The sequence below is a fragment of the Hermetia illucens genome, chromosome 4, assembly GCF_905115235.1.
Source record: "Hermetia illucens chromosome 4, iHerIll2.2.curated.20191125, whole genome shotgun sequence".
In the NCBI taxonomy this organism is placed as follows: domain Eukaryota; kingdom Metazoa; phylum Arthropoda; class Insecta; order Diptera; family Stratiomyidae; genus Hermetia; species Hermetia illucens.
Genome location: NC_051852.1, coordinates 109,091,582 through 109,216,034, shown reverse-complemented (window position 1 = coordinate 109,216,034; position 124,453 = coordinate 109,091,582). Strand labels below are relative to the sequence as shown.

The 124,453-nt window shown below is 40.4% G+C and overlaps 4 protein-coding genes and 1 non-coding gene across 6 annotated transcripts; 2 read left to right on the top strand and 3 right to left on the bottom strand.

Annotated features, from left to right (window-relative positions):
- The first annotated feature begins 17,947 nt into the window (after window positions 1–17,947).
- Trnai-aau lies at window positions 17,948–18,021 on the top strand. The gene has a single exon. It is a non-coding gene; the product is annotated as a tRNA-Ile (tRNA).
- A 6,434-nt stretch (window positions 18,022–24,455) lies between these two features.
- On the bottom strand, window positions 24,456–30,484 carry LOC119654854 (2-methoxy-6-polyprenyl-1,4-benzoquinol methylase, mitochondrial). 2 transcript variants are annotated; one of them, XM_038060435.1, is made up of 4 exons: window positions 30,349–30,484; window positions 30,089–30,295; window positions 24,875–25,299; window positions 24,456–24,820 (listed from the first exon to the last, which is right to left on the bottom strand). In XM_038060435.1, the coding sequence occupies exons 2-4, from the start codon at window positions 30,276–30,278 to the stop codon at window positions 24,518–24,520; spliced, it is 918 nt and encodes a 305-aa protein (XP_037916363.1). In that variant the 5' UTR covers window positions 30,279–30,295; window positions 30,349–30,484; the 3' UTR covers window positions 24,456–24,517. The 2 variants fall into 2 exon arrangements, with proteins under 2 accessions (XP_037916363.1, XP_037916364.1); XM_038060436.1 differs by having other exon boundaries at window positions 30,089–30,291; window positions 30,349–30,439.
- A 16-nt stretch (window positions 30,485–30,500) lies between these two features.
- Window positions 30,501–35,817, top strand: LOC119654855 (protein GUCD1). Its single transcript, XM_038060437.1, has 4 exons — window positions 30,501–30,721; window positions 30,775–31,249; window positions 35,442–35,524; window positions 35,580–35,817. The coding sequence occupies exons 1-4, from the start codon at window positions 30,655–30,657 to the stop codon at window positions 35,663–35,665; spliced, it is 711 nt and encodes a 236-aa protein (XP_037916365.1). The 5' UTR covers window positions 30,501–30,654; the 3' UTR covers window positions 35,666–35,817.
- Window positions 35,818–37,964: 2,147 nt separating this feature from the next.
- On the bottom strand, window positions 37,965–78,887 carry LOC119654027 (protein strawberry notch). Its single transcript, XM_038059189.1, is given in 17 exon segments — window positions 37,965–38,770; window positions 38,852–39,194; window positions 45,331–45,469; window positions 45,534–46,588; window positions 46,590–46,930; window positions 46,932–47,266; window positions 47,269–47,390; window positions 47,501–47,907; window positions 47,967–48,142; window positions 56,184–56,331; window positions 56,333–56,394; window positions 56,454–56,496; window positions 56,498–56,542; window positions 59,742–59,865; window positions 59,936–60,116; window positions 66,611–66,710; window positions 78,340–78,887. Coding segments are annotated over 17 exon segments (3,900 nt in total). The 5' UTR covers window positions 78,370–78,887; the 3' UTR covers window positions 37,965–38,521.
- A 7,929-nt stretch (window positions 78,888–86,816) lies between these two features.
- Window positions 86,817–124,085, bottom strand: LOC119654550 (ceramide synthase). Its single transcript, XM_038059995.1, has 5 exons — window positions 123,150–124,085; window positions 98,008–98,467; window positions 97,715–97,945; window positions 87,674–87,772; window positions 86,817–87,598 (listed from the first exon to the last, which is right to left on the bottom strand). Exons 1-5 carry the CDS (start codon window positions 123,434–123,436, stop codon window positions 87,398–87,400), a joined length of 1,278 nt encoding a protein of 425 aa, XP_037915923.1. The 5' UTR covers window positions 123,437–124,085; the 3' UTR covers window positions 86,817–87,397.
- Between the last annotated feature and the right edge of the window lie 368 nt (window positions 124,086–124,453).

The window sequence follows — 124,453 nt, the reverse complement described above, 5'->3', positions numbered from 1 at the left end:
CAAGACAGATTATTGAGGAACGATAGCTCTGACGCTGCAATGATGGCCTTTCAATTAGCTTCATTTCTGCTCCATTTCAACGTACAAGCATTGCACATATTTCAAAGGCATGATTCGTTGTTCAGTTTACATAAATGATGGATTGGAAGGAAGAAACGGTAACCGGAAATTTGCTCTTTCAAATCAGTGTCCTTAGAGAAACCATGCTAATATGTATTCACCAATCATTTCATTAGAAACAGAGACAAGGACTGGCGAAGAACCGGCAATTTCCGAAAAATGTTATATTTTTTATTGGTCCAATATTAACATAGCATTCATATTCATAAATAAGCTACTATGCAGTCTGGAGAGTCCCCCGACTTTTAATAAAGCAACGCAAATTAATTTAATTTTTCAAGATAAATTTCTTTAATAACGGAGCATTTAGCATGTTTATCAAATGTTGTTTTGAACAAAGTCCCTCAAAACAGCCAACAATTCAAATTTAACTTTTTCATTTCTGGAGAATAAATTATAATTCACAGAGACCATTATTTTAAGGTGGAAACACAAATAATTAGGAGCTAAGTAAAAATATTATTATATTTTTCTATTCAAGGTGTAAAGGATACAACTTTTCTACACTACGTAAATTTCACCTCCCCTTTCTCAGTTAACATAAATAATATAATATTTCATTGCTAATGTTTTGCGTAAAACAAAACCTTATTAAAGTCAGTTCATTGTCTCTCTGTCTATCCGACGCACTTTTCTCAGAAACGATTATACCAATGGACACAAAATTTATTGGTAAGGTGGGAACTGTGAACGCCCACGGATGCAGTGAGTTACATCGAGTTTAAGGGAGTTCCCCCTACATGCAAAACGGGATGTATATTTCTTTACACAAAATATAGTTATTATCATCATCATCAACGATGCAACAACCGGTATCCGGTCTAGACCTACCTTAATAAGGAACTCCAGATACCCCGGTTTTGCGCCGAGGTCCACCAATTCGATATCCCTAAAAGCTATTTGGCGTCCTGACCTACGCCATCGCTCCATCTTAGGCAGGGTCTGCCTCGTTTTCTTTTTCTACCATAGATATTGCCCTTATAGACTTTTCGGGCTTTATCATCCTCATCCATACGGATTAAGTGACCCGCCCACCGTAAAATACTGACCCGGATTTTATCGACAATACACGGTAATGGTACCGTAGATTTCGTCGTTATGTAGGCTACGGAATCGTCGATCCTCATGTGGGGGGCCAAAATTCTTTAGAGGATTCTTCTCTAGAATGCGGCCAAGAGTTTCGCAATTCTTCTTGCTAAGAACTCAAGTTTCCGAGGTATACATGAGGACTGGCAAAATCATTGTCTTATATATTAAGAGCTTTGACCCTATGGTGAGACGTTTGGAGGGGCTATCCGGCCTAGCAGGATAGAGGAGAATATTTTATAAATGGTGTTCAGCAAAGTGTATAATTGCTGCACTGCGTAATATCCACCTTTTTATGTATAAGAGAGATAATTCCTCTTTGCCAGTCGTCAGGCATTAATTCGCTGTCCCATACTTTGAGCATCAGTTGATGAACCACTTGGTGTAATTGGTGGCCTCCATATTTAACCAATTCGACTATAATTCTATCGGCTTCTGGCGGCTTATGGTTTTTAAGCCGATGAATTGCACGGACTATTTCTTCTATGCTTGATGGTGGCAGTATTTGTCCATCGTCTACAGTTGGCGAGACCTCCAACTCGCCGATATTTTGGTTGTTGAGCAGTACATCAAAATACTCAACCCATCGCTCCAATATGCCCATTCTGTCGGAAATCAGATTTCCCTCTTTGTCTCAGCAGGATGAGCATCGAGGTGTATAGGGCTTCATCCTGCTGACTTGTTGGTAAAACTTCCGCGCCTGGTGTGGTTGGTCCCTGTACTTTTCTAGTTCACAGACTTGTTGGTTCTCCTCTCTGCGTCTGTGAAGTCGCTTCTCCACTCGCCGGAGTTCGTGATAAATCTCTGCGCGTGCTCGCGTTCTTTGAGAATGCAACATTACTCGGTATGCAGCATTCTTCCGTTCCGTTGCTAGCTTACATTCATCGCCAAACCAGCCGTTCCGATTTTTCTTGCGGCTGGGGCCAAGTATCTTTGTGGGCGCAGCAACGTCCTTCAGGTGGTTGTGAAGATCATTTGTTGATGCTTCATCTTCAGGATCTCTGTTGACTGCGGTTATTGCGGCATCCATTTCCCTCTTATAGGTGTTGCGGAGGGCTATGTTGTAGATGGTTTCAGTGTTAACTCTCACCTGATTGTTAGAGGGGATTCTGGGTGGTGTTGTAATTCGAGCTCAGATCACTATGCCAACTAGATAGTGGTCCGAGTCTATTTTGGCCCCCCTATATGCTGTAACAGTCGTCAAGGCTGAGAGGTGATGGCATTCAATCAGTACGTGTTCAATTTGGTTGAAAGTGGTCCCGTCTGGAGAGACCCACGTATGTTTGTGGATCGCTTTCCGTGCAAACCAGGCATTTCCAACAACCATTTCGTGCGATACTGCTAACTGAATCCGCAGTCCATTATCATTGGTATCCTTATGTAAGCTATGGGAGCCGACGTATCGCCTGAATACGGGCCCCGTCCCTACTTGACTGTTGAAATCCCCAATGCTTCGGGCGACCGCTCAACTGTTTCGTAGAAGATATCCTTCCCCGACACTGCAGTCTCCTCTGTTGGGGCGTGAACGTTTATGAGGCTTATATTTCTAAACTTGCCTCGCAAACGCAGAGTGCATAGCCTTTCGCTTATATTTTCAAAGCCGATAACAGCAGGTTTCATTTTTTGGCTGACTAAGAAACCTACTCCGAGCACATGGTTTACTGAATGGCCGTTATAATATATGGCGTAGCGGCTGTTCTCCAGGAAACCAGTCCCTCTCCATCGCATCTCTTGCAACGCTGTTACATCAGTCCTATATTGGGACAGAGTATCGGCTAGCTGCTTGGCAGCTCCTTCTCTGTACACGAGCGCACGTTCCATGAGAAAATGCGCAAATCGTTAATCCGTTGTCGTTGTCGGGCTCATCGTATTGAAATTCATCCTTTCCGCAGCTCGTAACATCGGTTTTCCGTGTAGGGTTGTCAGCCCTATCCAACCCCCAACCTGGAGGACCAGTTGGTACATTTTGTCCGGTTTTTAGGCGCGAGAGTCTCACCTTCATCCTTCTCCGTCTGCAGTTTTCAAGCGATCACCACGTGGAGGTGGAAGTAAGGTTTGGTAGTAGAGGTGTTGGTTCATCAGGCGATTCCCAGGTTTTATGCTCCATTATGGGTACCAATCCACGGTTTGTCCTGGATAATTAATACTTTTCGAAGTTGGTCTCAATGTTGACATTTGTTGTAAAGGCGGGGGAGTTCGAGGGAAACTGAAAAATCTGGAAAAATGATATAGCTGCACCTATATGGTGTCCAGATCTCAAAGTACCTTCCATGTCGATATCTACCCAAATAAAAAATATCTGCCAGTCCCCAGAGTTAGTTTTCTTTATTTTGCTCTCCCGATAATTGGTAATCCCGATATTTCATATCGAATCGGCAGTCCATTGGCTATACGAATTATCGGGATTCAGGAAAGTGCCTGGAAAGTCCCTCAAGTTTATTCTATATATAGATAAATAACAAGTCGGAAAACCGGAAGCAAAATGCTTTTTGCTTTGTTTTGTGGATTTCCTTTATTTGACAGATATCGGTATGAAGAATATTTTGAGATCTAAGTACCATGGACCACCAGTATTTTTTTCTGATTTTCAAGTTGGCTAATTTCTGAGAACAAGCCCTTGACCCTTTCGGACCCCCGTACTCCCCTCTTTGCAACCAACGACAAAACGAATGTCGACTTCGGAAAGTACCTTTCATGACTATATTCGGTGAAAAAAATTTACTTAATTTTTGATTTGGAGGAGGTCTTTTTAAGGTTTTGTTTGTAACATTTGTACATTTTTTTTTCATCAAATATAGTCATATGGAGTATCAAATTAAAGGTCTCGATTAATACTTTTCGAAGCCGGTATTAGTTTTGACTTTTGCTGAAAAGTGCAGGGGGTTGAAAGTGGTCATTTTTTTAGCGAACCCATTCTCAGAAACTACCCAACCGAAAAATCTGGAAAAAATCAGGGGGCTGCCACTATATGGTGCCTAGGCTCCGAAATACCCTCCATATCGATACCTGTTCAAATAAAGTTAATAATAGTATATTACTATAATTTTTAGTAATTGACAGGAAAACCCCCCTTAAATTCACCCTAGAATCACACAATGTAGGCTACAGTATAGATCATGATCCTGCCAAATTTGGTGAAAATCGCACTATTACTAACAAAGTTATACTAGGTCAAATCTGCGTCAAGACTATAAATGTCAACATCACTTGAAAGTGGCTATTTTCACATAATATATGCATATTTTACGTGCTACATGCTAATGGGACAAATGCACACCCAAATCTCTTTATAAAAGAAATACACAAAACCTTTCATACCTGAAGCGTCTAGCTTCCGGTTTCCCGACTTGTTTGTTCTTGTTATAGACACTATTACACGGGACACCCAATCTCCAGCGCCCTATAGACTGCTTGATGCGGAATATGTTTTCCTAGCGTCTAATAGCAAAAGCGATCTCGAACAACTTGTCCAAAAATAGTATGATTGCCTCATACAACACGGTCTCAGATTTAATCTTAACAAAACTGATTTTTTCACTACCGATCCCCATGAAGCAGGCACTGTCAGTGACAGTGGCAATCTCGGGTTAATGCTATCAGCCAATCGAGAATTGCATTATGAAATTACTTCACGCATGGATGAAATGGCGTTCCACAACTGGTATTCCCTACCCTATCTCACTTATGTTTCACCCAATGCTAAAAATAATTTTCGATAAATACTAATCGAGCCTTTTCATTTGAAACCCTACATTACCATATTTAGTGAAAAAAAATTACACCTCCCTTCCGCATGTATGGGAAACCCCCCTTCAACCTCAACACAAAGTGATGGCAATCACTGCAATTAAAGGGAAACACAGACCACATATTCTCACCAAATCTCGTAACAATTGGTTCAGCATTTCCGAGTAAATCAGATGTGACACGCGGACAGACAGACGGACAGATGATTTGTTCAAAAATGTTCAATCACTATCACTGTCAGTGGAAGTGACGTGCCCAGATCTAAACGACTTAAATACCTCTGATCAATGTTATCAGTCAATGTGAACTGCGTTTTGAAATTGCTTCAGACATAAACGCAACTTGGATAAACTAGCATTCCACAACTAGCGTTCTTTACGATCGACATATCAACGAATGTTTCAAATCAAAAATTTACCACAATATCAACCACCGTGTCTCCTGCTATGGTTCTGAGTGCTGATCGGCTATCAAAGACAACGGATGGCGCCGCGCGGTAATTAAGATGAAGGTGTTACATTGGACCACGCGTAACACGCCGTGATCGCATCCCAAATGAGGACATCCGCGATCGATATGGAGTTGCGCTAACCGTTGAAAAATTGCGAGAGGGCCGTCTTAGATGGTATGGACATGTAAGATTGTGCTGAAACATTGAAGTTGATAGGAAACGACCCAGGCCGTCTAAAATAACGATGGGTTGACACGCTGGATGGTGATTTGAGAGCTTCGCAACTCCAACCAGATCAGACCTTTGACTGTGCGAAATGGTGAAACCGATAAAGGCGGGCCGACCCTGCTTCTGAATGGGTCAATGCATTCTATAGATTATAATAGCCTCATTTGTGAAGTGAACGCCACTTTACTGGTTTTCACTTCCACCGAAAATTTGTTAACATCTGAGGTTGACAGTATGTTAGGTTGGTGCCACCCAGCCAGGTTAATACAAAGCTAACGAAGATTGTGATTGTGTTTATAATAAGAAATCTGAGGTTCACAATCCGTCATTGTAAATTGTTGCTGCCGAAAGAGGTTCTTACCATTTGAACTCAATCTTGAAAAATTATAGTCAACATCCATAAAAACCAACTATTCTAAATTTACAGCGAAAATCATTTGCCGTTTATTCTATTCATTTGCGCCAATCAATATAGTTTTTACGATCTGCGGCCATAAATACTTTTAATATTTGGATGGACCTATTTCACATACTTACACCAATCATGTTGATTGAACAAAATATCAAATCAAATTCATTCTAATTGTCGAGAATAAACAACGAGTTCGGTATTTAACTAAATATTGTGTATATTTAAGTAAGTACCTTCTTATATAAAAAAGAAACCCTTATTAGAATATTGACAGAGCGACCAACATTTTTTCAATAGATATTGCATACACATATGTACGTGCGCGAATCTTCATCATCAATTCATGTTACCTAAACGTACACCAACTACTTAAAGGCAGCAACAAGTGATACTCCTCGAACGGTGAAGCTCAGAGCTCTATTTGAATGCTGTCGAAGACTAGACTTCTTGCTTTCATCTCCTTAAATTTCAATCCGAAGGATAAACAACTTAAGAATGTATACAGGCGCCTGGTTCAATATCCCACCCGAATAAATTGCTCGTTGTGCCAAGGGTAAGAGGTACCAGCTTGCCTGTAGGCATGGTTCTTTTATATTCACGTCTACAGCCCAATATTAATACACCTCAGAGCCTCCCTTATCAACGTAGGACGAGGTGGCAAAGTGCTATCTGAATGGGGAAGATTATGAATAAGTTCTAATTGGCGCAAATAAGTCGTATGGAAAAGGAAACCAATTCAATTAAAGAAGGGATCAATTTCAGTTGGTTGTGGATTTCGAGTGAACTTTTCATCTTCAGGAAAATGGCACAATTGTTTGGAAATATTTGAAAGGAAATTGATGCTGGCCTATTAAGTCAAAAAATATTTGCCAGATTAAGATGAAGTATTAAATATTTGATCGACTTAAGCTCTAGCAGAGGAGTCGCTTTCACTTTCTCAATGGAATGTTGCATCAAATTTGCAATATTCAACTCAACATAGCTATACCATTCTTGTTAATTATATTATTATATGTTATTGGCATGTTGAACAATTTTAAAATACGGAAATGCTATTTTTCCGTTGTTAAGGCCGTTACTTTGCACGAGATTTCCAGTCCATAATTTCACCTGAGGTCCCTGCAACTATTAGAAAGTTCCCTTGAAGTTATCGGAGCAGATTTTCCAGTTGGACAAGTTCTAAGAATGAGACCTGTTTTAGTTTTCAGGGCACATATTTTGAGTCCTCACTCCCCTGCATTTCCCCCAATACCAGGAAGAAGATGATTTTCGATCAGTACTAATTGAGCCCTTTCATTTGATACGTCCCATATTCAGTGAAAAAAAAGTAGTTTTACGGACAGACTGAGAAACAGAGATACAGAAACCCTTAAAAATGACGCTCTATGCATTTCTAGTTGAAATTTCCGTCTTGGCGAAAATTGCGTCCATGAAAAATATATATATGCTTTTATTATGTATGATGGCCAACATCCTTTAAATGGGGCATAGAGCGTCCACTATGTCTACTCGCCATCGTTGTCGGACCGCAGAAATGCGCTTCAGCTCCCTCCAGGTCTTCCCGAGGGACCTACACTCCTCCTCTATTATTCTGTAACAACATGTCTCTAAGGCGACGAACTCGTCGATCACTCTGGGATAGTGAAAATCCATTTCGTGTCTTACCCAACAAGGGAATTGCAATCTTTTCTTCAAATGTGAATCTACCGGCTTCGACCTGTACGCGAAGCATCTCTTCGTTCGAGATGATATACAATGATGAAACGGCGGAATTAAGTGTTAGGGAAAGTATTGTATATAGCCTTTGAGTAGCACTGGCGATCACTTTCCACATAACCCAAATAACAGCACAGGAAAAACTTGTGCCCGGAATAACGTCAACTTGATGTTGGTGTTAAGGTAACTGCATTTCCAGATTTTACACATAACGCTGAAAACGATATGATATTCAGCGCGTTAGTGCAGATAGGAAGCGTGCAATCACCAATCGTCGCACTAAGGACTGATAACGATCAATCTTTCATCCTCCAGACATGCCGCATGATAAACGTTATCGATAACAAGAAAAAATAATATCTGTGACAAAATGTGACCCTGGTGAACTCCGGATCATATGTCGCTTTAATTAAAACTACTTTTTATAAATCCTAGTCCACTGAGTACAGGAAAAATAGCCAAATAAAAACCATCACGTATACTTTAAAAATAATGATTTTACGCTTTTTATTAAAATTTTTTTTATCTGATTCTTTTAAAATATTGCTGTTGTGGTCTGTTAATACATTTGTACTTGTTTAAAAACTTGTTCCCTGTGTGATAGGTTCCTTTACTGGTTACAGAAAGTCAATAGGTAAAGATGATTCTGTATTACCGTTATGAATTAAAACAGTTTTCAAGCTGTATTTAGATGAACTGATGTCATGTGATGTAAAAATAATTGTCGTTTTAAAATGTTTCTCTGGAAGCCCTTCATACAAAACTAAGCATACAACTTTAACGAAAAACATATGGGACCCACTTTTGATCTTGATTATTCACTGAGAATCCAAACTAATGCAAATATGCTGTTTTAAGACATCGCAATAACAGACTTTTTTTTTGTGAATACAAAATTAAAAAACATTATTAGAATTTAGTCGGATGCCTTTCTTTCGAATCTTAATTATTACTATTACCCCCTTCTTCCACTCTCTGGGGAAGGTCTCGGATTCTCAAGATGTCCGTACGAGTGGAAGCAGTAACTGCAGGTGCAGTGACGAATAACTCCCCGGGGAGACCGTCAAGCCCAGTGGCTTTACTCCGTCTGAGTGTATTGATGGCTGGGAAAGTAGTACTTTCCAGAGTTCCACCATCTTACTTCGCTTAGACCCAAAATGTCCAACGATATACGTTGGAATTTTGGCTCGAGTTAGAGAAAGCGTACCTTCTGAGGATCTTCGAGGAATGTGCGCATATTCCAGAAATCAATAATAGTCCGTTTTCAATAGCCAGAAGTGGTAGTCATGAGGTCAGTCCCCATCCGTGACGTTGTTGACATTTCGAGAAGAGTAAAGTTTAGAGGTTAATAACCACACAGATTTCTATCCATACGATATACTGACGAATATTTTTTGAAATATTGATATTGGATAAACTGTTACTGTTATCCCACGGCGCCTCTGGAAAACAGCTGTAGAATCCCCGTTTTAATGGTTTTTCTCAAAAAAGGCTTAGGTTAGGTTTCCAGTTTTAAACATATATTAAGAAAAACACACATGCCTAGTGTTTGGGGCCATTTTTCTCTCCGGAACTCTTTTTGTATGTAGATCGGGATAGGGTTAAAATTAAAACAGCTATCAGGTAATTTCGTACTTTCCATACTTGATTATTTGTTAAGTTAATATGTATGGAAGAAATAGCATGACATAAGTTATATGTAATGGCTTAAGCACTTGGGCGATAGCGAGAGACCATCCTAAAGGGCAGAACTATCCCAGAAACCTAACAAGATGGCGAAATTGACCTTAAAGGTTCACACCACTGTCTCGTTGAGGAGATCTTTGTGAACATTTTAGATCCTTACATGCCATTAAGCCGATGCGCACTATTAGTTGCGAGGTGGTCCCCTGCAACTAGAAATAATAAATGGAATACCGCGTAAAGTTAAAACCAAAACGGACGCGAACCAAGATGAGAAAAATACAAGTCGGGAAACCGGAAGCTTGACGCTTCAGGTATAAAAGGTTTTGTGTTTCCCTATGTGAGGAGTATAACGTAGTTCTCCATTGGCTTGTAGCATTGACCCGAGATATTTAAATCGCTCAGTTCTGGGCAGGTTACCACCATTGCCAGAACTCAGCGATTTAAATATCTGGAGGGGCAAATTACTGCCATTGAAAGAACTGAGCGATTTAAATATCTCGAGTCAATGCTACCAGCCAATGGAGAACTGCGTAATGAAATGTTTCAAGCATTAACGCCACCTGGATGAAGTGACATTCCGCAACTAGTGTTCTTTGTGATCGATGTATCAGCGCACGTCCCAAATCTAAAATTTACTGCAATGTCGTCCATCTGTCACTCTCTATAGTTTGAGTGTTGACTATAAAGGACAATGAACGGTGTCTTGCGGTAATGGGGACGAAAATGTTGCATTGCACTGGTGGCGTGACACGTTTTGATCACGTCTGAAATGAGAATATCCGCGATCGATATGGGTTTGCACCGATCGTGGGAAAACTGCAAGAGAGGCGTTTTCGATGGTGTGGTCACGTAATGCACGCTAACGAGAATTCAATAACCAGTATTGGTCAGAACATCGAAGTCAATGGTAAGCAACCAAAAAACCGGCCAAAACAATGGTCGCATGATACACTGGATGGGGATTTGAAGGTCTCGCGATTACATCCTGATCAGGCATTTGATAAAATAAAATGACGAAACCGATCATCACGAGCCGACCCCGCTTGTGAACTGAAGAAAAAGAAGAAGATGTGAGGAGCGATGAGCCTGACAGTTCCGTATCACATAGTTAAAAATTCTATTGGCATCTATTTTTTAGAAAGTAATTTAAATAAATCATTTGATGGAAAGCCCTGTATTGAAATAGTCAACCTCATACGCTTCACACTCTGAGTTTAATATTATTAGCAAATGCCAACAATTTAACCAACATCAAATATAAACAAGTCGGAATACCGGAAGCTCGCGCTTCGGGTATAAAGGTTTTGTGTTCATCTTATGTAAGAAATTTCAATGCACATTTTTCTATCCGTATATAGCTACAAATCCAACGTAATCCTTCATATTTCTCCAAACTACGAGACATACGTACATATTACAGCCATAGACATTACGTTCACCCTAAACAAACAAACTGCCTATTTCCGAATACTGTACACATATATGCACGTATATAAATTGATCGTACCCAGATTTCCGACTTACTTCTTATATCTATTTGAATTAGGCACTACCCGCAAAGTTCATTAGCACGCATATATTATATACCTACACACACGTCTGGTTGACAAATAACTGCAAAACAAACAAAATAATTCTCTGCGACCCAATTCATAAGAACTCATTTCGTGTGGTATTGACGAATTGATATGTGACGATAACGTCATGCAGATTGTAGAGTACACGAAATTCCCAAAAAATTGTAAAGTTTCGCCTCCTTTAACTTTGTTAATAATAGTTGGATTTTCTTCAGACTTGACCGAACTGTGCACTATGTTCTTCATTACACGCATGCCGAATTTTGTACTTCTGGGATGAACATAAGGGGGGGGGGGGGGGGGTACTGGGTAAACTTCTAAAATGTGTAAAATTTACTATTATTAACTTTATTTGTGTAGATATCGGAACCGGATATATTTTGAGGCCTAGATTTCGTAGAGATGCACCACTGTGATTTTTTTCAGATTTTTCGGTTGGATAGATTCTGAGAACGAGACCTGTTACACTTTTTGGGGGTCATATTTTGAGCCCTCACGCCCCTATGTTTCACCCAATTTCAAATATTGAACCAGTTTCAGAAAGTACTAATTAAGACCTTTCATTTGATACCCCATATGGCTACATTCTGCGAAAAAAAATTTGCACCCTCCATTCACATGTATGGGGAGCCCCCCCTTAAACGTAACACAAGATGGCGCCATTTACTGCATGTAAAGGGAACACCAGATTACATACTCTCACCAATTTTCGTGACAATTGATCTAGCCGTTTCCGAATAAATCGTGTGTGACAGACAGACAGACAGAGGTGCTGGTACCAGAAAATCTGGTACCGAAAATGCTAGCACATCAAGAGAATTGGGATGCGGTCAACTCCATGATCGCATCTATTCAAGATAAATTGCGGAAGGCAGAGGAAAGGAGAAAAGCGCGGTCACATGCGCCGCGTATAGAAGAAAGGTGACAAAGCTAGAGTGAGCTGACTCCGCCCCGTGATGTAATACCTTATGGTGGTTCCGCGGGGCAGGGAGGGAGTCGGGGGTGGTTTTAGTGGGTAAAAATCCCACACGCTGGTGTGTCCAGACCAGTATCTTTTTGAAGATTTCCACCTCCTCAACAAAAAAAAAAAAAAACAAGACAGACAGACAGACGGACAGGCGGACAGACAGATACCGTCTCGATTCTAATAAGGTTTTGTTTCACACAAAACCTTAAAAAGGGCTAGGGAGAATTAGATTCTTCTTGAATGGAATTTTAATATTTCACTCGAATTTCAATTATTCTCCTTAATTATGACGTCAGCATCTTATTTGTATGGCTTAGGATGCTGTTAATTAGCACGAAATTGATAAGTTTGAACTGCTATAACTTTCCCAATAATAGTTGGATTTTCATGAAACTTGGCATGTGTATGCACGAGGCTGTCCTCTATATCGGTGCAAAATTTAGTACACTTAGGAGTAACATAAGGGGAGTTTTTTAGTCAATTTCTAAAAGTTGATAATATACTATTAGTAAATTTTTTGAGCAGATACCAGAATGGGACATCTCCCGAAGATTAGATTTCACATAAGTGTTTTACACAAAATCTTAAAAAGTGCTGCAGATAAGTAGATTCTTCATAAATGCGACTTTAATATTTCACGCCAATGTCAATTATTCCGGGTAATTATGACGTCAGCATCTGATTTGCATGGCTTTGAAAGCGGTAAATTCGCGCGAAATTGCTAAGTTTGAACTGCTATAACTTTGGCGTTAATTGTCAGATTTCTACGAAATTTTGCATGTATATGCGAAATATTGTCCTCTATGCTGGTACAAAATTCGGAAGTCCTAGGATGAATTTAAGGGGGGCTTTTCAGTAAATTTCTAAAAAGTAGTAATATACTATTAGTAAGTTTATTTGAGCAGATGTCGGAATGGGACATATTTTGAGGCCTAGATTTCATCTAGGCCCACCACTCCGATATTTTCCGGATTTTTAGGTTGAGTAGTTTCCGAAAATGAGTCCTGTCTCACTTCAAGTGCGTACATTTTGACTCATTACTCACGCACTTTGCAATTTATGTCAAAACTAATATCAGTTTCGGAAAGTACAAATCGAGACCTTTCATTTAATAGCCTACACAACTATATCCGGTGAAAAAAATTGTTGAATCCCCCCTTTGCATGCATGGGGAGCCCCCCTTTAAACTCCACCTAAATTTATGCCACTCACTGTATGCGTGGGATTTCATAGTTCCCATCTGTCCACCAAATTTCGTTCGGATCGGTTTAGCCGTTTTGGAGAAAAATGCGTGTGACAGACAGACAGACATTGAATCGATTTTAATAAGGTTTTGTTTTACACAAAACCTTAAAAAAAAGAAAATGATGGCTTAGCTAGTACTGTAAACGAGACGCTATGCAATCACAGTTGGAGTTTGGAGACATATCAAGGAATATTTTGAATTTTTAACTGTGAATGAATGAAAAAACGTGCATAGAAAGTTTATCACACAATATAAACACACAAACTTTATAGCCAAAATGCGCAGCTTCTGGTATTCCTACTTATTTAAAGCGTGTCTTTTCCAAAAGATTTTAGCATCGAATGTCATATATTGAGTGCTAGTTAATCTTGAATTTAGATGAATTCACTTTTCAAGGTTTTGTGTAAAACAACCTTATTAAAATCGGTTTACTGTCTGTCTGTCTCTCCGTCTATCTGTCTGTTCGTCCGTCTGTCTCTTTTTTGCAGATAGAAGGTGGAAAGCTTCAAAAGCTACCGCAGGCTCCTGCCACACGGTTATGTTGCATTCTTACCCACTAAAAGCACCTTCCATTCTCCTCGCGGGACTCCCATTTAGTATTACGTCGCGGGACTGGATCAGAATTTATTCTGCGCTCATGTTAATATTCGTGTTTCTCTCGCATTCATTCTTTCGGATGACTTCTTCCTCCGTAAGCTTCTTTCCAATGGCTGCAACCACCTTTTCGGTCTATATGCCCTTTGCTTTCACCATAAGTTCCATTATATTTTCGGGTGGAAAGTGCTCCCCGGTTGTCGCTTCTAATGTAGCGCTTTGGGTTTCGAATCTGGAGCAATGAAAAAAGTTGTTTTCTGCGTCCTCTGCAATATTTGGACACTTTAGGCAATATGGTGAATCATGACGCCCAAATCGATACAGATATGCTCGATAGCGTCCGTTTCCGCTCAAGAATTGAGTTAGGTCGAAACCTACTTCGCCGTGGGGTCTCTCAATCCATTTCCGGACATCGCATATGGTTTTGTGAGTCCAGCCGCCTTTTTCTGAGTCGTCCCACTTCTCTTGCCATTCGGCGGCAGTTTCAATTCGTGCGAACTGTCGCCGACGAGCCGGAGATTCTCCAGTTAGATACGTTCGATCGTAAAGTCGTTGTCTTTCTTTCGCCAGAATCTCAATCGGGACCATTCCTGCTATCACGCAAGCTGCTTTATTGGATATTGTTCTGTAAGCGCAACATGTTCGGAGTATACTTATGCGATACGCACCTTCAATCTTTCTCTGATTTACTATATTTTTCAGTGCATCTGCCCATACTGGGGCTGCATACAGTAGGATCGAACTAACCACCTTCGAAACAAGGAGTCGACCTTTTCGCTTACCATGGGAGTTTCGACGGTGTCTATCTCGACAGTGGGAAGGTTAGCGGTACTCACATTCTGTGGGAAAAAATCTATTACTATTTCATTAAGAAGAGTAGGGCAAGAAATCGGTGGGGAGCGTTGCCTTTGACTTTCGATATTATTGTTTTATAGGCGCCACCCTAGGGGTTCGGGTCAGCTTCCTTACACAGTCGCTTAAAGTGTTCACTTTTAGTTTTTATTATGGCCACATGTAATTTCTTCATGTAACTGTTCGTATCCAGATCGGTTTCCATTTTGCTGACTGCGCCTTCTGGCCTTGAGGCCTTGCGGCATTCTCCGATTTCAGAGTTCCACCAAAAATTCGGAACTCGCTTGTGGAATACAACATACCTTGGCATGGATGCGTCACATGCTCGCCGCAACTTTTGGCAGATCTGTAAAGCTTTATCTTCTGCGCTTCCTTCAAGCGCTGTATTTTACTGCAGAACTTCTTCGAAAATCTCCTCTTCAAACTTATTAGCTTTCATTCATGTACCATGCATGATTTCAAAAATGATGGCTTGGTGGTCGGTATGTGTATATTCTTTACTGACATACCACTGCAGATTCTTAGCTAAAATATCGCTAACAAAAGTGACATCTCTCACGAACCCCATTTCTCTCTTTCGGAAAGTGTTCACGCATCCAGTGTTAGCAACTACAAGATTCAAACGAGAAAGAGCTTCGAGTAATATACGTCCTCTTGCGTTCATTTCTCGGCTGCCACATTCTTCAGCCCATGCGTTGAAATCGCCACCCGCTATCTTAGGGCTATGGTTGTTTGCATCTGTTGCTAGCCTCTCTACCAAAGAATGAAACTCCTCTCTCGTAAGACTTGGAGCCGCATAACAGCTGTATTCTGCCTATTTTTGCTCTAACGAAGCCACTCTCGAGAATCTCCGTGATTCCTTCTATGGACCGATTTCCGCATCTCCATATCGCCGCCTTTCCGTTCTTATCCGCGACCCAAACTCCGCTGTCTAGATTTTTGTACTGATACAGATAATAGCAACGTCGATTTTGTTTTCCAATATCGTCTGGGAGAGTAGATCGTGAGCCGCTTGGCAATGGTTCAGGTTTAGCTATAGGAACCTCATTTGCACATAGTGTCGATCGCCTTCCTATACACCAGACATGTGCTGCTGCCTATGATATGGGCGCTGTCGGACCTATCGTGAACGCTAGTACATTTTTTCGCCACGTGCGCAAATTCCAAACACCTGAAGCATCTTTTCAGAGTTATCTGCTCTCGTAGTCGGCAGATAACCAAGCCAATCCGAACTTTACTGGCAGTTATAGCCCTTTTGGTCGCTTGAAGTGTTATGTCTTCCTTAGCCGTAGAATATCTTGCTCCTGGACCGACTGTATTCCCAGTTCCTTCGTTGTAATCTCGTCCAATAACCACGCCATTTTTTTACTGAGCTTCACTTCTGCTGCCTCACCCAGTGACGACTCGATTTTTTTCCGCAAGTCTTCTGACTTGTTTTCACCTGCTTTAAATTCCAGCAATAGATCGCCTTTCTGCATTCGCCTTATCACACGTGCACCTAGCTCTATTAACTTCTATTAACTGCTTCTTTTCCACCTAAGTCCAAGAGGAACCTAGATTGCAGTTACCGCCTTCCGCCGTAGGGTCTGGTAGTCTTTCGTGAATTTGCCGTGGAGGCGTTTTCTCCATTTTGCATTTTGGTTGTGTTGAGGAGATTCCGCTTCCCCATTAGACTCTCTCAGTCTCAGTGAAAGGGCTGCCCGTAGATGGGAGCACTCTAGGCGTTGACTGCAATGCTGTAGTTTCTCCCTGTATCTTACCTTCACTACATTCCTTTGGTCCCTATCATACTGCAAGATACGCAGCTCTAATAGCACGCACCCCATACATGCAAGAGGGAGGTGCAATTTTTGTTGGGTACCAAATGAAAGGGTATCAAATGAAAGGTACCAAAGCCGGTCTTAGTTTTGACATTTGCTGGAAAGGAGGAGAGTGCGGGAGATCGAAAGTGATCATTTCTTTAACGGACCCAATCTCAGAAACTACCCAATCGAAAAATCTGAAAAAAATCAGGGGGCACTATATGGTACCTAGGCTCCGAAATACCCTCCCTACCGATATCCTTTCAAATGAAGTTAATAAAAATAGTATATTACTATAATTTTTGATAATTGGCTGCAAAACCCGCCTTAAGTTCATCCTAGTACCACGAAATTTTTTCAGTAATGTAGACTATAATATAGAGCATGATCCTACTAACTTTGGAGGAAATTGCAATATTACTAACAAAGTTATAATAGGTCAAAATTGTCGCTTCTTCGCTAATTCAATACTATGAATGTCAATACCACCCGTAAGGTAAACGCACATTCAAATGTCCTGATATAAGAAATATACAAAACCTTTCATATATCCGGTTCCATTCCATATAACGCGTCCTAAACTATATCACTCAAATAGCTCTCCAGACACATACGATTTTAGGGTCTCGTAGAATTCTCCTGGAAGGTCCCTGATCAATTTATACAGCCTACCTTGATGCCACACCTTAACGAACGCTTGACGCTGTTCATGTAGCACTTAACACCACTATAAGGTTTTTTACCATTTGCATTTTTAACGTATCATTTATTATGTTCATGCATGTTGCTCCCACGATACTTATTTTGAAACGTTGGTGTGCATTCAGCCCCAGTATTACAATGTTTCTTCCTCCATTTCTAGAGACTAGTCCGGAAATCTTTTGGAAACTTTTTATTGCACCCGCGATATGAAAATGGGTGAAAATGAAATAAAGGTCATTTTACCATGCGTCCACACCATTTGTGGTTGAAGTTTTCCTTTTTTTGTCCCAGCAAAATCTTAAACCTTCAAAACTTCTATTCGTGCAAAAGATTATACAGATAATAAGGTAAATCTTTTTCAACTGTAAAAGCTCGTGAAGATAAGCATCAATGAGCTTCATAAAAATGAAGAAAATGATCTACTGAATATGCTAATAACACAAAAATCCCCAACCCAAACCTTACATTTCAATTTCCCTATCTATAGTAAATTACAGATTTCCGAACACTGGAGTTTCTCACAAACATCCGTATTTTTGGATAATTTGTCTAAGAAGTGCTTATTCGAATCTACTTTTAAACTGCTGTAAAAAATCCCTAATAGAAGAGACACACACAAGTAAGTAGCTATGAATATAATTATTAACTGAGATTAATAAAATAATTCTTTAATTAGTGGCCTAAATTGAAGTTGTAAAATTTTAAATTTGAATAGCTTCGAACTTCAATTATTATTATAAATTGAACGACGGACTTCCATCGGCCCATTAGCTCAGTTGGTTAGAGCGTCGTGCTAATAACGCGAAGGTCGTGGGTTCGATCCCCCCATGGGCCAACTTAGTTTTTGCTTCAAATTAAATCATTTCACAAACATTTCTCCCCGGTTAGGAACCTTTTTTTTCTATGGTTGTTCCTTATTTTATAATTCTCCAACAAACTAGAGGCAAAATAACCACTGCGTTTCGGAAAAAGACAGAGAAAAAAGAGAACGATAGGCTTCTGGCCGTAACAATTCCATCTGTTTTTCTTATCACACATTTTTTCTCCTTTCATAATTTCTTCGTTCAGTAAAATTATGCAATATGTGTTGTGTTGTGCTTAACAGAGGGTGGTCGAATAAGTCTAGAACTGCTTTTACAAAACACTCTTTGAAAGTCTGGATTTACTTTGATTGATAGTTAATCTTGAGCCTATTTTCACTTTGGTTTCTCTTCGTAAGGAGACTGAGTTTTGCTTCTCACCCTTATCGCTTGTCACGATTCATCCATCTTTTGCCAGATTTTTGAAACAAATCCCATGGAAACCTGATGTTTTCTACAGATTACTTGAACGGTCTTACCTTCCAGAATATCTTTTCGGATTGCTTTTTTTCGACAGAATCAGCTACAACTTTCGGCATTGTTACTCCTATCAAGAAGGTTATTGGCAGTGTTTTCACTTGTGAAAATTTGTTGCGAATTACCTTTTGTTAGGACAAAAAGATTGTTTTTAATTCATCATCATCAACGGCGCAACAACCGGTATCCAGTCTAGGCTTGCCTTAATAAGGAACTCCAGACATCCCGGTTTCGAGCCGAGGTCCACCACCACCACCCTAAAAGCTGTCTGGCGTCCTGACCTATGCCACCGCTCCATCTTAGGCAGGGTCTGCCTCGTCTTCTTTTTCTACCATAGATATTGCCCTTATAGACTTTGCGGGCTGGGTCATCGTCACCCATACGGATTAAGTGACCCACCCACCGTAATCTATTGAGCCGGATTTTATCCACAACCTGAGGATTTTTCTCTCGAACGCAGCCAAGAGTTCGCAATTCTCCTTGCTAAGAACCCAAGTCTCCGAGGAATACATGAGGACTGGCAAGATCATTGTCTTATACAGTAAGAGCTTTGACCCTATGGTGAAACGATTCGAACGGAACAGTTTTTGTAAGCTGAAATAGGCTCTGTTGGCTGACAACAACCGTGCGCGGATTTCCTCATTGTAGCTGTTATCGGTTGAGATTTTCGATCCTAGATAGGAGAAATTGTCAACGGTCTCAAAGTTGTATTCTCCTATTTTTATTCTTCCCGTTTGACCAGTGCGGTTTGATGTTCTTGGTTGGTCGGTTTTCGGTGCGGACGTTGCCACCATATACTTTGTCTTACCTTCATTGATGTGCAGCCCAAGATCTAGCGCCGCCTGCTCGATCTTCCCATGATGTCGATATCGTCAGCATAGGCCAGTAGTTGAGCAGACTTAAAGAGGATCGTACCTCTTGCATTTACCTCGGCATCACGGATCACTTTCTCACGGGCCAGGTTAAAGAGGACGCATGATAGGGCATCCCTTTGACGTAGACCGTTGCTGATGTCGAATGGTCTTGAGAGTGATCCTGCTACTTTTATCTGGCCTCGCACATTGGTCAGGGTCAGCCTAGTCAGTCTTATTAATTTCGTAGGGATACCGAATTCTCTCATGGCCGTGTACAGTTTTACCCTGTCTATGCTATCATAGGCGGCTTTAAAGTCGATGAATAGATGGTGCAACTGTTGTCCATATTCCAACAGTTTTTCCATCGCTTGCCGCAGAGAGAAAATCTGATCTGTTGCTGATTTGCCTGGAGTGAAGCCTCTTTGGTATGGGCCAATGATGTTCTGGGCGTATGGGGCTATCCGGCCTAGCAAAATATCTTATAGATGGTACTCAACAATGTGATACCCCTATAATTGCTTCACTGTGTCATATTTCCCTTTTTATGTATGAGACAGATAATACCTCGTTGCCAATCGTCAGGCAAATTATGGGAAATGGTATTTATAATGGTACATTGTAAACAAAATTCTCCGAATTTCGCATAGGTATAGTACGTCAACAAATATTTAAAAGTTATAACTAAAATCGTAAATATTCAGATATTCTTGAAAATTACTGCTGCGTGCAATTATATATTCTTATAAATAAAATTGGAAGTCACTGTATATTACCTGCAATAGAAACGGTTACCATTTTACTAGAACTTGAAGTAAATGAAACGATTCCTCTTGCAAACAACAGAATAGCAAGGAAAGCTAAATTGTCTGAAAATTTTTAGGAGCAAATATAAGACGCCGTTAGATTAAGTGACTTTGCCAGCCTCCAATTGCAAATGGTGTTCAACTTTTATGCTTCGTAGGGTATGAAAATAATAGCCCTGCACAAGAGAATATGCTTTTTTAATTGGGAATAGGCAACAGGGCAAGGATTTTTTATGGTATTCAGTAAAGTTTTTATGAATGACGGTTTGGATCGGGCAGTGAAACATGGACGCTTCTGGTATAAAAGTTTTGTGTTTATCTTATGTGTGGAACTGTTTCTCCGCGTTTTTTCTTTTCGCAGATAGCTAAAAATTCAAAATATTCCTTCATCATCCTAAACAATCAAATATTACCTAGTCTCCCATACTGATGCGTACATACACGCACTGAAGTTTACCGTACGCCTTTGAATATTTGCGCTTTATTCCGTGTGCAAAAGCATACATACCTATATATATATATAATTGAATGTTCCTGGTAATAACGTACATATATATCCATCTGAATTGGACACTACCCGTAAACTTCATTAGTACATGTATATATGCTTCGCTCTCAACAGCAATTATAAATGGTACATCCTTCATAACTCCTCAATTACCAACCACAGTTGCAACTCATGCAACTGTGAGGAGGAGCATAATATCTCACCAGGCGTCATAACTCTGTTTACAAGACTCTCCATCAAAACCTTACACAGCAAGTCTTAAAAAATGATTAGGTCACAGTGAGATCAGTACACCACCGACTGACCCGTTCACGATAGGGCGGATCTAGTTCTGCTTCTCAAGGAAGAACAAATTTACTTCATAATCGATGTAGCCGTACCGTTAGATCGGAACACTCTTGAGAACAGCAGGAAAAAATCAGGAACTACAGGTCCTTAGTGGACGATATGAACTAGATATGGGGACTGCAAAAAATCAAAGTAATCCCATTTGCAATTCCAGCGATGGGATAACTCACAAAATCTACATAAAGTGCTGAAGACGCAGAATCTAATGGCCAAAACTATCATTCTTGGAACCGCCCCATTTATTTTAAGACTTAAGCAGTTAAGCTTTTGAAATAATACCCCATGCAGTTACTTTGCTCGAATAGGATACCAAATGTTTACCTAATCTTTTCAACAGAATCATGTGTATTCGAAGCTTCCCCGAATATATACCGTTTATATGCATTAGAAAGTACACTGCTCACTCGACCTTTCATATGTTTTCCATAATTTGCATTATTTATAATGGAATTGTCAATAGTTTTCTGCTTCTTCCAATCCTTTCCGATATTTCAGCCACGAAAAGATGACAATCTCTGCACTTTTCTCAGAGAGATCACAGAAGAAGATAAATCAAAAACCACTACAACAAGTACAACAAAGCACAATAATACTAATATGTAAAAAATAACAATAAAAAAACAGAGTGCTATTCAAGTGAATTATTGTATCCTCTTTAATAATTTATTGAACAATTCCTTCTTTCCAGGACAATGGAAGAAAGCCCGACTGTTTCCGATCTTAAAGAGAGGGAAGGATTCATCCATTCCTAAGAGCTACCGCCCAACCAGTTTACTGCCTAGCATCAGCAAAGTATTTGATGTTTTTGGTATTAAAAGCCTTGAATGGGCATATTAAGAGGAAGGAATTATTGTCGACTGCGAATTGGCCATGATTAAAAATTTGATTTCGATCTGGACATTCGACAATACACACAATAACTAAGGTAACATCTGATATTTGCTGGCAGATTAACTATGGTGGGTGCGTAGGTGCTTACCTTATAGACATGGAGGAGACCTATTTGGTTTAACTTGAGTGCTAGCCAGATGAAGAAAATAAGGATCTTTGTAAGGAAATGACTGCCCGCTTGCACATAGCTTAATAGGACTGCGTCGTCAAATTATGAACATTATGTAAGTAATGAGGTGATTTATGCAGCTGCTGCTGTGCCGAGAATCGAAACGGTCATCGTTATGTTGATTCGGAATCACATAATGCGATCCGCTCCGCATAGTAAGAACCCTTAAGTTTTGCAGCCGTTCTACCCAAATAAAGGGCATTTCGAGAAAACTCCCACGGCAGGTTTCATTCCTCCCGAACCTGTCGTGGATCTGGAGAGAACAATTGATGTTTAGCTAGATGAAAAGGAGAAATATTGTATTGTATCTATGTATTGTATTGTACGTATTGTAATTTTTTTGTATTAGCCTTAAGAATAAATTCAAATTTCAGAACTAGTTTTTTTAAGTGCAGAATTATGTTAGGATATTTCTTTTACTTTTTTTTCGTCAACAAGACACAGTTAACCTCGTCGGGTTTTTGACCATTACCCGACAACTAACATATTATTTTTCAATTTAACGTATTTTGTTTTATTGATTATAATTTGTTATTTATTAGCAAAAGATAGGGAAGACAGCAACAGTTTGGTGTGTCTAGCAATATTAAGGCCCTGCTACCTGATAATATGGGAAGCCTGTTCTCAAGTGCTAGGTCCAGTTCCGTCACAACATCAACATGTAGTCTTTCTAAGTCGGACAAAAGCATTCGCCGAGAAAAATGACGAATATGATCCAGTCAAGCCCACGGTGCTGCCGAACGGATCAAAGATTAAAAAAGAAGGTCTTTTTCTGAAACTACACTGAAACTTTTTGATTTTCCTATAAGTGTCAAACGGTGACTGGCGTTCTCTTGGCAATGAAAAAAAAATAAAAGAAAAAGATTCCTCTGAAAATCATTCAACTTTGCTTATTTTCCCTATATAAATGTCTTACTTATGCAAATATACATATATAAGTTAACCGAACCTAGCCAAATATATCTGGGGTCTAATTAAATGGAGGTTTTGAGCTATTATTTTCATTATATATTTAGAATTTATTTTGAAGAAGAGAGAGGCGTTTGGAAAGGGCAGAACATTAACAAATCAAAAACAAAAATCGGAAATTAAATAGACCGTTCAGGTAAAACGACCCGCATAGTATAATCTAGAAAATGTCGATCACTTCACTTATATAGAGGTGGACCTTGGCAAAGATGGGTTGAGAATTGCTAGGTGAAATTGATGGTTAATAGCAGAAATTCAATGAAAGCCGTATTTTTATATTTGATTTGTTTATTTAAATGCAAAGTCTGACCTGCTTCTCAGTTCATAGTAGACTTAACCCTTTAGCAATTAGTTAAATTTTAGGGAGTAGCTCACTTCAGCAGAAAAGAAAGGTAATTAAAAGTTATAATTCCCGGGAAGCGTCTGAAAGTAACTTGTACCCCCACAATGGAAATAAACACAATGAAATTAAACGGAAGAATCTTACAAACAACGAAACACATTAATTAGCCAATAATAAATAAAGTCAGGAAAGGGTCACAATAACACAATTGTAAAACGTTTTTGAATAGCGCATTTTGTGATGAATGTTAAGACCAGTAAAAAAAGAACCCAGAATGCCAGCCAACAACGGGAAAATTTCCAATTGTTTTCAGTCGAAAGTTTAACTAACAAATAACTCTTTTATATTGAATCGAATCAACGGGACCTTCACACGAAAATCTATGATCCTACCCAATTAAAAACATTCTTTAAATACCTCATACCTTCGAAACTGAATAAAATAGTAATACAGGATACGCAAATTCTAGACAACTATAATATAATGGTTAAATGATATGAAATCACATTGTTGCTGCTGTTAATGTTATCTCTTTACTATTTTTGAGCAGTTCTGGTGACACTGGGCTGTTTCGGTAATACAAATAATAAATAATCTGGTGTTCAAGTTACCATTCAAGATGGCAAATAAAGTGGAAGCTCCTTTTCATCATATTCTAAACAGATTTCCTGCTTACTGTTTGGGATTTTGAAGCACAGGCATTTCATCCCGTTGATGTTCACTGGAGTCGTTTTGGGCAACTGCTAATTAAGTGTAATTTTAATGTTTTTATTAGTGCGGTACGCAATGAATCAATGATAATAAGTGTTCGGAGTTAAGCACTAGAATTCTGATCATAAACAAACTTTATCAATAGATCTTTGAATCGTTGTCAGTACACGTTGTTGATATTTTAAACGTTCAAGCATTTGTTGTTATCGGATACGATTGTACCATTATGGTAGCGGAAGCATCCAACGAACGATTTAAAGCCAAACATTTGCTTGACAAGGGAATGTGACAAATCCTAATCTCAATGCATACTGCAACTACAAATTGGAACAGAAATTCAAATGAATATACAAACTTTAATAACAAACTACATATATTCAATTTCATCTCACATTTTATCAAAATTTAAAACCTGAGTGAATACTCACAATTCCGAAAGTTAAATTTTCATAACTAACAAACCGAAATCCTTGATCTTCGATCATTTTCTTGTATTCTTCTTGATTCGGAAATCTTCGAATACTTTCCACTAAATATTGATAAGCGTCCCAATTCCCAGCCAAAATTTGTCCCATTGGTGGAATTACTTGAAATGAGTATTGATCGTAAGCCTTTTGCAAAACTTCATTTGTAAGGTGACTAAATTCTAAGCATAGGAACCTCCCTCCTGGCTGCAGAACTCGGTACGCCTCGGCAAGAATCTGTAAAAATCAAACATGTTATAATGGAATACAACAAACTGCTATTACTCCTACTCGATCAATATGGGTACAGTTTCGAGCACCAAAAGCAATTGTATAAGCGCTGAATGTGTTACTTTCAAACGGTAACTTCTCTGCATCAGCACAAACCCATTCTATGGTGTCACCATTCGGACTGACGTCCTTGTAGCCAAGCCGTTCAGCTCTTGCCATACCCACATCCAGCATATTCTGATTGATGTCAGCAACTGTCACGTGACTTTTTTTCCCACCATCTGGTGAGTCTGGTAAATTTTTTAGGTACTTCAAAAAGCGAAATGCTATGTCTCCAGTGCCGCCTGCCATATCAAGGAGTTTTGTGCCTCTCGGTGGACTTAATCTTTCCATGAAAATATCCTTCCATAATCTGTGAATACCCAGGGATATTATATCATTCATCAAGTCGTAAGATTTAGCCACTTCTTCGAAAACTTTGTGCACTGAAATAAAGAAAAATTCACATCAAATGAGGTTGAATGTTGATCTGATTGGTACAGATCCAATTTACTGCTAGACTTGCGATAAACATTTCTACCACATTTCTTTCATTATTTTTGCATTCAGAGTTCCAGTAAACAGTTTACTGAAAGAGCCCTAAACTGAAACGTTAATGGGATGCTTAACGATGCGCTGAATGTATGGTTTACCATGTATTGTCGCGCGCCGGCACTCAGTTCAGTTCCATTTTAACTAACGGATACCGTTTGAGAGAAGTCGTCTCCTGGATGTGCCGCTGGTAACGTCCTCGAAAGGGGTCACCATCTGTTAGTCGCCTACTTTCGCTGGCGTTTCGCGTCCAAAACCATCCTGACAGGGGTGAAGAGCTGCGACCCCGCAAATTCAACATCGACTGCTTGTATGATCCAGCTGTCGATCGACAGTGGAACAATTGTCTTGCTGATAAAATGACACCTGAGAATATCGATGAGAAAAAAATTCTCTTTTCTTGGGTAATATGCGTATCGTCGGCCACGTCCCGAAGGAGCGTCATAAGATCTGGCTGACTGCGGAATCGTGGAGGCGGATCGGTAAATGGGTGATATTGAAGGCTCTATTGGCCGTTGCGAATGATGGCAGGCGTGACGCGTTCGAATTCCAATGCCGTATCATATTCCGGGAAGTTCAGCATGGTGTGCGCCGTGACAAAATGGAATTTGTAATTGCGCTGGTCAGCGGAGCAGAAGATACCGCGGTACGTAATGATTTCACAAGTGTATAACGCATCAGGAAAAAACTTGCATGTTGTTGCAAATCTTTCGATGGTCCTGTGAAGGACATGGATGGTCGACTTCTCATCCACGATGACGAACAAGAAGAGGAAAGAACACTTCACCATGTTTCTTAACCGCACCACATCCGGTGAAGTTCTGCCTCTAGTAGATAAAATGGTTAATCACCGTAACATGCGAATACGGACTATTCTTCCAAGCACAAGAGAAATCATTCTTGCCATCAATGCACTAAAACGGTGAAAACCCGCCGGGCTTGATGCAGAGTTATTTATTGCTTTACCTGCAGTTACTGCAGATCTGCTACTTCCACTTGTACGGAAATCTGGAGAATCCGAGACCTTCCCAGGGAGTGAAAGAAGGGAATGATCGTTAAAATCCCAGAAGGGCATCTGTTTTGAGTGCGACAATTGGAGGGGTATCTGCGTGCTTCCTACCGCCGCAAAGTTAATAGCTAAAATAATACCGGAACGCGTCAAAGAATATCTCGAAAGCTTTATCGACAGAGGGTAGACTAATTTCCCTTCTGGATCCTCCTGCATTTACTACATCAACACCCTACGGATCATCTTGAAACAGTGCACGGAGTTTAGAGCATCAGCTACTTTACATCGATTTCGATTTGGAAGGAGAGCCAAGTAGATTTGGACTACAAATAAACACCAACAAAACCAAGGTTCTCAGTCTGGCGGGTCATCGTACATCGCGGGCAGAGCGTCGAAGACGTCGATCAATTTGTATATCTGGGAACGGAAGAGTCAGTGGGTTGGTTACACATTAAGGAGATGCGGCAATTGTATTGCAACCTCCACTATGCAGTGAAACCCACTGTCCTAAGACAGCCGACGAATGGGTCATCCCAAGGGCACTCGTTGCAGAATAGTAGCAAAGGGCTGTCATTTCGGGAAGTCCTGGGGGGAGCTGAAGTACATTTCAAGTAACCGCCAACCATGGGGCATAGGTGTGGCTGATGCGCTGTGCCCCACCAACGGTAAATCGCAACCATATACCATATATATATTTTGATGAGAATGCCGGAATGGCAGTAGATAAAAATGGATGGTGATTATATTGATTATTACGCCATGCAGTCACCCAATATCCCACCAAGGACGACATAATTGTTGGCGAAGTAACAAATGCAACCCTATTTGGAGACGCTATTTGACTTTATCATTTCAGCTGGTCTCATTATTGTGAAAATAGGGCTTCTGTTGAATCAAAAAGAAGTGGCTGGTGGGTCTTACATAACCTGACAATGGAGCTCATTTTCAGGCTACCGGTGCTTAAAATTTAGTCTGGCTGTTGCGGACGAATAGACTGAAATACAAAAACGGAATTATAGAAAAATGGATGAAACTCTGAATCCCAGACTTTTAGTGCTTTAAAGAGTTTTACCCTACAGCAGATAAAAATTTGCTATGGAAAGAATAGCTAGAAATCAAATCTAATGTAGTTTACAAGAAAGCTTTTTTACGGTGCAGGGCTTCGAAAACACGATACCAGCGACTTTTGAGAGTGGGTAACCGGACTCCCGGCCATCGACCTTATTGCCTCAATAAAGGAAAACTTGGCTAGGTAGCCGTTTAATGCTACAAGAGATAATAGTGAAGTGGAAATGAGGTCCACACTGTATCCTTTTCGTAAGAGCTCGAATTAAGGAAGGTCTAGAGCTTCGGGAACTCAGTACCGGCGGTTTTTGGCAGTGGAAACCAGGAAATTACGCTGTTGAGATCATCGTGTTTGCGGGCAAGGAGATTTTGTCAAGGAGGGACAAAGAAGAAGCCAGAACACTGCCAAATGGAGAAAGAATACCGCGACCTTCGAAGTAGCCTTAAGAAAGTTATACGGGAAAATACGTGGAATTGCTACGGGCAACTGTGGCTTTAGCCAAATACGAACCCATGGGGCAATGCGTACAAGCTTGTGATCAACACGATTCGCGGGCAAAAATTCCCCCAATTGACGTGCCCACGACCCTTGTTCAAAATAGTCGTAATTATTTACCCACAACAGGAACAAAGTGGACCTTAGTCAACGGTTCAACAAGACGTCTTTTCAATCCCGGGGTAACTGTGGTGAGATCTGTGGACGAATTGAAGATTATAAGGCTCCTGGATTGGACGGGTTTCTGAATAAAGCCCTGAAGATAGCTGCCAAAATCAGGACCAAATGGTTCACAAGCACATTTGAATCGTTCATGGTGGAGAGAGCGTGTCCCGCCCAGTGGAAGAGGCAGAGGTTAGCTCTGCTACCAAAGCCCTAATAACCACCTGGCCCATACTTTTCTTATCGCCTTATTTGAACTTTAAGCTGGATATTGGCTAAGGTGACATACGACCGACTGTTTGTGTCAAGCTAGCGGTTATCACCCATTAAAGCAAGGTTACGAATGGTTACACTGAACGCCACGGACGAAAAGACGAAGTCGGTCCTTTTACCAATCGCAGGAAAAACAATACTGTCGAAGACCTGATTGGTAATTCGTTCTTCTTTTTTTTCAGCCTTTGTCCCGTTCACAAGCGGGGTCGTCTCGTCGTGATCGGCTTCGCCATTTGGCTCTATCGAATGCCTGATCTGGGTGCAATCTCGAGGCTTTCAAATCCCCATCCAGCGTATCAAGCCACCGTTGCTTAGGTCTGCCTTTTGGTCGTTTATCATCGACTTCGATGTTCAGACCAATCTTGGCAAGTGAATTCTCGTTTGCACGAATTGCGTGACCATACCATCGAAGACGCCTCTCTCGCAACTTTTCCACGATCGGTGCAACCCCATAACGATCGCGGATATCCTCATTTCGGATGTGATCTAAACGTGTGGCGCCACTAGTCCAACGTAGCATCTTCGTCTCCATTACCGCAAGACGCCGTTCATTGTCTTTTATGGTTGGCCAACACTCCGAACCATAGAGTGGATTGGACGGACGACATTGCGGTAAATTTTAGATTTGAGACGTTCGTTGATACGTCGATCACAAAGGACACCAGTTGTGGAACGCCACTTCATCCAGGTTGCGTTAATGCGTGAAGCAATTTCATAACGCAACCTGATTGGTAATTCGTTATTGGATAAAAACCAGTATACGAGTACAACGATTTTTCCAGCTGAAGTACATTCAACAGCAAAGGCGACAACCTCAGTGATAGACAAACAATTGAAGGGCAGACGTATTGATGCAGCGAAAGTCAAGGATCCTTGAAGACGTTTATCTGTCTCTTTACCATATGAAAAATCGTCCAGGAATGTGGAAATCGTTGGAACTTCATATCTAGATTCAATATGATGGAATTGCTCTGCGTACCTGGTCACTGTAGCATAAAGGAAAAATAAATCTCGCAAGTTTTACCAAAAAGGGTTCAATTCTTCCAACCAGAACGATTGGAGTGTCATTAACATTGGCAAATATATCAAAAATTCGGAACAAGGTTTCACATGAGGAGTGACAGAGATTAAATGCCATTAGACACACCAAACTTCTTCTCTTCTTCCTCATCCTTGTACTAAATTCCTCCCGGTAAAACCAAATAAAACTACCAAAAAGTTTATTTTGTTGAAAAGCAGAGAGACTGACCATAATTCGTTAGCTGCACGTATGTTACAAATAGGAGTATTATAAGATGATATGTGTCCATATTGTGACGAGGAAGTGAAATACACAGAACGCTTCTAATGTGAATTTGCGGCTATGGGCGCATTAGGCATCAAATTTTTGGTGATGGTTGCAGAAAGTAGCATCACATCGGCTAATAAAAATCCTGAAGTACATTATCCAATCTAAGATATTCCAAAAACACGACTGGGCCTACAACTACATACTAGTAAATAACAAGACGTGCATTCTCCTCGGTAATTGTTAGAGAATATGAGTACCGACTACCAAAAACAGTCAGTTGTGGGATGTAAATGGGGTTGACATGTTTTGCCGCAATTGATAACTGGGGCTCAAGTGCCTTTCTAGGCCTAAAGTTTCGACTGTTAAAAAATAATGTTTTTTACCGACCTTTGTGTCCTTTTTCACTCTCTTTGACTGTTTTAAACCCAAAATGGGTTTCACCTTCTTTGCCTTCAGGATTCCTTGCCTGTTCCGTTGATAATAGTCGTATGGTTGCATCCTGTACTTTCCACTTTCTAAGTGTGCAATGGACCGCTTGAAAGGTTGGCCTTATCAGACCAACAGACCTGAGAGACATTTTGCTGCCACTCCTATCTAAAAGACGAAATTAGCGTTAGGAAATTTAAGAATATAATTCAAACCCTCACAAAACAATGTTTCACAAAACCCCTTTTGCTTGACGTGAAAACCACGATGACTTTGGGGATAATTGTGAATGGGTGAAGTCAGCTGTTCTCGTTGCCAGTCAGCTGGTAATGCTTTGTTTACGTTTGAGCTTTACTATTCTGGGTAGTTGACGTTTCAGTTGCCGCTGTCTGTTTTGCAGGCCGTTTCCCAGTTAATCGTTAATCATGACTCAATCGAGATAAGCATGGGATCATCAATCACCGCCATCGATACGCCCGCGCGTTACTTCTGAAAGAGTGTTGCTGCATGAACGTTTGGGCAATGTGATGGCAACGATTGCAAATAAAACACAATCTCAGGATACTTCGATGGCACAAACAAGTTCCGCTGGGGGTGAGTGATTTGCACATGATTTTTCCAATCGTATTATCTAATAAATTCCACAGCCATTCCAGAATGTAAGGAGTTCCTGCTCAACCACTTTCAACAACGCTCTGACTGGGATTGCGGTCTCTCCTGCATTCTAATGATTCTGCCGAGAAACCACCGCGAGCATTTCCTTAGGGATTTCGAGAGGATATGCGCTGAGAATGGTTTCGGACGCAGTACCTGGACAATTGACTTATGCTTCATTCTCAGGCAGTTCAATATTTCCTTCCGGTTTCTAACGAGGACGATAGGCGTTAATCCAGATTATAGAGGCCACAGTTATTACGATAAGATAATTTCAAAAGACGAGGAAAGGGTTAATAAAAAATTCGAAATAGCTATCAAGGATGGCATGGACATTGAGAAACGTACGATCTCCATCGATGCTCTCATTCAGCATATGGCGCTAAACGGTCCTGTCATAATCCTGACCAACGCTGCTCTCTTGTATTGTGATATGTGCAAAAAAGATCCATTTTTCCGTAGCAAAAGGTATGTATTATATGCATTTTGCTGAAGTTCCATTCTCATTCAAAATCGAAGATCGAATACACTCCTCCTCAAAATTATATGTCCACACTATTTGCCTTTTAAATAATTTGCCTCTGGAGATACTTTACTAGTGCACACAGCAATATTATTTTACTACTACAGAAATATCGAGTATATTAAATTGCAGGGTTGGGCGAAGTTGACCCCCATAAAATCTTACGTCCCCTGTTGTTTTTTGGGTTTAGGATATACATCATTGAGATGGGTTGCCTTTCAACTTCTGGTTATTGTTATTTTTGCGTTATTGTTACCTTAGGGAAGGATATCCTTTCACCCCGAATAAGATGGGACGACGTAAACCTCTCAGTGAAGCTGAAAAAACTGAGATTTTTGATTATTGTAATTATGCACATTCCAGTCGGTGAAACGTGAAACAAATTTGACGTAGTTATGACGATGTTAATAAATTTACAATTATACGGTAATTAAAGGGTAAAAAAGCATTCAGATGAACATTAAAATCTAAATGCACGCGTAAATGTCACATTATGAACAAGGGGTCAAATTCCAGCTGCCTGTAACGAAATCAAATCGAATTCCGAACTCAATGCGCTACCTGAGATTGTAAGACAAACGAATTGCTAAAGCAAAATTGTTATTATTATTTCCGAGTTGTCACAATCTCGGCTGATGCCGGATTTTACCTAATAAGTGCCACGCATTTAGGCTCGGACGATCCTACCTACCTAAAAACTAAAGGAGCGCTGGTGGTAGTTCAATGGGAGAATCCGTCGAGAACTGCCCGCAACATCGAGCACGTATGCAGAATGGTGTACTTCTGTTCTACTGTTCGAACCAGACTGTGAGAGTCCCAGGACATCAAGGGAAACCGTGAGGGATTTAGGTACAACACCTGTAGCTGACAACATTATGGGAACTACAACCACCCGCTCGAGCCTTGATGAACTTTACGGATGACTTGGATTCGACACTTGTCTAATTTAAACTCCATCCGAATATCACGGTTGAACATGTCTATTATTCGCAACAGATTTCTAAGATGGTCGTCAGTACCAGCATACAGCTTGATGTCATCTAGGTACAAGTGTTTCAGGTCGCATTTAACACGTAGGTCATACTTTACTGAAAAACTATGCTCTCTAGCATCATTCAGTAGCCATGAAAAGAGGCTCAGTGCCATACAAAACCAAAGGGGACTCAACGAACCCCCCTGGAAGATGCTTGAGGTATTAGCACTCTCAGATGTACGCACTGATAAGGTAATATGCCATCCTTCCATGACTGACGCCAAAAACTTTATTAGTTTCGGATCAATGCGATACAGATGTAGGACATCGATTAGCCAGATATGCGGAACGCTATCGAAAGCCTTGGCATAATCGATATAGCAACTAAAGAGGTTTCTTTGGCCTCTAGTTGCTTGTCCTACAACTACCGACTCGATAATGAGTTGCTCTTTGCAACCCCTTGACCCAATTCGGCAGCCCTTCTGCTCCACGGACAGAATGTTGTTGGTCTTGAGGTACGTATTGACCCTTCCACTAATAATGGACGTGATGAATTTGTAGAGGGTTGGTAAGCAACTAATCGATCTTATGTCTGCGGGGTCCTGCAGGGTGTCCTTCTTAGGGATAAGGTTGGTAATCCCCGCAGTTAGGAAGGGTGGAAATTCCTCTGGCCGACTCATGACCTGATTTATGCTGTGGGCCAACCGACTGTGTACGCTGGTAAATTTCTTATACCAGAAATTCTGCACCCGATCCAGACCTGGGGCCGGATAACCCACGAAGTCCACCCCAATACTCTTTCGCTTCCGTCACCAAAACTGCACTGTCTGGACGCTATGTTGGTATTCGTTGAAAGAGCTCCGCTAGTTCCTCGCGTATGTTGCATTCTGGACGCATCTGGAGTGACTTTCGCCATACGGTTGTAACCGACTGCATACGACAGAAAGTTCTTGCTTTAGTGTGTCCACAATTTCAACTACGGGTGTTTTACTGGGGATGGCATTGCTTCAGTAAATCCTCTGCGCTTTATTCTTCACCCGTCTGCTGGCATTGCCAGAGCTGAGTTGAGTCAGCCTAGCAATGTCCTACCTTAGTGAGTCGCGTTGACGTTCCAGACGAATTTTCCAAGGTGGATCTCTTCGGTCACTCAAGCTAATAACGCGAAAGCAACTGCACCACAATACACAAATGATTGTAGTTGCAGCAGCGATATATCAGTACACAGTCGATATGCAATTTCATCATTGATTAGAGACAGAATTCCCGGAGCTGCTGGAGATGCATAGAGCCTGGGAATACCTGGTCTATGCAAAGGATCCATATCCGACAATTCTATACACGCTCTTTGGAATTCGTCCCGAACCTGAGCGGAAACCTCAGCTGGACGGTGGAGAAGAGTGCTTCGGCGAGTACTGAAACTGTTGCCTGCAGTGCGGTGTGGTGTTGTTGAAGCCGCCGCCCTTGCCCCCATCGACTCTCGGTCACGAGTTTCCGCGATGACCTCAAGTCGAACACGCTCCCTGATGATGGCTGATTATGTCGCTGCGAGTAATAAAGCGGTACTGCTCGCCCGTCGCCATTAATCTGTCTAATTTCGCAAACTCCGCTCTTGATCATGTCAGGGTCACCAGTTTGTAGCATTTATATTTGAAAGGCGTTCATAAACGGTTAAAACAATCATGTTTATTCGACTAGCAAATGCTTACAGGAACTCAAAGTAAGAAACAGCAAAATAGCAAAATGCGTGTTTATAAAGGCGAGAAAAAGATATTTTATTAAGGAGCTGAAATACGTCTTGTCGCTATGAATTCAACTACCATGCGGCGTTCAAATCAATTTGCAGTCTCCACAAAATATTGTACTGAAGATATCTAGTGGCCTATTTCGAAAGATTAATAAAACAATGATAGCCACCAAATAAACTACATTTAAACGGCGAAATTTTGTTTTAAACGGCGAAACTCGACTCACAAAATCGAGATTTTCGACCACTTAAGAAATATTTCTTCACATAAATACTTTTGTATATAATTCTTGAATAGTTAAGAAAGCATTTTAGCCAGAAAAAAAATGGTAAAAAAATTACAAGGTGGTATTCATTACTCCTTAAGACTATTCTGTGCTAATGCCCTTTCTGTGTTGCTATGTGGGAGTAGCACATTGAACTACATCTGCGAAGTATCATTGGAGAATGGTAGTAGCCTGATACTATTTCGAACAAAAAACTTGACCACACAGGTTGCTTCTCCGTGGACGAGTGGATCAAAAGGCCGGAGTAGCTACCCATTGCCACATCATACATTATACATACATACATTAAGGAAGGACGACAATTCCAATGCAGTAGAATCCCAATTCTAATATTACTGACGAGTATTTTGGAGTACTTAGCGCAGAATAGTAGAGGAGGACTGCAAATGTTTCCGGATTTCAAGAAATTCTTCTCGAACTCTACGGTGTATCTCGTTCTCAGTCATCAACTTCGGGAAAAGTTCGATGCATGTGAATTTTTTTCGTTACTTTTTCTTAGGATGAACTAAATGTAACGCCTAAAGTCATACAATTCGTCAGTCGAAACTGTTGAGCGTTCTGAAGGAAGATGGTCTGCGGTTGATGCCAGCTTCATCTTATCAACTATCTGAAAAAAAATAGATTCAAAAAGTTTTACCATCTATCTGTACTCGTTAGCGTTACCAACCCATTCAAAAAACCATGTAACTTTTTATTCAGACTTTGTAATAATAGCACCCAATTCGCTTTACTTCACAAACAAAGCTCAATTATAAAAATAATGAGGTTGAAACATAGTCGAAAGTGAAAATGACTGTCATACATTACACATACATAGAATTTAATAAGAGACATCAAGTGCTGACCAAAAATTCGCGCTTTCCACAATTCACTTTGGTTCTCAGTTTAGTCCTTTTAAATTGAAATTCTCTAGCTTCACACGCAGGAGGAATCATTATCTTAGCATTGAAATTGTTCATAAAATTCATCAAAGGGAATGTCGTCTTTTTATTCTGAATATTCATCATGAGCTCTATATTGGTGCTGTCTGGGTGCAAGAGCAAACATTCAATGAATAATAATGACAACTTAACAACAATTGAAACATTTCAAAATAATGTCCCAATAAAAATATTTCATTCTCTTAATTACAGATATTCAGGTCACTATGTGGTTCTCTGTGGATATGATTTGAACAAAAGAAAAATTAAGTACAGAAATCCTGCTAAAGAAAACCGTAAGTGTGCATTCAGTATTTTGGTAAACTGCATTACAGGAGATGATTCTTTCAGACATCTGCGTTGCTTCATATGAACTAATGGACAAAGCAAGGATGGCTTACGGAACCGATGAAGATATAATTCTCATATATTTATAGAGGTTAGAAATATAACTTAAAAATGTGAACGTTACCACTGCAGTATGAATTTAAGGCAATATTTTTTGAACAAATGATACATGTTTCACTTTTGAAGTGTTTTTATGTCAAATGTATTTTGCTCACAGCACGAATAAATTTTCTTAATTTACCTTAAACAATGCATTGAATTTTTCGAAATTGTACTTTTATCATCTTAAATTGCATAAGAAAAGCATGCAAGCAAATATAACTCAAAATTGCGTTTACCAAACTCCAATTTCCTTCCCTTCGTTGCAGCCATCTACTGTACAGCTCCTTCTAGAGGGTTTTCGGATCCGCCCCCTTTTTTTTAGAGACAGTGTACCCCATTTCGTTAGAGATCCAAAGGAATCATTTCGGCGATGGCAGACACTAGCTCACCAGATAATGTCCTATAACCCCTGCACACCCTGGTTTTTGGGGCTTCGATAGCACAATCAATCTCCTTCCACAATGCACAATTCAAATGTGCTTGTGAGCCTGATTTTACCAGCCAACTTCAAAGCTGTCTTCGGAATTCCGTCCAAATCCCGGAGCCTTACCATCCCTAATTCGTCCACAGATCTCTCGTAGTTCCTTCTCGATCACCTCGGGAGTCGAGAAGACATCGTGTTGAACCGTTGACTGAGGCTCACTTTTTTTCTGCTATGAGAAAACAATTGGGAACAATTTCGAACAAGAATCGCGGGAAAGTCCCTTAGGGTGAGTTTTGCCCACGAATCTTATTCATTACAAGCTTGTAAGCAATACCCCACTGGTTTGAATATATTTGTCAGGTAGAGCTGCTTGTAGCAATTCCGTTAGCAAGATTTCCTAATTCCACCAGTAGTTTAGTTTTCAAATATGGTGGCAACGGTGTCACATTTTTCCAGCGCCGTTCCCTTTGGATCATGACCTCCATCTAAAGCTATCAGGAAGTCCCCAGGAATGCTCCAGTGGACCAGCCGGCTTTCCTGGTTTTTCCACTTCTGTTGCACGTCCGACGATCTGCTCCTGTGGGAGTAGTGTTTACTCACTCGCCAGACCATCCCTTTCGCCAACGAACTAAGTCAAATCGATGATCGATCTTAGGCTATTACAATGGCAAGTTCCACTTACCCTACGATAAGGAGGTGTCACCTGCGTTTCTCGTGACTTTGCCACATGACGCTCGGGTATTTTTCTCTTCTACTGCTTTAATATAGGACAAATTACGCCCCGGATCAGAACCCTGACATTTTTATGGATATTCCTCCTCTCCTTGTTCATTTGTGCGTGTTCCCAGTGAAAGAAACGCTTTTCCTGTGTACTGCTTTCTACGCTCGTCTTTTATAACAGAAGCATTGATGTCGATACGGGGACTATCGGCATTCCTTTCAGAGTCCCACTACTGCCGAGAGGAAACGTAGCCCTCGGTAGAGAGCTTACAAACTTCAAACTCTTACGAAAAGGATCCGGTGGAGACCTCATTTCCACTCCACTATTATTTCTTGTAGCATTAGATACCAAAATAGAAAAGTTTCTGTCTACTGAGGCACCGCGGTCATTGGATATCGACAGCACGTTGCATACCCATAACGTATCCGTCGAGCGTTCCCGTATCCGCACGAACAGACGCACCTGATGTGGAGAACTCCAGACAGGAATACCCATCTCTTTATCGAACCATAAAGTGGCGATCTCGCTCGAGACCGATTCCAGCGACTCTTTTGTTTCGCCAATTCAGGAAACAACTTCTTATCCTCTGCAGTAAGGTGATCGAGATATGGTCGATCTTATTACATGTACGTTACTGGTAAGTAGAAATCCAACCATAGCTGCAAGCTATTCACCATTCTCATTCTCGCAATGTCACATTTATGACATCTCTCCAAGAATCCATTTATTTGCCGAGTGGAGTTTACCGTATCCACTTCTTGAGACGGTTAGGTATTAGACGGCTTATTAAGCTATAGTGACTCTTCCTCTTTTAAACAGCCTTGCGACCATCAATGACTCAAAATAATTTGTACATACGTATCTACAACCGCCAGACTCGGGTTATTGCGGCGCTGCTGTAATTGGCTGTACAATGTAATAATAATCGTTGGCGCAACAATCCATATTGGATCAGAGCCTTGAAGTGTGTTAGAGTACTTTATTCAAGACCGTAACGGTACACTACAGTAGACTGTAGGAGGCAATGTGGTCAGCATTGCGCTCGTACAATTTGATTGCTGCTAAAGAGTGCCAGAATGCATGAGTTGAAACCGGATCGGAATATCGAAACAGCTCTAATCAAAGCAAGAAAATAAAGACATTGTATGTCGCATTTTAATTATTTATTACCAACTAAAAATACAGTTCCATCTTGTATATTACTTATTCGTATTCTATTTATAAAAATTATCGTCTTTAAGAATTTTTCTTGTAAAAAAATCACAATATTGAAGGCGTAAATAAGAATTAAAACAGGAGGGGGCTAAAAACAAGAAAATTTTCACACGTACATAGTACTACTCACTATACACAAAAGTTCTCTCCAAACGAATATTAAATCACATAACCCTTTATATGCGTGACTAAAGGACGAACCAAATCAATTAGGTGGAAGGTAATCAAACAGAGAAACCGAAAAATAGATAAAAATATCATTTTTTCTTTCTTCACTATTCAAACGCCGAAACTGAACACTTACACACTAACTTACTAGTATCGTTGAACATTAATAAAATCAAGTACAACTAAATGTAAATATCGATCCTTTTTATCATTAATATGAATTGAGGCTGCTTAGCGTTGCCTCCGTGAATTAATTTGATAGTTCTTATGTTTTATATAATAACTGTACTGTTTTCTCTCCTGCTATTCCTACATTTAAGCCTTAGGAAACACTTGCTCTTCTACCTTTTCTGCGTCGGATTTTAAGTCTTCGACAAGCGCATCAACACAGTTTTTCGGTATCAGTGTTCCTACAATCTTAATACCTTCGGTGGTTTTCAATCGTATCACTTGCATCTTGTTGTTCGATGCGCTGCACTTCATCGCTAATATGTTTTCAACTCTTGACCAAACAGATAAAACTGAACCAGCTAAAACAGTATATGTACGGCGCCGCAGTCCGACCTGTAAATTGATATTCAATTAGACAGTAGAGAATTAAGCTAAGGACATATTGTTCCAGCGATCAACTGCAACTTTACTCACCTCACAGTCTTGTCCCATATTTACATTTCTACAGTTACCATTCCAATAGGCGTGTGAACAAGTATTCACCGAAGCGTCGTATTGTTGGATCCAATGTGGCTCTGCTTCTTCACTTGTCACTTTCTTGTATTTTTTCTCCAACTCGGCTAGAGACTCGTTACGGAACTGCAGACCAGTATTGGGTCGATGGACCTGGAACATCATGTCTTTCTTTGATGTTTTCGAATCAGCCTTCTTCTTTTGTGGGGACTCGATTTCAACAGCAAGGATCACGGTTTGCTTGTTGTTGCGAATCTGATGAGATAGATAGAATCCTTCCTTTTCACTAATGAGGTCTGCATATCTGTGGAAGGAAATTTGTAATTGAGCATATGATACATAGGGGGTCAGAGGTGAAGTTAGTAATTTCTTTGAAAGTTATGATTTATACGATAGAGGATATCAATAGTTGTTGAAATATTTGAATAGAAGCCACCTTGGTTTCGTGAGAGCTATAGTGGCGGAGGAATTGAACAGAAACATCATTTTCGAGATATACAAATTAATCAACGCTTTCAATGTTCTACCCATTAATGCAGATAGAAAAGTGCGATAACCCGTCAGACTAGAGAACCTTGGTTTTAGTGGTTTTTATCTTCACTCCGACCCTACTTGCGTCCTTCTCCAAATTGAGAGCCATTTGGCCAAGGACCATGACTCGGTCAGAGAAGAAGCAGCCATCAGCATAGTTCAGATATTTGAGGAAATATGCCAATGTGAAAGGAAGCCACCTCCTTCACAAGGGAGCATGAAGACTGCAACCAATGACAATAAGGAATAATATATCAGTGAAAAAAAGCAATTCTGCAAATTCCAATGAGATTTTACCTCAATGCAACACGTGGAATTTTGCGTCACCATGTGTGTGATTCAGACGCTAGCTGAAATCGAAGAGCATAAGATCGACGTGGAGACACTTTTGCGAAGAGACTAACTCTATTGAGGTAACCTCAAAGCTGAAGCGGATTCTGGTTAAAGAACGTAGCCACACAGACACAAAAAGCTTCCTACCGATCAGTCTAACGTCTTTCCAAATAAGAGCACTAGAAAGACTAGTAGATCGGTTCATAAGGGATACACACTTTCCGAAGTGACCACTTCGCTATGAGCAACACGCCTACCAGAAAGGCAAATCCACGGAGACCGCACTCTATGAACTCACTGCAAAAATTGTAAAGGCGATGTCCGAAAAAGAATATGCCTTAGGCGCATTCATGGACATTGAAGGTGCCTTCAATTATGCCTCATTGTGATGCGGCAAGACAGCATGGAATCGAACCGCTGCTAATCAGTTGGATCCTTCACATGATAAAGTGGAGAAAAATCCACATATCGGACGGCCAGAAGTCTATTGAAGCGGATGTCTTAGGGGCTGCCCACAGGGAGGGGTTCTCTCTCCACTGTTATGGCTCTTGGTAATGGATACCCTGCTGTGGCTCCTGGAGGACAAAAAAGTCTTCGCATAAGCATTTGCAGACGACCTAATAATAATTACCGGCAAGTTTTCGGATATAGTATGTGTCCGCTTGAATGCAACTCTGCATGAAATCCACAGTTGATGCCTCCGCAATGGACTCACGGTGAACGCTAGGAAGACTGGTCTAGTTATGTTCACTAGGAACGTCAAGTGGGGCAGCTATACGCTACCCACCTTAGCAGCGGCGGAAATCCAGTTGGCACAAACAGTCAAGTAGACTCCAAGTTAACGTGGAACCACCATATCCAGGAACAATATCAGAAATCCTGCAAATTGTTCTGGTGCTGTAGGAATGCGATAGGTAAGACATGGGGACTTTCACCAAAACGGATACACTGGATGTATACATCCATAATAAAACACATTTTGATGTATCCATGCATAGTCTGGTGACCGAGACTGAACTTTGCTAACAGCAGGAAGCTGCTAACGCAGATTCAGAGGCTTGGTTGCCTAAGTATTACTGGAGCAATGAGTACTACGCCGACTGCGGCACTTGAAGCTATCCTCAATTTACCCCCCATTCACTTGGACGTGAAACAGAAAGCAACCAATGACGCATATAGACTTGATATCATTGGAGCGTGAGGCCAATCACACGGTCATGCGTCTATCTGGAAATTCATTGACAAACATCCGGTAGCTCGGATGCCGACCGATCATATGGTTTCCAGATTCGTCTTTGAAAAGACACACTATCGTAACCACCGAAAGAGAAGGATGGTCGACAAATGGCCATGAGTCTTTTCAGATTACAGACTTAATAATCTTCACTTACAGGTCAGTCACGGAGGGCGCAGAGATCACAGACGAAGACACCTTGGTAAGGTCTTCTTCAATGAAGAATTTGCACACTCCCTGCCTCTGAAGAATGTTCTCGGATTCGCTAAAGCCTGCGAACGCCGCAGGCCAGATGCCATTAAATAGGCGATATACGGGGATAGCACAATAGGCCTAACAATGGCCCTCGGAGCTACAGTTCCCCCCAGTAAACTAAACTTGCGTCATCATATGTTGCTCTGATAATAGCTATTATTTTTTCCGGAATGCCCGTCTTGCCTAGAGCACTCCAGCTGCATTCTTTGTTCAAACTATTGAAAGCTTTCTCGAAATCGATGAAGAGCCGGTGAAGCAAAGTGTTCCAAAATTATCCGCATATTGCTGTGCTCAGTACAGGGGGATTTAGAGCGGATACCAGCCTGCTCTTTGTCGATCAAGTTTTCGAACTGTTCCTTGATGTTCTCGAGGGTTATTTTATTTATTATCTTTGCGACACTTTGGAGCTTGCAGATATCCAATTGTTACACTCAACACGGGGCCTTTTTTCGGAATCTCAACGATTACCCGTGTCTTCCACTCTTTGGGAAAAGTCTCGGGCTCCCAGAATTTCCATATAAGTGAAAGTAGTCATATGTTATATGGTTGAAAAACCCGACGAAGTGCTCATTCCTCCTTTTCAGCTGATTATGTGAATGAAGAGCCGACTGTTGATATCCCTGATCTGATCGCCGAAAGATTTCCAATTACCTGCAAGTTCTCTCATGATGCGATATACGGTTCGGAGATCATTGTTATTTGTAGTATTTTGTACAGAATTGGACAGACAATTGAGTCGGTTTATGATTACTAATTTTTCTCCACCGGATATAGTCATGTGAGATGTATCAAATGAAAGGTCTCGATTAGTACTTTCCAAAATTGTTATTCGCCTTCTCGTGGATTTTAAAGTGCCCGAGTAAAAAGTCAAAATGTACACACTTAAAGTAAGACGCTACCCAACCCAAAAATTCTGAAAAAAAACAGGAAGGTGCGCTTATATGAAATCTAGGCTAGGGTATCTGCTCAAATAAACTTACCAATAGTTTATTACCCACTTTTAGAAATTAGATCGAAAGCCCCCCTCTTAAACTCATCCTAGGAGTACTAATTTGAACCTTCATGGTATCGCACATACCCATGTCAAGTTTCATGGAAATCCGGCGAAGTTATAGCAGTTCAAACTTATCAATTTCGTGGGAATTTACTGCATTGCATTGTGTGAAACAAAACCTTACTAAAATCGATTCAATGTCTGCTTGTCCGTCTGTCTGTCTGTTTTACTTTTCCTTTTTTGACTTTTTTTTTAGTTATTTGCATATCAGTGTCAATTACTCGAGAGAGACATGTGCGGGTAGTATTATTATTATTCTGCTAAGGGGCAGTCGCTCCGCGTCCTTAAAGAACTATTGTGCCCCTTTCACTGGTTATAGTGTACCTATTAATCATAGTATTTCAAGCAAGCCTATAACCGTTAGAAATTTTAGAATATTCCCTACTTCCAGATCTTTCAACTTTGCATCTGGTATCGAGTGTTCTCCCAGATGTATCGAACTACTTTGCACAAGTATCTCAGAACGTATATAGAGCTTTCATAACACTCCGCACAGAACCTGCAGGCAGTGTCCGTAAATATCCCTATCTTCCCTAGGTGATAGTTTAGCCGGCAGTGACCAGCGAGGATTCCCACTGTGATTCGGAGGTTCTTTTTGGTGAGGTTTAACGATCCTTGGCGCCCCCAATAAGCACCCTGGACTGCTGCATTCGTGGTTAGCCCGCCCAGTATAGTTCCCTCGACCGTCCCTCTTCATTTTTTATTGTTATAGCCATGAACGGTTCTGGCTCATGTAAAGGCATCCCTACTCGCTTCTTGGCTAGTTCGTCCACTGCCTTATAGTCTTCCAACCAAACATGGTCTGGAACCCAGAGTAGCCAAACCTTTTTGGGCGATCCGAGCTCATTCCGTCTCTCAAAGCATTCCTATACCAGTTTAGAATTCACCTGGTTGGACCTAAGTGCCTTGATCGCTGCTTGGCTGTCGGTGGAAATAGCAATGTGCTGTCCCCTTTGGAGGTTAAAGGAGGCACATTTGTCTAGGGTGTATATTTCCGCCTGGAATATGCTAGTGTGCTTACCCATTAACTCCAAGTACATTTTCCTTGGACCAATAACACCAGCGCCCGCTCCTTCTGCTGTGAGGGATCACTCAGTGTACCAAATAATCAGGTACTGGTTTAAGCCGTATATCACAGCCAAGCTCTCCCAATTTACCTTGTTACTCTAACGTGTTTCAAACTTCTTTTCGAAGTGAAACCTCATTGTCATGTTATCCATTGATATCAATAATTCGAGACACCGCCTAGAAAAAATATCAATCTTACTCCGATTTTGGGCAGCTACCCGCCTCACTGATACTCCCGGCCATCTTGCATATTGCCCTCCTTTTCTGCATCTGTATGTGCAGATGCAGGGGTTAATCACAGAAGGACCTCCAGGGATGCCGTTGGGCATGTCCTCATTGCCCCATTGATACAGACGCAAGCCAGTCTTTAGAGTTTGTATAACACCTTGGCTTGTGTGCTGAGTTTAGTTCTTTTTGCCCAGATTACCACCCCTTAAGTAATCATTGACCTTATTATTGCAATGTATATCCAAAGTAGTATATTCGAGCTGCAACCCCATTTTTTTCCCGCTATGGGCCTACTAGTCATCAGAGCTTTCGTAGTTTTCCGATATGCGTCTTTCAAAATAATTTTTGGTCTAACGTAATTCCCAATATTTGGCCTCTGTTTCTCGTTTTACTTTCATGTCATGTAACCTCATGGCTCTCAGGTGATCAATATTACGTTTCCTAATGAATGGTACTATGGTGGTTTTGGCTGGATTGACACGCAGTCCCACCTTCCTGAACCAGGCACTAGTAACCCTTAGTCCAGTTCAGATTCTATCTATTGGGTATCCTTATATTTGCCTTTACAGATTAAAACAATGTCAGGTATTTGTTAGCACGTTCAGCAGTTCGTCCGCTACCATACTCCACATAAGCGGCGATATTACCCCACCCTGTAGACAACCTTGAATAGTATTCATGACAATAGAGTTTGTACCTGTCGGTACTTCTATTTGCCTACTCTCTAGCTTTTTGTCCATCCAGAAAGCCAGGGTGTTTCCCAGTCCCTTGCGGCTCAGGGCCCCTTGTATCTCTGTGTGCGAATCTCCTTCGGGTAGTAACCAATATAATAAGACATGTGGGTACCTGGTTACCAGCGGTTTTTAATTCACGTACGTGTTTTTGTGCACGGAGTAAAGTGGGAATGTGTAAAGATGCGTTAGATCAATTTATCATTGCGATAATAGACAATGTTTATTTATTTATGTGTATCTTAGAGTTAACAAAAATATTGCGGCATATTTTTTGTATTCTTAGATATATATGTACGAATGGAAAACGTGCATAATGATTTTCCCACATAAGATGAACACAAAATCTTTTGCCTGAAGCACCCAACTTCCGGTATCCCGACTTGTTTCTATCTGTTGTAGGTTGTCTTCTTCACATTTGTTAATAATATTGAACTCTTAGTGTAAAGCGTATGAGATTGACTGCTATCAATACAATGTTTCCAGATCAAATTATTCAATTTTTAACTATGTACACACGGAACTGTCACGCACTTATCATTCTTCACATAGCCAAACACAAACCCTTTATACCTGAACCGTCTGGCTTCCGGTTTCCCGATTTGTTTAAAGATTGAATTCGGAGAAGGCAAGTAAAATTCTAGATTGATTAAACAGCTTAGTGACATCATTACGTGACGGATTTGAAGTTGTATTAATTTTAAATTGATGTAAATTTTATTAAATTGAAGCCAGATATTTTCCTGTTTATTGGCTAAAAGCATCTGATTTATACAAATACGTATTTCGAGGACGAACTGCCCCTTGTTCAGTGTTAGCTAATAAACAGCAAAAATATCTTCCAAGGCAATCTTTCATTCCAATAATAAATATTTCAAAAGTAAGTTCGATCAGTTAAAAGACGGCTCAATTGGAAGTCAAAACAGAAGAGAGTTTTGGATTTCATTATAAATATACCAACATAGAATGCTAATAAAAAACTGGTTACATCTGCTTCACTACTTACTTATCCATTGCTTCTTGCCAGATCATTCCTCTTTCCACCTGAACTGTGTGTAATTCTGTTGGCGCAATTCCTGTTGCATGTTTCCTGATGAACTTCATAAGTTTCACTCTCGTTACATTCTCTCCTGCTGCTCCCAAATCTGTTGATGAAATCGCCACGATCGTTAAAATCGTGAATACCAAAATGGTAATGAAAGAAATTACCTAAGATTCCTAGATCGAAACGGCCCAACTTCTTGGCTTGTGTTATTATTGCATTAAGCGTATCAGTGAAATACTTAAAAAGACGATTCTGGAGTTCAACCGGCATCCCTAAGATTCTATTTAGGAACTTTGAGATATTATTGTAATCTTTGTCCAAGCTTAAAACGCCTGGCATAGCTTCACTATTCACGATTAAACCCACACCGACTAGAGCACCAGCGACATCTTTCAAAAAGTCGCCCTTGTAATCTTGCGGAGGTGGTACTATAGGTGATTCATAACCCATAATTGTTTTCATAACCGCCTCAAGGGCAGCTCTACCGTACTTATTGTCTATGTTGAATTGCGACAAGTCTCTTGTTTCAGTTGCACGTCGATCGCCATGTGTCAATGCTCCTAGCGATTCTAAACGCTTGGCTACTGTCGATGCGAAACGCCTCTCACCAGCCAGATCTGAGATCAAAAATATATACTCAGGAGCGTTCACTTGATTTGATCGATGTGTTCTCCCGAATTGTTGAATTGCACGATCCGCTGACCATGGTAGTTCAAGAGTGATATGCACTCGTCTGCGTTGATTTCTAACTCTTCGATCACTTTGCAGCGAAATACCACTCGACGCTGCTTCTGAAATTATTGCAACATCTTTTTCGCCATTCATAAATCTTTGTTTCTCCGTTAGATTCAGTGTTTCCAACGGCACGTCCTGTTCAGATCTCGATTCGTACTGAATAGAACCGTCTTCAGTTTGCACAACCCTGCCTTTTCTTCCCGTCATCTCGGCAACGTTATCGGGACCTCCTAATTCATCGATCAGCTGATCTAAAGTATTTGGCGGTAATTTATCGCCCAAACGGTCGATCTTTCTCAGCAGTTCCTCTTTCATAGTGCACGCACGTTCGATAGCATCTTTAGGTGGTGGCCCCAGTTGCATGCGCATGCCATTTGTTTGCGCCACTCCAGGCTTTTGTTCTTGTTTCTTTGTCAGCAATTGTTGGATCTTATCTTGTGTAGTCTTTGGTTTTTTTCGTGGCGACTTCTCGGGTTTTACCTTTCTTTTTCTTCCTTGAACTCACCCACGGATCGTCATCACTATCTGATCCGGAATAGAAGGGATTAAAGTCACTACTTTGACAACTATCTGAATCGTTCTCTGATTCTTCACTGTCACTACCAGATAATTTGAATTCGGAATCTTCTGAATTTCGATTTGAACCATCACTGTCCGAATCATATCGAGAGCGCTTAACGCGCTGTTGTTTAGCCGCTTGCCGAACAGACTTCCGTTTGGACGTTCCTGCAGAGTCCTCTTCCATTATCTCCTGTAATGTTGTCTTCTTTGCATCTAATCCCAATAGTCTGTTGATTCGATTTCGATCTGGTGCCGGAAAATGTTTTTTCTACCAGCGACTGAAAAACACCTTTCGCTGTTGACACAAAGTCACTCAGTTCTCCCTCGTCGCGTTCTAATTGTTCCAACGTTCTGGCTTCTCCGGTTGATTGCAGACCAATGACTACACATTTTCCATATTTAATTGCTTCTCTTGCCACGGTCACCGCATGGTTTACTTTCGCAGCTATACAAAGATATTTGAAGAAACGCTGATGAGCTGACCAGAATTGACCCCACATTGTCTTCTTCATTCGACTTTCGGCATCGATCAGTTCCGCAGCTTCTGTGAATTTCTGCATAGCCTCCACCCAGAGAGCTACTGAAGTATCGTAAACTTTTTGAAATCATCCGCCAAAGGTACTTCTTCAATCTTAAAAGTCACTCCGTGGAAACTAAGCTGTCGTGCAATATACATTCCTCGTAATTTCATGTCCATCGCTACAATTTCCATGGCGCCTACTCCCCTGAAAATTGTTATTTCAAATTCTTTATATTCCTTAAAAATTGCAACCACATCAAAACAAAATCAGAAAAGTCTACCGATCCTATAGAAAAATATTTAGAAACAACTTACCTTTTCTCCACAGCCGTTATAAAATCGTTAAAAGTTTGAAATGGGGTGCCTGTTCCCCACATTCCTAATCGGACCATATAAGCCATATTACGTGGTTCCGATGCTCCAGTTGCCGAAGCATATACAACTCTCGCTTTCGGTAATTTGTTCTGCAGTTCTAATACTGTGGAGCCCGTTTTCGTCGGTTTTCCTGATCCAACCGGGCAGAGATTTTTAGCTTTGTGACATTCATCAAATATGATGCAACCGTCGAAGTCCTCGCCGCACCACTGAAGTAGTTGCTTTAAACGAGACTTATATTTTCCACTTTTGTTGTTCGACTCGCCAATTAATGCTGAATAGGTACTAAATATTACACCCTTCTTCACGTTATTATTTATTTCCGATGATATTTTGGCATATTTGAACTGAATTATGAAAATATTGTTAGCTTGCTAATTTTACTTGATGCACTTTTATTATTTACCTTATTTAAGGGGTGCACTTCAATCTTGCCCGCTCCTATGTCACGTAAGTCACGTTCAGCATCGTATTTCAAATCATTCGAAACTGAAATCCACAATGATTTCTTCCGTCCTTTTAGATAGTTTTCAAAAATTATGCCAGCTATGGTACGACCTTTTCCAACACCGGCTCCGTCACCTGTAATTGAAAAATTTAATATTTATGAAAAGTTATTGAAAATTTAAGATGTATAAGGGGCGTCCACAACGTGAATTTAGATGTTTCATGTATGATGTTATCAGAAAATAGTGCTTCCGTTGCTAACATGTTTCACCTTCTCAGTAACGACAATATTAGCAAAAGTAAACCCTTTGTAAACAAATGCAACCGAGTTGATATCCAAAATTGTAATTTAAAGTATACAAATCGACCTCAAAAATTAGATCTTTCGCTAACCAGAAATAGTCGCAATCAAAAGATTGAATACCCCTTCGGATTGCTCACTGAACATCACGATCACAATATTTCTTCTCAAGAAAAAACGGGCGTGCTTCATAATTGACGTAACCGTACTGTTGGACCGAAACACCAGCAAGAAAATATTCAGAGTTACGGTTCCTTGGCGAACGATATGAAGCAGAAATGGAGGCTAGAAAAGATTTAGGTAGTCCCTCAAAATATACATATAAAGCGTCGAAGATCTTGATCTAAAAGTCATACTATGCACGGAAATGCAAAAGGCTATCGTCCAGACAATATGTGCTATAGTCTGAAAAGTCCTTGTCCGGTAACAGTCTGACCTAGTGGGCTTTTCCATTTACCATCTACATGCCTGTGAAAGAAGGCCAAGATCAAAATAGTTGAACGGGGAAAAATCAAGAAAAACTGAAATTTTAAGTCCTTCCAATAAAAAATTATGGCGTTGTAGAGATAATTTTTAATTAAAAATTCATATACCTAGGCTACGCGGATGTACCAAATTTATGTGGTCTACGCCGAACAATTTCGAAGAAACTTGTAAGTAAAATGGCAAAAAGAGAACCTATCATCGGTGGCAGTAGGAAATGTAATCAGGCCACTAACGGTGACTAACATTCGGGAACTAGCGTGTAGCTGTGTCAATAGTGAAGGATTGAAACTTTATAACAAAAAAAACTTTAAAAAAATTTCTTGTTTAAATAAGATTTTTTATTGAATTTCCTCATAGGCGGTATTTTGAAGTTTCTTCCGCTCTTCAGTGCGAGATCTTTTAACACACATGATACTTAGAATACATACAAAATTTGTTCTTGCTCTTGCCAACGAATTACGTTGTTCATTGGCATTGAGCACATCAAGTAAGTCCAGTTTTAACAAAACTCGAATAATGTACTATGGTTGCAATTGATCCTGCAACTCGTGCCCTGCGTTCCATCAATTCAGTTACATTATCCAAGCATACTAAAACGAACGTTTGTTTAAGGATTTGCCGTTGAATTAGAAAACTGTTAAAAGAAAACAATATTGTTCTAAACAGCAAACAATATTGCCTTAATAAAAAAAGAAAATGCAATACTTAGAAACAAATAAAGTTACAGCACTTCCACGTTTTCAGAGAATCAAACGTGAAGTGCATTCTTGTACTGGTCACAGTAGCCGCCCTCGATAATATTCTTCTCATCATTTCGTGTTTACTCATCGTTATTTAATATTAATCGATATTATTATAGGCCCGGATACTTTCCCCACTCTTTACCAAAGTGATTCTAAACGACATGCGGTTATCAAAACACTTAGAAACAAGAGATGAATTCTAAAGTGATATGAGAAACCTTAATTAATTGAGTCGGCTTAGCTCGCAGGAAGGATTGGAAGACTATGAGGCAACGAATGAGCTGGTCAGACAAGGAGCGAAAACGTTGCTTTATGGGTCAGAACCCTTCCACTGAATCGAGAAGTTCATAGTATAAAATAATAAAGGAGAACGGGCGGAGGGGAGGTCGGGGTTCATTGTAGGCTAAACTACCATCTGGAGAACCTTACCTGTAGATTTTGTAGGGAGTATCATGGAACCTATGGACATGTGTACCTGGAGAATATTTAATACCTAGGAATAGGAATCATCATACAGAGGGTGGCCAAAATGCTGGAGTGACTCAGATTTTTCATCTAATTTTAAGAACATATTTTTTTCATACTATGTATTATTTAGTTGCTATTATTATTGTTTTTGAAAGATATGTGCTTCTACTATACTTTGTCATAGAAATAATCCAAGGTTCTGGTGACAATGCATTTTTTCAACGTGATTTATAGTGAACACTGCTATTTTGTGATATAACAATTGTTTGGGCGTGTTCTACATTGGTTTTGAAATTATATAGGCTCATTTCAGTTAAGTTTTGTGATTTTTACGTCGTGATAAGTACCTATTTATTAGTTAATTATTTTCTGTATGACAGCCATATATACATATATTTGCTATTTTATTGCTTTTTATTATGAAAAAAAAAAAATTAAGATATCTACTGCGAAAAATTTCTGAGATAAAAACGTTGATTTTTGAGATGAAAGGTTGACAATCAATACTGACAACTCAATTGCAATGATCTCAAACTTTTTGCGGCCACTGTATAGACAGAATCAAACATAAAGTTGCTACAAAATTACAATTAACACCAAATAGGATGGCAAGAGCGCCTAGAAATGAGCGAAAAATAAGGGATATTAATTTCAAAAATAGGAAGGCTTCTTTAATGAACATAACCAAACAATGTATTTTGAGGCCTAGATTTGTGTTTACACAAAACCTTAAAAAGCTAGCTCGATGTCGCATCAAAGAATTGGGTTTGTCATGTCGAGACTCATTAAAGAAATCGCTTCTTGCCTCTGCGGTAATGATGAAGTGACTCAATAGATGCAAATAACATTTGAACTTGATTGTCGTTTTTTTTAAAAAGGTGACTACTTCTTTTCATTAAAAATAGTCAGGTATATAGCTTCCATATAGTTTCAATTTTGCAAAGTCCAAGCTCAACAGTCTTTTCCGAGTTTGCCTTTCTGACGAATCATCGGTATATGCATCGAATACAAATCAAGTTTTGTGAGAAGAAGACTGGGTGAAAAATTTAGAAAAGATGCCATTGTAAAAAGGATGAAACACCATTCAGTATTATAGCCTGGTCAATGATTGACAATAAAACTACAGAGTGCCTATAAGTTGTCCAAAAAGCTATGAGGCAGAACCAACATATAAGGGGCTTGGAAACTACAATGATATTCAAAGTACACGAATGGTTATCAAATGAAAATTTCATATTGGTGTACGACTCCGCTCCATGCCAAAAAAATAACAGAATTTTGTAGAAAAAGAAGCCAAACAAGAGTTTTTTAACCCTACCTAAGCCCACTAAAAGGGTCCACGCAGAGCTTTCAAGAAAAATGTAATGAATAAGATACAGTCCTTATTGTGGTTAAATATATAAGCGATGAAATAAAAATAAACAGCATTAAATGTATTGAAGGTATACCAACAGTTTTGACTCCAGCGAAAGACGGATTGTTTTATTTTTAACGTTATGGGATTATTTTGAACATATTTCAAATGTCTAGTCAATACTTTTTGAAAACATATATAATTTGTAAAAATTGGTGACAAGTTTGTTTCTCTCTTGCGGTGGAGTTACTGAGGGTCGCACACTACAACAGTACTGTTTTCAGTTCTTGTACTTCCTTTGTCAGCCCACTGAACTCACGTGTATTTCATAGAAGAGTAGGTTGGGAGGGACGATTGTTTCATTGTACATTTGTGATATTCGAATGTCATATCTAGAACTTTTCTTTAATAAAAGCGCAAACCAATTCCTGCTTTATAGGAAACTTTTGGGATATGTGAAGAACTGCATGAATGTAAACATTTGCCTAGATTTCTGAATGTGCTTTGTAACGTTAAAAATTATAAAACTAAGAAAATTGTGGCAGAGAGGAACCATTTTTTACTTTTTTCGTAGAAGTACATAGAACGCGCTAATAGTTTGTTTGACTTACCCTGGTCAACACACCGTCAAACCTAATCGTTTGCAGCGATGTAGTAAATTAGAAATGGCGGACGATAGCCAGTATGTTATTCCTAGGAGGTGACACATATCTTTACATTTTCGAATTATAATTCCACCTTGCTTCTTTAAGATACTCAAATTAGGGTCACAATTTGCATAATTTGAATAAACTTCGTATACCGAGTGCCTAAGTGCAGAACCTTCGTAGAATATTCTATTTCACGATTGAGTAGATTCCTCAGATAGCGCTTTGTTTTAGTAGTTTAGTTGTGAAATACGTTTAAATTGGGCATTTCGGATATATATCCCTTTGTTATGCAAATGAAAGTGTATGGTCCCACAGCGAAGGAATAAGTTCAATTTTCCAGCGAAATATATGGCCAGAAATAACCGGACGAATATTTGCCATTTTGGTAGTCAAATCAATGTTCACCGTCTTTAGCGCTGGATACGGACCACTTTGAGAAAATAGACATATCTATGGATTGGTAAGACTAATACTAAAAATCCTAGAAAAGGAAAAAACTTACTTTGTGTAAAGTTAGTTTTATTCCGCTTTGAAAGACGAAGATGTCTAGTATAATAGAAACAAGTGCCGATATACTCACCTGTACTAAATGTGTTGAAATATGTGAGTCACCCTTTCGATTCTAATGTCCTAGTTCTGGTTATACATGTTAGTTTTTATCCAAAAAGGAAATCTCTTCCCTTGATTTACATTTCAAAAGTAAGAACAAACGCACACCTTACAGGAAGTAAAAAGGAATCAGAAAACAGAGCACCCTGCCTAATATCGATGGATCCTAAATGTGCATTGTCCACTCATCGTCGTATATAAATTATTGGATAAAATTCTCCTCACTGAGTGCAAAAACACTTTATCAGAATTTGATTGATGAAGTGATCTATTGAAAGGCATAATAGGTTGAGACGTGGAAACATTCTTGACCAAACAAGTAATCCAAAGACTACCATGCGCGATTAATGCACGGTTGGCATAGGCGCACTTCGAATTATGCCTTAAACAGTGTTGTGTAAATTGACGGCATTTAAGCCGACCTACTAGAATCGCAGCTCAGAGTAAGCGTTGCAAATCTATCATATGCTTATGCATTGTAAACATATATCCACTTCCTCAGTTGGAAATTGTAAACAAAAAAGGTTCGCAGATAATATAAGATTTACCGGAAAATTCTGTCCGTTTTGGTTACGACAAGTTTCAGCAGGTCTGTGCAAATTTATTTGATGCATATTTGGCTCTTTCTTTTTATCACTGAATGTGTCCATATTGGCCTATCGGATGAAGTAAAGTGAAGTTGATTCATGTTAGTTTTAAATGAACACGCCGCTGTGTTATAGACAAATTTCAGCGGAGAATAATTGCTACGGAAATCTGTAGAAATTTGTTGAAAGTGTTTGGTGAAGGTAAAGTTTGTGACAGAACATGCAGAAGATGGTTGGAAAAAAAATTTGAAATATTTTTAATAATAATAATAATAATTGTTGGCGCAACAATCCATATTGGATCAGGGCCTTGAAGTGTGTTAGAGCACTTCATTCAAGACCGTAATTTTTTCGTCAACATCGGACATACAGATATACATATATATCTGCTTGCACGATACAAAGTGGAACTTTTCTTGGACCGGATAAGTGGGGATGAAAAATGGATTACCTATGAAAACTATCATAAGGAGAAGGGCGTATTCTTACCACGAAAAACCTGCCCCTCCAACCACCGAAAACCGAACCTGAGCTTATACAAGGTGCGGCAGCATAACTTCCTTTTTTAAAATGCGCGCCACTCAGTTAGTTAATGTCATAGCGGAGCGCTAGTGGTCTCGTTCAAGAGGGGATACTGTAAAGTTTTGTCCCGGCACGGTTCAGTCGCCATCATGCGTTGGAATAGTGAGGAGCGTGCCTTTGCCGTTGAGGTTTACTTTTCAAGCGGATGTTCGGTTATTGCAACACAGCGTGCATTTCGGAATCACTTTAATTTAGCCCCGTTCGCTCCCGTCCCAGACCGCAAATCAATTGTTACATGGGTCACTACATTCAGACAAACTGCCAAGTGCGACAAAAGGAAGAACTGGAGTCCCTCGGCCCATTAGATAACCTGAGAACATTGAAGCAGTGAGAGCGTCAATGTTGCGATCACCACGGCGTTCTGCGCGCAAACACGCATCTGCCCTTGGACTATCCGATCGTTCTGTGAGAAGAATTCTTCGTGATGATCTTCATTTTCATTCCTATAAGATGGCGATAGTGCAGGAACTTTCAGAACGTGACTTCCAATTCTCGGATGAACGCGTGTAAGCTTCTTCTTGATGTCGTTCCCGAGGGTGCTATTGTTTTTTTTTAGCGATGAAGCCCATTTTCATTTGTGTGGGTCGGTTAACAAACAAAACATGCGCTACTGGGCTGACACCAACCCTCGAGAATTGCATCAAAAGCCTTTGCATTCACCCAAAGTCACAGTGTGGTGTGCAATTTCCTCAGCTGGAATTATTGGTCCCTGGTTTTTTGAGGAAAATGGGGTAACAGTGACAGTGAATTCGGACCGGTATGTAAACATGCTACAGAATTTTTTTTCCCACGGCTAGAAAATTTGGATTTGGGGGACACTTGGTTCCAACAAGACGGTGCAACAGCACACACTTCAAGAGCATCGATGGCTGTTTTGAGAGAACACTTTCCAGACCGCCTTATCTCAATTAGAGGCGATTTGGAATGGCCGGCACGCTCTCCCGATCTGTCCCTTGTGATTTTTTTCTATGGGGTTTTTTAAAATCCCGTGTTTATGTGAACCGTCCAAGAACCCTACAAGATTTGAAGACCAACATCCAAGAAGAAATTGCCAACATAACACCTGCTATGCTAACAGAGTCATGACAAACGCCAGAAATCGGTTTACGCAATGTATGGAGAATGGGGGACGTCACCTAACAGATTTGATCTTGAAAAACAATGTAAATAAAAACTTTAGACATGTACCTACATTATAAAAATAAATAAATATTTTCCGATGCATACAATAGTTGTTTATTGAGTTTTGAAAAAAGGAAGTTATGCTGCCGCACCCTGTATAAGAGAATGTTGGTGGAACATTCGAGGACCGATACATTGCGATCTCCTGCAACCAGAGAAAAGCTTAATTCGAAGAGGTACTGCCAATAGGTAGATATAAAAACACAACACTACAAGAAACAAGTCGGGAAACCGGAAGCGGAAGAAAGGTTTTGTGTATTTCTTAGTACGTAGCACGTAATATATCCATATATTATGTGAGAGTGCCGAATTTCGAATGATATTGACATGAGTCTTGAATTTACAAGAAGTAACAACTTTGACGTATTATAACTTTGTTAGTAATATTGCGATTTCCACCAAACTTGGTAAAATGATGCTATATTATAGCCGGCATTTATGCATTTCGTGGTACTAGGATTAATTTAAGGGGGTTTTCTAGCCAATTACAAAAAATTAAAGTAAAATACTATTCTTTATTTGAACAGATATTGGTATGGAAGGTATTTCGGAGCCCAGGCAACATAGTGGCAGCCTCCTGATTTTTTTTAGATTTTTCGGTTTGGTTGTTGCTGAGAATGGCCCCCCTAGAGAAATGATCACTTTCAACCCCCCGCACTCCCACCTTTCCAACAAATGTCAAAACTAAGATCGGCTTCGAAAAGTACTAACCGAAACCTTTAATTTGATACCTCACATGACTATATTCGATAAAAAAAAATGTACACCCCCCCCCCCCCAAATTCAACGTAAAAGGATGTAACTCACTATATGCGTGAGCGTTCACAGTTTCCACCTCTACCAAATTTGGTGTGAACCGCTATTACCGTCTGCGAGAAAATGCGTGTGACGGACGGACAGATAGACATATTAAACCGATTTTAATAAGGTTTTGTTTTACACAAATACTGAACTGAAGTCAACAGAGACATTTTTTCAAATAATTTGCTGTACATTTCTTTATTTTATTGCTGCTGGTCTTATAAAAGTATTATTCGCTTAATTACAAAGACTTTTTTTGTACCTTGCTGCAAATCTGGCCGAAAATTTAATTCGATAATTTCATTTAAACTTTTCTTGGAAAAAAGTCGCACTTAGCTCAGCGATTTGCAATTGTTGGAACTTTTTAAATCAGATTCCCATAGATTAAAGAAAAAAACAGAAAAATCACATACCTATTAAAAATCCAGCTCTTGATCCATCCGGCAACAAATGATCATGTGCTTGGGAAGTGTACGTTATAGATTCCAACTGTAAGGCGCTAAGTAAACCACCATTAATAGTTTCACTTGGAATAGAGACTTTATAATGTACGTCGGTAGGTTTCTACGGATGACAGTGAGGCCGTTTCGACAACAGGATCTGGATGTTTCTTTCCCAATTTCACTGCAAAAGTATTCAATTCAATTAACTGGATATTTACGAATCTAGTCCAATTTACTTACATTTTGCTGGCCAATATTCTGCATATGTTTCCGCAACACCCATTTTCCTCATCCTCTGCTTCTTCTTCTTCGGGTGTCGCATTCATTGGCTGATTTATAAGTGGAAATAGTTATTACTAACGTGAAAAGAAACTAAGATAATCGCATCACCTTTGGAGGCTCCATCCACATTTGAGTGAGAAATTTGTTGGAATGCCATTGATAAGAAAATTCGGATTTGAAGCAATAAGTGCTTGTAGGTTTTGTAGTATAAATTGATTTATAGCATTCTGTCCTATTTGGCTTTGCTGTAAGCATTGCCCGCCATGAAATTACCCAATCCCATCCCAGACATCTCCACTAGAAAGAAAGACGAATGACAAGAGGTTATTATATGATTCTTTTTGAAAATCTATAAACACAGGTGCCACCTTACTGTATATGAATGTGAACCTTCATCGAATGGTGCCTTAAGGAAATGTGAGCTAATCGCTACTTTGACAATAAACAATATTTGAAATTTAACAGGGAAACAAATATGTTAAAGTGAAATGTTAGTAAAAGCGTGATGACAATCATTCAAATTGAAAATTTTTCGAATCCTTAAGAGCAGAAAATTGCATTGACGTTCATTCATTCTTACCATATTATACCCAGGTCTACATTTTGCAAGTTATTTCCTCACTTGAAACATCAGAATCTGAACCATCGAAATTTCATGAAAGGTTTTCATTTTGAATCGTTTCAATAAAAACAATGCTGCCTTCCCTACACAGTGGTCATATTAAATTCTTAAATGGTAGAAAAAGTGGAAAGTGAGACATCATTACTGCTTATCAAGGAAAGTTGTTGTTCGTTAAGAGAATATCGTCGAGGAACGATTGCGTGGTCGATCAGATATGAAACCTCCCAAAGGCAAATGTGAAAGGCTGGCGAGGCATATGCGGAAGGAAAATCAGTTGTAGCAGTCGTCAGTTTTCAATGAACCAGAAAATTACAAATAGGCTATGGAATCCGGGCAACAAAGTCAATGGAAGGCAGCGACGAACACGGAATGTGGCTCGGGGATGAAAAAATGGAACATGTAAGCTGATGAAGGCGTCAGAGAATCAAAAGCTGGGTGGCAAGATCATGTACCACGTAGACAGCAGCACCGAGAGATATAAAGCGAGAAACTACACGCAAAATACGGAATCAACTACGAGGAAACATTCTGGAGTTTTTGCGAGAATCGGAATAGAAGGCTGCAAAGTGATCTGGATACCAATCGATTCCAATCAAACTGAATACTCATAAAAATTCCGTAAAGCAAAAGGGACTACGCTGGTGGCACAAAGACTAGCGTTCGGCATCAAATATCATCACAATGTTGGACGAATGCATATTGCACAAGCGCGGTAGCCAACTACAAATAACTACATATTTGAAGCCAGAGTACATGGCGAAAGCGAATTGAGTGAAATTGCAAATCTGACGGAGGAGATGAGTTCACTGACACAAATGAGACGCCGAGGCCCAAAATGGGCAATCAAATGCAATAGTTCTGATGAAGAATCTCGAATTTTGCAAGCGAGCAAAACAATTCGATGATCTTTATCACTTCATAAGACAAGCTACGTCGAGAGTTATTTCAAATTGAAATGCACGCCAAGAGACGAATACCTTGCAGGTCTTAGAAACATTGCTAAGAATGATCTCGATCGAAAATAGGCACTAGGAAAACATGAATCAAATCATTAAATCATTACAGAAAGTGAGTGTTGAGAATAATCAATAAATTCTAATCGCCCTTCTTCGCATCAGGCATAAAACAGAACGCACGTATTTGTTCATTTTTCAGTTGCGCAATTGATTTTAGCGTATATTCCACAATCATCAAGCATAATTCAGTAGCAATCACTCAGATATTTAGAAGCTCAGTTAACAAAGGTATAGATTTCTAGGAGACAATCCTTTAATCTTTAGGGGCCATAAAGAAAGTCATCACCCGAAAGAAAATCACATTTCACGAAACGGAACATCTGCGCTGAAATTCACCTCAGGCAAATTACGGTACGTAATATTCACCAACCTTATCAGTTGTTTGCTTGAAAAGGCCCACCATAAGTCAGTCAAGTATGGCAGGACAAGACAATTGGGATGAATACTTTATAAAATACAGAATAACCACTATTCCGAAGGATTTACATGGGATGATAACAAGCACACAATAAGGTCCGGTGAATAAATAAAGTATTTTGGAGAATAGAAAGCAGGCGAATTACTTCTAATAGCCTGATCGCAACTAATCACATCTTCCTTATTTGAGTGCTTTGTCTCAGTGGCATACCGGCTTGGTTAAGGTTTCGCTAAGAGCGTTTAGCAACTTTAAACTTTCGAACTGACTAATTAATTTAATATAGCTTGCATTTGCATCAATGGGAAGAACATCAACACGGAGTTGAAAGTTGTATATATTTTTGCCGACGGCAGCAGTATACTTGTTTTGTCCAAATTTAGAATTGTATTATCTCAACATCCGACACGGCAATGTTGCCTCTGTAGCTCTGAGTAGTACACTGCTACTCGAGAGATCAACTAACTTCCTCGGCGTAAGTGTGGCAGTGGTGTGATTGCCCCGGAGCTACGTAGCGCAGATATGTGGAAGATTGCAAGCTTCTCGAGAAGTCGCGGGAGGAGCTGGAGGACGTTGCCATGTATCGATAGCGATGGCTTGTAGAACGGCCTACTTCTCATATTGGGGTTTATAGCCACCAGGGTGCATGTGCAAAATTGCATGAGCACGCGGAAGCGAACGGTTATGGTTATGTAAACTTAATAAATATCTTTTTAAACCAAAGGGAAACGCAGACGGGAGTTTAAATCGACCACAATGTGCGTCGTATCAAGTACAGGGTTTCTGTGCGCCTTACATAAAATTTGATCGTTGTTAATGAATACCAATAACATTTGATTTAACTGGTATAATTTCTCCAGAGATTTTATTCAATATAATGACTGTGATGACCACCCCTACTATGTTCAATATCCGTAAAATTGTCTGATATACTTCTTTTTCATGCAGCTGAGAAACCTGCTGTTAAGTTCTTCTCATAAGCCATTCTGTTGTAAAAATATGAAATCAATGTCCAAAAAGTATAAAAAAATCTAATGAAGCTATATTGTTATAAGAGGAATTTTTGAAAATTTGCCATTGAATGAATGCCATCTACTCAACATAAAGTTATAACCAACCCAACAAGACAAACACAAAAGAAAATAAAAAGAAAAGAAAAAACTTACTTTTATTACCAACATTATTCGACTTACTCTGCGCCGCAGTAATGACGCTGCCATTGTATTTGCCTGGTAATAATTCGGTATTCCTGCATAGCCCATGTTCATCATATGACTAGGTCCCATACCATATGGCATCGCACCTGAAGCCAAAAAACTTCATTATAAGTCATCATTTCAAAATATGCTGAAAAGAATATTACCTTGTGGCATTTGTGTTTGATCACGTCATATCCTCCAGCCCAGCAGTTTTGGTGACAAGACCTGCTGGCAATTTAGGAGCTGATCGCGCTGACAGATTTGTACCGTCCGACTGCATTGTAGATCCAGCTGATTTATCCAGGGTTGTGGTATTTTTTATACTGTTTTTGGCATACGTTACGGCTGTTTCTAAATCTTTTCCTCCTCCTGGAAATAATAATATTAGTAAATTTATATTTTCAAGTGAGCTTACTTTATATTACACTCGTACAAATTTTAACAAATCAAACTCAAAACTACTTTTTTTGGGAAATTAGACAACGATATAACGATATTAACCCCAGACGCAAGAGGGTGACAACAAACCCCCGTAAGCCAAATCGAACAATCACGACTCTAGAGATGAGCACCGATTTATCCATCCAGACACTGCTTTGATTCCAAAGTTACGATCACAATAAGTAGGAAGAAATGGGAATCATTGCAAACCACATACTGTGGTACAAAAATGGGTCTAAAACAGAATACGAGACTAAGATTGGGATATATAGGGTGATCCCATGTCAGGACGTGTCATAACTCTAAAGTTAACATGCCATTGTTTTTTAGGTGGGAGTCTGTGCGACGAGTCTGTGTATCAGGGCGGAAATACTAACGTACTAAAATCTATATTCTCACGGATAGTCAGAGAAGAAAGAGTGGAAACTCCTCGGGAAGTTCTGGCAGGAGCTGACACATATTTCAGTAACGGTGCTTAGGCATGGTTGACGCGTTATGCCCCATCAAAGGCAAACATATATAGTCTAACAGAGAGCAACACCGATTAAGGAGACAGACAATATTCCGAGTGTGAAATGTCGTCGAAATTTGAAGCCATTCCCAACAGAGAGGATTAAATGTAGAGCGAGTTCAGTCGATTTAAGTGTTGCTTTTAAATACCTTAAACAGAGTCCCGATTATGCTTGGCTTGAATGCAAAAGTGACCTGCGATTCCCACCTGAAATCCTAGAATCGTTCCAGGAATCAATTAGTCTTAAATTACTAATATACTATACTAAAATTAAAGTCCCGAGACTTTCAATGCATGATTCATTTCGAGAGGTTCATCTGTCGCTAGTTCATGTAGGAAGTTACATAAAGAAAATGAAAAAATGAGAATATTGCATCTTCATCAAGCATTGCTTAGGAAAAAGTCTTCAACAATCAATAAAATGTTATCCCACAGCTGCTTTCGAGAACAACAGTTTATCCATGTTTTAGTGGATTTAAAATAGAATGTACGAGTCCAAAGACGGAAGACCAGAAGAGGCTATGAATGGGGAAGTCGTAAAGCAAGTGCATCGAATGGTTTTAATGACGCAAAGTGGATTTACGCGACTTAGCTGAGGCCATTGGCATCTCAAAATAATAGCAATATAATATTGGGTTGGGGAAAATGTATTTGTGATCGAAATTTGACGCTTATTAACTTAGAATTATCCGATTTAAGTCAAATATGCGCGGTTTCGTTCGTAAATTGTTACCATTTAGAAGGCAACTTTAAAAATGGGTCGAATTCGTTCCGTTTCAGCAGTGCATCGTAGGCGTTGATTTGGTCCAAGAGATTTTTTTTGCGTCAACTCGTGTGGCATCCAACATCCAGCTTCTTTGGAATCCAATCTTCTGCAAATGGTTTCAAACGGTTTTATGGTCTACACCCAGTTCCTGGCCAATCGAGCGAATGCTTACATGCTGGTCTACTTGGATGATTCGACGATTTTATCGGTTTCTACGACGATTGGCCTATCATTGCGGGATATATCTTCAACATCCACTACACCAGAACGAAATCGATCGAACTAACCGCTGTGCTGTGCGAATCGATACAGTATCGAGCCCATAAACTTCACAAATTTTTTCGGCCGCCTTCGTTGCATTCTTACCTCTCAGGTAGTAAAAACGTAAAATATGACGAATTTCTTCCTTGGTAGACTCCATCTTTGACGCGCTATAACTTGAGACTGAAACATACAATCACAACACTGTCAAAGAGACACTTGTAGCATAGATTGTCTTCAAATCGCCGTATAGTATGACCCGATGCGATCAGTACAACACAAGATATGTTTAAGTGTCGCCATCTATTGACAAAATACAACATTTCCCAAGCAAGTAGCTCTCCCATTAGTCCAGTCGAACGTCAAGTTTATCCGGACTTAGGATTCTCAACTCACAAACAGAAAGAATGTTATAGTAGAATCTTATGCAGTGTTTCGAACAAACTGAACGGCGAAATAAAGGCATATTTCTTTTATAAAGACATTTGAGTGGGCATTTGTCCCATTAGTACGTAGCACGTAATATATGCATACATTATGTGAGAATATCCACTTTCAGGTGATATTGACATTTAAAGTCTTGAATTTGCAAAGAAGCGACAATTATGACCTATTAATTTGTTAGTAATAGTGCAATTTCCACCAAACTTAATACGATCATGCTCTATGTTACGTCTGTTCCTTAACTAAGACAGAACTAGACCAATATTGGTTGTTGCGCCGTCGATGTTGAATATCTACGCGCAATACGGAAAATGATATACGAAAGCTAAACCAGATGATGCCAAACACTGAGTCATTGCTAAAGGACAGAAAAAAAACCGAAACGAACGCGTACCTTTAAAAATTGGAATGCATGTATTAAGCAATACATTAGTACCGAAGGAGCTTAAATAACTACTTAGCCCCAATTTAAATTTAAGGTTTCAGGTAGATTATGCGGTAACTACACCAAGGGAAATTGCCTGCATGCTAAATAAGCTGAAGTCAAATGTCGAAGGTTCCTACGCAGAGCAAGCTTGCATTCCCAATCATCATCATCATCAACGGCGCAACAACCGGTATCCGGTCTAGGAACTCCAGACATCCCGGTTTTGCGCCGAGGTCCACGAATCTGACATCCCTAAAAGCTGTCTGGCGTCATGACCTACGCCATCGCTCCATTTCACGCAGGGTCTGCCTCGTCTTCTTTTTCTACCCTAGTCATTGCCCTTATAGACTTTCCGGGTGGGATCATCCTCATCCATACGGATTAAGTGACCCGCCCACCGTAACCTATTGAGCCGAATTCTATCCACAACACACGGTAATGGTATCGTAGATTTCGTAGTTATGTAGACTACGGAATCGTCCATCCTCATGCAGGGGCCCAAAAATTCTTCGGAGGATTCTTCTCTCGAACGCGGCCAAGAGTTCGCAATTTTTCCTGCTAAGAAACCAAGTCTCCGAGGAATACATAAGGACTTGCAAGATCATTGTCTCGTACAGTAAGAGCTTTGACCCTATGGTGAGACGTTTCAAACGGAATTTTTGCAAGCGGAAATAGGCTCTTTTGGCTGCCAACAATTGTGCGCGGATTGCATCATCGCAGCTTTTATCGTTTGTGATTTTCGACCCTAGATACGGAAAATTATCAACGGTCTCAAAGTTGTAGTCTCCTATCTTTATTCTTCCCGTTTGACCAGTGCGATTTGATGTTGTTGGCTGGTTGGTTTTTGGTGCTAACATTAGCACCATATACTTTGTCTTGCCCTCATTGATGTGCAGCCCAAGATCTTTCGTCACCTGCTCGATCTGGATGAAGGCAGTGTATACGTCTAGGGTCGTTCTTCCCATCATGTCGATATCGTCAGCATACGCCAGTAGTTGGGTGGACTTAAAGAGGATCGTACCTCTTGCATTTACCTCGGCATCACGGATCACTTTCTCACGGGCCAGGTTAAAGAGGACGCATGATAGGGCATCCCCCTGTCGTAGACCGTTGTTGATGTCGAATTGGCTTTTATCGCACATTGGTCAAGCTCAACCTAGTCAGTCTTATCAATTTCGTCGGGATACCGAATTCCTAATGGCTGTGTACAGTTTTACCCTTGCTATGCTATCATAGGCGGCTTTAAAATCGATAAAGAGATGGTACAACAACATTCCCAATACCAATACGAATTCGGTATTGGGTCTATTTCAGCGAAATATACAGTGAATCACGTTAGGCGCAAAGTCGATGGAAAATTCGATTGTCTATGCAATATATACACCTGTACTTAGACGAACTATGACATATCGCACAGTATCTTCGAAAATTCAAGAAATTGAGTCACGAAACGAAATCTGAGATAGCAGGCTCAACTCATCGCCGATGTAAAAGAGTGGATCAAAAGACATTTTACCGAGATCAATTTCTGCCTAAACGCAATTATTGACCGGACATGGATATTTTCTCAAATATCTTATTGAATGGGCAGAGTAAAATATCCAAACTACTCTTTGGTGATGCAGAAATAGATGACATTGGATATACTTTCTTCTATTACGAAACGTGCGAAATGAAAGAACAACCCCCGAGGCGAAAATAAGCCAAGAACTAAGTCGACTAAATCAGGACTTTGAAAAAGAAAATTAAAATCTAAGACTCCAACAAAGTTTTGAAAGCCTTGATAACAAAAGTAGGACAAGAAATGTTTTAGATTAGGCAAAAGCACGGTAAGAATAAAAAATAGAGCCATCCCAAGGTAATGAAAGTCCTCCTACCCGTAGGCATAGCCCCACGATAATTCTCCAATATGGATTGATTTGGAGACCCCAATCAGAGTTCCGCTGGAGCTGACACAATGGTTCCAGTTTATACTGAGTACAAGCTCAGGTCCAACCGTAAAAACCGAGCCAAAAGCATTTCCCCCAAGAATTCTCCTGCAACATATGAATGAATGATTGATTTCAAATCAGATATTCGGGTGTAAGATTAACCACCATAATCACTGAGTCTCAACCCAATAGAAGATATGACGATAAAATTGAAATTTTGTCTTAACTTTGAAATTGAAATATTAGGATTCAATGAATCTGAATTCAAGATTTTATCTAATTAGTGGAAGCATACTTGCATTGAAAATTTTTATTTATTTATTTATGTTGCCAGTTCAATTTTTGATTGTCCAAATCTATTATCAAAATGAGATTATCTTACATCTGCTAACGAGATAACAATTCGCTCAACTGGCAATCATAATTGACTATTTTTATGAACATAACGAATGGAAATTGATAAATATAAGCCGAAATATGGAGTTTAGAAAAATACCGGAAACTGGACGCAAAACACTGAATAAACTGCTACTGTCATAAACAATTCCATTAACAGATGAACGGTTCAAAGACCTTTGAAAGACGTTTTACTGAAAGTATTTGTGAAGAAGAGAAAGCTAAAAGTTTCTCCGAAAAATCTGAAAAAACCAGTCTGAATACCGGAAGTTGGAAAGGTTTTGTGACCATCTTGTGTGAGAAATTTCCTATTCAAGTTTTCCCATTCGCGTATACTCCCAATTCAAAATATTCTTTAAATACATTTGTATGTATTTCCAAACTCCAACACCGCTGTTCATATAAGTTCACTTTATATGTTTTCATTTCATGCAATACACAATTTTGATCTTCTATAGCTTTATTAATAATAGTTGGATGTTTGTCAAACTTTCCAGAATAATGCACTATGTTATGTTATAACCGTACTAAATTTCGTAATTCTAGAATGAACATAAGGGGGTTTTGGGTATAATAAATTTCTAAAATATGGTAATACACTATTATTAACTTTATTTAAGATATCCAAATGGAATGTATTTTGAGGCCTAGATTTCGTACGGATGCACCATTGTAATTTTTTTCAGATTTTTCGGTTGGATAGATTCTGAGGACAAAACCTGTTACAGTTTTTGGGGCACACATTATGAGCCCCCACTCACCTATGGTTCACCCGGTAACAAAAATATCATCAGCTTCGAAAAGCACTAATTGGGTCCCTTCATTTGATACCCCACACGACCATATTCAGTCGAAAAAATGTATACCCCCCTTTCACATATATGGGGAGCCAGCCTCAAACTCAACACAAAATGGGGTCTCTTGCTAATATAAAGGGTTTCACAGACCACACTTCCTCACCAAATTTTGTGACGACAATTGCTTTAGCAAACAGACAGATGAACAAACAGGCAGGCGGATAGACACGACGATTCTGATAAGATTTTGTCGGTCCGATAATATCCGTGACTGTTATTCCAAGAAAAACTCAGCATCTTTATGACGATATATGATGAATCCAGTAGAAAAAATAAGTTATATATTTAGCGAATCGAGACAACTCATAAAGGCCTCTAATAAAGTAAAGGAAAATTGACAGGACAACGTTAGAAAATAAATATTAGATTAGAAAGTCAACATCAGTATTAAAAACTGGTGAGTTACTGCTACTAAACGTCTAAAAAATGGCTAATTTTTTTCAACAATGACAAATATTAACGTTATGAATTTCCATTATCCCCATTTTTATTGAGACTGAATAAAAGACGTTCGCCCCATATCCAACTTCTTACGATCTCAATGGGATACAGAAAAGAGCCAAAAAACCGCACTTTCTTCTGGAAAATTTTTCCAGAAATGATATGAATTTAAAATATCCTAAAGTACCAGTCCTTCGATATTAATAGTGCCACTTCTTAGAAATGTACTTTCAATGTTTGAATACGTACAATCATATATCTATCAATTTTTCTTAAACGCATATTTACACACACACACATGCACAACCATAAGTATTTAAATGCATATGCCGACTGCACCGAAGCGGAATTAAATACAAGAAATTCGGGTAAAACCCAAGCAACTTACCAGGGACTTCTATTTTATCAGGATCGTCATCTTCATCGAAATCTGAACCGGATGAATCGTCGAAATCATCCTCCTCTTTCGCAAAACTTTTGTTGGTAGCCTAGAAAACGAATAAAAACTCCAATCAATTCAATTTCTTACCGCGCTCCGACTATTTACAAATAAAGAGAAGATAAAAGCAACTGTGGAGACTTCAACCCAATAAATATAATAAATTTTCAATCAACAGCACCTTCTTACAGAAAAGAACGCGTCTTATCTACACTGCACACCAATTTCATATGACCCGGACCAATCCTTGAACAGAACTTGTGAAAGACTAGCTCCTTCAACATATAAGACACCAGAATATATGTTTGAAAATCAATAATCTTCGCTGAATGCCACACCCCGGCAACAAGATGTTGTTTGTTTATTATTGAGAAATCTCAAAATTTTTCATCAGTTTTCCAAAGAACAATACAAATCACATGGTGCTATTTTGGATCAGCTGGATTTTTGCAATTCAAATTTCCCAACAAAAATTGCGCGCATTTTTCTCTCCCTTCAACCCTTTCACATATATGTCAAATTCTTGCCTGCCTACCGGTTTTTTTCTTCATTCTCTCCGCCTAGCAATTGTCTATTCCTACTCAATTGTGGGGTAAGGAGTGTAAGGATTTGTCCCTGACTTGCGCACAATCTTCCTAGAGCATTACATTTTTATACTTGGTGTGCTACAAAATGCAGACGTTGGGTAGCGTCGAAGGAGCAGTGTATTTCCTGTACGATTTCTGAACATAAGGGGGTGGTTTTCATTCGTACACATGACGAATGAGGTATTTAAACGATTCATAAAGGTGAACAAGATTAAGAAAGTAAGTAAGAAGCGGATATCAGAAGCATTGCGTATTTTTGGAACACAGATATTAATATTTAATATTGAGAAAGTCATTTAATGCTGTTTCGCTTTCTTTTTAAAATTGAAGGTGGGCCGATTAAGGAATTAGTAATGTAAGGCCAAGGAACATGATTTTTTTTATTCAGGGAATTTTCTACATGCATTGGATATCTTCCTCATTTTTGGTGTAAAGATAGAGGTTAACTTGAACCCGAATTAAAGAAACGAATCAAATTATTTGCGAATTAATAAAAAAATTGACAACTTTAACACATAGCCAGCACTTACTGGCTTTATGCTTTTAGCGCAAAGCTGCTGGTCGATCACAGTTCTCTAGTGTTTGACAGCCATAAAACTTTCAAACCTCCAGAGCCGTCAGAAAATTTCCTTTTATACTACCAAAATTTGTGAGACTTCAGTACTAAGCGGCTATAGAATTTCGGATAACTGCAATACATTTTGTCATCTCTACTAAAACTTGGCTTGACAATAGAATTTTAAATTTAGAACTTCTCGGTGGATATGCTGATCACGATCTGCTGATTTCGGGTAAACTCATAGATGAAGGTGTTAATGACCGCAAAACAATATATTTCTGCTCCCCCTATCATCTTCTTAAGTACTCGACCCATAGTCAATCACTGTTCGCATTTCACCTTCGAATTTCATCCTGTTCATTATTTTCTGCGTTTATTTTCCACATTCGTTTCCGGCGCCACTAGTCGAAGAATTTTGTTGATAAACTGTCGGATGTTCTGTGAGATAAATATTCGAGCCAATATTTCATCCTTTCCTACGATATTATTTCTCTTCTATTTATTGCACACACTCCGCCTTCCTATCTCTTTTCCAACACATCCGATCCGTTTTACCCTATGCCTAGTTGTCTTCTGAATGACATCTTTATCGAATGTCCCATCGACGTGTCGATATTCACGGCAGTTATGGGCTTGATAGTCTTCTAAACTCACTTTTTAAAAAATCTAAACAGAACATTTCCCTCCACCTATCGTTAATTTTTAACAAAAATATGCCTTTCCAAATAAGGGAAAGAAGGCTTGCATCACCCCCTTACACAAAAAGGCGAACGTTTATCCTTTGCTCTGTGTCTAAAATTCCTGAAAAGTATGTCAAAGACCAACTTGCTAAGAAGAAGCAACATGGGTTTCTAATGAGGCGCTAGATCATCGCTAATTTATTGGAGTTTACCAGTTTTGTCGCTAAGTCCTTGAAAGAAAGAAAGTATGTACATACAATCTGTGCTGAGCTATAAAGTTTTTGATTCCGTTAACCACACCCTACTCCTCAAGAAGTTCTGTTCATATTGCGTTCCGTCATCTACCGTCTCCTGGTAGTCAATAAATTGACGCTCAATGTTAAATATTTTTCTTAAGATTCAATGATCTTGATGTTGACAGTAAGCTTCAATTTAATCTTCTTTATGTCGAGTAAAAACGAAAAAACTTAAAAAGGCTTCGTTCTCCACTGCTAAAATCACTTCAAGGATATTTATTCATTAGAAATTCTGTATAATTTCTTGATTCTTGATATAGTTCAACTGAAGTTTACTCGCTCTTTTAAAAAAAACCCTCTTTATATGTGCTATCTTCATCGTGTTGCCTTCCTTATCATGTCCTCTCTTCAACAACACTATCCTCTGATTGGCGTATGCATCGTTTACAAACTATATAACGACCTTATGAGAAACAGTTTAACCTGGCAGACTCCTCATATGGTCTTAGCAGTGGTAACATTTTCGAAATGACTTTCGTGAAGTTCTTATGCTACTTTCACTCGGCACTATGAAGAATACTATGAAAGGACAACCACTTCGAGTGTATTCCTTTGACTCCATACTTCAATATATTTAAAAAAAATATCGTTTTTCCAGTCTGAGTTAAGCAAGAATTACAATAGAAATCAGCTTAATAGGAATCCACGCACCGCCATTGCAGGTGTTATTAAGGCTCTGCAATCTGCCCGGCGAATGCCTTTGATGTATTCCGCCACCTCCTTCTCCTGGACCACCATATTAAATAGGTGTAGTGTTGTTAGACTGCGTGATTTTGAAATTAAATTAAATAAAGTAATATCCTAGAAGAAATCTGGCCATTACCAACGGATTATGCAACAAATAAGCTTGAAGAAGAATTTCGTTATGTGCTTTTCAACCAGGACAGATTGGAAGTTCAGCGAATTTTTGCAAGGTTATGACACAGTATTCTTCACCGACAGATCAAAGGTGGTCGGTGCCGGAATTCTCTCAGATACGCACAGTGTAGCCAATTCGTACGGTCTTCTCAGATTTTCGAGGGTATTCCAAACAGAGCCCTTTAAGCTGCTGAGATATGGTAGGAACACGGTCTGGGCGACACGCTCAAAGTTTCATCTCCTCTGAGACCCCGGTCACAGGAACATAGAGGGGAATGAGCGGATCAACGGACTCGCCACACGGAGCTCCGCTCTTTACAGTCTATTAGCGGGTGCAGTCGGAGTAACACTGGCGACTATGAAAGGTGGATTTTAAAGCAAACAGCGTTGTTTTTCAATTTTTATAGTTTATTCATTACACAGAAACGAAATACTACCTCCAGACTATCTTACTAAATGTAAACGAATTTTCTACTTTTTTCCCGCGTACACGAAATAAGACTGTGACGATTCATTCAAGGGTTTTATGGGCAATCAACTGATTGTTTCCCATGTGATATACCAATGTGCCCAAATATGCCTAAGCTCTTTACCCCATTTTTTTCTCTAGTTTTTGAAGTTACAAATCTCAGCAATATGGCTTTCAACTTAAAGTATGAAACTAAAAATATTTGAGCACAAGTCTACTAATATCGGCCCTGTTACCTCATGGGATATCCCGCGAAACCTAGAGCCAACCGGTAATCAAAATTCTAGACTAGTGTTGTGGTCCATTTTGGAGGGTAAATGTTTCCAGGGGTTGATATCGTAAACAAAACAAGAAGGGGACGATCGAATCGTAAAATAAGAATGGGAGTGACTGATAGTTCCAAAACTACCTTCAAAAGACCCAATGATGAAAAGATTTGACGGATCACGCTTTTGGAAGAAAAAATATCTCGAGGGATGGAGCTATTCTGCGAGAGGGTGCGACCAGGCAGGTGGCAGAAACCATAAGACGCTCAAATCTTGGATGCCGGCGGCCCAGAGAAATTATAACTGCTAACCTGAAAACACTGCATGGAGAGTAATTTGCTCGAAACACGATGGGGATGTTGTAAGCCTCGCCCTAAAAACAATGACCATGACTTGAAATTGCTTGGAGTCAGGGACTGGAAACGATATAATAGATGAGCAGGTTTTTCTATTGATTGAAGCTTAAAGAATGAAGTTTACATCGTGGGAAAATAAGGAAACTGAAAAATGCATTTTATGGTTAATATCGAAACATGATACCGCTTCATCATAAATGTTTCAACGTACTAATCTGAAATATAATTTCCTTCTTGCCAGAAAATGGATGCAAACTAGTTCACCAAAAGCGACATTAAGAAGAATACGATTAACTGACGGAAATAAAAGATCCAGCAGTGGTCCCGTACCATTTATTCATTTTTAGTGATAAAAATTGCTCTAAGTGCGACGACTTCACAAGTACATAACATTAGTCGTACCAAAAAAAAGATGGATTGTCATGATTGCAACTTGCGCTGGAAACCTAATAACAAAATTCAGTGTCAAAAGTGCTAAGTGTTGGCATGCCCGATGCTATTTTTTCGTTGAATTTTATGAGGGATCCATTTGTCAAAATCCAATACATCACACAACACATCGTACGTAGCTTACCGACCATCTCGAGTAAACTTCAGCAGAATATTTTGCTCAGCCATTACTTCCGCCTGCGCTACCGACATATGGAGCAATCCCATCTTCCAGTGCCGCGCAAATTCAAGACAATCAAAGAAACGAACAACCGGTTATCCAAACTCCAACGCCATATACACTGCTCAACTTGCTCTATGTAGATAATGTTTTTGTTTAGCTTCTCACAACAAAGCTAATGTCGAATAAAACAAGAGGCTTTCATGAGAGACCCTAACGGAACAGGCATTTTCATTGTCATTGCCAGCGACCTGCCCATAGTTCGGCGATTTAAGTCCCTCTGACCAGTCTCCAGCCAATGGTGAACAGCGTCATGAAATTTATCCACTTATTCAAGCAACCTGGTTGCAATGGCGCTAGTCAACTGGCTTATAAAAAAATCAACCACAGCGCCGGTTGTCCTATCGCCCTCCATAGTTCCAAATCCTCCCGCTAGCACTAAAGACAGTGAGCGCCGCTTTGTGGTAATGGAGACGAAAATGTCGAGCTGGATCAATGACACAGCACACTATAACTTCCGAAAATGAGGACATTTGCAATTGATATAGGCTTGCACCCATGGCGAAGAAATCAGGGGACGATTCTTGAATGGAATAACTTATTAAATTGGGCTCTGGACATCAAAGTCGAAAATTCGGCACCAATGCACACAAGATATCGCTTTAAAATTTTCGCAACATATTAGCTAAGCTAGCTAAGAATAGCTAAGTTGCGCATAAAAAAATCGATTGTGGTTTGCCCCCTTAAGAATGCCGTGAGGTTAGGCTTAAATGTTCAATCACCCAACGGCCACTGAACCAATCGAACGAATGAAATCGGGGAAAATGACACTGCCATTACTTTTTGTTCTTGTCATGGGGGACATTCAACGTTCGGCGCCCTACTCTCCACTCTATGCAAATAATGTTCTTCTTGCGTCTCATAACAAAGCTGATTACAAGCAACTTTTCCAAAAGTGGAATGATGGCCTCATTCAACACGGCCTGAGACTGAATAAAACAGAATTTTAATGACCGACCCCAATGACAAAGGTACTATCACTGCCACTGGTAGCAGCCTACCTAAAATTGGTCATTTAAATATCTCTGATTAATGCTATCAGCCAATGGTAGCCTGCAATATAAAATTACTTAAACCGTCAGGTGCAACTTGGATGAAGTGGCGTTGCATAACTGGCATTCTGTGATCGACGTGGCAACGAGCATCTCAAATCCAAAAATTACCGCAATGTCGTCCGTTCTGTCGACCTCTATATATCTGAGTATTCGCCGACAATAAAAGACAACAAATGGCGCCTCGCGGCAATAGAGGCAAAGATGTTACGTTAAACCAGTGGCCCAACACGCCATAATGAATCCGGAATGAGAACATTCACGATCAATATGAGATTGCACCGATCGTGGAAAAATTACGAGCTCCGTATTCGATGGTATCGACATGTAATTCGCAATGACGAGAACTCACTTGCAAAAATTGGTCTGAACATTAAAGTCGATGGGAAATAATAATAATAAAAGGCCAACTAAAACAATGTTGGCTTCATACGCTAGATGGTGTTCGAGGAGCCTCGCGACTCCATGCGAATCAGGCCTATCGCACGAAGTGTCGGCCGCGACGGAATCGATTTATTACTGTATGGAAACGAAAAGTAGCGTATTTCTAGATCCGTGGTTTTTCGATACTGAGAGCAAACCTCCTGGAAGCCATAGGCTTATTTGTCCTATTGGGCCACTTAAGAAGAAAACTGGACTGATGTTTGGAAAAAGTTTAATATTCAGCTATACCTACGTTTTCGCCCATGTACAGTATAGTGCAAAAATGAATCAATACTATTTGAAGGTGTAAAGATCCTCCCATTACAGCGTACGTGTTGAAGTTAGCAGAAAAAATTATTTTCATATTCTATAACGTAAGGACAACAGGTTCGATTTGAAATTAGGCGTTGCTTTCCTTCCCTCCCTTTTTTCAAATATATGGTTATCATTTACCCCTTGGTGGGGTATAGCATGTCAACCACACCCGCCATCGTTACCTGAAATACGCTTCAGCTCCTCCCACAAGTTCCCGAGACGTCACTCCTCTATTGTTCTGCATCAAGTCGACCCACTTGTCGGTCACCCTGGGAGAATGTTTTCCATTGCATGGCGTAGCCAGCCATGGAATTGTCGCCTCTCCTTAATGTGTGAAATATCCACTGCTACTTCCGATCACATCGCGTAGGGGTAATAGGCCTATGCGCCGATCAAGTCCTTTATTCGAAATAGTATCAGGGCAGCGTACTCCTATGATACGACACATGTGCTCCTCCCGTATAGCAAGACGGAAAGGACACTAGCACAGAACAATCTAATCTGATTTTAAACCTTCCGCCTTCCTTGGAAAAGCGAATTTAGCGTTGCTAATGCAACCTTGGCTATGTCGCTATGTCGTAGAATGAACCTCCTGCGTAGAGCATACCAGATACATTCTCTGTTTAAGCCGAGACATTGCAAAATTATTTCAATTTGGACTTCACTGGATAAACTACTGCTGTCGTAAACACTCCCATTAAAAGATGGACTGTTCAAAGACAATTGAAAGATAAATACTAAAAGTATTTGTGAAGCAGAAAAGGTTGAAAGTTTCATCCAAAAATCGAATTTGTTTATTGGTTTTTAGATAAGTTGGTCCAACAAATCGAATTCAATTACATGGATGAGCATGGCACCGGGCAAAGTAACGAGATCTTTAAAATCTATCTCATGTGCCGTAGACAGTGTAGCACGGTGGTCGTTCTTACATGGTTTGAGGGTGCGTTACTCCAAACAGAATCGAACTACTTATTAAAATAGATTAGATAATTCCGGGGTTATATTTCAACACGATGTTGATCCTAATCATAAGGGAAAAATCATAATAAACGGATCGGCAACAAACAACTTGAAGTCATGAAGTAGAGATGATTACCTTAGGTCCTCACCATTTATGCTGCACATCCCTCTGGGAAAGAGGGCAAGAGTACAACATTTCGATATATTATTTGTTGAGGATGCTGGGAGTCCTGAGTCCGCATTCACTTGATGACGGACCGGACCACTTGGGAAGAAACTTACTTACTCTCTTGTGGTCCACGGACTCCTTTTTTCTGTTAAACACCCAAGTTTATCAAAAAATTGACTGATGGTTTCGTCCAGGGCAGAGGCAACTCATCAGACGCTGCCTCACCTCTGCCCTGGGAGCAGCGTGACCACATATCACTACTTTCGATCACCCTGCTCCCAGGGCACAGATGAGGCAGCGTCTGATGCCCCTGCCGAGGACGAAACCGTCAGTCAACTATTTTGATATATTTTCAAATGTAAAACCGTGTATAATAAGTGCTTGCCTCATGCAAAAATGAATCTAAATGTCGTGGGATTCTTTTTCATTTTCGTATGACATTCGACTTATTTTTGCACCATTCTGATGTACAAATGTTATGGGAATATGGCTGTGACTAACCTTATCCGCATCCAACAAATTAACATTCCAGAAAAGGACATAGCCACATTATGTGCCGACATATCAGGTAATTGGGTCCGGAACGGCCGAGGTCGTGCTATAGGACACTTCGGAGGATGGTAGCGCTGCAGCTGGCACTGTCTCAAATTCAGTTATAAACTAAGCCATGGTGTGAGGGGCGTCCATGACGGACCTTCGATGTATTGGTAGACGATGGAAGTTGACTACCTGGAGAAGAATTCTTATAATCCTCACCATTTAGCACAAAGTTTAAACGGGCGGGAGGAGGCAGAAGGTTTACAGCTTAATAGCCAAAAGTGAAACTGGGATGGGATCCGTGGAGACTCGGTTAAAAACTGATCATCAGAGAACCCTAAACTCGACGATAGTCCTATTCACCTAATGCCGAATAGATGGACCGTATTGTGCTAGACATTATTTCCTACGGATCCCGCCCGTGTTGATGACAACAGCATGTGTGAAAGGCATCCACTGTTCACTATAAAAGAGCTGAAAGAAGCTGTCCTCTCAAGACCCGACGGTATCCCGGCAATTTCTCGTTGTCAATGCTTGTCTGTTTGACAAAGCCGATAAAATGCTCGAGAAGTTCATGAGTAGACTGCTGCCATTATCCTTAAGAAGGTACACTTCCATAGCAGAGGGATCTAAATACTGTGACGCTCGACTTGAAGGTGGGCTTTTTCGAGCAAATCAAAGCAGCAGCGTACATGGTTGCACACTAAGTCGGCTAATGGCATGATGCTCTTGGCAAGCGTAAGCGCCTTGTACAAGTACTGAGACGGGGAGTTTTGCGGGTGGCGTCTGCATACCGCGCTGTTTCAGAATCGACTGTGATAGTGATTGCGGATGTTATTCGCCCTCTTTGTTAAAGGAGGTGGTTTCTTGTGAGGAACATACATTAAATGAATGGCGATTTTTTTCGCAATACGAGTAAACAGGCAGTGGGACTGCGTGGCGCATCGACCACTTAGATTGATTATTTCTTTACCCAGTTTATAAGCGGGCATGGAGGCTTTCAATGTTACCTGGAAGGCATGATTGCCTGACTATGTGTTCTGTAAGGGGGTGGTAGCCGATTCCGATCATACCTTTTTCCTTGTAGAAGGTGAGGTGGGTTCGGTCCACAATTTAATGAAGATACAAGAGAGCACTCTCCGGATAACATTTGTCAGAAACATTTGGAGCACTCTGAGACGTGTATGACGTCATCATCATATAAAATGAATTTATATGAACGACCATGCAGACGTTTTAGTTTAAGTTTTTTAGCTGTTCGTTGAGTAGCAGTATTTACTTTAAGTACATAAATGTATGCTTTTGTGCAAGGAATAAAGTGGAAATAAGTGAAGATGCGTTAGATCAATTTGGATGGGTAACGTTTATTTAGGACGAGCACCGTAATTAGATCTTTGATGTGTATGTACATATGTTTATCCGCAATTTAGCAATTAATGGAGGACTATTTTGCACTTTTACGTACGAATGTAGAACCATGCAGAGAGTTCCTCGCAAAAGATAAACAAAAAACCTTTACCCGAGGCGCCCAGCTTCCAATATCTCGATTTGTTTTATTTTGGTCTGATATTGGCTCGTTTTTGCACCATACTATATTTGCTGAATTTTCCACTCATAGATCATCCGTGCAATTGGGTGTCAGCAGCTACCAACTAAAAAAACAAAAGGGGGCAACCCCTCAGGCTATTCCAATAGGATACAACAGAAGTATAAACCCAAAAGGTTCTATCCATACGAGCAGAACAGGGATTCGTTTTTTAAGGCGGCACCGACATCCGCTGCTTCTTTACGAATGATACTGGAGCTCTTCTATATTGCACTTAAAAGAAATAGTCCTTTCGGCTGAGCAATTCCTACCTTTCCACTCCTTAGGGGAGATCTTTATTTGCTATCACTTCCACATCACAGAAAGATGTAATTTGCGGATACGCGGCGGAAGTACTAGTAAAAGGTAAAAATGTATACCTAGAAAAAAATGACTTTGTTCGGCAAATATATCCGCAGAAATATGAGAGGACAAAAAGCTTAGCAGTAATCCATGTGGGAAAACCCTAATTTATCAAGTCAACATCCATAAATTGGTTAATCAAGAACTTCACGTGCAAATCACGGGAACCAAGTTAGTTGACTATGGACGAACACAGAAAGTTTCCTTGTGGAGGAGTTTTCTTTTTAGCAGTTCCCGTTGGAGGGACAGCATTCCGCACAAATTTTCCATCAATTGACCTCAGCAGCAACGAATTATAAACCAAAACCTTGTGGTCAACATTGAAGCGGAATCTCATTCACGGGCGATGTTGGCGCCAAGCATGCCATGTGGTCACAATGTGTTTATCAAATCAACCCACGTGGATTTCGAGCACCGGCGCTCATGACAATTTTTTCGCCACAATAATCTCTGCCCAATTTCCTGAGAGCAAAACAGCTGGCGGCCGATTTTCTGGCTGGCGCTAAAGAGAAAATTAAAATGCACCAACAAAACAAAACTCGCATCGACGTCGCTTCTTGCCCGCCTAATTACCACGTGCTGCCCCGACTGCTGGCCAACCGTTGCATTTCCCAAGACCTAGCAAGCCTAGCGGCAACCTTTTTCCTAGAACCAGAAGACAGTCATCTTCCAACTTTTTCTTAGACACAAAATATCATCACAAAGTACTGCGTTTCCATTTGGCAGAGGCAGCTCATTAGCGCTGTCACTTGTCAATGCACTACTGCAGAGCCCGATGGGGATGGCAAGGGAGAATGCGCGCAAGCGGGACGACTACACTGTTCGCGTCTGCAAATGTCACTTTTTAATCTATTTTTTGGTTATGTTTTGATTTCCCCTCACAGCGCTCGAGTGCAAATGCAAGTCAGCTATGTCCGCTGTCCCGGGCGTTTTCACAACTTCATTCCGTTATCCCGGCACAAGTAACCCACGCAAAAAGGACACGAGCAACACAGCGAGGCTACCAACTCATGTTCGACGGCCAAACAAACCGAAGTGCGAAGTTTCACCAGTGACAGCCCAGTCGCTGCTGCCAGGGAATGAAACAAAACGACCAAAGCATCAAAATCCACCGACTTTCCAGTGCCTGGCGTCGTCCGTTGGCAATTACCATTTCAAACATGTTTCAGCGCACCGGGACGCCTCCTCTGCGACTCGAATCCTTCCTGGCAAGACGTACTTCCCGTTCGCTCAGCGAATTTTCACCAAAGATGCACGACGTAATCGTCACCCGCGACCGCACTTCCAAAACACTCCCACAACTGGCTCAAGTCAAACTCCTCGACGACACGGGCGGAAAATGCGAAACACCACGAACATGGACTGAATGCGAGCGAGAACTGATGAAAACGCACAGAACGGTCAGTTGAAGAGCCCCCAATGTGCGCTTCGCTCGCTTATCTGGTGGCAGCCTGTCTCGCAGTTTTCCTTCTCTTCAAAAAAACCCGCTCTTCGAAAAACTACAAGCCACTGGTTTGTCTCTTTCATACTTACGGGGTCGTGCTGCTTCCGTCGCGGCGGCATTTTTTCTTTCCTCTTTTTACTTGTCAGTGGCAATCAGGCGGGCTCGAGAATTCCCGTGAGCTGGACGCAAGAGCACGAACGCAAACGGCGGGCCGGAGCGGTAGCGCCGACCTCACACCACTGTCAAAACACGAAACGCGATTTCAGACGCGAGAAAACTTTTTCGCTGGGGGTAAAAAATGCTCACGCGAGCGGACTCGACGTTCTGACTGGACTGCTCAACGGCAAGGGAAGAGAATCAACGATGAACGCGTTCCGGAGCTTTGTTTCGTTCCGAACTTGCGCTGCAACTGCAAGCACAGCGAATGAACATGGCGATTGCCGAGCCGTAGGCTAATACACGCTGGGGTCAAAATCAGCCTTGCTACACATTTTCAGCGCCAGCTTCGATTGTTCGAGTGGAGTAGCTGGCGCCATTCTTGAATCGCGAAATCACAGTTTTTCCAGTAAATTGTGTACGCGCTTGTCTTATTCGGAGGCGAGTATGACGGGAAAGTCAAAGTGACTAAGATGCGCGTCAAAGTGCGCCTATTGATCCACTGCGGGAATGAATATTGGAGGTTCTAAAAATGGCCACTGGTTGAGGTCTTCGATAAAAGGCAGTTCAAAACCGATGTTTGCTTTAAGAGTCGTTGTCGCATTAATCGCTTGAGAGGTTTCTTGATTCGAGGATCTCGTAGGAGCCTATTCGTTATATTGCCACCTTTTAAGTTTTCGTGGGAAACAAAACATTATTGAAAGCGATTCAATTCTTGTTTGTCTGTTTCTTTTACGGAGGTAGACATCTTCAAAGGGCGATGGTATGTAAGTTCCAGTTTGAGGTTTTTACTCACTAAAACATCCCCTAACTCCTGTGTTCTTCCCCACGGCACCAACGCGAAGAATTAAGTCTTGAGGTGGACATGATTCTGGCCTCTTCCTTTGCCCATCAATTGCATTCGAAACCGTGCTTTTCTCCCATTCTCTCCTTCTGCCAATCCGCTCCACCATGCGGTTAACTGCTTTCCAGTTCCCACTGGCACGCAAGCCTTTCTCCAATGAGACTTTCCTGTGCTACTGTCCTTCCCAAAGTCTCCTCTAGACTCTTCATTTTCTTTGCGAATATAGGACAATAGGAGACATGTTGCTACAGTGGTCCTCCGGAATATCGTAACAGCTGGGACAGTTAAGTGAGCTATCCAGTTTAAAACTGTACAGAAATTTACGGTATCCGCCATGCACTGCGAGAAACTGCGGGCGATCTTTGTTTACCTCACCATGCGTTCTTTGGGTCCAAACGTTGATACTGGGAATCAATGTATGAGTCTATCGACCCTTTTCTACCCGTTCCCACCATTGTTGCAACCTCCTTAGCGATTCCTCCCTTTCGGCGTTTTTCACATGACAATCAGAGGACAAACCGGGCTACCGCGGGAGGAGGAACCGGGATACTTCCAAATTCTTTTTCAGATTTCGAATTAACTCTACTTTGCATGGATAAAATAATAATCGTTGGTGCAACAATTCTATTGGATCTGGGCCTTGAAGTGCATTAGAGCACTTCAGTCAAGACCGTAACGGTACACTACAGTACACTGTACGAGGCAATGCGGTCAGCATTGCTGAGTCGACTGATATCCGACGTCAAATCACGATACAAACCCCACTGCCACCAGTGGGATTTGAATCGTGACCTTCCGTACGGCAGCCTTGTGCTCTAACTACTTGCATGACTATACGAGTAGGGAATCAATTACAGTAAAATATCTCTAGGTCGAATTCTCACTTGTCCCGAAAAATTGTTCGGGTTATAAAGATTTTGACTTAAGGTTTGTGTATGCGTTGAGGGAGAAGTTACAACCTCTGAGCACGACGGATTATCCCGAATTCGTTAATGTATCGCAGGATTTCTGTTAGGAGATGTGATACTACCCGTTGCAGCTGGATCACACATAGGCGGAGTATTCACATGGAAAATGGTCCGTAGATTCCGCTTCCTCATTACAGGAGGAGGGGCACGTTTCATCCTTAATAATTCTTATTCTGAACATATGTCCAACTAGTGAAATATCGGCTGTCAGAATGCGTACAATACTCCTGCAAGTCCTCCTGCTTTTCGAAAGGATAAACTTTGCAGTGTGCATGTTTGGTTCTGACAGGAGAATTTGGTGTGTCTAGCAGGATTTAAACTCTGTCACCTGTCATTATGTGAGTCTTGTTCCTAGGTGATGAAGATAGCTTTAGTCGATGCTACTGGTACTACAATTGCTGGCATGTGGAAATTTTTCACTCTTTTGCCAAAGCATCCGAAATTTCATTTCCCTCTACACCACAGTGAGAAGGTACCCAGAGTAGTTCCACCGTATTGAACCTAGAGATAGAATTTAAACGTTTTCTGCATTTCTGAACGATTCTCGAGATGATCAAAGAACTACTCATCCCCTCAATACAGCCTGGCTGTCACTGCAAATTGCAACGCCCCTGCCCTTCAACCGTTCGTCAATCACCCAGATTGCCACCCTTAGGATCGCATATACTTCAGCTTGAAAAACCGTTGCATATTGTCCCAAGGAAAAACCCATTTCTCGTTTTTATTCGAGAGGTAGATTCCGGCTATATAACCCTGTCTTGTTTTTGAGCCATCGGTGTAGAAGACTTCCATATATCCCGCCAGGTATTCTTCTAGGACTTCCCAGTTTTCTATACGTTTCAGTAGAATTTCATATCTTCTACCAAATAAATATGTTTAGCTGAGAAGCAGAAAGCAATGTAAGAAGTTCTACCAGTAACTTTTCCGATGTCCATTCAATGTCCACAAACACCCCCATCGCGTACTCACCCTTCAGAGTTTCATCATCTATCTTTGAAAACAAACAGTGAAGATCAGACTCACAGGACTTTCCACTCTGGTAAGCATGTTGGTTTTCACCAAGTGGGTGCGACCTAAGCGAGTTCCCACGAATCTGACGCTCAACTAGTCACTCCAAACCTTTCAGCAAGAATGAAGTCAAGCTGATCTTCTGTCTTCTTTGGATTAGAATAGTCATCTTTCCCAGGTTTCGGTATGAAGACTACCTTAACCTTCTGCCAAGAAGTACGCACATAGTACAAAACAAGACATACTAGAAAAATATTTCACAGCAATCGTTCTAAGTGCTCTATACCTTCCTTTAGCTTTGCTGGATAGATGCCATCCATGCCAGGTGTTTTGAAGTGCTCAAAGGACAGTATGTCAGCTGTCACCTTTTCATTGGTAACAGCCGCTTTCGCAATGTTCCAGTTCACCTTGCAACACTTACGTGTTGACGGGTTACAGAACCGTCAACTCTATCCTTCCATTTCTCTTACCAATTCTCCCATATAGTATATTTCCAAGAGGGCCTGCACTTATTCAAACCTGGTGCTCGTGAAAGTACCATCAGGTTTTCCAAGAGAGCCCAATTTGGCCGAATCATCCCTTTCAAGAACTTTGCACAGCCTGGAAGTCTCTCTCTCGCCTTTCAGTTCCTGACAGTACGCTTTAAAGGAGTCTCCTTTCGAAGACTTAACCAGTCTTCACTCTTATTGCTTTTACAAGCACGGTCCAGATGTCGCGTGGTTGAATTACTGAGTTTTTGCAGTTCTCGGTTCCACCAAGGAAACATTTCAAGTACCCTAAACGTGTGCAAATCAGAATTTTCAATTCATCTTCAAGCGCCCAAGAAGTCCTTAGTCGCCTAAGGAGTTGCACTTTATTGCCGAGAAGTTTATTAAACTTTGCCCAATTCGTTTTCCCAGGACTCCGTCTTTATATTACAGACTGTTCGCCCGCAATGATCAGATTGAATTCTAGATATCGGTGATTTGACAGTGAAACTTCGTCTAGCATCCGCCAGTCTACAATCAACTCTAACACCTGAAGTACAGATTGTAAAGTCGATTACTTCACTTCTTGTTGGCCTCACGAACAGAGGGACGCTCCCTACATTTGCAGTCATGAGACCAGCTGAAGTGATGAAATTCAAATAGCTTCTCTCCTCTTGGGTTGCATTTGCTACCTCCCCAACAAATAAGTTGAGCGTTGTGTCCTATTAAGAGTTCGAGACCACTTGTTTCTGCATACGCTAACAGATCTCTTGTAAAGGACACAATCATAGGGTAAATAAGCAGACACAACTATGATGTTTTTCCTGTCGCCTTTAATCTGATACGATGTCCGTAACTAGGTGCTGGTAACAAAATTGTCTCAGCATGGTTCTCTCTAAGCGTCTTGACATTAGGACACAAGCTTTCGGTCTTATGGATCTTCCTTCGTAAAAGGTCCTAGCCCCATTTACTGATCAAATGTCACAGACTCCATTATTTCACACCAGAAGAATGTAGAGGCAGTCTTGCAGCTTTGTCAGCCTCGTTGCCAACAGATAGGATGAGGCTTTGGCATAATGCAGGTTAATTTAACCAATCTTTATGTTTTTTAACATAAACTGAGTATAATGTATGATGGAAAACTGTTGGAACCATATGCCGCGGTCGGCGTGTGATGGGGTTACCCCCACACGGTACCGCCAGGGACTCGATCCCCTCGTGTTTGATTTCTCTGAGAATTATCGCACTTGGAGATACAGCAGTTCTCATGTCCTTATCCATGCAAGGACTAATTTCATCACGCAGAGCATTTGTCTGTTTTCCACTTAACACCATCACTGGTTTGCGGTATCCGATTTGTGTAGATCCGATCACACGACCTAGCATCAAGTCAGTTTCGTTCATGTCTTGCTTCCCTTTCTTCCACCTGCTCCGAACGTTTTGTAGGAGAAGTTACTAGCAGGTAGGATTGACTCCCCCCCCCCCCCCCCCCCCCCCATATGGGGGTTCCGGAACTGTACGTACTATCCGCCGCGCAGCTACATTGTGGGAAAGCGCATCGAAAATGCTGCAATTTGCTTATGTGAATCGAAGACCGTCATTGTTCATCGCTCTCAAAATGGATATGATTGAATTCCAATCTATCTAGGAAAAAGGGCCTGTCCCTGAGCACATTCCGACCCTTTTGGTCCAGTTCAAATACCAAGCTGAAATTCTTCACGTTTGTAGATTTGTCCTTCTTGGCCTCCATGGACTTTACCCTTCAGTGTCCAATGTCCATGCCCGGATTCTGTTCACCCAACATGTGGATAATCTCCCCTGCCTTCCTTCAAGGACCAGGTAACCAACATTCGGCATGTTCTGTCTTGCGCAGTTCAGTGTTCACAATACTGAACTTGGGTCGACCACCAGAACTCAAAGCCGAGATTACCTGCTGGAACCACTTTAAGGCAGCCTCATCAGTACACTACAAATGGGGAAGCCCATCGCAAAAGCCTTGATTGTTAAATCTTGGCTTCGTTCCAGATTCCACCATTTTTTTTTCCACAGGTATTCCCAGTGGATGGTAAATTGTCCCTTTGCCATTTTGCCATCCTTGGAGGAAACTCCGACGGCAGCGGTCAGAATTGAGGCTGCAGCTTGGGGGGCTTCCTATGGGAGGACAAGCTTCGTTGAGAACTCTCTTGCTGATTTGATGACATGGCATACCGGTTCTAATCCTCGCGCGACGCGCGGATGTAGGCCCGGTGCGGAGCACAATAAAGCTCTTCTTGCGCGCATTATCGCTGACAGAGGAGTCTGGTGCGTCCAGTGTAGGTCTCACCAGGACTACTAGTTTGTCCCCACCTTCCGCCGAAGATTCCGTTTCCTTGCGTCTGATTTCTCTGGACATTACAGGTGCAGCTACGTCCTTCGCAGTGCCTTCTTCTGCCGCCGGCTTAGAGCCTTCCCAGGTTCATGGTGTCCGGGCCACTTGGGTCCATTTCCACATACCGGCATTAAACCAGTAGCGTTCACGTCACCGACTTCCCCTCCTTCCTCTCTTCCCGATGAGGGTGTAGTACTGCGGACGGGCCGGCCGTGGTCGAATTTGCAGTTTTTCCGAAGTTGAGAGTTGCCGTACTTTACTTTCTGGCTAGCTTCGTCGTAGGCACTAAATGCAAGGTATCCATTGAGTCAGAAAGCATGCCACAAAAGAAATTGTCTTGAAGTCGCAGACGGTGAATCAATCCATAACATTATACAATTTACCAGAAAAACGTAAAACTTCTTTCCGTTTTAATATTTAATACTGACATTTTTCACCAATTTCTCCCTTACTAGCAAACGAGCACGATCCAAAAGATTTCGATAACAGATCATCAATCACACAAAAATGAATATCTTCACCTTAGTCCAAACATTAAAACTTTCAACCTCCGAATTTTTTTAGTCAAGACCGATTGACATGAAATCTGGGGTAGGGGTGGAGGGTAGCATAACAACCAAAGATTATATAGCGCCGATGTGCGCCTTTCCCCGGGCGGAGGAGTGTGGCACTCCGCCTCCGAAGTGGAAAATTTTCTTTAGAAATAACCACAGAAATCGATTAAATTATCAATTCTAAGCAAAAATGTTTAGTGAAAATTTTTCGTACAAATACTTCTCGAGGTATTCATATTCAAACATGTCGTTTTTTCATCGAAAAAATCCATGTTTTTCAATGGTCTTTTATAAATAACTCGAAAATAATATTAAGCAGAAACAAAGAATATTAAATAACAAAAAGAATAAATCTTTTTATTTTGTTGAAGGTGCAATATGGACTGTATTATAGCTCGTCAAAGGTAAATTCGTAATTTCTAAAAAAAAATAACACTTCCAAAGTAAAATACCACAAAACCAGTAACTTTTAGTGGAAATTGATTTAACGCTCTTTTATAGGGGCATTATCCCCTTTTCTTCGATCGAAAATTGATGAACACAGATGGAGGGAATTGTGCATCAAGGCTAATCAAAAAACTCGCTGACAAACACAGGGACCGCACCACCCACTAACTATTGATAATTGATGGCCATGAATTCTAAAAGTTATTATATTATCCCTACCTGCATGTGGACCTTTTTAAGTTTTTTTCTTTACCTCTTAGAATCTGTACCCACATACGCATCTTTAGCTTTTAAGCAACTTTTTATAATCTGCCCCTACAGACTTTTAATTTATTTTATTTAAAAATTCAGGAAAAACTTCCCAATGATTTAGTAGCTTAAGTACTGAGGAAGAAAGTAAGTAGCTTTCGAAATACGTATTTACTAACTATTAAAATATATTGTAGTAGGAGCAAGCTACCTAGTTTTATTTTTATTTAGAAGAACTACAAGCATCGGAACGATAACTATTTTATATCTTTCTTCCTGCTTTTTGAATACTTGGGTGGTGTGGCAAAAAAAGGGTTCCGTGAACCGAAAAAGTGAGTATAAGTTGCTCTCCATTTGGTCCTACATCGTGATTACTAATTTAGAGGAGAAAAAGACCTGGATGAGATCATCCTAAAATCGATTCTATTGATTGATCTTGATCTCTCGGAAACCGCAAGCAGAGATAAGTAGTCATTAAGTGATGACTTTTTTTCAAGATCTGTTTAGAAAACAGACAATTTAATGGATCTGAACCGGTTGCTGCCGGTCGATCGAACTATCAATAACGTTATCGCAAACCATATTCTTGCAAATTGTACCGCAAATGATGAGACGTCCGCAGATCTTTTACTACTATTGTGAGAGCCCCCTAGACCAAGATTTCCCAAGAACTACTGGAATGTTGTTTCATGCATCCAAATCAGGCTTTTGATAGAGCAAGCAACCGATCATGACGAGCCGATCCTGCTTGTGAACGGGACAAAGGCTGAAGAAAAGGAAGAAATCATATCCTGTCTGAAAACAATCTTCAGGTTAGTTCTCATATTGCAGCTTGTGTTACTCACGGAAGGATTATCAGAGTGTAGTAGCGCAGAGTGAAGGAAAACCATTTTACCTCGCTTGCGCTTAGAATGTCCAACCGACGTCGTTGGAATTCTCGCTCAAATTGAATGAAGTGTAAATTCATACCTGAAACCAATGTTATATTTGTTCTTATTGAAATGTTGAATGTGGTAGCCGAAAAATCAGGGTCCAATGCGTGAATACGAAGGCCGATCAAATCGAAACATTTTTTTTTAAATATGTGTAATGATGTGACAATTTCCAAGCGGTTTTGTTTTCACTTACATAATTTCCTTATGCATATACACATATATATTTCTCTCCAGTGTTCTGGGATTTCTTGATTCTCTCCTCAAAAAGTTCAGTCTCTGCCCGACTGCACAAAAGGGCAGTGTTCCAAACAGTTGATAAACATAGACTGACCTCAATGAATTTTCTCCAATTTGGTTGGGGTTTGTCAACGAGGATTATGCTTTTGATTATCGATTTCTGTTTCGAATTGCAGCTTTCGTTCTACCAAAGAATTTTTTGTGCTACTTATATGTGTATAAACATGGGGGATGGAGAAAGTTTCTGCTGAGCTAAGCTCGCTCATTAATGAGTTTAAATTTCAAAGATCTCTTTTCTTTTAGTAATTTTTCGTTTCAATTAAATAAAACGCATTTTCCAACAAGAGATTATTATTTCTTTGGCATAACACTACAAAATAGGATTACTTACACACAGTCATAATTATTTTTTTATGTAAAAGGAAAACTCTTTGTTTACTGCGGAACAGCGTCATTTGCTTGGCAAGAGGCATCGAGTAAGTACCCTAACTATAAAAGTGCGTTCCTGACGACTATTTTCATTTTCCCTTTAATAAGTGGATTTCTGGATGACTGATTTATAGTATGTAATTTGACTAGTATCTCTTTAAAAAATAAAAAATCTTCATATAACAACAATTGGAAAGTTCTTTTTTTGATTACGCCACTGCAATCAACTTGGAATAAATAGAATTGGAGCGATTAGCCTCATGTTCTGCTTATTCTGAGGACGAGTTGTGGGGAAGGGGGTATTTTACATGTTACGAGATTACAAATTGCACTTACATTTAATTCACTTCCATAAAAGCTAGAAATGTGCGGAACAATGCTGCCTAACATAGCAAAAGCCCACTCTTACAATAAAATATCTGATCTACGCTCTGTATACAAACACATTAGAAATCGGCTACAACAATATCATAGTGGGTTGCCTTCTACAGAAGACTGCGTCCTTGCATGACTGTTCGATTATTTGCTCTGCCATTCACTGGCGAAACGGATCGCTTCGGGCTGCTTTCACGTATCTCTCGGAGAAGTCGGGCTGCGTTCTCAGCATGTTGGGGGCGTTCGTTATTGCGCGATGTTTCAGGTCGAATTGGTTTCGAGACGGCAGTTCGTTTTGATGGCAGGAAAACCTATACAATATTGGAAAAGTTGAATGGCGAATGAATTACAAAATTATAATGAGAGCAATTTAGTGAAATATTTACCTTTAAGGCTCCTCTAACCATCAGCTGAAACCAATATATTTGTGGAAGGAACAGTATAAGGATACCAATTTTACACTTTCTTGGAAGTCCCATAATAGCCTAAAAGTGTAAATGTGCTTAATTGATGGAGTTTTCAAATATCACAAATAAGATACAGTTCTTAATGTAATTAAACTACGTTGATATAGTTCATTTCAAATTCTCATTCACATTTTGTTATTGAATTGTATTGAATTGGAATAGTGCATAATTGTCTGAAGTTTCTAATGAAGTTAAAAAAAATTGAAGAAAAATTAATCATTGCGTCATATTTTATTGGCTAACGGCCAATTTCGCCAAAAAACTCAGTCATCGTTAATATCGGTCAATTCATACAGATAGAAGTAACAGTTTGTGGGAATTTCGTTTGGGGGGTTGATGGATGTGGAAGCGATTCTCCAGTTATGTAGATGGGATGTAATATGTATGCAATCAAGTTTAACGAGATAAATTTGTAATGGCTGATGTGGGTGGGCAACCCTGGTTGGTCGGAGTCAACTTAAAGGGGATAGCTACCCTGAAAACCTAAAATAAGTCGGGAAACCGGAAGCTTGATGCTTCAGGTATAAAAGGTTTTGTGTTTCCCTATGTGTTCATATTATTGAAAAAGTTTCTACGCACATTTTTCCATTCATATATGACCCAAAATATTCTTCCTATTTTTTTTCAAACTACAAGAAATACGTACATATTACAGGCGTAGATATTATGTTCACCCTAAACAAACATTGCCTACTACCTAATACTATGCTTATATATGCATGTATATAATTTGATCGTACACATATTTCTGATTGATTTCATGCACAAAAGCATACATATGTACATATGAAGTACGTATATTAAATACCACTGGTTTAATGTACAAATATATCTAACTGAATTATGCACTACCCCAAAGCTTCATTGACATATACATATAAATACATACATATATTTGTCTGTTGTTGTGGTTTTGACGAATTGATATGTTATGATGACGTCATACACGCTTTAGAATGCACGAAATCCACACAAGATGTAAAAGTTTTAGCCTCTATAACTTTGTTAATAATAGTTGGATTTTCTTCAAACTTCCCAAAGTTATGCCTTATGTTATCCCTTATGCAAATTTTATAGTTCTAGCATGAACTTGAGAGGGTTTCCGGCTGAATTTCTAAAATATGCTAATATACTATTATTAACTTTATTTGTGCAGATTTCGTAACGGGATGTATTTTGAGGCCCAGGTTTCGGTAGACACACCACTGTGATTTTCAGCTTATTCAGTTGGATAGGTTCTGAGAACGAGACCTGTAACACTTTTTGAGCCATCACTCTCCTATGCTTCATCCAATATCAAATATGGGACCAGTTTCGAAAAGTACTAATTGAGCCCTTTCATTTGATACTTCACATGGCCACATTCTGTGAAAAAAAAAATACACCCACCATTCACTTGTATGGCCCCCCCCCCTTTACCTTAACACAACATGGCGCCACTTAGTGTATATAAAGGGAACAACCGACCGCATGCTGCCACTAATTTTCGTTACAATCGGTCTAGCCGTTTCCGAATAAATCGAGTGTGACAGACAGGCAGGCAGACATCGAATCGATTCAAATAAGGTGTTGTTTCACACAAAACCTTAAAAATGGAGAAATGTAGGCTATAGCGTGGAGCATGATCCTGCCAAGTTTGGTAGAAATCGCACTATTATAACAAAGTTATAATAGACCAAAATTGTCACTTCTGTGCAAATTCAAGACTTTGTCAGTATCGCACGAAACCACTTTCTCATAATATATGAATATATTACGTGCTAGGGGGACAAATGCTAATGGGACAAATGTCCACTGAAATGTTTTTATAAAAGAAATACATAAAACCTTTCATATCTGAAGCGTCCAGCTTCCGGTTTCCCGAATTGGTTATCGTTTTCGACGGTATTTGACGTAGATGGGTGTCCGCATCGAAGTAAATCCTCTACCAGTGTATTGGCTATTTGCAAGATTTTCAATGCATCAACAAACGAAATTTCGTTAGCAAGATGAAATTTCAAACAAATTCTTTTGTTGACCGATGTAAACAAAAGGCAGGAAGATACATACTAATGATGCACTGGCGTTAAAATATTGGTATGTACGTCAGTTAAGTCGGTATCAATTTAAAACAAGTTGGAATACCGAAAGCTGGACGCTTCGGATATAAAGGTTTTGTGTTCATCTTGTGTGAGAAATTTCCTGTGCACGTTTTTCCACTGTTACATACCTAACAATTCAAAATATTCCTTGATACATCCAACTCCGCCATTCATATGAGTTCACTTTATATGACAATGACGTCATATAGGTCTTGAACTTATAAACTTTCTTAATAATAATTATTGAGGTATCACGTTTCTGAGTACAATCTATAAGATATTCTCCGCTGATTTGCTAGGCCGGATAGCCCCATACGCCCAGCACATCATACCAAAGAGGCTTCACTCCAGGCAAATCAGCAACAGATCCAGATTTTCTCTCTGCGGCAGGCGATGGAAAAACTGCTGGAATAAGCCCATCAGTTGCACCATCTTTTCATCGACTTTAAAGCCGTCTATGACAGCATAGCCAGGGTAAAACTATATACGGCCATAAGAGAATTCGGTATCCCGACGAAATTAATAAAACTGACTAGGCAGATCCTGACCAATGTGCAAGGCCAGATAAAAACAGCAGGATCACTCTCGAGACCATTCAACATCAATAACCGTCTAAGACAAGGGGATACCCTGTCATGCGTCCTGTATAACCTGGCCCTGGAGAAAGTGATACGCAATGCAGACGTGAATGCGAGAGGCACCATCTTATTCAAATCCATCCAACTACTGGTCTACGCTGACGATATCGACATTATGGGAAAAACAACCCGAGAGGTACAGTCTACCTTCATCCAGATGGAGCAGGCGTTGAAAATTTCTCTTATCTAGGGTCGAAAATCACAACCGATAACAGCTATGACGATAAAATCCGCGCACGTTTGCTAGCTGCCAATTGCCTATTTCAGCTTACAAAAACTTTTTCGCTCGAAACGTCTCATCAAAGCTCTTACTGTATAAGACTAGGATCCCTACATGAGGATGGACGATTCCGTAGCCTACATACGACGAAATCTATCATTGTGGATAAAATCCGATTTAACAGGTTGCGGTGGACGGGTCATCTAATCCGTAAGGATGAGGATGATCCAGCCCGGAAAGTCTATAAGGGCAATATCTATGATAGAAAAAGTAGACGAGGCAGACCCTGCCTGAGATGGAGTGATGGCATGGTGAACCTCGGCGCCAAACCGGAGGCAGGCCAACATACCGGTTGTTGCGCCGTTGATGGTGATGAATAATAATTATGATGGTACCAAATTTTATACTTCTAGGATGAACTTAAGCGGGGCTTTAGGATAAATTTCTATGGTAATATGCTATTACATACTAACCTTTTTGAGCAGGTATCGAAATGCGATGTATTTTGAGGCCTAGATTTCGTGTAAATGCATCATTGAGATTTTTTCAGATTTTTCGGTTGGGTAGGTTTTGAGAACGAGACCCGTTAAACTTTAAATAAGATCAGTTTAAAAGAGTACTAATCAGGCCCTTCCATTTGGTTTGCGCCCAAATGGTTCAATTTGTTAGAGTGCTGGGCTGTCACAGCGGAACGTCACGGTTCAAATCTCACTGGTGGCGGAGGGATTTGTATTGTGACTGGATATCGGACATCAGTCGACTCACCTGTGAATAAGTACGTGAGTGAAATCAGGGTAACAATCTCGGGCGTGCACAATGCTGACCACATTGTATCCTAAAGTTTACTGTTACGGTGTTGAATGAAGTGCTCTAACACACTTCAAGGTCCTAACCTAATATGGATTGTTATGCCAACGATTATTATTATTATTCTATTTGATACCCCACATGATCATATTCCATGAAACAAATTTTTACACCCCCGTCATTTGCTGTATGTGAAGGGATTCAGAGACCACATGTTCTTACCAAATTTCTAATAGCCTTAGCCGTTTCCGAATAAATCGGGTGTGACAAACAGACACGCAGACAGACATTAAATCGATTCTAATAAGGTTTTGTTTTACACAAAGCCTTAAACAGGGCTGGAGAGAAGTAGATTCTTCATGAATGTCAATTATTTTCGTTAATTATAATGTCAGTATGTTGTTTGCATGACTTAAGCTTCGGACCTCATATTATTAAATTCGGTGAAAAAAAAAAAAGATTTACATTCTCCCTTCGCATGTATGGGGAGCTCCCCTTTAGGCCCCACGTAAGTTTATCTCATTTATGCGTGGAATCTCATATGTCCACGAAATTTCGTCCCGAATGATTTAACCGTTTTGGAGAAAAGTGCATGTGACAAACAGGCAAATAATGAATCGATTTTAATAAGGTTTTGTTTTACACAAAAATAACTGGTGTTGCCCCATGCGGTTCGTTCAAGTTTAAAATTCCTGGTTCTTTTTGACCATACGGTAAGTGTGTCTCATCTTCTACCGCTTATGGCGGAAATTCGGTGTCGAGTTAATGCTAACTGCATTTGAATGGCGCTCTCTCATACCCTTGGTCTAGAATAACAGATACATCAATAGTACATTATTACGTACAAAAGGAGACATCCAATATTGCAGAGAAGGAAGCTTTCAACGAGCTATTAAATATACTTAAAAACAGTAAAACGATATTGCGATCCTAATGGATGAATGTCAAGCTGAGCATTGGTAACACCCTGTTCGAACGTATGATGGAGGAACACGGTCTTAAGGCAACGGCAACGGTGAGAGATTTACACATTTCTCGTCATGGGTGACAGATTGTTCGAGTCTAGAACTTATCATAAGGTTAGTTGGATTTCAACTAAATGGTAACGAACATCCAATCAGATCGACCACATCGCGGTCAGCAGTACATTCAGGAGCTGTTTTCTGGAAATACGTTAAAAGAGAGGCGCTATCTTAGTGACCAAAGGGCAGTTGTTTTAAAGAGCGGCCTGAGAGTAATGATGAGCATTAAATCACCATAAAAAAATATCTTTTCTTTGGTGTTATTCAGATTGTCGAACATCATATCATTCGATGAACTTCCACCTTTAATAGATGAAATGGGTAGGCATCGTTAGATGCCGATACCAACTGCTCTTCCAAACAAAAGTGAAATTACCTTCTCCATGAATATGATTGAGGAGCAAAGCCGTCGGGCTTAGCAGCGTCCCTGTGGAACTGTCCAATGCATCCCCTGCAGTTGTTGCTTTGCTGCTACTTTTAGCCATCCGCATCTGAATCCCCAGAGAGTTGAATGAAGCGATGATTGTTAGGATCACGAAAAAAGACATTCATGCGGCAAATGGTGGGTCATTTTTAGAGCAGTGCGCGGAATTCAAGTGTTCGCTTCACGTATTCTTCATTGATTTCCAGAAAGTTTTCGACAGGAGGATAGACGATTACGTAGCCTATAAAGCGTCGAAATTTATGGGCAATATCACATTGCGTTCAGGATAAAATTCAGCTCAATAGCTTCCGGCAGGCGGGTTACTTAATCTGTATAGGTAAAGATGATGCACTCTGGAAAGTGTATAAGGGCAATATCTATGATAGAAAAAGAAAATGTGGCAGACGATGTCTAACCGCTTTTAGGAAAATGGAATTAGTGGACCTCGGTGGAAAACTAGAATGTCTGGAGTTCTCTACTAAAGCAGGCCTAGACCAGGTACCGGTGTTTACGCCTTTGATGATGATCATCGAAGTGATTATGTCAAAGCACGAACGTGACATTAATTTCAGAATTCTATAGGATTCAATTCTGTTGCTACAACACTGTAGCTGAGGGTATTAAAATAAGATGTGTAAAACGTGTCCTTAAGAATAAGAAAATTGTTGGGAAATGTTTTATTATAGGAAGACCCATCATTCGGGAGAAGGTAAGTCAACTCGGCCTGCAAAGCTCGTATTAGTTGATTTTTGCCGTTTGTTCAGCGAGGGACTCCCGAGAAAGCCGGATCTTGTTTGCTTAAAGTCAGTTACAGGAAGTTGCCATAGGGATTCTTCTTTTAGGAAGAATCCAGAATACGTACTACCTTTAACCTCACTTAATTAAGAAGTTATTATTCATGTTGCCAGAATCATCCAGCAATAGAGCTGTATTGACCTCAATAAGACATTAGTAGTGAACCAAACAGAAGAGCAGACAATTACCGCTATCTTTTATCGGAAAGTCATTCGTCTTTTACATCCAGCGAGTATCTTGAATTCGACACATACCGCCTGATGCGTACGTATACTAGTTTTTAGCAAAACGACATACTGGAGAGACTAATGAAAGGACACCGTTTTGAGTTGAGCAGATGCTGAAGGTTTGTTTAAATTTAAATGATTTTCAAGGCTTCTCCTAGAGAAATGAGCGAATAGACGATATAGGTTTGGATTCCGTGGTGATCACGATGGAGATATGGATGCTGTATATTAAAATTACAAAAATAAATTTCTGTTTATTATATAATACACCTAGTATTTGAAAGAGGAAGTAAAATGTCACAAATATTGCATCCTTTACAGTTTCTGCAGCGTTTCTGATATCTATGTAGAAAAAGAAGAATGGGCACCTGCTTTGAGGGCGACAAATGAAGCGGCATTTGCATGCTTCGCCTGATATTAGCTAAAATTATCCTGGAACGTACCAAGGAATACCTCGAAAGGTTAATCGACAAAAAGCTGCAAGAATACGTGGGTATACATATCTAAATCCTTGAAAACGAAGACTGCTCTTGGACAAGGATGAACGATTGGCTTAGATTGCAATTGTCTCATTTTCTGACGCCAATTAGCGAATAACCCTCTGGCTACGGTGACGTTCGTGGTGATAGTGGGCCACCTACCATGTTCATCGCTTCTGCTGCGCGTGGCTTAGCATCTTAGCAGCTTGTGATCCGTCTTGGTGACGAACTGAGTCCTTTCCAAGATGTGCTGATATCGTTCAAGCTACTGTACACAGCAAGTAACTTCATCATATGTGCTATGACTCCTTTCGGTTTTCGACAGTTTACGCTGAAAGTAAGCAAGCGTTAACTAGCGGCCCCTAAGCTTTTGCGCTGGAAGCATCTGTCATTAAGGCTAATGGCATGCTCGACTCAAAATAAACTAACAAAGTAGCATTTGCAATACTTTCGGGACATTTATCAAATGCGCGTATGGTTGAAGAATTCCAATTGATTTCGTCGTTGTCCTTATTGGATTGGTGACGGAACAGGTCATTAAGAGCGGCTTGCAAATTGGTTTCGTTCGAAGTAAAACGGCGGTAAAAGTTAAACGTACCAAGGAAGCGTCGCAACTCCTTGTAATTCTTAGTGTATTCGCTTCTACGCGTGAGGTGGATGGTGTGATGCCCTTTCCTTTGATGACGTGTCCCAAGAACTCAACCTCAACATTCTCAAATGCCACCAGTACTTCATCGATGTAAAACTCGCAAATCTCAAGTCCTTTCGGAGCTTCATCTATAAAGTCATCCCGGCAAACTCAAATAAATCGAAATAATGATAACAGCTGCCTTGGGAATATCAGACATTGGAATTTGGTGAACTGCTCGCAACAAGCCGATTTTGCTGAAAATTCGTTTACCGTCGACAAAAAATTACTTCAATGTGTCTCATGGGATAACGATGACTTAGTTAAGCCGTCGAGAATCGCCGCAGGGTTTTTGATTTAGTTTGGTGATGAGAATTACTTCAGTATATGATGATAGCGCGATTGCCCAAACACGGTAAGTACGTTTGCAAAATCGGCTCGCCCCAAAACCCCTTCGAACGCGCATGGAAGATTTTACAACCGCGTCTGGTAAATTAAAGTGATTTTTCTTCAGCAACTGGTGAGTTTTTGATCACCGATCAGAGAAGGATGAAATTCTCTGATGGCGCAAAAACGTTGATAAGACGGCATTTGATAGCGTAATATTTCCCTAATTCTGGTGGATCTCCCACTATGTTTGCCATTCGTCTCATTATATCGGCGTTTGGTTCGCTGATTACACGGTCGAATAACTTTATCCTTCACGATTTGCTATGTCCTGAACTGAGCTTCGACTCGCACGAACCATAACGCCGGCCGATTAGGCCAAAAACTCCGGCACTTTAAATGATGACGCAATACTCGGAAGCCAATTTGCTTCGAATCCTTGGTCGCTAGCATCGGCGAAGTTCTTGTCCTCGGACATGGTAATCACTTTTCGGCGAGGTTACCAATTTGTGAGGATGAAAGTTAAGCAAACAAAAACTGAAAAATAAACCTAAATATTATTTTTATTAATAATTATAATAATCGAGCGGGGAACAAGTCATAGTGAATACACTACAACTCTAGGAGCGACAACCTGCATAGCTAGTGAAGCACCCCTGCTGCGAATCGTGGCAACCCTTCATTTGTTTCCCAACTGGTGCGATTCGACATCAAGTGAATGACGGACTTAACACACATTCAGTTTCCGAAACAAAGTTTGTTTCATAGACCACATATCTCTAACAAATTCCGTGACAATAGTTTCAGCTTTTTCTGAGTCGATCCGGTGTGACAGAGAGGTGGACAGACGGGTAGACAGACATTGTAAAAACAAGTAATTCCCGATTTATCAGAAGACCATCCATATTTGAATGAATGCATAAAGTCGGTGCAGCTCTTCCATAAAAATGAATCACCCGCTCATGAAATCATTTCAATATTGCTTGCCGCGTTAACTTCAAAGTCCATTAAATACATAATACTTTACAGATGAGATAAGAATAAAAATGTTAAGGGACTGAGCGGTTCTTAGCTAAGACATGATATTCTTTAGGATTTACAGGAGGCCAAATAAAATATGTTGTTGTAATATTTTTGAAGATTAATACATTCATAACACACCGAAACCGTTTTAGAAATTAGGATTGGATAATTCCTTGAATTATGCCCCTCAAAATTGTTGTTGTGAAAGTGGTCTATGAAGATTTGTGCAACTGCAGACATATTTTTTCCCAATCGGGAGAAGCTTTTCAGCTCGAAAAGATATGTTAAAGCAGAACATTTCTTTGCTACATCTTTTATTTTGATTAAAGGTCAGCTTGCTAACAATGATCAACCGGATTGTAAATAGCTTCCACTAATGGAATACCAAAACACACTTTTATCAATCATTCGCATGGGAGGAGTTTTTATCATAAAACGATCCCTTTTTGCTTTCTTGGCAGCATTGTTTTGTAATTATATCAATTCGAATGTAAATAATCTTTGATTAGTTTTTCTATTTCTATTCAATAGTTTTGGTAACAGTCGAGCTATTTTCCTGTTCCAGTAGTAACATACCTCAGGACATAGTGGGTCTTATTCTGATGGGAAGAGTTGATTAAAATGGCTGCTACCAAAGCTTATGCTTGAAATTCATTCAGAAATGATTCTTTTCTAGGCTATCAATGAAGTGGATTTTCAGCATGAGTCTAAATCTAATCCCAACAACGGAGTTGGAAAGTTATACAAAACCGCAATTAGTTCTCCAAGCAAAAAGTTGAAACATCTTGATACTTATTTGAGATCGAATTACGAAGTTAATGACTGGAGCAAAATTACGCTTCTACGCTTTCTTACTGCTGAATTTATCAAGTAGCAAGCGCGCATCTATGTCAATGAAGACCAGCTCGAATTTCACGTTAGTGAAATTATACATTTAAATTTCGTTGAACATATCAACTTTAAGTAAAATTTCAATCAAAGTTAATATGAGAAACAGAAATTGTTTTGAAGAGATCACGCAAAAAAATGCATATAAGACGCAAGATAACGAATCATTTTATGCACATCCAAGACTGGAATTCGATACTGCAGTATTTGCAGTGAGTCATAGTGCGGGGCGGACGTCTGGTTCTCGGATTCATTTCAATATCACATTTCTGTTTCGAAAATAAGTTGCAAGAAACGGGTTTTCATCTCATATCCAGAAAAAAAACTGTCGATCTACTCACCTGAACGAACGGCCGATTAATAACTTCGCTGTACCAGTAAAACACATACGGCCACATGAATATTCTGCAGATGAAAAATGTTATCAGCATCGTTATTCCATTAATGATGTAAATGCGTGTGTTCTTCAAGCCCATTGTACTTAAAATACTACGGATCGATACAAATGGAGTTGAGAATTCCATCAAATAAATAAAACTGTAAACACAGTCGCCAGTTCCACCGCGAAGGTACTACAAAAAAAACGCAAGGCATTGTGTTATTTATGGAGCGTGATATTGTATAAACAACTTACTGTGACAACGAGAAGTCCAAATGTTCCAATAAAAATATGGTGCATAATCATTACTGGATGGCTGACAATATATTTGATGAATTCCATGGAAGTATTCTTAGCCAAAGACGTGCTATCAGGAATGTCGACTTCGTCTTCGTGGTGCTTAAGGTGATCCTCCCCGTTCTCCCTCATATTGTTAGCGTCGGACGTTTTCTGTTTATCATATAAATTATTGGCCATTCCATTGTAGCCATTATTCGAAGGTAGCGAGGAACATTTCGATATCAGGCGGTCCGCTAGCTTGTGGATATGGACTTTGTACATAGACCAAATATCATACATAAAGTATGCTGTTCCGAACCATGCGTATGCTTCCATTACAAAATGTGACGCATATAGGAACGATTTACTGCATGACGATTTGCACGCTATGGCACCGGCCAAGCATGAGAAACATGCCTGGATAGCCGATACAATTCTGTAAAAGAGAAAATATGTTACAAGTTTCGTTGATTAATAAATGTAGCTGTATAGAGTCTGAAGGTTTCTGTTACTTGCTTGTTACGACCACATATTCATACATGTATTGTATAGGTAATCATATATGCTATCAAGAAAAAGGAAGTTTCGAATAACCTGAGATAAGCTCTGTTGGGCTCTTCAGGTATCAGAGGTTTTGTGATTTTCTTATATAATAATTTTTGTCTAAATTTAATGTAGCATTAACACTCTGTGCTGCCTTATGGTGCGGTAAATTCACATGGACACCGCAATTCTGACGTACTTCAATTTGTTAATAATAGTAGGATTTCCATTTGTATTATGTCTTACATATTGAGTTACATTGGTCCAATATTTTGGACTTCTACGTTGTAACTGAAGGGAATTTTCCAGGATTTTTTTTAAATAAAGTAATTAAATAATGAATATAGTAATATACTATTATTAATTTTAATCCGCTTGGAGAGAACTACTAAGATTTCCGAGCTTCTTAAAGAAACCTTCGGAAGTAGGTGAGACTAAGAGATTTTCATGAACTTCTTTTTTTTAGCCTTTGTCCCGTTCCCAAGCGGGGTCGGCTCGTCGTGATCGATCTGGAAGTAGTCGTGAGGCCATCACCATCAAGCTTATCAAGCCACCGTTGTTTCGGCCAACCTTTTGGTCGCTTACCATCGATTTCGATGTCCAGACCGGTTTTGGCAAGTGAATTCTCTTTAGTGCGAACCATCGAAGATGTCTCTCTCACAATTTTTTCACGATCGGTGCAACCCCATATCCATTGCAGATATCTTCATTTCGGGTGTAACCAAGGAGTGTTACGCCACTAGCAAAATGCAATATCTTCGTCTCCATTACCGCAAGACGCCGTTCATTGTCCTTTATAGTCGACCTATACTCAGAACCATAAAGGATGTAAGGACGGACGACATTGAGATAAATTTTAGATTTTCATCAACGGCATACTTATAGTCAAAAAGACTATACAGAGGAGGTGAAACTTGAGGCCGAGGCAAAATCGCAGTGCGTTCTGCGCAACTCTCAATGTATTGTGTGTCGTGTTTTTATAACGCTTCTGTGTGTGCCAATCCCTGTAACTAGGCAATCAACTACAAACAACTAATTCATACATACATAAATACAATAGGAAATTTATAAAATGTCATTGCAATATTACTTGGATCGCCGCCTCCTACGATTGGTTTTGGCACCAAGTTGGAAAATTTCTGTATCAAATGCGGCCAAACGCACTAACACCATCACACAAATGGGAACCAATACTAGTGATGATGCGTAGAAAAACCCTGCCCACCGGACGCTATATTTTTTATCCCGCAAAACTTTAAAGCTTGCGTAGGCAGATTCACCTCCTGTATACAGTCCTATTCGGTTGTTATGACATACCATGAAGATTTTTAAGTCCATTCGCAACATCGTTGAAATTACTGTCACGGTTTATCAAAAACTGTGGAATTACTGACGCAATATGTGTTGCGCAGCTACTCATGTAGAAACACCGTGTCCCATGCAAACTCAGCTGGTGCACATTATTCGAAGTATGACAGATACTTATATTAAAATTGCTTCGTGTCCCTGTCGATGTTTAAGAAGCTAGCGTCCCTCTTTACTGTTTGCTCTTTTCATGGATACTGAAACTACTCTATGCAAATGATGTTTTCCTAGAGTCTCATAACAAAGCTGATCTCGAGAAACTTGCCCAAAAGTGGAATGATCTCTTCATAGAATATGGTCTGAGACTGAATTTGAAAAAAAAAAACCGAGCCTAGTTAAACAGGCACTATCAATGAAAACGACCTGCCGAAGCCTGGGCAAATTGCTAACTGATAATGAACGGTACCTACGGTCAAATATATTGCGTTTTGGCCTGTGGCGTAATACGCCACAATCACATCTGAAATGAGGACATCCACGATCGATGTGGGATTGTACCGGCCGTGGAAAATTACGTGAGGAGCATCTTCGATATCATGGCCATGTAATTCGCGGTTTGACAACCCAGACAAATTGATAGGAATCAATTAAAAAGCCAACCAAAGCAGGGTTGGCTTGATACACTAAACGTGAACCTCTCGACATCTCCCGGACCAAGCCGACCGAGAAAAGTGGCGAATCCGACCTGGACGAGCCGATATTAATAGACAATAGGCCTAAGTTTAGAATCTAATACTAAGAACCATGCTTGCCGACCCTTCATATTATGAATAAATATGTAAACCTATTATGCACTTTTTAAGGTTTTGTGTGAAACAAAACCTTATTAGAATCGAGACGGTGTCTGTCTGTCTGTCTGTCACACCCGATTTATTCGGAAACGGCTGGACCGATTGTCACGAAAATTGGTGAGAGTATGTAATCTGGTGATCCCTTTACATGCAGTAAGTGGCGCCATCTTGTGTTAAGTTTAAGGGGGGGCTTCCCGTACATGTGAATGGAGGGTGCAAATTTTTTTTCACAGAATGTAGCCATGGGTGGTATCAAATGAAAGGTCTCAATTAGTACTTTTCGAATCTGGTTCAATATTTGATATTAGACGAAACATAGGGGAGTGAGGGTTCAAAATATGACCGACAAAAAGTGTACCAGGTCTCGTTCTCAGAACCTATCCAACCGAAAAATCTGAAAAAAATCACAGTGGTGCATCTCTACGAAATCTAGGCCTCAAAATATATCCGGTTCCGATATCTACACAAATAAAGTTAATAATAGTATATTTCCACATTTAGAAATTTACCCGGCACCCCCCCTTATGTTCATCCCAGAAGTACAAAATTTGGCATGCCTGTAACGAAGAATATAATGCACAGTTTGGTCAAGTTTGAAGAAAATCCAACAATTATTAACAAAGTTATAGGGGGTGAAACTTTACAATTTTTCGTGAATTTCGTGCACTCTACAACCTGCATGACGTCATCATGACATATCAATTCGTCAGTACCACAACGAAATGAGTTCTTAGGAATTGGGTCGCAGAGAATTATTTTGTTTTAGTTTTTTAGTTATTTGTCAGCCAGACATGTGTGTATGTAGGTATATAATATATGCGTGCTAATGAACTTTGCGGGTAGTGCCTAATTCAAATAGATATAAGAAGTAAATCGGAAATATGGGTACGATCAATTTATATACGTGCATATATGTGTACAGTATTCGGTAATAGGCAGTTTGTTTGTTTAGGGTGAGCGTGATATCTATGGCTGCAATATGTACGTATGTCTCGTAGTTTGGAAAAATATGAAGGATTATGTTGGATTTGTAGCTATATACGGACAGAAAAATGTGCATTGAAGTTTCTTCCATAAGATGAACACAAAACCTTTATACCCGAAGCGCGAGCTTCCGGTATTCCGACTTGTTTTGAGCTGATATCGGAATGGGATATATCTTGAGGGCTAGAATTTATTAGACATACAAATGGTTCCCAGTTACCATTTGGTGGAGTATAGCGCGTCAACCAAACATTCGCACCATCACTCGCAGACAGGTGTTGACGAAGGATTCGATTCTCTGTCCATTAATGCAGATAGGGAGGGTACGGCGACCCGGCAAACTGAGAGGCTTAGTATTGTTGGTGTTTATCTTCAATTCAACTCTACCCGTCTCTTTTTCCAAATCCAAAGCCATTTGGGGAAAGTCCATGACCCGGTGATAGAGCAAGCAGTGTTATTAGCGAGGTGTTTGAGGAAAGATATCATTGTTCATTGAACTCCAGCAAGAAAAACGTCGCCGATAACAAGAGAAATAATATCGGTGACAAGATGCAACCTGGCGCACTCTGTTTTGAACTTCAAATTCTTCTAAGATTTTACCCTCGATGCAGCACGTATCATTTTGCGCCATCTTATGTCGCTGTATATTAGCTGTTAGTTTTTCTGGAATGCTCCCCTGCGATGAAGAGCAGGTGAAGCGAAGATTTAAACTCCGCGTACTGTACTAGAATGGTTTGTCGGGTACTAATCTGGATAATACCCGCCCTCTGTCGATCAAGCTTCCGAGTTGTCCATTCACTGGTTCCAGGATTACTTTACCTTTCCAATTGTCACACTGTCACACGGGTGTCTTATTTGGAATCTTAACGATCACCCCATTCTTCCACTTCCACGGTCTTGGATTTCCGTGCGAGTGGAAATAGCAGATCTGCAATAACTGCAGGTCCAGCGGCTTTAATCCCCTTCAATTCATTGATGGCCGAAATGATTTCTGTTCATCCACAAGAGAGGAAACCTCACCGGATGTCATACGGTTAACAACTTCTGGGAAGTTCGGTTGGTATCAAAGTTCAAGCGCGCCATCACTCGAAGCGGTCAATAGAGCCTTCAATCCCCGTTCATCGACCAACTTCCACGATTCCGCAGTCAGCCTTCGGGACATTACCGACGATCTGTGTAGCACCCAAGAAAAGAACATTTTTGATAGTGGCCCAATGCTCATCGATATTCTCAGGCGGATTACTCAGTGTATCTTCCGTCCGATCAGCAAGCGAGCACTGTCGAATCCCTGCAGAATCATACAAGCGGTCGATGCTGAAATGGCAGTTGTAGTTTCCCAATCCTGCGAGAGGTGGTGGATGCAACATGCAAGCGTATGTAAGCGATCATCAGATAGTGATCCTTTTCGAGGTCGATGAGAGGCGCTGATCTTTTGTTATGTACATCCCAGAGATAAATCCTAACTCTATTGCTGTTCGCAAAGTCATCAATCAAAACCCAACTGAGCTTATACCAGATCTGTACTGGAACAATGTACCACCAATGACGAAGGGGTGGAAGCTGCAGAAATCCACAAACCTCCCCCCATTACGGTGTCACCAATACCAGGTTTGTCTCACCTTGATATTCAGATCACCTATCACGATCGCAATGTCACCTTTAGTACTGCGTGTAATCCCTTCGTAGAAAACATCCTTCTCCACTATTATTATACACCATCCTAATTTCTTCAAATTGTTGGGGTTGGATTGAGTCTGAGAGCGAAACCTTTTACACTTATTATATGCAATTTTGACTGATATTGAAAGCTAAACCAGTTTCGGAAATTATTTTATTTGATACCTCAGATGACAATATTTAGAAAAACATACATTCTTCGTTTTTAAGGTTTTATGTAAAACAACAGGCGACTGCATATTCAAAGGCCCATTAAAACTTAATCAAGCTATTTCCCGAATGACACTGAGAAAAGGATGAACCAGATGAATCAGAGAAAAATATCATGCTTCAAATCTATCCATAAAGCACTTTTGATAACGCATTCAATTTAATTTGAACTTAGAACAGGTACTTATGAACATGCATTTTATTATAATTAACATAGAAGAATATAGTCCAAGTACATATTGGAAAAATTCATGCATGACGTAAACGAAGCATGGCTGACTATTTCCAAAGAAAAATTCAAGGGCATCTTCCCACAGTGTTTCAGTATTTATTTCTTGGCTGCACACCATGTCTTGCAATAAAATATTTTTATAAATCATTTCGGAAATATCCACACATTTGGCGACTGAAAAACCATTATGATGAAGAGTAAATATTTTCTTTGAAGTGAAGGCTCCTGTATGTCTCTTCAAGGGGTACTTTTCGCTATGCGTGGCGAATCTTTGATGCTAGCAGACTGCAATTCTCAATTGCTACCCTAGCGTAAATAAAGAACAATTCGAAAACTTTCATTGCTTTTTGTTGGCATTGCTCGACACTAAAGCATTTGAAAATGATATGCTTTGGCTATATCCCAGAATAAAACTAGCAAAAAATTCAATTTTCAGAAGTTTACATCAAATAATCAAGTTATCATGTCCTATTGTTGTCTGAAAAGTTTTCAGCCACCTTCAGCACGTGTTTGTTATCTTCTTTTCAATAATTACATTTTGGGAATGATAAGCAACGTATATGGATAATATAAGGTGATTATATGCCCACCAACCCTACCAACAAATTGTATTAACTGAAAACGCAGGCGATAATGGTTAATCTAATGAATATTTTATCATAAAAGGGCTCGAAAGCAACCTTTACGTATTCAAGGTCTGTTGAAGGACGAAAGTAATAGCCAACCACTTTCATTTCTGAAATATTACTGCATCCCCTTGTTTAAGGAACGTTAAGACTGCTATCAGGCTTTCTAAAGTTGGGAATAAATTTAAGCGGAATGATTAGAGGGTATCGAAGTCAATCATTTTTTTTTATGTCATTATGTACAAGTGTCTATTTGTTATTTGATCCAGATAAGGATCTAGAAATTGACTTTTTAATGGCATCAAAACGAATGACTTATTCTTAATAAATCTGACATTTTATACATATTACGTATTATAAGAAAAATTTCAGTTTTTTAATGTTTATTGTTTCAATTCGGAAAAAATACATGCAATTCCCAAATTTGACTATTTTTGAGCTAATAGTGGAAACAACAATTCAAAGCAATTGGAGCGATGAAGTAAGTCTTTTAAGTGAAGAATGACGATGTGATATCTCTACCTGTAGTGAGAGATTCAGTGACGACCATCCTTAGATCCATCGCGTCCTTGCCAACGGATTCTGAAGCATTCGCAGATTGTTCGTGTCAACTCGATATACCATAAACATTCATTAGTCCGCATCTAATATGATACTGTGTGTGCAAACTAATTAGTCTGTACGGTACGGGGGAATTATAATCCCAGCTGGTCTAACCGTATGCCATGGTGACAAGGCTTTCCTATTCGCACCTTCTCGCACTTTCTCCTTTTTCTGTTATATAGCTTTTCCGTAATTTCTATCATCCCATTTCCAATTTCCAGCATCCCTTCCCATCTTCACAATATTAACATTATTAGGTTGTCATAAATCTATGTGAGGCCTGGCACGTCAACCATATCTTCGCGCGTTCGCTATCGACTCCTGACAATGCGCTACAAATCCCTCCACAATTTTCTGAGAAGCTTGCGCTCCTAGTCTACTATTCTGGTTATCCTAGATGCAGGGCGATCATCTCTACAGCTATCCTAGAATAGTGGGCTCTATTGCAAGTTATGACGCACACCAAAAAAAAATATGTGAACTATCCTTAGCAACTTTTTACCGTGTAATCATTATGTCCACGGGCATCTGGGCCATCGCAGTCGAAAATCTTCATTTATTATCGTCTCAGGCCAGACTATCCCGATAACAGGACTTAGACTTGAGTTGTCGAAAGCCTAGAGCTTCCGAGTAGCCGTGGTGGTCACTTCCCATGTGCTACTTGCATATAGTGGCGCGGGGCAACCTCAACGCGAAAATCGTTGAGAGAGCAAACAGAGAACATGAGCGCAATCGAGGTGCTTAAGTAAAGATGTAATCGTCCAACCAAGGTAGCAAGGAACCCGTTGATAACGAAAAGAATAAATATCGTCTGAGCTTTACACCGATAAAGCACGTGATTTTTTATATCGTCATACGCCTCACTGCTAAACGGTGTCAGATGCACTCCCTGTCCATGCTATCTGAACCTTCTCAAAGTGAATGAGAAGTATGCGAGTTGTTGATCTAAAATCCGCACACTGCTCCACAATGATTCGTAGCGTGTGGTCATCCCCGCCCACAAAAAATGCCATCCTTTAATCCATGCAATGATCTGGCGCCCTGGCACTCAGACCCCCTAACCCATATACCACCTTGAAGCTCAGACCCCCTAACCCATATACCACCTTGAAGTTCAGACCCTCCCCCAATAGTAGTGATCACGAATTAAGCTCCTTTTTGCGAAATTCTCAATATTAACGGAGATATAAGCGTTTAAAATTTTTCCCAAGATTCTTAATGTCCTTCAGTGCATGAAAGTTCTGGGGTTTTAATGTCAGTACTTGTATCTGCCGTGTAGGTATAACCGAACACGGATTGATTTAGAGACTACAATCAGACCCCACCGTTACTGGCATAGCAGTACTGTTTTATATTGAGTGCATACCAGTGGATGCGATGCCTACCTAACATCTCTGCGCAAATAAGGGGTACGGCGCCTGAGCGCAACTCCATGTTTGAGCCATGAGGAGCTTGGCCCGCTATATGGCACAACAACCATGAAACTCCTACAAGGGGCCTAGCCACAAATAACCGAGCGGGGAGCAAATCACCCAAGAATTTTCCTCGCCTTATCATCGATGGCACATTATCCGCGCATAGAGCTTGCCATAAGGTCAATTGGGGTTTAACTAACCAACGCTGTACGAGAAATCAGATTGTTTCCTGGATGTTCGTGGCAAGAGGCATTGGTATAGACCTCGAAAGCAGGATTGGGGAGCTGTAACTGCCATTTCAAAATCCACCATGTATGATCCAACTATCACTCGTCAGTGCGAGAGCAGTATTGCAAATTGGACGGCAACCCGCCTTGGAATATCGATGGACATTAGGATGTTACCAAAAAGACTCTTTTCTCGGGTGCTACGGAGGTCGTCGGCCACGTCCCAAAGGGGCGTAATAAGATCTAGCTGACTGCAAAATCGTAGAAACAATTCGATGAACGAACGAAGTTCCGTCCCTTGAAGATGAAATGACTGGTCTGTTGTATGCATCGGAAAATATTTATTTATTTTTTATAATGTAGGTACATGTCTAAAGTTTTTATTTACATTGTTTTGAAGATCAAATCTGTTAGGTGACGTCCCCCATTCTCCATACATTGCGTAAACCGATTTCTGGCGTTTGCCATGACTCTTGTTAGCATAGCAGGTGTTATGTTGGCAACTTCTTCTTGGATGTTGGTCTTCAAATTTTGTAGGGTTCTTGGACGGTTCACATAAACACGGGATTTCAAAAAAAAAACAATAGCACCCTCGGGAACGACATCAAGAAGAAGCTTACACGCGTTCATCCGAGAATTGAAGTCATTCCTCTCACAGAACGATCGGATAGTCCAAGGGCAGATGCGTGTTGGCGCGCAGAACGCCGTGGCGATCGCAACATTGACGCTCTCACTGCTTCAATGTTCTCAGGTGATCTAACGGGCCGAGGGACTCCAGTTCTTCCTTTTGTCGCACTTGCAGTTTGTCTGAATGTAGTGACCCATGTAACAATTGATTTGCGGTCTGGGACGGGAGCCAACGTGGCTAAATTAAAGCGATTCCGAAATGCACGCTGTGTTGCAATAACCGAACATCCGCTTGAAAAGTAAACCTCAGCGGCAAAGGCACGCTCCTCACTATTCCAACGCATGATGGCGACTGAACCGTGTCGGGACAAAACTTTACAGTATCCCCTCTTGAACGAGACCACTAGCGCTCCGCTATGACATCAACTAACTGAGTGGCGCGCATTTTAAAAAAGGAAGTTATGCTGCCGCACCCTGTACTTAACCAGAGTAAAACCACCGGGCTCGAAAATCTAACCGCAGAGTTACTTATCGCTGCATCTGTAGTTTCTTCAGATCTGCTACTGCCACTCGTACGGGAATCCCGGGAAGCCAAAACCGTTCCCAGAGGATAGGGTTCTAAAGAAGGGCACCCATTTTTGGTGTAGCAATTGTAGGGGTACCTGCGTGCTCCCTACCGCCACAAAGATAATAATCAAAATAATCATGGGACGCATCAAAGAATATCTCAAAAGCTTGATCGACAGAGAGCAGGTTGGCTTCCACTATAGATTCTCCCGCATTCACAATACCAACGCCCTACGGACCATTTTCGAACAGCACGTGGAGTTTAGATCTTCGCTTCACCTGTTCTTCATCGATTTCGAGAAAGGTTTCGACAACGTGAATAGGGACCGTATCTGGTGTGTTCTACGCGGGAGAGGAGAAACTAATAGCTATTATCAGAGCGAGATATGATGATGTAAAATGTCAAGTGCTACATCGAGATAAAGTCTCAGACGAATTTTGTATACAGAGCGGAGTGAACCAGGGTTTCATTATATGGGAGTTGTATATGGAAAGTGACTCCCACTGTCATTCAAAAGCTTCAAGCATTTCTCACCTGTCTACGACGTATCACTGGAGTAGACTGACTCGATACTATTCCGGGCGAAGAACTCCGGCGGCGCACAGTCGGATTACTCGTGGACGATGTGATCATATTGTGGAAGTAGCAGTGGATCGGTCGGACATTAGGGAGAGGCGACAATTCCATCGCTGGCTACACCATGCAGAGGAACCAATTGTCCCAAGATGGCCAACGAGCGGCTTGCCACAAGATTTGGCGCAGAAAAGTAGAGAGGGAGCATTAGTGTCTCGGAAAGTTCTGGGAGGAATTGAACGTTTGGTTGATACACTTTACCCCAACGAGGGGTGAATAGCAACTATATTTAGTCGAAACGTGAATACCGTTTCGCTGGTAAGAAGAAGAATTAAAATTTCCAGGATGCAAGCCTACGAAATGATTAACGGCAGTCAGGTGGCTGGTTTTCCAGCAGGAAAAATCTATCATTTGTATAACTAAAAGTCCCTATTATCCAAATTACGCATAATTTTGGAATGCAACTGCGAACAGCGGTGAATCAAATAAAAGCAAGTTAATTTTTTTCAGCGAGTTCTGAAGGCTTTCACAAAGAGGAGAAAAATCAGTATTTAAGTTTTGTAATTCTTTTTCTGAAATTCTAGATTAGAAGAAGACGCACGCGCAAGTAGAAGATAAAGTTTATTTTCGAAATGCAATGTTTGTAAAATTTTAGCTAGAATCGGGAAATTTGTTTTTAACTTTCATTAAAGCTTGAAATATTGGCAAACAAATACTATAGTTTCACATTTTAATTCCTTTTTCCACACTTCTGGAACATGCTTTAGATCTAATCTAGTGTGTAGATTGTAATGACCTGTGCGGGCATATGTACACATACACTGAATTAGTAAACACTTTAATTAATAACGTTTGGGGAAAGAAAAGTTTGTTGAAAATTGTCCAGTGTCCTTTTGGAGTTGTGTTTTGTAGCCGATATTACAAAATGTGGTCGAGTAATCAAGTATCCATAATATCTAATGAAGGTTTATTTCTACCATAAAAGCCGTGGCGATGGTTTTATGGTTGACCAATGCTCCATAAATTACATGCTTCATCTTCTGCTGCTACTAATAAAGCTATTACCAACAGAAATGGAAAATATAAAACAAGTCTTTAACAATTGATAATACTGCCTCGTGCAGCGTGAAAATGATAAGGAGAAGCACTAAAAATGCGCTTCAACAGAGATAGAATATTCAAGTGTATGGATCTTGGAATTTGAGATTCTGAAATTAGCTACCAAATATTAGTTGCTTGAAAATCAGCTGCTAAGCAAATCGTAGAGCCTGAGGCCAACGTTTTTGCCAATTGAACTTAACTGCAGGATACTCTTTATATCTAACGGCACGTGATTATAATGTTCAATTGAACTAAGTGTATGATGCATTGTTTAAAGCGAATTATCAATCAGAATATGACGCTAATAGCCTTTAGCACGTGATAGGAAAACATTAGCAGCTTAGCCAAATTGACTCCCACATTCAAAAGATAAAGATAAAATGTGCGGAGAAAACAAACAATTCCATTTATCGCATGTCATCGAAGTAATCAAGCACTTATGTACATACACACATTTACAAAATATTTTATTTGAAATTAAAATGAGATATAAAATCAAAATAAAGTGGAAAGATTCAGATAGAAGTGATAAAGATCGCCATTTATTTCTGCATTCAAGCAGATTCAACTCGTAGCCATTTCATACAATGTAAATATTGAGTTGAAACAGGGATCATAATTAATTCTCGTAGATTTGCGTTTTTTAGTAGAAAACTATGTAGAAGCAACTTACTCGTATTATTAGTCACACACTCCATTACGAAAATTTAGTCATTAGCTCGACTTTTCAGGACTTTATGAGGTTTTTTGTTTCTACAACTAATGTCCTGTAAGTGGTAAGTTTTCTACAGTTGAATAGACGTAAACATAAACCAAATTTATTATGTTTACCGCACGGAATGGAGTAAGAAAATTTCCAATTTTTTTACCAAGCCAAAACGGTCAACGAGAAAGATCTCAAAGCTGTTTCTTACCATAGAAATACACGAAGGCGGAAAAGAGTACGCATGTATATACAGGCAGCAACTTGACAAAATGTCACAAGGTTCTGTCAGAATGAATGTAGAAATATTGGAGCCTGAACCGCAGTCCTTTTTATTTGGAGTGCACTGATAAGGCCGGCTTAAAGTGGCTTCAGTTTTAAGCTATGCAAGGTACGTCATCTGAACGCAATTTGTGGAATGAAATCTGTGTTAACCGGACAATGCAAAGCAGCAAAAACGATAAATCGAAAGCAGGAGAATACTTTCCGTAAAGAGACGAGATATTTTGTGGATGAAGACATGGTATCATCAGTCGGATTCACACTGACCGCGGCATACTTGGCATAGTTGTTTTCTATCATATATGTCAGAAAATCTAAAGGTTTGCCAAATCAACCTGCAGCATGCCAAATGTTGTTCCTTTCGTCGGGCTAAGAAGAAGTGAAGTATTGACCTAACAATCTACACCTCAAGTGGATTAAAAACTGGCGGGTGCTGGAAGTCACGTTGTCAGACTACCGTTACTTAGAGTTTAGTCTGCTTATTGAAGCAAAACTTCTTTCGAACATACTGTGGGGAGCTGAAAGGCAAAAGGGAGATTTCGCTGCAAGTCTGAGAAAACCAGATGAAACTTGAGAGTTGAATGTGTACTTGCAAGTACACTATCCTGGAGAATAGGTCGCACAAGTGCGAGGAACACAATTAGCGGCTTCGGCAAACGTTTCAGCACAAAAAATGTTGCAAGAGAAATGAAAACACTGCGAGGGCAGTTCACACCGTGAAAAAAAAGGAGAGCTGCTATCTTTTTTTTTAAATAGTACAATGTACCACGTGAAGATCGTAACTATCCAGTGATCCCAAAGAAGGGTACAGAGGGTGCATGTCTTGCGACTCTTTCGTTGCCCGAGAAAGATGATTATTCAAACCCAAAAGATACAGATATATCAGCTTAATATCATTCTCGCTTAAATGTCTGGAGAGAATGGTTTGAGCGGCACATCATGGGACGGCGCTAGATGAAAACCAACATGCTTAACATGAATCTGCTCTCCATTCGTTGGTCTCAAGAGGGAGACATAATTCTGAAGGGCGAGTACGCGATGTACACGGACATTGAAAGAGCTTGCCCCAGAGAGCGAATAACTGTACCTTCAGGTATTACCAGAGTTATGAGCACGACATCCGGATATATGTATGTATATATGAAAGCAGCTAGTAGACTAACTCGTTTAAGGGAGGAAACTAGATTATAAGGTTTTCAGAATCGACTTTTTTTGCATAAATCGTTAGCCTAGCTATCCCAGAATAAGCTGCAGAAATTTCAAAGCAAAATTCGTGGTCCTTACATTTTGTAGGGTAAGAAACGAACGTTTATCGGGTAAAGGCTCAGGATCAACCCCCCAGGAGATAGTCCGCTTTATATCCTTATGAAATCTGGTAGCGTTATGTAAGTAGTGTATTTATAAATACTTGGTTTCAGTCGCTTATACGAGTGCATTCGTATTTGTTGTAATTTTGTACGTATTGTATTTTGTTCATAATTAAGAGTGATAAATGTCTTCATCATCATCATCAATGACACAACAACCGGTATCCGCTCTAGGCCTGCCTTAATAAGGAACTCCAGACATCCCAGTTTTGCACCGAGGTCTACCAATTCGATATCCTTAAAAGCTGTCTGGCGTCTTCTTTTCCCACCATAGATATTACCCTTATAGACTTTGCGGCCTGGCTCATTTTCACCCATACGGATTAGATGACATCTTAATGCAAAATGTGGATTTTTACCCACGGTGGCGCACAAAAAGTCATAGTAACGATTCATTACAGAGTCCTCCCAAAAACATATAAGCGAAAATGGTTGCCGTAACAAGCGCATCTATTGGATACTTTGGAGGTGAAGCAAACGATGCATGACTATCGTAACGAGCTGAAGAACCATTGATACGGCCACTAACAAACAAATTCAAAACGAATTTTCCGATAGTGATTGTAAGCTAACCATGGAACGGTAGGGCTGCACCCCGGACAATGTAGCAATCTCAAAGAACACCGAGACTTATTATGAACTTTCTCGAGTGGCGAAGCGATGGGTTGAATATTCTGATTAATTGCTCAATAACCAGAATATCGGTGTGTTGAAGGTCTTGCCCACTGAAAACAATGGATAAATGTTGACAAAACCCGAGAAGCATTAGCACCCATAACGAAAACAACAACATCATATAGCATGGATCAACTGAAAACAGTGAAGATAGGAGAATACAACTTTGAAACCGTTCAAAATGTCTCCTGTCTAGGGTCGAAATTCACGACTGGTGTTGCAGTTCTCTTGTATTGCTTGGAGACTTGCGTTTTTAGCACGAAAAAAAATGCGACGTTAGCTGCGTTAGAGAGAGGAATCCTGTGAAGAATGTTTGATCTCAAACAAGAGGATGAACATTTCTTAGTCTATATAATGAGATCTATGAGCAATATCACGATAGTTTGGTCTATAGCCTATATCTATGATAGAAAAATATGACGTAGCCGACCCTGCTTCAGATGGGTCAGGATGCCAACCCGTAAAAACCTGCTGTGTTGACTCAGAAATAACTGTGCAACTTCATTCTAAAGGTGCGATTCAGATTTTACCATCTAACTATACTAGTCTCGGACAATTCGCACATCAACCAATCAAGTGATGTGAATTGAGGCATTGACGGTTTGTTTGTTCATTTACCCATTTTTTTTCTGAGTAGAATCTAAAATCTAAAACTTTCACTTCTTATGTGAAAATGCATGAACTTATTCAGTGGAAATGGAGCAGAATGGTATTGAAAACATCATTAGTTGATAGGGGTGTGGGTTTGGACTGAAATATTTGAACCTGTAGGTCTAGGAATGTATCATAGGTGAATGGGATTCATTTGAAGACTTTTTCGGTTATGGTACAAGAAAGGATGCAAGCTGAATGGCGTAGTCTCACGTCTGGGTTAAAGGGAGTATCATACGAAAATCGGACTTGCAATAGTTTTAAAATGGACCCCCATAGACACTTGTACAGATGTGACTAGAATTCTTCACTGCAGCTAAAATTCAAGTGTATGTTTCCGGAATCGAAGACTGACTTGAGAATTCTGATGGATATACTATATGTTGAACCCAAAACACTTAGGGAAAGAAGTAGCATTACCATAACAGTACTCCTTCGGCTTAATATGTTTGTGGCTGTTAGCTCCGCGTAAAAATATAACACTGTGAAAAAGCGATAAAATCAGCACTAGCATTCATGTACTGGATTACTCAATGAAATAGCTTTCTGTTAAATGTTAAAATCAATAAACTACCAGATGTTATTCTGGTGTGCAATTTCAGATTGAGCGCAAATAATAAATAAAATATAGCTCATGAAGTAGCAGTAAGAGCATACATTTGCCCCATGCACCACTCATAAGAAAACCATAAAAAAGTAGTAAAAGTTATCTATAACCACTTGGCATATGTTTTACGTACACGAACGTATACCGGATAAGCAATAAATTTAGCTCACATTAGCACAAATTACTATTTCTTATCTAGAAAAATCGGACAGTGATTTGTGATTGGAGTGGATTTAATAGTGAGTAAAACGGAATCCACTTTCTTATTGTTATAGTATTTAACGTGGTGCAATACAAATCAACATACATAATTGGGTGGAGAATTTATTTCAATAGGAGAAATCGCCTTTATAACTACACTATCGTAAAAAACCCTATTATGCGAGGGCAATGCACTTGATAAATGTTATCAGAAATAAAAATGGCAAAATTATTAAATTTAAAACCACGAAATATGGGCAGATATGGGATTTCAAAAGTGGTTCCCAGGGTGTACAAAAGCCTAGGATCGCTCCCCCGTTGTTATATTTGGGTTGTTTATATGATGGCCCAGATTCGGAATTTCAATAAAATTTAAAATATCGCAGCTGTGGATATTACTCCGGCAAGTTGTCTTATCCGAAGGATGATTTTCCGTCAGAAGGACTCATAGAGCCGGTTGTACATAAGCACACTTCGTTAAAAAAACATTGGACAACCATAATTAAAACAATGGGACTTCTATTGGTTTGACATCTGACAACTGCCGTATTCAGTTTATTTTAATGATCCCATGTTACTTCTTACATTGCATACGCACTCGATTCAGATAATCGCTCACCTTTGAACCTTTCAACGATTAATTTCGCTGTCGGTGACTGCATGTGGGAATGAAAGTCTTATAACATTGTTATTCCAGTCAAGCGGTTTCAGCGGTGTATTCAGGAAGGGCGATCAAACCCGAGTTTGCAAAGGACTCATTTAAAATGGCTCTTGCCATGACGTTTTACCAAGGCGTATCTGTTGTTATGAGGATTATGATGACTCTCCGAGACCAGATTCAGAGTTATATATTATGCCTCGTGGGCCGTACCCCTTAATTGTGGCAGAAATATTAGATTGGAAGAAGATGATCTAAGCTCCTCACAGTGCTCTATAATGATGCGAGAAATATTAATATGAGTTCAAAACGGAAACCAGTCTGCTCTCTGTCGAATAAGTTTTCGACGTGTTCTTTGATACGATCCAGAATTATTTGAAAGCAGACATATATCCTTCCAATTTTCGCATTAACGCGCACAACTAGTGTGAAATTTCATAAAACCGATTTTTTTAAGAGTAGTTGTTCGTTGCTTAGAAATGTCCGCTACCTGGGGGGCTGCTCCTAACATATTGCTCGTGGAAGGTGTAAATAATCATAATAGTATCAGGGATCCTATTGTTGACTTTCATATTTACAGATACGTATGAGTAAGTAATAATGCGAGGAATTTTTCGCACATTGTTGCTGGTCACCTATTTTCGGAGCAGCTAGATGCTGGCCAATTTGAATGACTTATTTAGTTTTCTTGTAACTGTTCTGCAGCACACATTGCGAGTTATTGCATAAAAATGAGTGGAAAGTTTCGATATTCTAACCGAAAAGGTTGTCGCGTGGATCCTAGTGCATATGCTAACTTCGAAGAAACGAAAGTTTACGTTGGATGAGAAACTGCTACATACAAATGACGAAGAAATTGTGGCTGATATTGGATATTGCATTCCCCATGAATATTGCATTCCTCAGAAGCCCACGTGCTTAAGATTTAAAAGCGGATATAAATCTGACAGTGTCTGGAGATGGTACGTAGAAAAAACGTGGCCATATTTCACGTTTCGGTGTAACAAATTTTGTAGGAAAGTATTATAAAAAGATCATCGGCGTCGTTTCTTTCCAACATTTTACCATGAACACATTATTTATCTAAAAATATAGCTTCAAAATTTCAAAAAATGCAATCCATTTCCAAAACCAACCTTTTTTAGGCAAACATATTACTTTGCCCCTTAGGATGGATTTCCTTCTTCGGAATCTTTATGTAGCAGGAAAATTCTTCCACAGCTAGACGGTAGTCGCACAGCAGCCCCCATTGAGCGCTATCTTTCCCTGCGAAAGACCATTAGATCCCTTTCGAGGCCGATCAATGCATTTCTTTTGCTACGTGCATTCAAAATCAAATCTATGGCTGATATCGACGTAACCGAGTTGTTAAGAAGTATATTGCTGATCAGTCGAAACCCAAATGACATTATGGCAGGCCATGTGCTCAAACATTGTGCCGCCGATTAAGGGACGGTGAAAATTGCAGAAATCTACAAAGTTTTCATCGTTAATTGTTGCCACGTTCACCGTGATAATGATTTTCCATCACACGTCTGACCAAAGTGTTCTCAGAGCCCGCCTGCATCACCCAACACCTTTGAAAGTATAAGCAAATGGTTATCTACTCTTGCGTTACGAGGCTTCATTAAGGTTTACACCTCTATAGAGGAGATTGTACAGTCACATTTCTACGTCTCCAGTGGGATGAACCTACAAAGCTCGTCCCAGTTAACACATCGAAATAATACTTGGAGATTTTAACAACCAAATAGAAACGGGGGTCGCATTCAGGCGGCTCGTATAGCTTGCATAAAATCATCAATAATAACGATCTGTGGATTATTCACCTAGTCACCTATGTCATACGAAATGGTTGTTGGAAGTACCTGGTTTGCGTGGAAAGAGGTTCACAAACAAACTTGGACTGCTTTCAACCAAATTAACAACAGGCTAATGGAACGCCGGCACCTCTCAGTCTTGATGAATGTCATAACAAATAAGAGCCAACATAGATTCGGATCACTATTTCGTTGGTGTTCCGAGCTCAAATAACAACACTACCTCGATGCCTCTCTAACAATCAGAGGAGAGTGAATACCATAACAGAGTCCTCCGTAACACCTATAAGGGGAAGTGGATGCCATAATAACCGCAGCTTACAGAGGTGCTGGAATTGCAACTGCATCGACAAATGATCCTCACAAACTTCTTCAGAACGTTATCATTTGTGTGGCCGCAAACAAATCGGAGCAAATGGTTCAATGGCGGCAGGTGAAAATAGTAAAAATTGTAAATTTTGCAACTGTTGAGAAAAAATATTTCAATTTTCTCCATTTTTTTTGCAAAAAGGCACCCTTAAAAAATGATATCCTCCCAAATTTTCAAAGCCTTGGTAATTTTTAGAAAGAATTATACTCAATATGGTTGGTTCATTTACTTTTTGAGTTAGAATTCCCACAAATGTGGAAAATTTTATTTAAAAAAAAAATGCAAAAAAGACTGAAAAGTTACTTTTCCGATATGAAGACATTCCTCACTCTTAATTATAAACAAAAGGTTCCAACAAACACAAATTGCAGAAGGGACTGACGCTTACATTGCAAGATTACCTAAGCCTGTATCCGATAATCGATCTAGGATCTACGTTCTTACAATCTAAAGGAACACGAATTTTAATTTGAAATTTTTGCAATATATTCTAAGAGAGCTAAGGTAACGATCTATGCAACAAAAAAAATCGATTCTTGATGTGGTTTCTCTTCTTAAGAATCATTTGTCGTCAAGGGCCGATGGGTTTACAACCCAACATTAAGGTGACCCACCATACCCCGTACGTTTCACTGAATGTAACGGATCCATTTTCTCTCTGTGGCAAGCGATGGAAAAACTTCATCGACTTCAAGGCCACCTATGATACCACAGCCTGGGTACACAGCCATGAGAGAATTCGGTATTTCGAAAAACTAATAAGACTGACTAGGCTGATCTTGACCAATGTGCAAGACCAGATAAAAGCTGCAGGATCAGTCTTTATACATTCAAGTCCGCCCAACTAAACTACTGTGTTGTATTTTCAATGCAATCTTGAGAATCGGATATTTCTCAAATTATAGGAAGACGTGGAAAGGATGCCACCAAAAAAATCGAACCGACCGATAAGCCTTCTTCCCACAATATCAATAGTGTGCGTAAAATTTCTTTCCCAGAAGCTATTGTCAATCTAACAGACAGCAACGTGATACCAGATCATAAATTCGGTTTTAGTCCACCGAGTTATATCAGAAATAAACAACGCTCTTGAAGAAAGAAGATGTTATACTGCAATATTCCTAGATGTGATGCAAGCAAGCATCCCAATCGGATAACGAGGATACTTCTCGATAGAAGACTGACCTGGAAACGGCACATGGAGGGGAAACATCGGTAACTCAACCTTTAGGTCAAGAATTTTTTGTGGATGCTGCACAAAAAATCACCACTCTCTTTGAATTGTTGATCTACAAATCGGTGCTTATTTGGGCATATGGTATTCTACTTTAGAACTCTCCCAAATCATCAATCATGAATTTGCTGCAGCGGTCTCAGTCCTAAATTCTGAGATGTATGGCCGGTGCCCTCTGATATTTCCGTACTGCTGTCCCCCAAGAAACTTGGAAACCAAAATAATAGTGAAAAATAACGCTAGTAAACATTTAGTCAGTCTCACCGATAATCCAAGAGGTGGAAAAGAGTTAACCCTGTGGACCTTGGAAAGATGCAACCGATTGGGAATTTTGCCTTCGTTTTTAGACATTTCAATTTATAATGATTACGACTAAACCTTTTATGGGAATTTACTTAATAATAAGTAAAACACGGCGGGGCGGGTACAACATCTTACCGCCCTTTGTTGCACCAGAGATTCGTCGAGCGTTTCCCGCAATTTGCGCACGTGACTGTGCAGCGAGTCGCAGAGCAGTACCGCTTTATTACTCGCAACGACACAATCCCGGCCACCATCAAGGAACGTGTTCGACTTGAGGTCATCGGGGAAACTTGTGACCGAGAGTCGATGGGGACAGAGTACTTTCAGTACTCGCCGAAGCACGCTTCTCCACCGTCCAGCTGAGGTTTCCACTGAAGTTCGGGACGAATTCCAAAGAGCGTGTATAGAATTCTCGGATGTGGATCCTTTGCATAGATCAGGTGTTCCCAGGCTGTATGCATCTTCAGCAACTCCGAGAATTCTATTTCAAATCAATGATGAGATTGCATCTCGACTGTGCGCTGATATGTCGCTGCTGCAACTGCAATCACTTGTGTGTTGTGGTGCAGTTGCGGCTACCAAAATTCGTCTGGAACGTCGGCGGGGCTCATAAATAAAGTACAGAGGGTTTACCGGAACTATGCCATCCTCAGTGAGGCACCCGTAGTTGAAATTCTGGACATACTAAAGCCGAAACTTTCTGTCGTATGCAGTCGGTTACGACGATATTGCGAAAGTCATTCCAGACGTGTCCAGAATGCAACATACGTGAGGAACCAGCGGAGCTTTTTCAGATCTCTCAACGAATCCCAGCAGAGCGTCCAGACAGTACAGTTTTCGGTGACGTAAGGGAAAGAGAATTGGGGTGGATTTTGGGGGTTACCCGCCCAGCTTGTTGAGTGGATCACCGCTGAAGGTACCCACCATACCAATACGCCTGGCATGAATTTTGCGGATGTTACAGAAGAGGAAGTTCGACGAGCCATAAACCGCTAGAAGAACTGGAAAGGCACAGGTCTGGATCGGGTGCAGAATTTACGTACAGGGCCAGTTAGCACACAGTATAAATAAGGTCATGAGTCGACCGGAGGAATTCCACCTTTCCTCACTGCGGGGATTACCTACCTTATCCCTAAGAAGAACACAGTGCAGGACCCCGCAGACACAAGACCGATTACTTACTTACCAACCCTCTAAAAATTCATAACGTCCATTATTATTGGAAATGTCAATGCTCACCTCGAGACCAATAACATTCTGTTCGAGGAGCAGAAGGGCTGCCGAGTTGGGTCAAGGGGGTCATTATCGACTCGGTAGTTGTATGACAAGCAACTAGAGGCCAAAGAAACCTCTTTAGTTGCTATATCGATTATGCCGACGCTTTTGATAGCGTTTCGCATACCTGGCGAATCGATATCCTACATCTGTATCGCATTGATCTGATCGCGAATCGATATTCTACATCTGTATCGCATTGATCCCAAACTAATAAAGTTTTTGGCGACAGTCATGGAAGGGTGGCATACCACCTTATCAGTGCGTACATCTGAGGGTGCTAATACCTCAGAGCCCATCTATATACGGAGGAGCATCTTCCAAGGGGATTCGTTGAGTCCTGTTTTGTATGGCACTGAACCCCCTTTCATGGCTACTGAATGATGCTAGAGGGCATGGTTTTGCATTAAAGTATGGCTTGCGTGGTAAGTGCGTACTGACACACTTGATGTACTTAGATAACATCAAGCTGTATGCTGGTACTGATAACCGTCTTAGAAGTCTGTTGCGAATAATAGACATGTTCAGCCGTGATATTGGGATGGAGTTTGGATTAGACAAGTGTCGAATCCGCAAAGGTCATCACGAGCCGCATGCCGGACATAGCGTTGGTGACCTCCAAATCGAAACTATGACCGAGACAGACTTCTACAAGTACCTAGGAATTCTGCAAAGAATCCATGCTCGAGTTGGTGATCTGAAGGATGCTCTGGTGTCCGAATTCCTGGGACTTGTAAAGCTGGTGCTGAAATCGCATCTCTCGGGGAAGAATAAAATGAGCGCGTTGAATGTATTCGCTATCCCTTCACTGGTTTAGGCATTCGAAATATTGCCGTGGACGAAGACCGATCTGGAAAACGTCCAGCGGCGGATACGGACAACTTTGCCCAAATTTCGAATGCATCATCCAAACTCTGCCGTGGAGCGGATGAACCTGCCTCGTGACATCGGAGGTAGCGGCGAAGTTGACGTGGCGGCACAACATCATCGCCAAGTCAACTCGCTGCGCGCTTATTTTTACAGCAAAGAGCAGGCGAGTGCCCTGCATGCGGCTCTCTGTAGGCTGACACCACTTAATTTGAAGGATCGATCTTTCAATCTTCTGAGTGGGGTGAAGTCGGACCAAGACCGAATCGATGAATGGAAGTCGAAGGCAATGCACGGTAAACACGTGAATTGTCTTTGGCAGCCATTTGTCGAACAGATGGCTGTGTGCTGGGGTGCTCTTTGCTGAGACGGAAGGGTTCATGTGTGCCATTCAGAATGGCGTGGTCGCCACCCGAGCTCATAAACAGCTCATCATGAAAGAACGGGTGGAGAACGACCAGTGCAGAATATGTGGTTCGGCGTTAGAGACGTTGGACCATCTCATTTCTGGCTGTTCTGTTATGGCACCGGTGCAATACATCACCAGGCATAAAGTTGTATGTAAGGTTATCCATCATAAACCTTGCATACAAGCACGGGCTGATCACGGGAACATGTCCGGTTTACCAATATGAGCCGTAAGCAGTACTCGGTAGTTCTGCTTACAGCATGTATTGGGACCGCGACTTTCCCTACGACAGCTTTATGTAATTTACTTATTAAATTTGAAATAAGTAAAGAAATGACATTAAAAAAAGAAAAAAAATTAATAATTCTGATACAGAAAACTCCAACAATATCATGGGATATTTTTACTTATTTATTTGATTTAAGAACTGAAATATATGTAAACAATGAAAATTAAATAATAAATATTTATTTATAAAAATCCTCATCGAGCAGCTGGCGATTGGTGTGAGATTTGGGCTGCAAATTAATGATGGCAAGACGAAATACAAAAAATTAAAGAAACAAAAAAATCAAATAGTGCTAATCAACTGCGAGCCATAAAGATAGGAAAATACAATTGTGGAACCGTCGATTATTTATCTTATCTAGGGTCGAAAATCACGCATAACAGTTTTGACGATGAAATTAGCGTAAGTTTGTTGGCAGCTAACAGAACCTATTTTAGTTTACAAAGACGCTTCCGCGAGACGAGCCTAAAGTCGGCGCAAAATCTGTTTGGATTTACTTATTAAGGCAAATCTAGACCGGACAAGGGTTCTTGTACCGTTGATGACGATATTTTCTTGTTTTGATGTGGATGGCTAGTGTTCTACCCAAGCTTCGATTCAAAAGCGACCCACCGTCCAAATAAAATCTGTTTGGAGGGTGATGGAAAGTTTTCAATCGATGTAGTTTCTACCCCTCCGAAAACAGACTTGAAACCAGAGAACTTCAAAATATATATATTCAGATCATAAGCGATTCTGCAGTCATGAGTCTAATGAGTTTTCACTAGACTCGATATCGATGTCAGTCACTCCTACACTCGGGTAGTGATCATAAAACAGGTTCTGGTCTTTTTCACGCTTTCCTAGACATGTCTAGTACCATATGAGGAAAGGATACTGTCTTCTGCGTCTTTAATACCGAAGGAACTGACTGGAATCAGGGTCAAGAGTCTTTCTTGTCGTATTGCTTCCCTGTAAAGTGTACATAGAATCCCCTCCTCGCCTCTATCTAAGAAAACCAATCTCGTTTATATTTGACACACCACCATGTATAATGCAATCAAGTATTCCTTAATAAGAGAATGAATTGTAGTCTGCTGCATACTTGAAATTGATCTGTGTTCAAACACCGATTACGTCACTTCGAATGCATCGGAAACATCTGCCACTTGATGAGCCAGCTGCTCTTTACTATGCAGACCAGAGCATCATCGGAAAACTACACTGAGATTGTCTGATGATATATCCACAATCACGGACTAATTGAAAGCATCATTAATTGAGAACGAACAAGTAGCTATTAACCGATAAGAGATTACAATTCCAAATCAAAAAGTGTATTCTATTGTTTTAGGTCAACTGTAGACGGAAAATGAAATGCCCTAGATCAGTCCAAGTAGCTTTAGTGGATTTGGATCATAATTCTTCGTCATTCCAAAGCAAAACTATTCCAAAGGGCCTTGTTAAGGGGCATGGTCCACAGATCAATTTCGGCGAGGCTATAAAAACCCATGTACCTCTAGTTAGAATGTCTGACGACGTTTCCACTTGGAGTGCGATTCCAATTAAAATCTCTGGGACCGAAGCTAATTGATATTAGACTTCTGCTTACTTGGCTGGAATCGTAGAATTATTTCTGTATGACCAAGTGATACTTGCCGAGTCACACAGTCGAACGTTCATTGCTGCGACTGCTAGATACCTGCCGCTTTGCTAATTGCCAAGTTGGAACATGGAATTTACAAACCATTTCCATGTAATTACGTAATTTACAAACAATACAATTGCTAGGCGTTGCTTCTGCGAAGAGTTACATCACCCTGTGGCCATAATGTAGTTACTACCGATTGTTGTAAGAACTTTATTTACCGATATCGCGTACTTACTTGTTGGTAATGTCCATTACATCAGACACCATGAGGCGATACTTCTTGCGGATCCTATCTCCTTGCTTTGTGTTCAGGAGGTATTTGTTGAAGAAGTCAGTGAGGGAGACGAAGTAGATGAAGCCCAACGATGTGAGGAACAGTCCTCGTTGCAAGGATATTCTGTCGCTGGTGGAAGACAGTTGCATAAGGCTGCCACATGCAATCCCTATGGACCCAATCGAGCAGGCCAGCGAGAAGTAACAGCCCCGATGATGACCTTGGTGCTTCCTCACTCCTTGTGCCATAATTCGATTTCAAGGAACCGTTGCAGTTTGACAGAATCCTTTCCGTGCTGTCTGACGAACAGCTGACGCTTCTTTTGTCCGAAATCGTCAACAAACACTAGTCAAACCACACCTCCGCAAACGCGAAAAACCCACTGACCTTCAGGGACGACTTGTTAAGTAGACCTCAAAAGAACAGTGCGACCATCCGGCCGGCGACACAATTTCCGTCAATTGCACTAATATTTCAATTAAGCCAGAGTCATCTGAGCCGCACGTGATATTTGATACTTGCGGTCGCAACTATGCGAATTAATACTTCGCGGACACAACACGCGGACCTGTCTGTAACCGGGTCCTTGGCAGGCACTCGTAAAGGACACACGGATTTCCAGGCTTCACACTCTGACGAAAGCTGTTCTGTCGAATTGCGAGCACATTCCCAGAATCGCGACGAAATCCACTCACAAGTCAAATCGCTGTTCGCAGAACAATTTATAAATAAAGCCCATCGGCCAGTGCGACTCAGTCGACTACAATCCAACTCTTGCACGGGCAGCGAACTGACAGTTGTCGGCTGGTGGCTGACGGCGGGCTGTTTTGGCTCGGGTCGGCGCACGCGTAGCGACTGGCGTCTCTCTAGGCCGATGCCGATCGCAATGGCCGGATGTGCAATGCGAGCTCAAGAAGAAAGTGAGAACCGTTGCAAGTTTGAAACCAATGGCTTTGCGTGAAAGCAGGTCTCGGTGTCACTTGCTTTGCGTCTGGATGCAGCTGGTGGCAGCCGCCGATTTAGTGCGTTATTCCAGCTACAATTTGACTTGGTAAGATTTCTGCTTCGTTACTCGCTGCCGTTTCAAATTTAATTTGGAAGCTGATAAATGTCGGTCAATTTCTTCATTAAGACTCAGGTTTAGATAATCTTTCGCCGTGTTTACAACATGGCGAGGGGTACACTTAACCGATAAAAAATTACGCGTGTATTTCCTTTGAATCGAGTCGACATTATGAATCGCATCTTATCAGTTTCCTTATTAA

Excerpts from the sequence above, each read along its gene's own strand:
- LOC119654550 (XM_038059995.1), bottom strand. The coding sequence starts at position 123,436 with ATGGCACAAGGAGTGAGGAAGCACCAAGGTCATCATCGGGGCTGTTAC. Across the intron at positions 97,946-98,007 it reads TTGGACTTCTCGTTGTCACA|TACCTTCGCGGTGGAACTGG; the intron begins GTAAGTTGTTTA and ends TTTTTTTTGTAG. Across the intron at positions 87,599-87,673 it reads TGGTTAGAGGAGCCTTAAAG|GTTTTCCTGCCATCAAAACG; the intron begins GTAAATATTTCA and ends AATATTGTATAG.
- LOC119654854 (XM_038060435.1), bottom strand. The coding sequence starts at position 30,278 with ATGTCTCTCAGGTCTGTTGGTCTGATAAGGCCAACCTTTCAAGCGGTC. Across the intron at positions 25,300-30,088 it reads GAGTGAAAAAGGACACAAAG|TGCACAAAGTTTTCGAAGAA; the intron begins GTCGGTAAAAAA and ends TCTTTATTTCAG. Across the intron at positions 24,821-24,874 it reads ACTGTACCCATATTGATCGA|ATTCTTGCCGAGGCGTACCG; the intron begins GTAGGAGTAATA and ends TGATTTTTACAG.
- LOC119654855 (XM_038060437.1), top strand. The coding sequence starts at position 30,655 with ATGGCAACGATTGCAAATAAAACACAATCTCAGGATACTTCGATGGCA. Across the intron at positions 30,722-30,774 it reads ACAAACAAGTTCCGCTGGGG|CCATTCCAGAATGTAAGGAG; the intron begins GTGAGTGATTTG and ends TAAATTCCACAG. Across the intron at positions 35,525-35,579 it reads AAATCCTGCTAAAGAAAACC|ACATCTGCGTTGCTTCATAT; the intron begins GTAAGTGTGCAT and ends TGATTCTTTCAG.